General features: G+C 43.5%; 1 protein-coding gene and 1 long non-coding RNA gene across 6 annotated transcripts; one reads left to right on the top strand and one right to left on the bottom strand.

Annotated features, from left to right (window-relative positions):
* Positions 1-36660: 36660 nt before the first annotated feature.
* CBLN1 (cerebellin 1 precursor) lies at positions 36661-41061 on the bottom strand. Its single transcript, XM_002826399.6, has 3 exons — positions 40443-41061; positions 40164-40283; positions 36661-38837 (listed from the first exon to the last, which is right to left on the bottom strand). Exons 1-3 carry the CDS (start codon positions 40704-40706, stop codon positions 38640-38642), a joined length of 582 nt encoding a protein of 193 aa, XP_002826445.1. The 5' UTR covers positions 40707-41061; the 3' UTR covers positions 36661-38639.
* Positions 41062-41297: 236 nt separating this feature from the next.
* LOC103892666 (uncharacterized) lies at positions 41298-107702 on the top strand. Of its 5 annotated transcripts, XR_008514545.2 has the most exons (8): positions 41298-41468; positions 44731-44833; positions 46592-46700; positions 48628-48879; positions 89603-89792; positions 91296-91446; positions 101175-101294; positions 107112-107702. It is a non-coding gene; the product is annotated as an uncharacterized LOC103892666 (long non-coding RNA). The 5 variants fall into 5 exon arrangements; XR_008514546.1 differs by lacking the exons at positions 89603-89792; positions 91296-91446; positions 101175-101294; positions 107112-107702 and adding an exon at positions 49118-55995 and having other exon boundaries at positions 46567-46700; XR_008514543.1 differs by lacking the exons at positions 89603-89792; positions 91296-91446; positions 101175-101294; positions 107112-107702 and adding an exon at positions 48962-55995.
* Positions 107703-113618: the final 5916 nt, after the last annotated feature.

Here is a 113618-nt window from a genome sequence, read left to right on the forward strand (position 1 = left end):
AACAGCCAGCATCCTACCTCAAACATGTTGCAGTGTCTCTCCCTTTCTTTCTGTGCCAAGATGCTTTCCACAGCCAAGCAGGTCCTTCAGCTGTTAGCAGTTGTAGCCTGAAAGTGCGTGCTAGACAGTAGCCCCAAAGGAGGTCCTCAACCAATGGGAGTGAAAGTCAGTGGCTACACTTTAGCTTCCTGTTCTGCAGAGGGACAATTCCGCAGTGCATTCTACACAGTTCTTGAAGAGCCCCAGCTGCCCACTGTGGCAGCCCACTCAGTGAAACACCTTTTGCTGGCTTTTTCTCTTTCCCTAGCTCACTCTCCCTGCTTCCTCACTTTGCTTCCTCACTTTGTTCGGGTCACCCACAATTAAATGACTTACACCTGTATTAGTCCCTTTTCACACTGCTGATAAAGACATACCCAAGACTGGGCAATTTACAAAAGAAAGAGGTTTAATGGGCTTACAGTTGCACATGAATATCGTGGCAGAAGGCAAGGAGGAGCAAGTCACATCTTATGTGGATGGCGATAGGCAAAAAGAGAGCTCGTGCAGGGAAACTCCCATTTTTGAAACCATCAGATCTCATGAGACTCAATCACTATCATGAAAACAGTGCAGAAAAGACCTGCCCCCATAATTCAATCATCTCCCACTGGGTTCCTCCCACAACACGTGGGAATTGTGGGAGTTACAATTCAAGATGAGATTTGGGTGGGGACACAGCCAAACCATATCACACCCAATTCTGTGTCTCAGGCTCTTCATTCAGTGGAAGGCAAATTAAGAAAGCCTGAAGCCCACTATAGTTGGTCACCACCCAGAAAACTGTACAGGGTTTGTTGGGAACTCAGGCTGCAAAGAAAAAAAAGCCAAGTATTGGCTCTGATTAGTGCCCCAGAATAAGTAAGTTTGCAAGCACAAGTCATTGCAATGAGAGGAAACCTTTCCACCTGAGGCAGTCTTTGGCCCTAGACCATCAGCGAGCTTGAAATTCTGAGGTCATCACACTCTGCTCTAAAACTTTGCATAACTTCCTTGTCCCTTACCCTGGCTCTTAGGCCTTTTATGGTCTGGCTCTGCCTAACCTACAGCCTCGCTGTTCTTCCTACAGTGATTCCTTCTAACTTCTCCACTCCCCATGGTCCAGTGGGACACGAGCACTTCCCCAACTCAGGGCCTTTGCTTTTTATGCCACCAAATAAGGCCAAACTTCATGACCATTAACTTGTGCAGTTACATCAGGCCCCACCTTTAGAAGGGCCCTGTGCTTGGTTGAATGTTCTGCTTTTGCCATTGAAAAATTCTCAACTATATTAAACAAGGGGTTCTGCATTTTATTTTGTACTGGGCACTGCAAATGATGTCACCAGTCCTGCTTCTGGAGTACGTAGAATGAGATCTGGCTTTCAAATAATAGTAATTTACCATACAGGATTATCAAGAAATTGTCATCTCTCTTACTAGGACATAATCTCACTTTTTCATCCCTTATCTCTCACACCAAAACATTTTTTTAAGTCAAAAGTGGATTATTTGAAAGAAGGAGAAAATTGTTTCAAAGTTGTCACTCTACCCATTTCCTTAGTGAATTTTGGGCCAAGGGCAGAGTTCATTCCCAGGGTGCACATATTCCCAGGTGCACAATAAATATTGTCTAAAGGTAGAGGTTCCATCTCTGAGTTGCAAGGAAGGGAATTCCACGAGTGTTCTTTCATACTTCCTTTGTTGAATCTCAACATCTTATTCTAGTATTTTGCAGGTCTTTAAATACCCATGGTTTATTTATGAACTGAGGGTTATTAACTGTTTGAAACTTCATTAAGTCCTTCCCTGGGGACAGTCTGGGCTGAGGTCCTTTTAGATGATCCCTCCCCAAATATCTGTCTAATTTAGATTTAATAGAACAGTTTATTGTATGTTGATAAAATAATAATGAATTAATAAAGCCTTCACTGAGACTTAGGTAACAGATATATAACCTATCGTTGTTAAAGTGCCATGCAAATGTTTTTAATAATCAGCATTTAATATGCAGCAACCCAGACGTAAATCCAGCCTAAACACACATTTGGAAACTCATTTTAAGCAGCTCATGAGTTTCTTGGAGATGGGAAAACCTTAAGGCTGACTGTACAGCAGGCCATCTGGTGTCTTTGAGCCCCTTAAAACCTGGTAGGGATCCTGGGACCACAGGAGAGGCAGAGAGTCCATAGCTGGAAGATGCCCCTGGCTTCCTCTCCCCAGGCTTGGGGTTTGTGGATTCTTGCTGCTCTGTCATGCGCTTTAAGATGTTCCACCCATAAAACGCATCAAGGACACTTTTAACCGGGAGATTCAGAACCCATGATTATTTATAACATGACAAGAAGTGCTACTGCAAAGCTTCCCAGGGCAGTAAGTAGGATCTACAGAGGGTCAGTCTATATGTATATGATAACTAAGTCTTACCTGCTTTTCACTTTCTCCAAATCTCAGACTTGCTCTCTGGCTGGAGTTTTCCAGAAAGGGGGATCTACACCAAATATTTAACCAAGATATTACAAAAAAAGTTATCTTTTATCCTCCCCTTTACTGCATCTTATCCTTAAAAGAATATGGATACATGGGCAACTGACATTTGTGGTCATCTTAGATTTGGGCAAAAGGTCACATGTCAGGTTGAAGTTTTTATTACCTTAGACAAGTACCTAGGAGAGGTGAAGGCAAGTTGTCATGTTGAATCCATTCAGGAGGGCTTCTGTTCCCACATCTCAAGAAAGTCGGCTCTACTCACAGATAGAGACCTATAGTACAACCAAACTATCTCCACCAATGATCAGTCTCGGCCAGAGGCTCCCACCATCATCACACTTCTTTAGGATTAACTGTAAATCAGAAGTTGGTTAAGTGAGAAAAGTACTGGGTTTGAAACCACAAGACTTGAGTTCAAGGCCAATATACCACTTACTAGCCATGTAACCTGGGCAGGTTACATGTCCCTTCTTTGAGCCTAAAAAGATATTAACTTGAAGTGCCCTTACGACTTCTGTGGTCTGTCCTGGGGAAGTGAGACATTTAATGTCATTAGCAGCCACACTCACCTTACCACTGATTAATTTGCTCGATATGGAAACAGCTTGGGAAGCAGAGAGCAGGTCAGTAAGAGATTGGCCAGCAACCACAGACAATTGTGATGAAGATGAAATATTGGGGTCTGCAGTGGCACTGGTTAGACAAGTTCTAAATGCAGCAGTGGCCCCTGTAAGAAGCTCCAGGTGTTGATGGATGCGGTGCGGACACCTTCAGAGCAAAGAGAAGAGTGAGGATGGAAGGGAAGAAAGGCAAAAATCAAAAACTTCGCTGGGTTGACCTTTCAACCAGAAATGACCTCTGGTCACTGGGAAAAAGAAATCTCAGAGCTGTGTCGCTCATCCCAGAGGAGCTTCATGCCTAAGGGCACAGCCAGAGCTCTCCTGCCTGCCATCCAATCCTGGCAGGTTACTTGTACTCACTGTGCCTTCATGTCTTCTTCTGGAAATTGGGACTGATAATCCACTGGAAGCTGTTGTGGGAATCAAATGGGTGCACACATGTAAAACTTGGCTCAATGTGGGTGTGCTATCACTAGGATACCCCCACCCCCGCCCCTGGGCTCCTATTTCATAGGGAGAGGGAAGCCTGGTTCCCCTGCTGATATTTGGATATTTGTTTCTTCCAACACCCATGCTGAAATGGGATCCCAGTGCTGAAGGTGGGGCCAGGTGGGAGGTGCTTGGATCATGGGGCTGGATCCCTCATGAATGGCTTGATGCCTTCCCCAGAGACATGAGTGAGTTCATCGTCAGTTAGTTCACGTGAGAGCTGGTTGTTTAAAAGAGTCTGGCACCCCCTCCCCTCCCTCTCTTGCTCCCTTTCTCACCATGCGACACACCAGCTTTGCTTGCCTTTGGCCATGAGTAACAGCTTCCTGAGGCCCTCACCAGAAGCCAAGCAGATGCCAGCACCACACTTCTTATACAACCCGCAGAACTGCGGTTGTAAATCTCTTTTCTTTGTAAATTACCCAGTCTCAGGTATTCCTTTATAGCAACACAAAATGGACTAATATGACTGCTCAGTGATGGCAACCCTCTTGGCTCTTACCATACCTTCCTGCAGATCCTGCCATCTCCCAGACTGCCAGGCCAGGACCGGTGTCTGGGACAATGGCCTTGGGCAACATAAAAAGGATTTGTAGCCTAGCTAGCAACTCAGGCCTCTGCCTCCTGTCAGGGAATTTTGTCCTCAGAGGCTCTGAAATTGCCAGGAAGAGATTACATTGTCAGCTCTTAGTCCTGCCACAAGCACCTCCCACACACTTGTCAGCATTTCCAGATGTGCGTATGCACAGACACATGTGCACACACAGGTATGTAAGAATACACATAGGAACACATGCTCACAGATGTAAGTACCCACATACACATATACAAATCTGTAGAGAGATTCACAGACTAACATGCACGCATATACATGCAGCAAGATATACATCCATATAGAGAGACATGTACTTACAGCCTGATGCACATACACCCACAAAAGATAAATATGCACATATATGTGCACTAGTAAAATGTCACCTGGCACACTGTTACACTGTCACACACTGTGCAGTCATGAACTAGACCACATGTGCAGCACCTTCAAGAAACAGAGAACCTAGGAAGCCCCCAGCCTTGGTTCTAGCTCAAAGTCCACACTACACAGGCAGAGCTTTGTAGCCGTGCTGATGGCCCAGAGCAGAGGGAGGAAGCACATGAAAGGAGACAGTGCTCTGCTGCTGGAGAGATCCAGCTGTCAGAGACTTAGGCTTGGAAGCCCTGAGACCCCAGGGAAGTCAACTCTAGCAGCCAGTGGCTGTGTTGCCCAGAGGGCTGGGCAGGAATCATTTCTTAAGGCTTTTGGTCCCAAAACCAGCTTTCCCACCAGCTATGAAAAGGAATTTCTGAGCAGCTCCTTGTTGACTGAGGGCAGAACCAGCCAAGAATGTGGCAAGCTTTATCCTGATGGACTTTACAGAAGAAGAAAATGAAAACCAGGACTCTGGACAGAGTTCACCAGGGGTGAGTGGGTGGGGATGGGTGGGAGGTGAGAGGCAGAAGGAGAAGCAGGACCTAGTCAGGAGGTACTTGTAGGATGTGGGAAGACATGGGGGAGGCCAGCCTCTGGTCTTCTCCAAACAGAAGCCTCTTTCCAGATTAAGCATTAAGATTTGCATTTTAGATAACAATTCTGTATTGCAAATTTCTGCCTATTCCGAAATCCTGTACTTTTTACATCATTTTGTAGATTCGTCATTAACTCCCAGAATTCGTCAGGATGTCATGGCCATTCAGACCAGCCCTTTCATGATGCATGAATCCGTAATGCATGGATCCTCCAGCATATCTTCTGCTTTTTCTATTATAAAGCCCCTCTGCGGAATTTCTGTCACATTTCTCTCTGATGCTTGCTGATTATGGCTTACTATTCCCAAATGCCTTCCTTCTGCCCCTCAAATAAGGCTTCCAATCTCAGAACCAGCATCCTCACCTGGCACCTGTTGCCCACCTCAGGATGACAACTTCTGCCTGCTGAAGACCCCAGAACCATGACCAAGACAAATGAAAAGTTCTAAATGGTGGAGAAGATGACCAGTGTTGCCGGCCCTGCTGAAGATTCAGCCTAAAACAATTCACATTGCATGTTATCTGGAGGGACAAAGGAGAACCAAAGCACCTACAAAGAAACTGTGCCCACCTTGACTCCCTAGGGTGATTCAGAGAGGATGTCGACTCTCGGGAATTCCCCATGTTGTTTGCTATATTTTGTCTGGGACTATTTTAAAAAATCATTTACGGGAGGCTTCCATTCAAATGCACCTGGAAGAAATAGTATATTTACTGTCAGGAGTTATTAGTACAAGGAGAGCTCATGGGACAGATGCATTTTCATGGAGAGCACCCTGAAATATTGGGGATTCTTTGGACCTCTCATTCAACTGGGCTACCAGGAATGAGCCAGTTTACATTCCCCTCCTGCCCAACTTTAGATGGGAGTCCTCAGGCAGAAACTAAACAACCCACCAGTTATGAGGCGGTTATGTCAGGATTCATGCATCTTGCAAGGGGGGTCTGAATGGCCACAATACCCTCACCAATTCTGGAGTTTGTGAATCTGTGAAACTATGAAAAAGGCCCAGGGCTTTAGAGTAGGATTTGGTTCTGGATTTTGCAATAGACAGTTGGCATTTGAGCTGCAAATCCGAGTGCCTAATTTGGAAAGAGATTTCTGTTTGGAGAAGGCCATAGGACCAAGGGATCAGTTGGCCCCCAAGAGGCTTCCTACATCCTACAAGGTCCTCATGACCAGCTCCTGCTTCTCCTGCTTCTCATTTATATGGATCCCATGCTTCAGTGTGGAGTAAATTGGGATCTGAGAACACACTCAATGCTCCATTTCCATGACTCTGCATTTGCTGTTCCCTAAGCAAGTGTTCTAATTCTCTTGTTTTTCACCTGCTGGCTCCTACATATCCTTCAATTCTCAGTTTAAGGGGGATCTCTCTGGAATAGTCTTCTTTGACTCACTTTTCCTAGAGGCTAAGTGTCTTTCCTTGAGCTCCCTGAGTGTACAGTGGGAATTTTTGCTTTCGTCTCAATTTCTCCACTTGACTGCATGAGCTTTATAAGAGGAGAGCATTTAACTTACTTATCTTTATATCCTTGACAGTAGAATGAAGGCTGCATGCAGTCAATGTTTAATAAGTATTAGTTGCATGCATGCATGGACTGTGTGAATAAGAGGTACCTGGTGTACTGGTGAGCTTTGGGGCCAGGCTGCCCAGGTTTGTATCCTAGTTCTGCCACTCCTTGATAATTGGACTTTGATAAATCCCCTTATTTTCTCTGCACCTTAGCTTCCTTAGTCTGTAAAAGTGGAATAATAATAGGGCTGTTGTAAGTATTAAGTGAGCTAATATATGTGGAATGTTTAAATAGTGGCTAGTTCGTAGTAAGTGCTCAACATGTTAGTCATTATGATTACATCAAATTAGTCCAAATCCATTCCCATCTGAACATCATCAGTGATTCTGAAGACTTCTCTTCTAAGTCAATATCACCAGAGAGGAATCAAGAAATGACTCTACTTGCCCTTTGGGTCTTGTAACAGTTTCTTCTCTGGTGCCCAAAAACCCTCTATTGAGGCTGAGTGGACTTTATTTACAAGGACCTAGTTAATCAAGTCCATCTGTAATGTAAATGTGCTCCTCATTATGCTAATACAAGCACTAGACATGCAAATCCATAAGCATTTGCATGCCTAATGCAACTGTTCTTGTCCATCCTGTTCTGTTGCTATTTACTATCTAGTTTTTATGACTTATGGATTTCCAACCCTTTAAATTTATATCAGCATCGTGACATATCTGCAAGCAGTGACAGTTTTATGAGCAGTAAAAAAGCTGCAACACACCACCACTAAATACTAATGACATAAATGGTAGTTGTAATGGCCCCTATTTTTATTACAATACCAAACCTCAATATATTGCAATTACCTCTGCACTCAAACTAGACCAAGCCAAACTGTACAGGAGCCATCCCAGTGGGGGAAAAGAGACCAGCAGCAGAATTTCTGGGTCGAGTCAGTCTATAGCACTGAGAAGCTGAGGTCAGCAACTGCGGCAAAAATTTCCTCTGAGAGGCCACTGGGCCTGCAAATCAGAAGCCTTCATCAGGGAGAGATGTGCCCAAATGCTAAGGTGGTCTCACAAGCCTTAAGTATTACTTAAAAGTGGTTCATAAGTTTTAGCCATCCACTCTCTGCCATCTCCATGAAAAGGATGAGTGGAATGGAGAAGGAGGCACCAGGACTACCCAGTCCCAATCCCAACCGAGTCCCTAATTTGTGTGACCCTGAGTAAGTCCCTTCCTTCTTTGAGCCTCAGACTCCCCATCAGGAGGGGTAGGAGTTCATCTCTCTAAGGGACTTTCTAACTCTGACAGCCTGAGACTGACTCTATGAGAAATTCAAGCCCAAGATGTAGCCATTAATTTTCTCCAGAATGAAAATATATCCACCAGGACATTTTTATGCTTGGTTTTATAAGATCTGATTTCGTGCCTTAAAATAATAACACCTTGAATTTATTTTATGGTATTTCCCATCTAAAACACTTGTCTGCCTGTTACGGCATTCATTCTCAGTGTCCCTGGAGGCTTATCCTTTCAGCTGTCCCAGTAGGGAAACTGAGGTCTGGAAAAGGGAAGGGATTTGCCCAAGATTATGTAACACATCAGGGCCAACATCAGCATTAGAGCCTGGGTCTTTTTTTTTTTTTCTTCTGAGAGTCTCTCTCTGTTGCCCAGGCTGGAGTGCAGTGGCGTGATCTTGGCTCACTGCAACCTCTGCCTCGCAGGTTTGAGCGATTCTCCTGCTTCAGCCTCCCAAGTAGCTAGGATTACAGGCACATGCCACCATGCCCAGCTAATTTTTGTGTTTCTAGTAGAGACAGGGTTTCACCATGTTAGCCAGGCTGGTCTCAAACTCCTGACCTCGTGATCCATCCGCCTCAGCCTCCCAAAGTGCTGGGATTACAAGGTATGAGCCACCGTGCCTGGCCAAGGCCCAGATCTTTACTGGTGACCTTCTATTAAGCCATGTTTCTGCCTCTCCAGTGGCCACCCCTTCCAGAATCTGCAAGTAAGAATAACACCTTCTTGGTGCAATGAGAAGAACAACAGAAAGGACCTTTGAAGCAGCCCCTCTTCAATGCCTCAAATTCCACCAGGAGGGTTTTGTTCATTTGGCTCCTGAACTGGACCCCTGGGAGAGGGAGCTCCCTAAACAGTTACCCATCACTAATATTTCAGTGTGGACTTGTTTACAGGCTCACTTTCCCCAAGGATAGGTCGTTAAGGGCAGCCTCGGATGGGCAGTTGTGGGGTGCATCAGTTAAGTACAGAGGGGTATTTTGGGGGGACAGGAGGCCTACATGGGAGATACTGGATGATGAGAGGACAACAGGAGAAGAACGGGCTTGAGAGGGAAGAGGAGGGTCCATGAAAACAAACTTCCCAGCCCTACTTTCATTTGTGCTCTTGGCTGGGATTTCTTTTCGGGATAGATGCCGTCCTGCTGTCTGAGTGCAGCAGGTGGTGCAGAGAAGGTGCTTAACTAATGTCTGCTGAGCAACATTTTCAACACTAAAACCAATCATCATTCTCCTAAGGCAATTAAAATCCACCTGGAATTAAGAGAAATTGCTGGGACTGGCTGAAAGGTGGTGTTATGGACTGAATTTTGTCCCCCCCAAAAAATTCTTATTGAATTTGGTGGGAGGGACACATAATCCCCAATTATGTTGCTCAGCAGACATTGGTTGAGCACCTTCTCTGTACCACCTGCTGCACTCAGACAGCAGGACTGCATCTATCCCGAAAAGAAATCCCAGCCAAGAGCACAAATGAAAGTAGGGCTGGGAAGTTTGTTTTCATGGACCCTCCTCTTCCCTCTCAAGCCCGTTCCTCTCCTGTTGTCCTCTCATCATCCAGTATCTCCCATCCAGTATCTCCAAATGTGACTGTATTTGGAGATGGGGCTTTGGGGGAGGTAATTAAGGTTAAATGAGGTTACGACGGTTGAGTCCTAATCTAATACGACTAATGGCCTTATAAGAAGAAGAAGACATTTGCATGCACAGAGAAAAGGCCATGTGAGGACACAGGAAGAAGGTGACCACCTGCAAGCCAAGGAGAGAGGCTTCAGAAGAAACCAAATCTACAGACACCTTGATCTTGACTTCTGGCCTCAAAGACTGTAAGAAATACATTTCTGTTGTTCCAGCCACCCAGTCTGTGGTATTTTGTGTGGCAGCCTGAGCTAAGACAGAGAGAAGAGGTTTGATGCCATGTCCTGCTGTGGATGGGGAGTTGATTGATCCACTGCCCAGGACACATTTAGGTAGGAATGGAAAGAGTTGCCAGGCAGCAAAACTGCTCTTGTGGAATGGTAGGTGTCGGGTTGCCACTGAGAGACACTGGAATGCACCTATACTCTCTATTTAGAGGGCAATTCGGGTGTTGATGGACGAATTTCTCCCCCACTTTATGAGGTGGTGGCAGTGGGAGACCTGGTATGCATTTATCCAGCAGAGAGAAAAAAATAGCAAGTCAATGGATCATTGTTCATGAACTGAAATCCTAGTTCTGCCACCACCCAGCTGTGTACCCCTGCACCAGGCTCATCTTGGTGCCTCCTCTTCTATCTCTAAAACAAAATCATTGGATAAATCAGTGTTCCCAAAAGTCGGTCACTAAAGTACTTGCTACAGAATGTTTGCCACACTCATATGCCAATTGAACTATTATCTCCTGGATTTGTTTCCTAGAATTGCTGTAGCAAATTACCATCACTGTGGTGTCTTAAAACAACAAAAATTTATTCTCTCACAGTTCGGGAGTCGTGAAGCCTGAAACCAAGGTGTTGGCAGGGCCAGGCACTCTCTGAAGTTTCGAGGGAAGATTTCTCCTCTGCCTCCTCCAGCTTCTTGGTAGTTCCTGGAGTTCCTTGGCTTGTGGCAGCATCAGCTCAGTTTCTGTCCCCATCTTCTCATGACTTTGTCTCCACTGCCTCTTGCCCTTTTTTATAAAGATGTCAATCATATGGGATTAAGAGCTCAGTCTTCTGTATGTCATATATACTATGCTTAGCTTATACTATATAGTTTACTGTTATTACCCATTTAATTCAGATTTCCAGAGAAGAGACTGTATTCAAAATGCCTCATACAGTAACTGGCACAGAGCACATAATCTTCCCCATGTTTCTGCATCCTCTCCTCCTCTTATAAGAACACAAGTCACTGGAGTTGGGGCCCACCCTAAATCCAGTTTATCATCTTGAGTTTAACTTAATTACAACTGTAAAAATCCCATTTCCACATTCACAGCTCCTAGGGGTTAGGACTTGGACATATCTTTTCAGAGGACACTATTCAGCTCACTACATATGCCAAATATTTTTATTATATTAACTTTAAACCAGTCCCTCTTTTACTTGCCTTGTAATATCCATGAAGCTACAGGTTTGATGTGTTCACTATATTTTCCTTAAAAATATTTTTAAAATATATTTCAAACCTGCAGAATAAAAAATTTAAACTAACATAATGAACACTTGTGTATCTACCTTTGGCTTAACAAATCTTAGTACTTTGCAATATTTGTTTCAAATCTTTTTCTTTCAAGATATAAAATGTCATAGAACTATGTTAGGCTGGTTTTGTATTCTTTCAGATCCCATTCTCCTCCTCAGAGGCAACTACTCCTTAAAGTTGGTATGTATTATTCTTATTCATGTTTCTATACTTTTTATGATGTTAATGTGTCATATAACATATATATCTGTCATACATAATCTCAAATCAATCTGGACTCCCATGATTGTTGCAACACTGTCCACAACAGCTAAGATTTGGATGCAATCTAAGTGTCCATCAACAGCTGAATGGATAAAGAAAATGTGGTACATATACACAATGGAGTACTATTCAGCCATAGAAAAGAATGAGAGCCTGTCATTTGCAATAACATGGATGGAAGTGAAGATCATTATGTTAAATGAAATAAGCTAGACACAGAAAGACCAACATTGCATGTTCTCACTTATTTGCGGAATCTAAAAATCAGAAAAATCGAACTCATGGAGGTAGAGAGTAAAATGATGGTTACCAGAGGCTGGGAAGGGTAGTGGAGGATTTGGGGTGAGGTAGGGATGGTTAATGCGTACAAAAACAATAGAAAAAAATGAAAACAACATACTATTCGATCACACAACTGGGTGACTATAGTCGACAATAACTTAGTTGTACATTTTTAAATAACTAAAAAAGTGTAATTGGATTTTTTGTAACACAAAGGATAAATGGTTGAAGAGATGGATGCCCCGTTCTCCATGATGTGATTATTTTACATTGCATGCCTGAATCAAAACAGCTCATGTACCCCACAAATATATACACCTATCATGTACTCCAAAAATAAAAAATAAAAAAATTCTCAGATTACATATTTTTAATCTTAGGTAAATACTATCATTATACCCTTCATTTTGAAACTTGATTTTATCATTCAACATTATGTTTTTGAGATTTATCCATGTTGCCACTTGTATCTATAGTTCATTTATTTAACCAAAATTTGGCAAATTTTTTCTATAACTAACCTGATAGTAAATATTTTTGGCTTTGCAGACCATATGGTCTCTATTGCAACTACTCGTGAGACTTTGCTCTTGTAGTATGAAAGTAGGCATAGACAATATGTTAATGATACTTATTGGAGCATAACTGTGTTCCAATAAAACTTTATTTATGAACACTGAAAACTGATTTTCATATAATTGTCTCCTTTCATGAAAAAGTATTCTACTTTTAATTTTTTTCAACCATTTACAAAAATAGGTAGTAGGCTGGATTTGGCCCAAAGTTTGCCAAACTCTGGGTTAAGCGATCTCCAAGTTGCCAGCAGGAATTTTGAAAGTCTGTACATACACTTGCTCGATCCCCCTCTCATGATCTGACTTGAATGAGGCAGGATCCCCCACCATCCCACTGCTTCACACACTGCAGGACCCCTGGCAGTCCTGTGAGCATAAATGGCTCTGGTTGGCTCCCTCAGAGGAAAAGCTGCAGAGGTAGGCTAAACTCCACACTAAATGGGGATCTATGTCTGAAGAAGCTGAGGGTAAAAAATGATAGAAAAAGGCAGAATCATCTTCAAGAAAGTATTTTAGAATCTCAAAATCCCATGCAAGAATGGCCCACCTAGAATCAGATACTAAGAAAACTTCCCAGGAAACCTTGGGTAAACGGCAGGTAAGAAGAAGGAAAAAGAGCCTCGGCAAATAAACACACACCCTGGTGCCACATAGTGGGATACAGTCACCAGGGCGTGGGCACATAGTTGGTGAATTGTATCTCCCCTTATAAGGTCTGAAATTCTTCCATTAAAGGGTCATCTACTTCATTTAGGCATTGTTCTCTGGCATAACAGAGTTTATTGACCACAGATTTCTCTTGCACTCAGAACTTTTATTTGGTAGACAGCAAAACTAAATCCAACCCACATGACTTGAATGAAAGGGAATCCTGTGACATGAGGATCCTGTAAGTGAAAAGTTCACAAGCAGAAGAGTTTTCAGGAACAGCTGGAAGCAGAACCTTAAACAATGTCATTAGGATATGGTTTTCCTCTGTATTACTCAAGTCATTTTCCTCCATATTAGTGTGATTGTCATCAAGCTCCTCCCTTCTGATATCATAATGCTTGCTAGTAGCTCCTGTCACATCTCATTGGCTCCAGTGGGATAATGGGAACATTTATGAACCAATCACTGTGTTCAGATAAACTCAAGGCTTTGATTAGCCTGGCCAGAGTCACATGCCTGGCTGCAGAGAAAGAATTGGTTTCATCTGAAGCACACAGATTGTTGCCTAGGAATAGGGGTACATCACTAATGGAAAATTGGGAGCTTCTACAAAAGGTAGAACATATGTATGGCTGCATGGTCAAAATACAACCAATGTCCACACTGACATGACTCTTTCACAGGTAAATTCCTGAGTGACAACCTCAGAGTCAGAAGAGGAAAAATAGATAGAGGCATTGTTCAAGGAAGACTGGTCTGGATGAGAGATCTGGATCACCATCTGGAGGTGAGGAAACCCAAAAGGGAAAAGGACAGTCCTGGGAACCAGAGACCCGAAGGGCATTGCCAATGTTCTCAGCCCCCATTGTTTTGGACACCTCCATGATGATGGCAGGCCCCAAGGGGTGGTGAAGGTGATCTTTTCTATTGGAGAAGTCATACTTGTCCTTCAGGACCCAGCTCAAAAGTCACCTCCTGGATTTTTGGTTTTAGTTCTTACATATAAAGGGCTTGGAAGTCATCATTCTCCTCCTTACAACAACAAAAAGGATAGCAAACCAAAAATTAATGGCTTTTCTTGGACTTATTAGAGAATTAAGGCTGCAGGGCAGAAATCTGAAGAGCCAAGCAAATACAGAGAAACAGTCAAAATTAGCTTACTTGGAGCAGAAGCCACTGGAGTATAAACTAGCAGGACACTTAAATGATAGTTTTGGTGAACTGCTGGAGGTTGAGTGCGGACTAGCTTAAGAGTGAGAGAATCATGGGGGTCATAGTCCCAGAAATACTCCCACACTTTCTTGGGTTTTACCTCCAGGAACCCCACCAGATTTTCACGTGAAGAGCCAAAAAAAAGTCTCTTGTATTTCTGGCAAAGAGTGGGGGAAATTAACCATTTTGAAAAATGCTCACTCTACCCTCCATAGCAAAGGCCTACTCTTCAGTGAAAAAGACTTTACTAGAACCTTATCTCACATAAATAGAAGAGCAATTACCCAATCTCAGCCCCTTCTAGCCTTCCTATCTCACCTAAGGGTGGAGGAAGGAGTTGTGATAAGAAATACTTGTGAAGGTCACAGCCCAGAGGCCAAGGCCCACTAAAACACTAAGATTTAATCATAAGATTATAGAATCCCTCCCCTTATCCACAGCATACTACCACAATAACGGAGTGGCAGTATAATAGCAGTGGAATATAGCTGAAGGAGCTGAGAGGCTTAGACTCTGTTTATTTAAGAAGTAAATTTTAGGAAAACTCAAAAATATGAGGAGAGACCAAAAAAAAAAAAAAAAAGAATACCCAAGGACACAAGAGGAATTTGAAGTCCCTAACACTTATGGCTACAGAAAACATTAAACAAACACCAATACTTAGCCAGATTAATATAAAACTTTACACTAAAGGCCTACTTACATCTCGGTTCCTATTTCCCCAGATATCATATCTGGCTTTCAACAAAAAATTACAAGACATGTTAAAGACAGAAAAAACACATGCTGAAGAGATAAATCAAGCATTAGTATCAGACTTAGATATGACACAGATTTTGGAATTATCAGATAAGAAATTTTAAATAACTACAATTAATACATTAAGATCTCTCAGAAAAAAGTAGATAACATACAAGAACAGATAAGGAATGTAAACAGAGAGATGATAACTCTTCGAAGAAATCAAAAGGGGATGCTAGAAATCAAAACCACTGTAACAGAAATAAAGAATGCCTTTAATGGGCTCACAGTAGACTGGACATGAAAGAGGAAAGAATTCATTAGTTTGAAGATGTGTCCACAGAAGTTTTAGATTAGAATACAAAGAGCTAAAATGATGGGGAAAAAAAACAGAATAGAATACCCCAAAACTGTGGAACAATTTCAAGAGTTTTAACATAATTCAAATTAGAAGGAGCAAAGAGGATGGAGTAGAAAAATCCCTAAAGTAATAACCACCAAGAGCTTTCCAAAATTAATGATATGCACCAAACTATAGGTCTTGGAAGCTCAGAGGAACATCATGCAGGATAAATGCCAAACATTCTACACCTAGGAATATCATATTCAAACTTCAGAAAAAAACAAAGACAAAGAGAAACTCTTGAAAGAAGCCAAAAAAAGACAAACACCTTTGCCCCTACCTATAGAGAAGCAAAGATGAGAATTACAGTGGACTTCTCATCAGAAACTATGCAAGCGACAAGAGAGTGGAGTGAAATATTTAAAGTGTTGAAAACAAAACAAAACAAAACAAAAAAAACCACCAACCTAGACTTCTACATCCAGCAAAATAATCCTCCAAGAGTGAAGAGAAAAATGGATACTTTGGCAGACAAACAAAAACAGGAAATTCATGACCAGCGGACATGCCCTATAAGAGATGCTAAGAGAGATTCTTCAGAAAGAAGGAACAGTACATAGGTCAGAAATGTAGATTTACATGATAAAAGGAAAAGTATCAGAAAAGACATAAATAAAGATAAAATAGAATCTCTTATTTTTCTTAATCTAATAAATAAATGTTTACTCAAAGCAATAATAGTAACAATGTACTATGTGATTATAACATATAAATAATTGAAATTAATCACAGCAATTTTATAAGAGATAGGTGGGAGGAATTGGGCAAATTCTATTATGAAGTACCTGTACTACCTGTGAAGTATTATAGTGTTTTTTGAAAGTACACTTAGATTATTTGTGAAGATATATTGCAAACTTTAGTACAACAACTAAAAAATTTGAAAAAGAAGTTTAATTGATGTGAAAAAAGGGGAGAGAAAATAAAATAATATATAATTCCAATTAAAACCAAAGAAGGAAAAAAAGAACAAGCACAATGAATAAAAAAAATTTACTAAGTAGATAGATATCAATAGATACTTCAAATATGACTGTTTTAAGCACACTGATTAAAAGACAGAAATGTCAAAGCTGAACTTTTTTTAAAAAGAAAACAAACCAAAACACACATATAGATTAAAAGTAAAATTATAATCTATTGTGTATCTTAATAGCTAAAATAGATAATTTTAAATATTCTCAACACAAAGAAATAACTATTTGAGGTGATTGATATGATAATCAGCCTGATTTGATCTTTCCGCAATGTATACATGTATTGAAATACAACATTGTACTTCATAAATATACAATTGTTATTTGTCAAAAATAAAATAATGCTTTCAAGTCACTTTTTAAAAAGTAAATAAGTACAAAAATGGGTACCAAATGATACCAAAGCCAGATAAAGACACCACAAGGAAAGAAAATTACAGGCCAATGTCCCTAATGAACATAGATGCAAAAGTTTTTAACAAAATAACAGCAAACAGAATGCAACAGCACATTAAAAGGATCATTCACCATGATCAAGTGAGATTTACCCCTGGTATGCAAGGATGGTTCAAATGTGTAAATCAATAAATGTGACACAACACATTAACAGAATGAAGGATAAAAATCACAATCACCTCAGCAGATGCAGAAAAACATTTGACAAAATCCAACATCCTTTGATGATAAAAACTCTGAGAAAATTAGGAATAGAAGAAATGCACTTCCACACAATGAAGACCATATATGACAAGCCACAGCTAACGTCATACTCAGTTGCAAAAAGCTGAAAGCTTTTCCTGTAAGATGAGGAACAAGGCAAGGATGCCCACTCTCACCACGTCTATGCAATATAGTGCCGGATTTCTTACCCAGAGTAATCAGACAAGAAAAAGAAATAAAAAGCATCCAAATCCGAAAGAAAGAAGTAAAATTGTCTACTGTTTGCAGATAACATGATCTTACATAGTGAAAACCCTAAAGATCCACTAAAATGTGGTTAGAACTAATAAATGAATTCAGTAAAGTAGCAAGATATAAAATCAACATACAAAATTCAGTTGTATTTCTCCACATATGATGAGCTGACTGAAAAATAAAGAAAGAAAACAATCCCATTTGGAATAGCTTACGAATCAATAAAATACTTAGGAATAAATTTAACCCAGGAGGTGAAAAATCTATACACTGAAAGCTATCAGACAGTGATGAAAGAAACTGAAGAACACACAAATAGAACAATATCTTGTGTTCATAGATTGAAAGAATTAATATTGTTAAAATGTCCATACAACCCAAAGTAATCTACAGATTTAATGCAATTCTTATCAAAATTTCAATGACATTTTTCATAGAGGTAGAAACAACAATCCTAAAATTCATATGAAATGAAAAAATTTTCCAAATAGCCAAAGTAATCTTGGGCAAGAATAAAACAACATTGGAGGTATCACATTATCTAACTTCAAAATATACTACAAAGCTATAGTAATCAAACCAGATACATAGACAAATGGAACAGAATAGAAAGCCCAGAAATAAATCTACACATTTATGGTTAACTGATCTTCTAAAAGGGTGCCAAGAACACACAACAGGAAAATGATCATTTCTCCAATAAATGGTTCTGAAAAAACTGAATATCTACATGCAAAAGAATGAAATTGGGCCCTTATCTCACAGCATATACAAAAATCAATTCAAAATGGATTAAAAACTTAAATATAAGACCTGAAGTTATAAAACTACTAGAAGAAAACATAGGCAAAGCTCCAAGGCATTGGTCTGGGCAATTTATCTTTTAAGTATAGCCCAAATAGCACAAGTAACAAAAGCAAATGTAGACAAATGGGATTGCATCAAACTAAAATGCTTCTGCACAGCAAAGAAAATAATCAACAGAGTTAAGAGACAACCTACAGAATGAGAGAAAATATTTGTAAGCCATACATCTGATAAGAGGTTAATATTCAAAATATATAAGAAACTCAAACAACTCCAAAGCAAGAAAATAAATAACCCAATTTTAAAATGGGCAAAAGATCTAAATGGACATTTCTCAAATGAGGACATACAAATGGCCATTAGGTATCTGAAAAGGTGCTCAATGACATTAATCATCGAGAAAATGCAAATCAAAACCACAAGATACCACCTCATATCTTAGAATGGCTATTATCAAAGGACAAAAGATAACCAGTGTCAGTAAAGATGTAGAGAAAAGAGAACCTTTGTACACTGTTGGTAGGACTGTTGCTTAATGTATACACATTTTAAAAACTAGGAGTTTTGGGAATCCCTGGAAAGAATGCAGATGTGACAAGAGAATCTTATGTGTAATATAAGTGTATGAAGCAATCTCAGTGAAAGGAGTGGGAGAAAAGGTGCTGACCTAAGTAACTTTGGAAATGAGCAGAGTCTGTAAGACTAAGGGCAAAAGGAACTTCACATAAGCTTTGTACTGTAGTTGAAAAAGTTATTTCCTACATGATTGCACGTTAACAATTCTGAAACCACTACACATATATACCAGAATTGAACAATTAAGTAAATGAATGGTAGATGGTTGGAGCTAGGTTCCTTGCTGTTAGAGTGAGAATTTACAGAAAAGCAAGGAGAGGAGGCTAGAATGATCCATGTGGTAAGAGACATCAGTATGAACTCATCTTTAGCCTAGTATAAATATAAATATTTATGCACAGAAATATTTATTGATATATGCATATGCAAGGGTTAATATACACATATATTTTCTTTCTCTGTCAGCTAAGAGGTCCTACAAGCAATGACACCCCATGATAATGAAAATACCCAATGCCCAGATCTTGGTTTCTAATACCAAAAAAAAAGAAACCAGGGCTCCTCCGAGAAATGGCTGATTCTAGGACAGGAGTAGGAAATGTTTAAAATGATCTGGGAGTGTCTTGAAATGCCAGAAAGTGAGGAAGTTAAAAAAAAACAAAACTACATTGAAAGGGGTATGTTAAGTGAACACAGCAGGTAACTAACTTGCACATTGCACACATGTACCCTAAAACCTAAAGTATAATAATAATAAATAAATAAATAAATAAAAAGAATTCCTAATGCCCCAAACTGGAAGAATTTGAGCAACGAAATAAAAAAGTAATGCCTTATAATCTAATGTATAAAATAAATATCCATGAATCCATACTGATATAAATAAATGATTGAATAAAGAGAAGAGACAAATCTTTCTTGCAAGAGAATTCAAAATAATTTATGTGCTTGGCTCTCAACAAGAGGAAGAATAATCCTTCACTCCTTAAATATATGCTGGACATAGTGACTCCCTGCCAAAGAATACAGTATAGAAAGGAGGGAAGGAGGTGGAGATTAACTTTACAGTGGAGAAACCTGAAAAACTACCTAGCCATGTGACGAAGGTCAGTATCAACAGTGGTAAGTCACACTGATAGCATGTACCACTAATAGATGTGTTGAAAAAGCACTTTACTTCTGCGGTCTTCCTCTCAAAAGTTCATAACTCATCTATAATCATGAGAAAATATTAGATAAATTCTCATAGACGGATATCCTACAAACACTTGACAGTACTCCTCGGAACTGTCAAGGTCATCCAAAGGAAAGTTCTGAGAAACCATTACAGCCAAGAGGAGCCTAAGGAGACGTGCTGACTAAATATAATCTAGTGTCCTGGATGGGATCCTGGAACAGAAAAAGACATTAGATAAAAACTAAGGAAACCTGAAAAATCATGAACTTTAATCATAATTTATGATTATTAAAATTGGCTCATTAATTGCAACAAATGTACCATACTAATGTAAGATGTTAATAACAGGGGAAGCTGGGTGAGAGGGAAACTCTCTGTGTTATCTTCTCAATTTTACTGTAAACCTACAACTGTTCTAAAAAATAAAGTGTATTGAAAACAAAATTACTTCCTCCCTGAAGTCCTCTGCCTCCCCCGAGATCCCGTGGGTCTTGGCACCTCTGTCTACTGTGGCACTGACCACATTTGCACATATCTATCCCCAGCAGTTCCTAAACCTCTGCCACAGCACCATCCCTGCCATCGTTCGAGAAAAGGGGATTGCATTTTCTGAGAACTGCTTTAAAGACAACAACCTGTGCTTGCATGCAGATGTCCTGGTCGGTTCCTGAAATAGCCCATCCCACTTCCTGTCACCAACTCCAAGGACACTGCTGTCTGTATTAGGGGACTTGGGTGTCCCATGTGGACTGATACCTTCCCTTCAGAGGCCAGGGATCACTTTGGCCCATTCCAAGATGAAGCTCCAGGACCAGAATCCAGTTTAGCTCCCTCCCCTTTTGCCCAACTGCTCTCCACTTCCTTTCTGGGGCTCAGGGACCCTCTCTGCCTCAATGGCGATCAGTTGCCTAGAATCAGGAATGCAAGCTTCAGTTGGGATTGTTTCCCCACCACCTGAAGCAGTTAAGAGGTTCTATTTTTAAAGCCCTTGGTTTCTGTCTGTCTCGCTCAGAGGGTGGCTGGTGCTCCAGGACTCTGCTCAGGATAAATGCTCCATCTTTTGCTCTTCTCTCTCTCCTCGGCTTTTATGCCATCGCCAATATCATCCTCCCCCTGGTGCTGTCAGGGAAGCTGGGCTCGTAATTCTTCCAGGGAAGGCATTAGAAAGAAAGAAATTAAGTTCAATCAAAGTGTCAGGCCTGAATTGTTTGTGTGTGGAGGTGCAGGTGAGAGGAGCTTAATAAGTTCACCTCTGTGCCTCAGTCTTCCCCTGTCTTCTCTCCCCTGCCCCACCCCACCATACTGTAGGCACTTCACCTTCATTAGGTGACCAGAGGGGCTAATCAAATAAACTAGTCTCAATCCTGTATCAGCAGCCAATCATAGCAGCAGTCTCAAGAGGATAGACTTGGCTACAGGAACACACATACACACACACACACTCACACAACACATACATGCACACTCACATGCACATACACGCATATATACATATACACACACACATATACATACACAAACACACACATATACACATGCATACACACATGCACACACATACACATAGAAACACATATATACACATACACACATGCACACACATACACATAAACACACATACATACACACACATACAAATACACACACATACACACATGCACACACATATATACACATACACACATGCACACACATACACACATAGAGCAACCACTGAAGTCTTTGTAACATGACAACACGGGCTAAGACCCAATTGTCTTGGTGTCCCCCTCAGCCAGCTCATCTCTGCCAAGGCTTCTTGACCCACCTTAACGCTGGTGAGGCTGAAGTCTATTCCTTCAGCTCAGACCTGTTCTCTGGCCTCCAGACCCTGATATCTTGCTGTCTGTTTGCCACTGACATGTAATACCTCAAAGGAACCTCAAATTCCACATGTCCTCACTGACCTCACTACCCCTCCCCACCATTTAGTTCTTCCCTCGAGGAGTGGCAGCGCATAGCATAATCAGAAATCTCAGAGAAATCAGAGACCACCCCACATGCCTCTCTCCCTGCGCTGCATCCTAATCCATCACTAAATCCTCAGGATTTAGCTCCTAGATAGCTCTCAAATCCATCTAGTGTTCTCTAACCTCACTGTCACGGCCCTAGTCCACCTGCTGAGCCTGGTGGCCGTCACAGCCTCGCCAGTATCTGCCTGCTTCCATTCCTGTCCCCCTCCAGGGTATCCCCTTCCCCACAGCCCCCATGGCATTCTGTAGATGTACAGACAATCGTAGCACTCCTCTGCTTTAAATCTTCCCACACGAGCCCATTCCTCTCAGAATGAAGGCCTAAATCCTCACCCTGGCCTGCCAGGACTTCCATGATCTGACTCCTGCAGCTCTCCAGCCTCATCCTGACTTCTTTCCCGCCCTTACTTTTGGGGCAACACTATCCCTTCCTCAGTCTTTCCAGTGCTTCCACAGATTCATGATATTTTCCACCCTTGGGGTGTTGCCCATGCTATTCTTTCTGCCTGGAATGTTCTCTCCCCACCCAATCTTGGCCTAGGTAATTCCTAACTTCAAATCTCAGCTCAACATCACACTCCCTGAGAGCTCATTGTTCTTCATGTAGGCATTTGCTCCGTAGTATTTATAACTCTTTGTGATTATGTAACACAATATTATTATTGAATTAAGGTGTACCTACTAGCTTGACAGCAGGGACTGTGTCTGGTTCATGCTATAGTCTAGGCCCCTGGAACAATGTCTGCCTCATTGTAAGGGTTCAATAGCTGCTTTTTTGTTCCTTTTTTCTTTTTTTTTTTTTAATTATTCTTTAAGTTCTGGAGTGCATGTGCAGAACGTGCAGTTTCGTTACGTAGGTATACATGTGTCATGGTGTTTGCTGCACCCATCAACCCATCACCTAAATTAGGTATTTCTCCTAATGTTATCCCTCCCCTAGCCCCCCACCCCCTGACAGGCCCCAGTGTGTGATATTTCCCTCCCTATGTCCATGTGTTCTCATTGTACAACTCCCACTTATAAGTGAGAACATGCGGTGTTTGGTTTTCTGTTCTTGTGATAGTTTGCTGAGAATGACGGTTTCCAGCTTCATTCATGTCCCTGCAAAGGACATGAACCCATCCTTTTTTATGGCTGCATAGTATTCCATGGCATATATATGTCACATTTTCTTTATCCGGTCTATTATTGATGGACATTTGGGTTGGTTCCAAGTCTTTGCTATTGTGAATAGTGCCGCAATAAACATACACGTGCATGTATCTTTATAGCAGAATGATTTATGATCCTTTGGTAAATACCCAGTAATGGGATTGCTGGGTCAAATGGCATTTCTAGTTCTAGATCCTTGAGGAATCACCACACTGTCTTCCACAGTGGTTGAACTAATTTACACTCCCACCAACAGTGTAAAAGTGCCCCTATTTCTCCACATCCTCTCCAGCATCTGTTGTTTCCTGATGTTAAAATGGCGATCATTAAAAATGGCTGCTTTTATATAAATACATGGGTCCTCCTAAGAACTCTGACAAGTAGGATTTTATTATCCTTCTTCATATCTGGCTCAGAAATACCCTACAACTTACCCAGGTCACACAACTGTTTGTAACAGAGACAAGCTTTGAACAAGACCTAGATGCCTCTAAAGCCTATGCTCCTGATCAGTATTTATACTGCCTTGTCCCTCTTCGTTCATGGGACCTATGGGCCAGGTATGTCCTGAGACTTCCTTCCTTCTGACCAAACAGTACTCATGCAGGGGGAGAGGGTAACGAACCCCACAGAGCCAGGGCGTGAGGGTCAAGACATACACAAATCCCATGGAGAAAGCACTTGCCTTATTGGTCACCCAGCATATCACCATATGTGCACACCTTTTGTTAGTCTTATGAATAATAACTAACATTTACTACAAATGGCCAAAAAACACATGAAAAATGCTCAACATCTCTAATGATCAGGGAAACGCAAATCAAAAGCACAATGTGATACCAACTTACTCCTGCAAGAATGGCCATAATCAAAAAATCAAAAAATGGTAGATGTTGGCATGGATGTGGTGAACAGGGAACAGTTCTACATTGCTGATGGGAATGTAAACTAGTACAACCACTATGGAAAACAATGTGTAGATTCCTTAAATAACTAAATGTAGAACTACCATTTGATCCAGCAATCCCACTGTTGGGTGTCTACCCGAGGAAAAGAAGTCATTATACGAAAAAGATACTTGCACGTACATGTTTAAAGCAGCACAATTCACAATTGCAAAAATGTGGAACCAACCCAAATGCCCATCACACAGAAAGTGGATAAAGAAACTATGGTACATATATACAATGGAATAGTACTCAGCTATAAAAATGAATGAATTAATGACATTCACAGCAACCTGGATGAAATTGAAGACTATTATTCTAAGTGAAGTAACCCAGGAATGGAAAACCAAACATCGTATGTTCTCACTCATAAGTGGGGGCTAAGCTATAAGGATGCAAAGGCATAAGCATGACACAATGGACTTTGGGGACACAGGAGAAAAAGGTGGGAAGGGGGTGAGGGATAAAAGGCTACAAATCGGGTTCAGTGTATACTGCTCGGGTGATGGCTGCACCAAAATCTCACAAATCGCCACTAAAGCACTTACTCATGTAACCAAACACCACTGGTTCCCCAATAACCTACAGAAATAAAAAAAATTAAGAATAATAACTAACATTTGCTGGGTGCCTACTGTGTGCCTTGCACCGTTTTAAGTGTCTCACATATTCCTTTAATTAAGCCTCACCACCATCTGATGATGTGGCCATTATTATTATCTCCATTTTCAGAGGAGAAAACTGAGGCCCACTCAAAAGAATAAATAACTTACTGAAAGCTACACAGCTGATCAGGGCAGAGCTGGAATACAAACCCAGACAGGCTATGCCTCAAGAGCCCATATTTTCAGCCATCACTTCAACCAGAGGAACTTACTTGGCTCCGCTGTCTACAGCTTTGGGCAATCAAGATGCCCAGTCTGCCCCTAGATGAAGCTGTCTGGGTTTGTATCCCAGCTCTGCCCTGATCAGCTGTGTAGCTTTCAGCAAGTTATTTATTTTTTGTGTGTGGGCCTCAGTTTTCTCAAGTGAAAAATGAAGAGTCGTCTCTCCAGGAACATTAAATGTTGAGCTCAGTGACACAAGAATAAAAATCACTATCGTTGATGCATCCTGAAGGTGGGATCCCAAAGGCACTGTCATTGTTCCTGTCCCCTAGAACCCACAGCTCAGAGCTGTCCTCCTGCTCCCTGTCTTCCTGCGCCCACTTCTTTAGCCTTCACTTCAATGCTGTGTGCTGCCCCAGGGCATAGGAAGAAATTCCTTTTTGCCTAAAATAGCCAATTTCTGTTCTTTGCAACCAGAGTCCTCATAGAACTCCCAGTTGAGGCTCAAATCATGGACTATGGCCTTTGATGTTCTATGGCAGGTTTTCTTACACTTGGAAATTAAGCCAACATTCTAACAAAAAAAAAAAAGAGGGCAGCAGGGAGCTCAGTGCCTGTCACAGGGAAACTCAAGGAGGTGGTGGAGAAAGGACAGGGGCCTCCTAAACCAGGAAGGGGATCAGGGATGCCCAGCCCAGGAATGGGTGTGAGAAAGGCAAGAAGGTGGATGCCCACATTCAAGGGGGCAAGCAGATCCAAGAGTGGCACTGGGCAGGGAGAGACAGCAGACAAGGTGGCTTTGGCAGTGTGAAGGGCCAAATCAAAATGACAAGAGTCAGGTGGGCAGGCTCTCCAGCAGGTACAGTTTGTATAAGGGCCTTTGTGAAGCCACCTTCATCATCCGTGCAGAAGCCAGGCAGAAACACAGTGTGCAGCAATGGGCTGTCACCATTAAGGCAGAAAGTGAAGGATGCAGTAACCACATGGCCTGCCTCCCAGGCGTCCTATGGAGAGGTGAACGTGTTAGCCAATATAGGCAGTACGCCCCTTTCTCCTGCAAAACACACTGATGCTAATTACACTTCTCAGATGAACTCCTCAGTATTACAGAAGTAACATCATTTGTATAATCAGATTTCACTATGGGAAATAATAAGTAACCCCATTTCCCTCCCACATTCCACTCCACCCTGAAAACAACACACAATCAGAGGGAAAGATGAGATGCTAATTCAGCAGATGTTGATTCACTACCTCTATGCTACCACCCACGCCAGGTGTTGGGAGCAATTGTTTACAAAACTGGGCTGCAAATCAAAATTCACACATAAGACTTGTAAAACTGCAGAGGGTCCGGACCCAGCCAAGAGCTACTGGATCAGAATATTAGGAGCAGGAATCAGCAGGTGCACTTCACACAAGCTACTGGGTGAAGCTACTGGCTGAAGAGTAGATGAGGCCAGAGATTTAGCGAGGTAGGGTGGGATGCAGGACAGATCATAAAGGGCCATGACAAATAGCTTAAATTTTATTGTAAATGAGCAGGAAACCCATTTGGAAGTTTAGCAGAGGAGTGCCATGATCTGACTCACATGCTGTGGCTGCGGTGGGGAGAATAGATGTAGGACAACAAGACAGCAGTCCACGAGACAAATGAGGTGACTGCCATTGTCCAAGGGGGAGGTGATGGTGGCCTGGATCAGCTGACTTTTGGGTTTATTTTAAAGGTAAAGTGGATATGACTTTGGGGATGGATTGGATATCAAATGTAAAAGAGTAAGACGAGTTCAGGATGATGCCAGAGTGTCTGGTCTGCGCTACCAGAAGCATGGGGTTACCATTAAATGAGAAGGAAAAGACTTTGACAGGAGCAGCTTTGGAGAGAGAAGACCAGGGGCTCCATTTTAAACATGGTATATCTGAGATGCATGTTAGCCATGTGAGTGAATATGCAGAGTGAAGAGTTGGGTATCAGAGTCTAGGGTTAGGATTGAGGCTGGGTGGTCCTTTAACTTTCTGTGCTATTTTTCAATTTTCATTTGGAAATCTTCCTCCTTCTTCTACACACACACACACACACACACACACACACACACAATCCTTGAGGCTTAAATGAAGTAGACTCCACTCTCTAACTTGATGAGGGGGAAATGACTTAGATCACCAATTCGAACCTGCATTGCCTTTCCATAGAAATGGTTTTAGAGATTGGCATTTGATTCCTTTACAATTTCTTCCACAAAAGATTCCTTTTCTTCTGTGGCAAAAAGACACATTTGTGACATAATTAAATAACAATACCAGGGTGCATGAACATGAGAACTTTTCAAAGACTTTTGAGATGGAGGACTTGAAGCAGAGACAACGAAAGGGTTGGAGCTTCTGCAGCTGTGTTGTGACTGTGAGGAGTGAAGGGAACTGAGTGCATGAGACAGACAGAGATCAGGCATGAATGTTATGTTGGCAGTGATCTTTGTCTTTCATACTTACTTTTCATACTTACTCTTATATGAGCCACCAGTAAATTCTCTTCCAAAAGAAAAAAACCTTCCAGGTCTGCCATAACTCATCTGTGGACTGGTATTTGGAAATAACTACGGTCTATATATGGTCCTATGCCATCACAACTCAAGCGTGGTGTGCAAACTCGTAACATGGGAGCTTGTTAGAATCAGGAAATCTCAGGCCCTAGCCCATATCAAAGGAATGAGAATCTTCCTCTTAATGAGATCTCCAGATGATCTGTATGCATGAATAAGCATTATTAGGCCACAAGGAGCTTGTGCTCTTCTGCAGAAAAAAAGACACATTTGTGATATAATTAAATAACAATGCTAGGGTGCATAAGCATTGGCAAAATTGCCTTGGGAGCAATAGTAATAACAACTCTACTATTTACTGTGCACTAACTCTGGGAAGGAGCTGCCCATCTCACTATCGGTTGGCTCCACAGCAATGCAAAGAAATACCAGCTGACTAATGGTACGGGACCCAGCCATAGCTGGCATACAGCTGTGAGCAAAGAAAAGCCTTTGGAGCATGCTTCAGGAGGCATCTCACAATTCTAACAAAGATCAAGACATGTTCAAAATTATATTACACCATTCAGTAAAGTACAGACATTTGCTTTTGAACCCCTGTGGAAATTCTAGTTCCCATTTTCATAGGTAATGACTTATCAATCCTAATAGAACTAGACATTATTGCTCAATTCATTTTAACAGATGAGCAAACCAAAGCTAGAGATGTTAAGCTGTCCACCTAAAATCACACAGCCAGGAAGTAGCCAACCTCACATGCATTCCCCCCTTCTTTAGTAATAGCTGCTCCCAGATAAGGCTACCTCTTCCCAATTCCATCTCCATCCCCACCTGGCTCCATGCTTGGCCAATTAGCTCATTTCTTTTTCTGTGACCATAGAGATTGGTTCTGGGAATGCACATGACTTAGAGTTAGTTGAATATCCATCAGCTGTGGAATTTTTGCTGGCACTGTAGGGGAGAAAAGTGCTCTTTTCCTAATGGGGAAACTAGGCAAGGAGAATGTGAGCCTGTTATTGCTGGAGTCAAATTGTCACAATTAGGGACCTAGAAATAGGCCTGCATGTGTGAAAAAGGGCTGATTTCTGATGACGTATTTAAGCATCTGGATTCAGCCATACCTGAATTCAACACCCCTTGGATGTTTTGGTTCTAGGAGTGAGTAAATTCTTTTGGGAGGGTGGTACTAAAGCCAGTTTGAGCTGAGTTTCAGTCATCCAAAACCACAAGAGTCCTGAGTACAGTTATAAAGTCAGTCTTCAAAACCAGCTCTGCTTCAAAGCCTATTCTCTTAATCAGTGCTTGCTACTCTGCCATACAACAGGGGTGAAATCCAAAGGTCACGAAAATTGAGTTGGATCATGAGGCACTTACAATGGTGTGGGAGTGGCTTAATGCAAGTGAAATAGACAGCCAAGTCCCTAACATTACTTTCTTATCCTTTTCTGTACTACACTCTCTTGTGCTGGACTGTGGGTGAGGCAGGCTCCCCGCCTGGTTTTTCTACAGGACCTGCAGAGCAGAGCTGCTGCTGGGCAGGCACGCAGAGATTCTGAGGTCAGCATTGTGGAACCAATGTTTTGATTGACAACTCCAAGCCACCTAGGTATTTCTGTGGTGGATATTTTACAGTCTGAGGATAAGTATCTTTTCTCAGCAGCTTTAGACTCACATTGCTGCTATTTCTGCCCCCACTCCTCCCTTCTCCCATCTTGGGGAGAGTCACGAAGCTGCTTCTGTCTTGTGCATGACTCTTCAGGCCTCACTCTCATCCCTGAGTCCTCACCTCACCACCCACTTCTGCTCCATGTTGAGCAACAGCTCCAGGAATGACATCCAGGATGCTTTTCACCTCTGCCCCAGACCAAAGCCCCTCTGCTCCTTGTTCTCTGTTTCCCACTTGCAGGATAACTTCTGCAAGAAAAAATTCAATAATTCACAGCTAACTTCAGTTTTCCCTAGCCCAATCACATGCTTGAGCTGAATTATGCAATTTTAACAGCAGATATTAACAAGGAAAAGGCCCGTTTATTGGGCACGTGGCTAAGAGACCAGTTTTCCAGCCCCATCCTTGAGCTCACAGCTCCTGATGCACTTCCCCTCAATATGAAGATGGTTTCTGGTGGGTGACATGTTTAATGGCTCCCATGGACCTCAGCTTCTCCTGAGCTCCTGAGGAGAGGGACTAATGAGGAGATGGCTCTGCTCTGATGGAGCAGAAGCCCTGAGCTCTGGGAACCAGGACTGTATGGCTGGTTTGCCATTCCATCATTCATACATGAATCAAGCCCCTACTATTCTAGGCTCTCTTCCAATCACTGGGAATAAAGTAAGGCACAAGACAGCAAGGTTCCTATCCCCAGGGAGGGAGAGAGGCAGTAAACAAGTGAACAGATAAATGAGCATTTTCCAGGGTCACAACTGCCATAAGGAAGATAAAGCAAGGCAGTATGATAGAGCTCAGTTGGTAAAGAAGAGGTGTCTCAATATTAGACAGAGTGATCAGGATGGCCCCACACTGCAAAGGTGACTTTTTAGCTCAGATACAAAAGTAGAGAAGGAAATGGCCACAGCAATAAGTGGGAGATGGAAGAGTATCCCTTGCCCATAAAGGATCGACAGGTGAAGATTCTGGGACAGGACACAGCTTGGCATATTCTAGGAACTAACAGAAATCCAGAATGAGCTAATTTGCAATAGAGAAAAACAATAGAGGATGATGTCTCAGAAGTCAGCAGAGGCCCCGTCATGGAAGGCTTGGGGGCTACTATAAGGAGTTTTGGTTCACACTGGATAGTTTTAAGCAGAAGAGTCACTTGGCTTAGTTTACATTTTGAGAAGCTCACTCTGGCAAGTGAGGAAAAAATGGGTTAAGAAGAGTCCAAAGAAGGCTCACAGCCAGGCTCAAGCATGTAATCCCAGCACTTTGAGGCAGGTAGATTGCTTGAGGTCAGGAGTTTGAGACTAGCCTGGCCAACATGGTGAAACCCCATCTGTACTAAAAAAAAAAAAAAAAAAAAAGTAGCCAGGCGTGGTGGCTCATGCCTGTAGTCCCAGCTATTGGGGAAGCTGAGGCAGGAAGATCATTGGAACCTAGAGGCAGAAGCTGCAGTGAGCCGAGATCAAGACACTGCACTCCAGTGGGCAACAGAACTAGACTGCACCCCGCCCCCCACCCCACCCCCCTACCACTCCCCAAAAAAAAACAAAAAGAAGACTGCCATCAGATCTCTAAGAGCTAGCCATCAATGGCTTTTTCTGTGGGCTGGGGCTATCAGGCAGGATGCTAGTGACAACTTTAAGCTGGAAATGCAGACACAAAGACCCTTATTGCTGTCTGTGGAGTCTTGTATTGCATAGACTTCAAGCTAGCATGGGACCCTAGAGGCTGTGTGGTGTCACTCCTCGGGGAACAGACTTGTTTCTGCCCTCAGCCTGGATCCCAACTTTTCATGACAGAGACAGGGACATATTTAGGCAATCAAGGAAAACAGCTGCAAACTTCACAGCCTCAAAGAGCACCACTGTCACTCACTTTGATGCAGGAGGTTATTGAGGCCCACATGCTGGTGAACCTGCCAAGTAAGTCCCCACTTGGGAGGCATCAAGAGCCCAGAGCAGGAGGAAGAAAATGCACCAGACATCCAGATGCCATGTGAGGATGAGCTGTGAGTTCGCACCCACAGCTCAATTGGTATTGCTAACATGCCCTCTCCCTCAGCACCTTCAGAATAAGTAAATAATCCATCTACCTGAAATGAACTCCAAAAAGAGTGAAAGAGAGAGAGCATTTGGAACATTTGCTGAGACCTAAATTGACCAACTTTGATCAAGATGAGTTAGTAAAATAGCAGGCTCCTCATCAGCTGCATTTTAATGCCATATTTGGAGCCACTCAGTCATTATAAAATCATCTGAACTTCTCAGCAGAAGTACACATTGGGGAGTTTATTTTTGAGCCTCTCAGAATACAAAGGAGAGTCTTTCCAATTCAAGATCCGGGCAGAGCACACAGCTTTCTTTTAAATGAGCAGGAAGAAAATGCCCAGTTGCCACTCTTTTGTTAGTAATTCCCTCTTCCCTCTTTGAAAGTTTCCCTGAAAGTGTGCAGTAATTTCTGATGATGGAAGAAAAGGCTCTTGAGCCTCACCTGAGTAAGCAGGTTGCTGCGGCTAGCAGAGCATTCCAGAGACCCTTTGTTGGGCTGAACTCCCAACTGGACACTGGGTCTGAAAAATGTAGGGGGTTGGGGGAGTCTTTGGTTTTATTTAGAAGAAACCAGCCAAGCCCACTCCACCTCCATGATCTGCAGGAGAACCCAAAGCTATGATGGGATTTCAGAGTTCATTCTACTTCCAGCCAGAACAAAAACCCAGTGACCTTATGGCCATCCATGAACAAGGAATTACCAGCCCCCTCATTGGCCAAGACCCTGTATGGCTACTTTTTACATCTGGCCAGTGTGCCAGTACCATGGGAAAGCCTGCTGGTTAGCACTCTCTGATCTTTGTTACCTACCACTATCACTAAGGCGGCAATGCCCATTCATTGCCACAGGCTGAATGGCTTGATCCTGGATTAATCAACCAATACCAAATCCCATTATTAAATGCTGGTGGGAAAAGGAGAGTATCCCTCTCCTTTAAGGAAAATAAAATATGGTCCCTGCCCTCTAAGGTGCTCACAGTATGTTGGACATGTGGACAAACAGCATACAAAAACAACTTGTGCTATAGAGTTGACTCCAGACAACAGGTACAATGCAATTTCATTCCAAAATAAACATTCAGGGGAACAGTGAGGATTTAGAGAAGAGCACAGTGCCAAGCCTGCACCCTAGAATCTCACAGTCCCATGAGTCCCACTTCCAAAGTATTATACATATAATTCCTCATTCATTCATTGGAGAAATACTTTTCATGCTGACTGTTTCCAAACACTGTGCTAGGCACTGAGGACACAGCTATAAACAAAGCAGAGAAGACAGATACCTTTGTGGAGTTCCCAGTCTGGTGGGCCAGGCAGATGCATTCACAATGCAACCAGTAATCCCTCCATCCATCTGTTCACACAGTCATATGTTCACTTTCTCATGCATTCAAGGAACACTGAAAGAGCATTTACCACCCCTGGCACTGAGCTAGGCATTGGGCACACTGCAGGGAGCCTGCAGATGAGGGCCTGATCCTCTTGGAGCTTAGCATGCAGCAGAGATGTGGTCAGGGCATGATCTGAATAGGAGAGTTCAGGTGGTCAGCAGAGGACAAGCTGATGAGTAGGGGTCAGGGAGGGCTTTGCCAATGAGGTACAGGGTATAGGAATGTGCTCAAATAGAGCACTGAGGTCAGGTTGGAGTCTGCTCAGATGAGGCACCCTGATCCCTCACCTTACACCCCTTCCTTGAAGTCTTTGGAGCTTAGCAAGATGAACAAAAATCTCCCTAGGCTCTGGGCTGTGGCCACACAACTGGAAAACCTCTGCTTAGAATCACGAGGCTCTCCTTCCTGACATCAGCAGCATTGTGTTTCCTTGCCGCCTCCTGAAGTACAGGCAGCCTCATCTATGCACAGCAAAGCATTTTCCCCGTAAGAAGACCTAGCAACAAATCCAAATGCCAGCCCATACATCTGATTCTGGCCTCTTTCTCATTGTCCCTGCTCACTACCTTCTCAGGATCACAGCTGGGACTTGCTGGGGACAGGCTGGGCTCAAATTGAAATGTGAAGAAGAGATAAAAGCAAGTGCAGTTACCTAGAAAGGTTTCTGTCTCTGCCCAGGATCTGGGAGCACTTCCATTTCAGCATTGTTCCTGTTAGTGATATAGGGGGTGGGGAGACGGGAGGGACTGAGAGGTCCAGGAAGTCCCCTGAAGGGCACTTTCATTGGCTGTGTCCATATCCTGCAACTGTGCCAGACACAGTTTGGGTTAGCTCATGACACGATCACAGGCCACCTGCTCTGTGCCAGGCACTGTGTAGGAAGCACAGGGCCAGGCAAGATGAGGAAGACACAGTTCCTACCCTGGAGGGCTCACCCTCTGAAGGGACACAGACATGCCAACAGAGCTCTTGGTCTGATGGGAGAGCCTGCAGACATGCAGAGAACATTCATCCACAGTGGTCGATGCAAATATACAAGCAAAGGGATGAAGAGGAAAGATATTTAGGGGGTAAAATCTCCTATTCTTGTGGTTGATGTGGGTGAGGATGGGATGAGTGTGCAGGAACAAGAAAGAACACAGGGTCCTTTTCCTACATCCACCATTCAGGTTCGCTTGCTCTCTGGTTTCAGTTTTCACATCTGTTTGATGCTGCTGGGATTACCCAGATGTTCCCATATGTCCTGTTTCTGTGATTGTGGGATACGCCAGGTGTCTGATCGCTCCTTAGTATTGCTGGATTTATTCAGCACCTACTATGTGTCAGGCAGTGGTGAGCACTTTCTGGACTTTTTAGCATAGTCTTCACGACTACCCTGTTGTGAAGGCATTACTGTTCCCATTTGAAATGCGAGGACGCTGAGGCTCTCGGGCAGTGTGTATGTATCCGCTATGCAAAGAGATTGAGAGATCTTTGTAATCGCCCCTGAGCAATCCCACCCCGCCCCCGCCTTTTTTTCTTTTTCTTTTCCTTTTTCTTTTTTTTTTTTTTTTTTTTTTCTCTCCGTGGAATTAGCTCAAAGGGAGCTGTGCCTGAGCTTTTTCCCTCTGTGCTTGACCTTCCGTTCTGGGGCACCACTGCCCCCCTCCCTCCGCCCACTTCCCCACCCAGAGTCAGTATTAGGTTTCAATGTTTTGTTTGAAAGCCTGTGGAGATGACTAGGCCCAGCCCCTGCGGGAGATAGGTGGCTAGACACCAGGAGGAAGGCTTAAACTCACCGGCACTGATCAGAAAGTAAGACCTCCTGGAAGTAACACTAGACGTCTTCTAGCCCACCCCTCGCATTTGTGAGTTGAAAAAAAGTAAGGCTCGGATTCGGGGAGAGTATTCTAAGGTCTCATATGAAGCCAGAGGCCAAGTGCAGGGCACACGTCCGCAGTTCAGGGTCTTTCGCCTTCCACTGGGTCCGCCCCGCCACAAGACCCAACCTGCAATCTGTGGGAGAGTCCCACGCCTTCCCTCCGCCCCGCACTATCCCCCACCACCACCCCATTAAGGCAACAATTAAGGAGCGGGGTGAGGCTCCCTCTCCATCTGGGTAATTATGTTCTCATTAAGAGCGGATGCGCCCGGGCTCTGAGCATTAGCGCTCCAGCGCAGCTTGGAAGGCACGCTCCCAGCTCGGCTAATGGTGGAAGCGGTGGCCGGGCAGCAAGCGAGCTGGGGGGCCGGCGCGGGGCCCAGCGCAACCCAGCGCTGCTCCGCAGACAGCAGACACCACAGTGATCACCCTCGGCTCCTCACCTGCGCGGCTCCCGGGGCGCTTAGCGCGGTGTGGAGAACCCGGGCGGAGAAGCCAGGTGTGGGCTTGTTGGGTCCTAGAAGCCTCCCTGAGTTCCCCCTCACAGTACCTTTAAGCCTGGCTGGGTGCCTGAAACGCTGCGCAGAATAAGAAACAGCCTCTGCCCTGGGAGAACTGGCGGGGTGTGGGGAGGGAGGAGGCAGGCTGGTAAGAGAGGCCACACTCCAAAGCGGGAGGCCAGAGCAGAAAGGCATGAAAGGCTTCCCGGAGGAGGTGACCAAGGTGACCTGGGCTGGGGAGGATCCTTCAGGACCAGGGTCAGGCTGAATGAAGGGGTGGCTTTGGAACCCCTACAGGCTTTGCTCTGAAGGGGTTTATTTGAGATGAAAGCAAAAGGCAGGGCCCAGATCTGGAAGGGCCCAAAGGATTCTAAGCATGAAAGGATGCCGCTGTGAGGTGTGGGTTTCTGAATTGGTCCCCTTCCTAGCCTCTGGCTGGGGGAAGGCAGGTAGTCTCTACCTAGTGCCCCTCCTTTTCCATCTCTCAGTCTCCAAGTCTCTGGTTCCCTCCCAGCTGAAGCCCAATGCTCAGAAGGTGGCTCCCCTGCCTCTAGCAGAAGTAACACTCACCTCACCTTCACCCCAGAGGTGAGGGAGGTGGTCCAACCGCACGTGCCAGGACCCTAAGGCCTTGAACCTCCAGGTCCCTGGGGAGAGCTATCCACAGCCCCACTCAGGCCACTGGGAGGCTCAGGCCTGATGGTGAGGGCAGTTTGAGAGATATGGAGCCCCACATCTCCCTAGGCCCTCTGGGGCGGGGACGCCAGGTTAGCATGCTAAGGGCTGTGTGGGCTGTCTCTGCCCCTTGGAACCCACATAGAGTAAGAGACAAGCTCAGCCCCAGATGTCTCCCTTCCCAACCAGCACAAAACAAGTCCTGGTTGGAAGGTGCGGAAGGGGTGTTGAACCCCGGGGAAGCAATGCCTGTACTGTGTGGGTAGAACATCTTCCCAGGGGAGGCAGCCTTTCAGCTGGACTTCTTGGGTCCTCAGCAGGATAGGATTTTGCAAAGTGGAGGAGAGAAGGGGTGCTTCAACTTCAATCAGGAACAGCAGGTGTGGAGGCATAAAGACAACAATGGGAGGTAGAATCATCAGATGGCAAGGGAAGGGGTCAGCAGGTGGAGAAAGAAGAGGGAGGCTAGAGCCCAATTAAGAAGGTTCTCCAATACTAGGTTCGGACATTGTGGGAGGCAGGGATCCTTTCCCAGGAAGGAGGTCTGCTGAACTACAGCAGAATCAAAGGAAAATCAACCCCTCTTCTTCGAATTTGGGAATAATTCGCTCCCACTGTACTCACTTTCCAGGCTCCAGAGCTAGGGCTCAGGAGTGAGTCCCAGTTCCAGGATGCACAGGCTTCCCCTGGCCTGCACCCTAGCCCGAGGCCTAGCAATCAGGAGCTGCCACTTGGCAGCCAGGTAAGCACAGGCTGCAGCCAGGACTCACTCACCCAGGCAAAAGAATCTGCAGACTCCCGGTCTGGGAGCAGAGGAGGGCTGGCTCCACAGAGCAGGAGGAACTCTGAGAGGTGTTTAGATTTCTCCCTGTCTTTATATAAATGGGCAAATTTAGGACCTGAGAGCGGACTTGCCAAAGTCACTCCACCGGGACACAGCCTGGTGGCCCCACAGAACAGGCAGCCACGGAGACCAGAACCCCGGTGGTTCTCGCCCTCAGGAAGAGAGGTGACCCACCCACCTGCAGCCCAGGGAGCGCCAAAGCGTTCAGGGGCAGCTTCCTTGAGCGGTGGCTCTCCAACCTTCGCGGCCCTACAGCCTCAAGCTTACACGCACCCTACTGACTATAGGATCTCCACAAGCCCGGAGGGCTGGCCCTGCCACGGCAGAGCTGCTGGGTGGAGCTAGTTTCGCTGCCAAAGGCTCCAACTGTCTCCGACCTCTGCTTCCCAACCAGGAGACTTCGGAGAAAGCGCGTCTCTTTATTAAAAGCAGTTTTTCTTTAAATCCCTTTAAGGCCCCTTATTTCTTCTCATTCCCACTTCCCTGGGGCCTGACAGGGTAGAAGGGAAACTGTTGGGCAGAAACAGAAAAGTACTGGGGTCCACTCCTCACTCGCGAAGTCCCTACCTATCTCTGCGGGTCCCGGAGCCACTGGCCTGGAAGGGCGCCCGCTAGAGCTGCTCCACGGCTTACCGGATTGCATGCGGAGAAGAAACGGGCCCGGGTTTCAACAGAGGCCCCGTGCTCCGTGAATTTCTAACTCGAATCAGCCGCTAGGATAAATCCGAGAAACGTTGTTTATTGTGCTATTATTAACTTTCCCTTCTCCCCACGCCCCTAGAGGAAATAAAATTCATTCCTGAATATTGGGCCAGGAAAAAGTTTCTCTGAAAGGAACCACAACTGCAGGGGACCACCCGGCTGCAGCTCCCAGCTCCCGGCCCTTCGCCCTAGGCTGCCCACTCGCTCCGGCTCCCGACCTCCCCGCTGCCGAAGCAACTGGGTCAGCCTTTCAGACTTAAAACGAAGTCGTTTATTTCAATTTTGCTTTCACATTATGTTCCGATACAATCAAAACTCCTGGACGAACCTCTTGAATAAAGTCCTGTGAATTAGCGGAATCATATATCCTGGGCGCCCGAGTATGCGGCGGGTGGACTCCGGATTCAGAGGAGGTGTATAAAACATACGCTGCTTCGGGAACTGCGAGGGGGACGCGGTGGGAGACATCCGGGGACAGAAGGCGTGAGGAGTCTGCCGCTCCAGGCAGGGTGGTTTGGGTCCTCAAACTGGGACTATTCCTGATGCATTTGGAATGCAAAGAAAAAAATCAAACTTCGCTCCTGGGCCGGCGGCCGCGCCTGGCCTAGCAAGATTTCGGCCACATTTCTTACGTTTCCGCCAAAGCTGTGAACACAGGCGAATGCAGTGCTGGTCCCCGGCCTGGCGCAGGAAGGAGCGCAAGGCCGGCTTTGCGAGGAAGCCCTCGCGCCCAGGCCTTTCTATGGTTGCGTTCCCCCAAGTCTCCTGCCTTTCGGAACCTCGCCCTTTGGCACCCCAGACCCCCAACCTCGCAGCTGGGGAAGATGTGGATTTTAGAAAGCTGTTTCAGAAAAATAAAAGTCCCACTTCGACTTTATTAGATTAAAGCAAAATTAAACCTTGGCTATTCACACGTATGTTACAGAGGAAGAGGAAGCGTCCGGAAGAAGCTCCTTGGCGTTTCGTGGAGCCACAGAGCACGACGGCATTGACAAGCATCAGAACATCAAGCAGCCTTAGATTTCACGATCACTCCGAATAGGACATAGAAATACGGAAACACAGCCAGTTTCCACTGGGAAGAGTTCTTCGTGTACAAATGATATATATTTATATTTTTTAAACCAGTCACCACTAAGGTGAGTCCTTTCTCTGCTAACAAGCAGCCGAGGATACTAAGTATCTTCAGCTAATTAACTTGAACAGTGTTTTAAGAAGACCAACACTTGCCAAATGAAAACTACCTTCCCCATCCAAAACAAAACAACAACAAAAAAAACCTTACCCCTTTCCAAACTGGAAAAAAAAAAAAAAAAAAAAAGGTTGGGGGCGGGTAATATATCAGATTTCAGTAGGCAGAAGGATTCAGAGGGGGCTAGGGAGAAAGATTTCAGATTATGTAGTGAAATACAAAGTTTCTTTAAATAAATTGCAGGAAACATGAAGTTGGGGGATAAGAAACAATGACAAGGCAGTCTCTTTCTTGATTACTGCAACTGGAATGGGGGAGGCGAGTTTGTTTTTGGAAATGGGAGTGCGCAGAGCTAAGTGAAATTTATTTCTCCTAATAAGGAAATGGACAAAGTTGTCCCACAGCTGGCGCGCACCTTTTTACCCAGATACAGTTAGAGAACATGTAGGAAGTTTCAAGTCGTGCTGCTTTCTCGCCCTCTTAATTTCAGCCTCTTTCTCACTCCCCTTCCTGCCTTCGCCCTCTCCCTGCCTCCCTTCCGGCTACGAGCCAGTCAGAGAGGAAACACGAGGAATCCGGAGAAGGTCGAGTACTTCCAGCCCCCCATCAAGTTTCCCCGCTCCAGCTTGAGGTATGCTCGGTCGCCTTTTTCCATTTGGATTAGGACTCCGTTGCTGGCGGCCTCCCGGGTCACGTCCTGGTCACCAGCGAAGGCTGAAATCACCGGCCACCCGTTTAGCATGAGGCTCACCTGAGAAAGAGAAAGGCCTGCTTCAGAGGCGCAGCCTAAGGCCGGCACCGAAGCCGCGGTGGAGCGAACCTCCTCCCTGCTTGGCTAACAGCCTGTAAGGCCTGGAAGCACGGAGAGGTGGGGGGTGGGAGGGGGGGTGAATGGAGGAAAAGGGGCTTTGCAGCTTACTGCTGAGGCTCCAGTGGGGCGAAAGACCACACATCTGGGTGACAGGAAGGGTCTGTCCCCAAAACGGGAGTTGCTCTTATTCCAGTTTCTCAAATGAGCGCGCCAAGCGAATCTCGACTGTGCTCTGTGATCCAATTTAATAAACCCATGAGGTGGCTCTAGCGCCCTGAGACCTTTGACCTCTCTCCCGTTTCCCCTCAGCCTCAAAAAACAAACAACAAACAAAAAAACCCCAGCAACTCAGGCTCCTTCTGGCGCTACCGGAAAAACAAAAACGAATAAACAAAAAGCTCCTGATCCCTCCTGGACTCAGCTGCCAGGACACAGTAGAGAAGCCACTGTGATTTCTGATTAGAAATCTCGCACCGAGGGGCACAATGTATTTCCTCCCCAAACCACGGGCTCAATTCCCGCCCCCATCCAGCCGCGCCCGCCACCGCCTGGTTTTGCCCCTGCAGTGGCACCGTCAGCCAAGGGCCTCGCGCCCTCTCCCCAGCTGTGCGACCCACCTCTCTCGGCGCCCAAGGGAAACCTGGACATCTTTGGGGACCCGGAGAGCCGGCGAGTGATTGCTGGGACACGGCTGGAGCCGGGAGAGAGTAGCACTACGCCGCCTCCCTCCCTTCTCTCTCCACCCCTCACCCTCCGGGGCTAAATGCTGCTAGCTCAAAAACCCAGAGTCCGCACAGGGTGGGGACTGGGGACACTTGGGAGAAAACGGGGGCCCCGTCCGTGGTGCTGAAGACAAGCACACAAGCCGCATCGCAGGCTTCTGAGTCGGGGCAAGGGGTGGGGTGTACTGTCGACGGTGCTTCCTGGGGAGTCGGGGAAGGCTCCCCAAGCGGCAGCTGTCTGGGGCGCTAACAACAGCCGTTACAAGGAAGTCCCTGCAATCCAGGGAACCCTTCGGAGGGACCCGGAAGTCAGAAGCAGAAAATTCTGTCTCTCGGGGGATGGGGCTGGATCCCAAGAGCCAGAGACAGGGAAAGCAGAGGACAGTTGAAGCCACAGAACTGAGAGGACCCGCTATCTGTCCCTCCAAGCAGCCCGAAGTACATGCAGCCGCCACTTCTGCCTACCACCTCCGGACAGCCCGAGCACCCCTGCGGCCAGTAACCCCCCTATGGGGCCAGGGCCCGGCCCGAGGCGTCGGCTGACCTGGATGGTCTGTCTGTTGTAGACTTTTACCACGTGGAAGTTAAAACTGTAGATCCCTTTGCGCGGGGCGATGAAAGTGCTGCGTTCTGAATCAAAGTTGTTCCCAATGTTCACTAGTACCTATAACGAGACCGGAACGAAGGGGAGTGGGCAGGAATCGGTCCCGGACTGTCGTCCCCGCGCCTCCGCAGAGCCCTTGGAGAGGACCGGACATCGGTCTTCCATCCATCCCTCCCTCACCAGCCCAATCTGCAAGCCGCGGGAGGAAGGAGCACTCACCTGGTCGAAGTAGATGATCATGGTGCGATTACTCATCTCGGACGGCTCGTGGTTGGTGCTCCTGATGGCAGAGAAAGCCACCTTGGCGCTGCCGGAGCGCACAGAGATGCCCAGGGCAGTGCCCGTGGGGTCGGACGTGGGGTTGGAGTCGCACACCACCAGGCACTTGCCCTCCAGCACGATGGGCTCCGTCTCATTCTGCCCGCGGGCCGGGCCCGCCAGCCACGCAGCCCCCAGCAGCAGCAGCTCCAGGACGCCCAGCATCGCGCCGCCGGCGCCCACCCCGCCCCCCACCCCCAGGGCTGCTCGCGCCAGCCGCCCCCCCCGTCCCAGTCCCGCTCCGAAGCCCCCTCCTCAGCTCCGTGCGCAGCTCAGCCGCCGCCGCTCTGGACGCTACACCTCTTCCTCGCACTCCGGGACTAGCGTCCCCTCCGCGCTGTGTTCCCGGAGCCCCGCCCGGGCCTCAGGGGTGCCGCGGCTGACCAGCCGCACTTGGATGCATAGCCGCTGCTGCTCGGTCCCGCTGCTGCCGCCGCCTCCTGCCCGCACCCGCCGCTGCCGCCGCCGCCGCCGCTCTGAATTATTGATGCAGCCGGCGCTGCAGCCGGAGCGGGCGGAGAGCGCGCGCCGGGCACAAAGGCGCGGACCTCGGCCTGGCCCCGCCCCCGCCGCCTCCCGGCCCGCCTCCCTCCGAGGCCATGCCCCCGCCCCGGCCGAGGCCACGCCCCCCAGCCAATCCTGACGCGCCGCGCTCCCCACCGAGCCAATGGCGGCGCTGTCCGCACTCGGCCACCTGACCCCGGGCGCCGTTGTTATTAGGCGCGGCGAGGCGGGCGGCGCGCGGCAGCAGGGTTGGGCTCTAGCCGGGAGTCGACGAAGGGAGCGCGGGCGGGGAGCGCGGGCGCGCGCCCGCGTCGGCGCACGGAGAGTCGCATCGGCCGCTCGCTTTCTCGTCTCCCGCCTCGCCCCTCGATCCTGTTCCGCCTCCCTCGGCCCTCCTGCCCGCCCCCGCTCGTCGGCCCTCAGGTAGGAGGCTGCGCGCACCGGGGTCGGGAGCTGGAGGCTGCGAGTCGCCCGCCCGCTTGTGGGCGCGCCGGGTGGGAGGGGAGCGCCCCCCAGCGGGCGCGGGCGCGAGGGCAGCCGGCGCGCTGGGCGAGCCTGGCGCAGGGTCCCGGCGGCCGGGCTGCAGGGCGCGTGCGCGCGCGGCGGGGTGGGGCCTGCGCGGCTCTGGTGGGCGCACGTGGTGCCCGGGAGCTGCTGGGCCGGCACTCACCGCGGGGACTCGGTGTGGAGCCGGGGCGCGGGGTGTCTCCGTGTCCCTCTGCCCCAGCCGGCGGCCGCGATGGTGGAGCTTGGCCTCTCGCTCTCTCCTGCCTCCCGCAGCGACTGCTCTGCCGGCCGCAGAGGTCGGATCGAGCGGTCATTCATTCATTTGTTAATTTGTTCACTTATTCAGGAGAGATCATTGAACCCCTACGGAGTACCGGGTACTGGGCCGGGCGCTGAGGACGCGGGGCTGAGCAAAAGCAGCCGAGGCCCACCTTCGTGCCCCTTAAAACCCAGCGTGCGGGGCGGCAACGAGTACTTTTTTTCTATTTTGCACTTAAAATTTACATTTTGCATCCGTACTTTTTATTTACTGTTCACCCTTACGGCATGCTTTACGCACCCGTACCTGCACCTCCTAGCCTTGAGTGTAGACACCAGATCCTGAGATGGGCGATTTTTCGAGAATAATTTTTACCCTAAGTGGATTTTCGTACCACGCATGGACTTGGAACTACACACACGTAGTCCAAAACGTGAAAGTCAAAATGCAGCTTTGCCAAGTGGCAGGGAGAAAGGAGAGCTGCGAAGATGGGGAGAGGAAGGGCGCGCTCCAGGCGTTCCAGCCCGGGTGCGGGAGACGTAGCCCTGAAGGATGGACGCAGGCTGGTAGTAGGGCGGCGGGAGGGTGGGGGGACCTGTCCGTCAAGTCCAAAGCAGAAACGCGGCGCCGGATCCCAGGCAGAGGCCGGCTGGAACACTTCCCACAGGCTCCTGGCGCTCCGGTCCCCACCGGGCGACCTTGATCCTGGCGTGCTAAGCGGAGCCAGCGCAGCGTCGGGAGTTGGAGAGACGCGGGGCGCCGGCTGAGCGCTCCTGCCCTCGGTCTCGGGGCTAGCCTCTGGCCCGGCCTGCCGGCCGCCCCCAGGGTACGCTCTCCCCCACGTGCGAACACCAGCTTTGGGATCGCCAGCAGCCACGTCTCTCTGCTTCTAGATCTCTTTTTTTTTTCTTTGAGACTTAGTTGATAGCTGTTTAAGGAATTATGTGGAGGAAATCTCACCTCCGACCCCCGCCCCCGTTGAGCACGGCCGGCCGGGGTCGCTGGGTGAGCCAGGAGGAAAGGAAGGGGCGGGGAAGAAGCAGCAATTTTACTTTAAATTAAAATGACACAAAAATATTTTTTCAACTCAGATCTTTCTGAGACATCCCCAGAAAGCGTTGCAAGCTGTGATTACACCTAATGTGAGAGCATGAACTAATTTAAGAGGTGAGAGCTGAATAATGAGGCTGCATCCCATGTAGCGGCCAAGACTGGCAGCTCTGGCGGCGCGCTGGAGGGGACCGGGAGGAGCACCCTTGTAGAACCAGTCCCTGGCGCCCTGGGGTCTTCTCAGTGCCCTGGCGCTGTGTTGTCGGTCACTCCATAGATATTTACGGGGTGCCTTCTGATTGCCGGGTTGCAATCAAGAGCAAGAGATGGGGCGAGTGAAAGAGCCTGTTTTCAGGAGCTCACAAGCAGGATGACAATTACCCAGAGGGAGGTAGTGGCCAGCCTCCCCGTCTTCTCTTCATGCTGAGGCTCTGGTGGGCAGTGCCCAAGCCTGAACTGCCATCTGTATGCCAGTGGTTACCCAACTTGTATTTACAGTCTTAGCCTCTCTGTGGTCCAGACTTGTCATTCTAAGGGCCCTTTTTCACTGACTCACACTGTCTCCTCCCTCCCTGCCTTCCAAACTCAGCCCTTTTTCCCTTTCCTACTGACAACAGCTGCACCCACCCAGAGGTGAAAACTCCCAAGAACCCCATGTCTAACCTAACTCCCTCTCTATGTCCTGTTGCTTGAGCCATTCTCATTAGGCTGCCTGTTCGGTGTTCATTATCTCCTAATTTTTCATCCAGGAATTGATGAAGAATCACCTCCTGCCTCTCCCACACACTGTTTATTCTTTCATTTGATGATATCTGTTAAGTGCCCTGAGATACGTAACCTCCACTTCCCTCCCATATAAGCGAGATTTCACATTCATTACTCCCTTGGCTTTCCTCATCCCTTATCCACATAGCATGGGTTCAAAATAATGAATATTAATTTAATGTTAATAGATATGTGCTTTTCTGAATTGTGAGGATTAAATGAAATCACGTATATAGGGAGGAAAATCCATTAGAAACCTCAAAAGCAGTTATGTTTATTTTTGCTATTGTCACATTGTTAGAGTCAGAATTCTTTTAGCTGCAAGTGACAAAACCAACTCAAACTGGCTTCAGGACTTTATTGGTTGATGCAAAAAGCCTCGGGTTAGGTCCTGCCATTTAAGGTAGGGCTGGATCCATCAATCCGGGTTACCAGGATCTGTTTTCTAGTTGTGGCTTCATTTTCAGACAAGTTGTTTCCATACGATAGCCTCGTAGAAGGTACTACCAGCTTAGTCCTAGCAAGAAAAAAAGAGTACTTACTCTTCAATATTTGCAGCAGAAGTCCCAGGTCTGTTCTTATGAGGGCAGTTTGAGTCGCTTGCTCTTCTCTGAACGTGGAGAAGGCACTGTTTAGATGACAGAGGTTGGATTCAGGTGTATCCCCTGGAATGGGGTTTGGCATTATCTTCACGTGGTCTAGAGTAAAGGGGTTCTCCAAAGGAAAATTAGGGTAGGAATGCTGAGCAAGCAGAACAAACAGATGTCTACTTTAGTCCTTCCCAAAGGGTGAGCTGCAATACATTGCAGACTATCAGAATGGTGATGAAGACGGATACAGTAGCCAAGACAATAGATGCGTGTTTGTCATGGTCTTTTTCAGTCTTCAAGATCTCAGTTAAACATGAAGTCAACCACTCACTATGATGTTATTTGAGGTTTAGCTTTGAAGTGTAAATGTACCACAAATAGTAGAGCCAGATAAATAAATAATTTTAACAGTCCATTCTAAAAGATTTCTTTGGTAATATTCTGTTGGAATTGATTTCTATCTTTTCATTTGTTAGGTTCCTGGAAAGTGAAAATTTCATTTCTTTTTGGACAGGTACCTAAAATGTGTCATTATTCATCAATTAATGAAAAACAAATGAAAATTTCAGAGAGATATTCTGAAGAATAAAAGGATCAAGTTGGGTCATTTCTAAAATGTAAGATTATAAGGTTTAACTTGCTAAGACTTTTGAGGGGTTGAACAATTGGTAAATTATTATAGAACCACTTCTCTGAGGCTTTTAAAAGTGATGTGTTACAGAGATTTAGGGAACTGCAAGATTGCAGATAAAGAATTTATACTGTTAACTGTTCTATACTTTACCTTCTGCTTTAAATGTGGCCTTATATTTTGAAGTCAAACATTTATTTTCTCTCACTGCGTTCTGAATTTCCTACCACAGTGCATTTTGAGAACTGAATATAACAGCAGTCTTGATAGATGCCATATTCATGGCAACTCTGTCCACCCCCAACACCACACCCTGGAAAAAAACCAACCCTCTATTGTTGGAATGAGATAACATTTTCAGGAAAAGGGAACCATTTTCTCACAGGATATAGAACAAATTCATCCTTTTATTAAATCAAAATGGATTCTCTAATGTTTATACATATCATATAGGATTTCATCTCTTTCAATCTTGGTTCAAAGGCCCAGACAGTACTATTCCCTAGTATTTAGTCCATTTGCTCATAAAGCAGAAGAGAAAAGCTACTTTGTTCCAAAGAGTGTTAGATTTAGGATTTCAAGGTTATTTCAAATTAATGCCTGGAACTAGACTGTAAAATGCAGGAAAGATTCTAAGTTGTTCAAAGATGAAATATCTTAACTTTCACCAAAAACTCTGTCTTCTGGGTTTGTTTTTTTTTTTTTTTTTTTTTTTTTTTTTGCCTGTCCAGATTTATTTTAAATACAACATTTTTGCTGTTTACATTTTTAAAAGTTACATTTCAAAATTGTTCGTAATTGGACACTTTCATAAAATGTAGGAAAATGCAGTTTTTCTTTTTAATGAAGGACAGGTCTGTTGATAACATTTTGATTCTTAAAATCTTTTTTATCTTATAAAAATGAAACAATGCATTTAAAGTGTCTTCAGCTCTTATGTTAATACCAAATTATACATTTTCTTAGTCCATGTTCAGGAGAGACAGTATATCTTCCAAATTAAGAGAAGCTGGCACCATTTTTAAAACAAGGCCTTGAATCTGCTGTGGTATGTGCTGGTAGGAATTTTGTATGAAGCTGTTATTGAAGTAGATGACATTAAGGTCAAAGGAAAAAAAAAACAGAAAATAATATAATCCTACAGAGCTGCTCTTGAGATCTTGAGAGAAAAACCACATAGGTAACATCAAACACTAGTTGGAATCTTTCCAAGAAGTAATTATCTGTGTGCTGTTTGTGGTGGTTGATTATGGGGACAAACCAAGGTTTAGCCAATTCAGCAAACATTTATGGAGTGCCTGCAATGTGCATGTCACTGTTTTAGGGCCTGTGCCTACTGTAAAGGTGACCCACCCATGATGCCTGCCTTGCAGGACTTGGAGTTGAGCGGTAATAAGAGATGCATACCTGAAAAGCCTATTTAAGCCTCTTCCGGTTCTACAAAGAAGGCTTCTTGAAAGTGGTAGCTTTGATTACTCTTTGGATTTATTTACATTTATCCTATAATCAGAAGGTATACAAAACGGACTCACACATATATAAAATTAATAGATTAGAAAGCATTTAAACAAATATTTCAGGTATGTACTTCAAATGCATTTGGCATTTATCAAAGAAATGGTAAGTGCTGTCATCCGTGGGTGGCAGGATTAACGTGGGACTGCTTATCACCAATTTTGTTAGGGATCTTAGGGAAATTCCTGGATCTTGTATTCACAGGCAATTGTATAAATACTTCCCACAGCTCAGAGACCTAATAGGATGGGGTCTTAGAGAAACATCTGTTGAGCCACAGACTTCTTTGTTACCAGAAGGAAAATGAAAGAAGAAATTTAAATACCACTTGAAGAGAGGTAAATAAATGAGAAATGGGGCTGAGAGGGCGGGTATTTTTTTAAAAATTCATTAAATGAAAAAATCCCGAAATGTTATTTCTGGTAGATTTCTTAGAAATTAGGTCAGAGGAGCATGCCCGGTCTTCCTACCCTCATTAGGCCTCAGCGACAGGTACTTGAACAACTGAGCCCCTAATGTGTATGCTCCCCCACTCCTGAGCCAGTCTCTGCCCTCCTCTTCCCTCCTCTTGCCCCTGGAAGCTGATCGCCACCAACTGGCCTCTGGGTGGATTTGGCCAATGGAAGGCACCAGTAGAGGGAAGAGAGTGAGGTTAGGATATTTCTTCCTGCTGTCTCCCAGCTTCCCTGCAGAGAGTGTGAAGAAATGACCCTGAAAAGCCTCTGGCAGAGGATTCTTCTTTCAGGATGGTGTCTCCTGCTCAGCAGCCCATCCTCCTCCCCTGGGCTCAAGCTCTCACTCCAGTAACACTCCTTCCTCCTTCTCCATCTTTAGGGGGAGGTTTGCCAGTCGGTGGGTTCTAAGCATATCTCGCTGATTCCCCCCCGACCCTGCCGACACCTCTGTAGGTTGTCCCTTCATTAAAATCTCTCCATTTGAACTATCTGAGTTTAATTCCATTTCCTCCTGGCATCTCAGTGATACACGGTATCAGTACAAAAATCTCGCTTCACCTTCAGAACCAACAGATTTGAGACATTTTATCCTCTGTGGAACCATTAGTTATTTCGTCACTGGTTGTATCAGAAAAAAAAATCAGGAATGCAAACCCTTCTTTATTACAAAGTAAGATTTGCATATTACCAATGTTATATATTTTAAACAAAACTATTCATCATAAGTTTTAAAAATTAACTACTGGAGTAGTTAATGAATCAATGTAATTATGTAGCTTTCATGATATTAAAGTAAAAATACTAAAAGAAGTATTTTTTAAAGAAGCAAATGCTCAATCTCCAAGTAAATTTTATTCTGTGCTCTTCCAGTATAAGAATATGTTAATATCTTGAGAAATATCATATTATTTTGTGAACTCATAAAGCTATTTTGAGTTTTTGTAAAATGAAAACCTTACCAAAATGTATTTTATTGTTGGAAAGCTTGACCGTTACTGCTATTTAATTTTTTGAGCTTGTAAATTTTATTTGTGCATGTTTTCAACAAAGAAGGATTTTATTATTATTACATAAAACAGGTGATTTCTAGATTTTAAAATCACAAATTGAAAGCAAGGCACAATAATGTATATTTCAAGTTATAGGTACTTAGGAGGCATCCTTTTAGTCATCCATTCAATGTAGCCATCTATTTTACACCTACTGTCTACTATTGTTTGAAGTCCTTGCCGAAGTATTGCAGGCTAGTTAGGAAACATAAAACAATTAGAAAGTAATCTTTGACAAGTAAGCTATCTATAAATGGCAATGAACGGTAGAATAAATTCAATGAAAATATCTATTTAATCCTAGTGTTTACTGGTCTAGAAGAATAGGCTGAGTAAATTAGTATTTCTCTGGCTGTTGTGGTAACACATTGCATGCTGTAACAGTTTTCAGTAATTACAGGTGCATTGAAATTTATCTATGGCTTTGTCATCATATTCTAAAATGTCATGAGTACTTTTTTCTGACCTCAATTACTATGAAATTGATTTCCAATATTTAATTAACCAAGAATATCAAGATTATAGGGTATTATTAAGGTGAGACTTCTGTAGCCTTTTCAATAAAGACCAGAATTTTGGAGTGCCTTGAACCTTAATCATTGATCTTTAATTCTTATTAAGTCAACTGCCCACCTTTTAAAGACTGAGGCCCAGGAAGAGTAAGTTTCTCTGAGACAATGCATACAGTACAGTGCTTCTTGGGTATTGGCTCTAAGACCAGATGCAAAGAAAGGCTAAAATCCCATTTCATTGTTCATTAGGTGAGAGCCCTTTGTTAAGCTGTGTAACCTCTGTACATAGTTTCCTCATCAGCAAAGTCAGAAAAAGTATGTACCTGAAGGACTGACTGTAAGGCTGGGATGAGAGAATCCATGTGATCAGCCCTCACCAACAGGTGCTGCCCACTTCATGAGTGCTGCTGCTGTCCTGCCCAAGTACCCAGCTTGCAGAGTGCCGGAGTTAGAGTCCCAGGGGTGTTCTCCACAGCTGCATGCTTGATCCAGGCCTATCAGGTGAGTTGGCTCTTTGCTAGTGGTTTTTCTTCTCTTGCTGTACAAAAGTCCAGACAGTAATGTCTTTCTTTCATTTTTATAGATAAATTCCATTGAAAGTCCTCATTCTCAAATTTAAAACAAAGACTCTGTGTACCTCAATAGCAATGCATACACAGTTGGCTTCACAAACATACTGTACATTTCTTTTTTTCGTATTTATTCAACAAATGTATATTGACTACCCACCATGTGACAGGTGTTATTTGTTGGCGGAACCAGGCATCATCAGCAAACAAAACTGACAAAGCTTCCTGCCCTCTGTGGAAGGCATCTGAGGAAGAGACTGGATTTTGTAGCAACATGTTATTCTCATTATAAACTTTATCATTGGAATACTGAAGCCAAATCATCCCCCATCTCCTTGATCAGGATACCCACCTAATCCAGGCAGCTACACAATTGTGAGAGCCTTTGTTTTTTTCTGCTGAAACATCCTTAAAAGGATACCTCACAACCCAAGATTTGGCTTTTCTTAAATATGATTTTTAATTTTTTTCATTTCTATCTAGAGATTTAATTGGAAATGGAAAATCATCAATTTTCCAATTTAAATGTCTGTTCCAATCAACATTATACCTTTTAGGTTGTCACTGTTATTTTTAAGTTTAAGCAACTTTAAGGATTTTGAATCTGGCTGCCTGTAAATTAAAGGTGAAAGTAATCATTGTGTTGGATTGGTACATTTTGTCAATTGAGAGTGGTTTCCTTGTTCTTAGTGTATGAAAAGTTTATTTTTCTAATGTAGATTAATAAAGGAGATAAAGAAAAACAAAATGAATGATTTATGTGGATGAGAAAAGAACCATTTCCTCAAGGATTAAATAAAATTCATACCTTTTGTTTCTTTTGAAAAGTTTTTTAAATAGATTTTAATGTGTCCTTTAAATATTCCTTTAAAAACATATCCTATTTTAAAATGGACTCTCTGAGAGAAGGAATTGATACCTGTGTTTGAAATCAAAAATAGCATGCATAGAGACTGTTTTTCTAGTTGGTTGAAGCTTTTTTCCCTCTCCTTTACATCAGTGAACCAGCATCTTGCCCTTCAGACCCTACAGCACACTCTTGGGCTCATGAAGTGTATGACACATCCTCCTTGGGGGATCAGCCATGTCCTCACTCTGATGACTACATGAATTCTTCTGTATGTCTTTTCTCACAGCTGAGTACTCTCTTCCTGACTCCCTTGTGGAGTGGGGAAAGGAGGCTGTGACATTGTGCTTGTGCAAACATAATTGAGAGCTTTCCAAGTCTCCTGCATCTTCATAAATGATTTTTTGTTTTATGCTGGGACAGTAGTTCTTTAAATAGAATATTCTCCCATGGAAATCGCCCACAATGCTGAGAGTACACCTTGCAAAAGGTAAGTCTAGAATATAGGGTGCCTCCTCAGCATTGCCCAGAAGCTGAAGTTAGGACTCTCTAGAATACCAAAAACAAATTTATAGCAGTTCATTAAGGAATTATGAAAACTGTGTGCCACCATCATCCATACATGAAACAAGAGCCACCACACAAGCACAGACACAAAGCCCTGAAGATGAAGCCATTGACAGGGCTCTCATTTATTCTGTAGAAACCCACTTGCCTTTTTGAACCAGTTTTCTTTAGAGCATATGTCTCACTGTGCAACCAAAGTGGTGTTTCTATCCTAGTCACATGGCAAAAATTCTGTCATTGCTTCAGGGAGATCCATTTTAGGCGTGAAGCATGGAGCTCGTAATAGATGGGATTTGGTACTTCTGAAGAAAAGACCCTACTGCAAATTTAGAGAGTTAATTTTTTCTTTTGTTCCCCATAATAGTGTTGCTAGATAGAGCTACCTATTTTGACTAGAAGTTAAATATAGAGGCCTAAATTAGTTTGGTAACTCCCACTCATTCTAAATGAGAACATGTTTGTTTTTCTCCAATGAGATGAGAAATATTTGAGGCGCTTCATGATATCTCTCGCTCACTGCATTTTTTCATTTGATGTATATTTCCCCACGTATTTGAGATAATTTTCAAATAATTGCCCTTTAGAAATCTACTTGATATTAAATGTAAAAAAAAGCAAGATGTAAAATTATTATAGGATGCATTTACAGAAATTACAAAATTTCTATGAACTATTTATGGAGGAAGACTTATAGGGTATATGTCAACACATCGCTTTATTATTGTCTTTGGTTATGAGTATGATTTTTGGAAACCTGCTTTGTACTTTTGGTGTTTTCTCACCATTGGTACAAATGAGGCATTTTTCCCTCTTCTTCAGCCTTGCAAATCACACGTGAGGATGCTCATAGAAGTGCCTCTCAGACAGGCTGTTGTTTTGCTTTCACCAATAAATCATTTATAATTAGAAGTAGAAAACTATTCTTTCCAGTGCAAATACATCCCTTTCAAAAGCAGTTCTCTTTTTGTGAATGATGTCTAGTGTCTAAGAAACTAGGGTAACCTTTATTATATGCATTGCTCTAATCAAAGCATTGTTTTGTGAGGTGAACTCAAGGTTACGTGTTTAAGAAAAGCATCGGGTTAATTCCATTAGGAAAACTGTCTTATTGATAAACCTTTAGCCATTGGAAAAACACCATTAGGAGACCACACAAGTGTGTATAGCTGGATAGAATTTGACAACTGGCAAAACAAAACAATAGCCTACAATTGCAGAGTGCTGTCTGTTTAAAAACCAACATATCTTTCACCAACAAATACATATTCACCTCAACACGTGACTTTCATGTGGTTATTAATATCAAATTTTTGAATGTCCACATTTTGGAGTGTAGTCTAGCAGAGGTAAACTGATTTGCCTAAGGTCCTTCAACTGTCAGAGGTAGAATTATTTTCTCTCTCCTGGCTCTAAAAGCCTGTCCAGATTCTCCTGCAACACTGTCCTTCAAAAACACACTTCCACTGACTCCAATGCTAGTGATGTCATGCTTTAGCTAGTAGTTAGCAGTGACTTAACTTTAAATATGGAATCTTTTTTTCCTATTAAGCAATGAGGTTTAGTTGGAAAATTCTTAGAGATGATAAACCCCTCTCCTTTTTTTCTTCCTTCTCCTCTTTTGTCCTGAACAATGTTCCATATATATTACTGCCAGAAACAGATTTTTGACATTCCTGTTATGCTTTTCCACACCTTGTAATCGTTTCTACAGCTGTTAGCATTGCCAACAATTATATTTCCACTTTTAAAAAATTGTTACAAAGATGCAGAGAGAAAAGAGGAAAGCCAAGGAATAAACTACAGGCAATTACAGGATATTTTTGTGATGTGACATTTTGGGAACTGAGGCAGCATCACTGATAACTGCACTACTTTTTAATATCTAGATTTTAATCTTTTGTATGAAGATAAAATTCACATGCCTTAAACCTGACCACAACATAATAGGGCATTTATTTTTCTAATTTTCACACCATCCACATTTCTTAACTATAAGTAGAATGCTTATGTTGTACCAGGTTATATGATGTTGCCAAGAAGTAGATGTGTACAATTTACTAATACATCCTTTTGGAAAATGCGTATTAATAACATATTAAGGAGTAAATTGACGTTGTGCAAAGTGAGCCCATGAGTTTAAATGTATGGATTGTACACCTTGCTCTTCCCAATTGCAGATTTAACAGGATTTGATGACCTAATGAGTTTATTTCTGAATGATTTATATTTCTTTGTCATTTCAGTGATTTAGTATTTTAAATATTTTTAAATCACATTTTATTGAGATAACGCTATTACTGTTTCTTTCCCATCACTTAACAAGGTGAAGTCACTCCTCTCCCACCCCACTTTTGTACCTACCAATGCTTTTTTCACGGTTACAGGCTGATTGGCTTGACATGTCCTAGGATACCACCCAAAGAGAGCTTCATTTTATAAATACCAAGCTCATTTTCCTAAATATTTTCAAACAGATGGATTTATCCTCATATGGTATATTCAGATTAATAGTTTTGGAAAGGGTCATGTGACCATGGTATTACATGGCTGTGGAAGTCCCTCCAAGATCTTGTTTTGGGATAGAAGGACTCAGACATCCAAACTTTTAAATTAATGAACTTATTAAATTCTAAAACTTTGTAACAGTGTTAATTTGAGAAGTATAGTATTTTGCTTAAGGTGTGTTTTGCTTTGCAAAATGCATCTCCTTCATTTTCATATTATGTTGGAAGCTTAGCATGAAAGAACGTGCCTCAGAGGAAACCATAGGTAAGCATACTTTAACAAAAGTTAGTGTCATCATGTTTGTGTCTTTGCCTGTGGTTTTTTAAATGTATAATGTTTAATGTTGATTTGGCTATCAAATTACATTTTCTTTTGTTAAAAAATTCTATAAATTGGAAATGTACTGAATCATTTATTTAGCAGACTGAAGGTGGGTAATGATGGCTGAACAGGTTTAAGCCACAGTAATTTGAAAATGTAAATACATAAAATAATGTCCTTTCTCTTCCACTCAATGTTTCTTCACCAAATAAAGTCCAGCCTGCTCTGAATTTGTTGCCAGTAGGAACAATGTTACAGTGAATCATGGTTTAATATACCTCGAAAATGGCACATCTGTTCTGTGATAGCATACCAATTTTAGCCTCTTTATAAAATACGAAGAGTTTGTCAACCAGAATAATCTAGAACCTGGCAATTCAAATACCATTCAAAGCAAATGTTTTATCTAATAACTAGAACTAAATGTTAGGCCTCATGACAGTTCAACATTTACTAAACAAGTTTAATAACAGGGTAAGCCCTCAGTATCCAGAGCAGAGACAAGCACACCATATTTACACATACAAATTCTGCCTTTAGCCATCTGAAAGGGCCCCGAACTATTGCAGCAAGCAAAGAGTCTTTGCATTGTCCTAAAATCCATACAATACTTTATATTTTACACATTTTAATAGCTAGTTTAACAAATAACAAGTACCATGCCTAATTCTCTGCATGCATTATTTCAACTAATTATTGGAATAATCTTGTAAAGTGGGTACTTTCGTCTCAGCTTACAGGTGAGAAAACAAAAGTTAAATAGATCACCCAGGGCTCTGCTGGAACGTGTTAAGCAGGGATTTCAGCCTGTTCAGTCAGACCCCAGAAGTTGTGTTCTTAACCATTAGCAACACATCATCCCAGGCAGGCCCTACATGAGCCTCATAACCAATTTTATGCTGGATAGTATTATCCCTATTTCACAGATGGCAAAACTGAGGTCCAGAGACTTTAAGTGACCTACCCAAAATTACAGTCATGAGCAGAGGCACTGGAATGTAGGGTCTTGACACTACCTCACGTGGTCCTCTTTCCTGTTTTGGGTAGTTCTCCACTACCACTACTCATTTCTGATGCTGGAAAGGCTGTGTTTTATACATTTCTGTTTCTGGCTTGGAACGAAACACTCTCTGGGTCTCTGCTTGATCAGTGGCCCCTCTAAACTGCACCTCACTACAGCACGGATGGCATAAGATACTTCTTTACACAGCGTCTTTTTGTTCCCACCTCACCCCCAGAGCTGTAATAGGTAGAGCCAGCCAAATGTCAAAGAGATTATTTGTCTTGTCACCACTAGTTTCCCTTTTCTCTGCCTTATATGTAACAGGAATATTCTTTAGTTCCCCCTTATGTTCTAAAGCACCTCCCCAACCTAAAATTAGAAAAGGAGTTGTGAGTCATTTACACTTTAGTGTGAATGTGCTCTTGTGACTTTGCCAAGGCTGTTGTGCCTAACCCTTTTAATCTAACAGCAGAATGAGAGTCTCTGGACTATCCTGGCTCCTTCCCAGAGAAGAATGAACTGGGAATCATTGGTCTAGACATCAAGACTACCAGAGACCTATTGCTCAGAGATGTTTGGGCTGTACAATTGCTGTAGATATGGCATCTGGAGCAGCCTTTTCTAAGCAATGGCATTATCAGTCCAGGCTCTCTCGCTCTTTCCATCTCTCCACCAGGTGGACTCTTGCCCTCCACCCCTTCCAACTTGTCAGTGATTCAGAGAACATTCTCCATCCTTCCAATGATTACATTCCTTCATCTTGCTGGGGCGCCAATTCAGTGATGGAGCGGCTCTTGGGAGCAGCCTTGGCTTATAGTGCAGCTCTCTGCTACCTTCAACAGGCTGATACTCGGGGAGCTTAGATGTGACTGGTTGTACTGACGTGTGGGTATGTGCATGTGTGTAGAGCAGTAAGAGCCTTCCAGGTAGATGCTTGAGGAAGCCTCAGACATCTAGCCCCATTACTGGGGCAATGTCTTACTTGGGTTTTTCCAGAAACAGACCTGGAGACCGGGATTCAAGTGCCAGTAGTATATTTGGGATGTGACCCCTACAGTTCTGGTAGGAGAGTGGAGAAGTGAGGCAAGGAAAGGAAGGCCGTCAAGGGGCGTGTTAGGAGGGCATTCACCGCGGGTAGCCCGTTGAGGACCTCTGGGAGCAAGTGTGGCGCACAAGCCTCAGCATTACTGCCCTGTGCCTTGAGGAGTAAGGGATGAGGATTTTTCCCCACCAGTTCCCTGTAGTCCTTAGTGAGAGTTTCTGGGGTGGAGGTTAAGGTCTTTAGGTCAGAGAAATTTTCTTTAGTTTCGGAAAAATCTTTCAGGCCGAGGTCCAGACACTCACTGGAACACACTGAAGTTGTTAGGTCCAAGGGCTGTAGGCAGAGCTCCCATATCCATCTGCAGAGGTGTTTCAGGTGGAAGGAGTGGAGACAGCCTTCTCTGCTCGACGCTGTCTTCAGCAAGGGCTTCTGTATCTGTGCATTGAGGATTAAATTATTCACATGGTCAGAGAAGCCCATCACCACTGATAGTTATTGTAGGTATGGAAAACTAACGACTAAGAAGGGAGAAAAATATACCAAGCAGTTAGCTTGGCTGAACACAAAGACTCTTACAGTCACTGGTGTGAACTGCTTATTATCAATGTCTGATTACAGTGCTGCATACTAATGATTATGCATGTCATTAAATGTGTCAGATTAACTTTGTTATAAAATTTATGACAACATTAAATTTTATTCACATGCTCAGCCTTCATAATTTATTGCTTATGTAGCATGGTTATAACTTCAGAAAAACCTCCAAGACAGTGTTGTCTTGATGACTACACTGCTTATCCGTGAGTCTAGTTTTCCTGTTCATTTGAAATGTTCACATTACATTCAGCTCTGTCTCAGGCACTACCAGTGCCCAGCGATTCCACTTGCGAGTGATTGAGGCTGGGGGGATTACTCCCCTCTCTTTGTGAATTCTCTTGCTGTGTGTTATTGATTAATTCAACCAACTCTTAGTTGACCCTAACCATGCAACATGCATTGTGCCAGGTGGTGTGGATTTAGAATATGGATTAGAACCTCATTCTGTCCTCAAGGAGTTCCTGGTCTAGTAGAGAATCACATCACTTTATAGATGATTGTTCAAGAAGGAAGCTTGTTCAAACATGAATAAGACTGTGCATCTTCTGACTTCGTAGGTGTGGAATAACAAAGAGCTGTTCCTTTATTTGGTTTCCAGAAAACATCTCCAAAGCTATACCAGTCATCATTTTGTGCTTTCAGAAATGAGTAACATTGTAGGATAGTACTTATTGCATGGCCTTAGCTTTGTGTGCTAGCTGAGCATTTGTAAATGGAAGGCATTCACGGGTAAAATGTGTTTCCTTTAGCCAAATGCACAATGGTAGTGCCTTTCTAGAATCCAAGCTAAAGATGTTGTCACACGCCACATCCACACACTTCTTAGCAAAAAGCCAACTAGAAGAACTTTGCTATTTACAACAAAGGCAAATGCTATCAAGAAGTAGGCTTAGTACCACAGGAAGCGGAGCCAAATATGTTCTTGAAATTTATAAGTTGACCTAAAAATAATGTTTTGGGAAGCCATGGCTTGCCGTTGTCAGCTGTCAAAATTGAGCTTGGCAGGAGAAATCAGGGTCAGGAACAGAATAGAGATAGTCAACAACAGACAGAACAGAGAGAGGGCTACTGTTGTTTCTGGAGTCCAGTGACCACCCAGGTTATAGTGTGGTACTGGCAGTGGACTAAATAAGTGGATCCACCCTAAGGTGGAGAGAAGGTTCATATGGAGAGAATTTAAAGAGCTGACTTTTAGCCCTTCCAAAGAATTATATGTTCCTAACTGCCAACCTAGGAACATCCTGGATTAACTTGCAATTTAAGGCTGTGGTATACCTGTTTCAAATAAAATAGCCCTGTGAGTAGCAAGGAAGTCAAATGATATCAACTAGGTTTGAAACAACCTCCTTCTTTCTTTTGAATGGAGCAGTGATTAAACGCAAGACATCAGCTTAGAAAATGCATGTATTAGCAAATGCCTAAGATGAGGAAAGATCTGGGCATGCCTAAAGCCAATGCCATTTTTCTTTCTCCACCCCAAACCTGTGCTACGTGATGAATTTACAATATTAAAAACATCGCTGCCGCCTACTTCTTTCAGCTGGGACTTCAGGACCATCTTTGAATCCTCCTCGGCTCTCCACACCCAGCAGTGCAGCAACTCCTCACATCTCTCTCTCTCTTTCTTTCTTTCTTTTTTTTTTTTTTTGAGACAGAGTCTTGCTCTGTTGCCTAGGCTAGGGTACAGTGGCACAATCTCGGCTCACTGCAACCTCCGCCTCCCGGGTTCAAGCGATTCTCCTGCCTCAGCCTCCTGAGTAGCTGGGACTACAGGCACGTGCCACCACACCTGGCTAATTTTTTGTATTGTTAGTAGAGATGGGATTTCACCATGTTAGCCAGGATGGTCTTGATCTCCTTACCTCGTGATCTGCCCACCTCGGCCTCCCAAAGTGCTGGGACCACAGGCATGAGCCACTGTGCCTGTCCTACCCCTCACATCTCTTTAAATATTTTTCAAATATCTGCTTTGCTTTTCAATCTCGTGGACTTGGCTGTGGTTATAGTCTCTTGTGAGAGGGTTTCTTGCTTCCATTTTTCTCCCGCTTCAGTCCATCTTCCAAACCCATGTCAGCAGCTTCTCCTGCTTGCACAGAAAATGAAGTTCAGACAGTTTGCATTTGAGCCTTGGCTCACTTTCCCAGCCTCACCTCCGGTGACCCCCTTCTCTGCTCTACCCCAGTCCTTCTTAGCCCATCTTTCTTCTCAGGACACACCAGGCAACTTCACACCACCATTCCTTGCCTGTGCTCTTCTCTTGGCCCAGCTCCCTACCTCTCTGAAATGTTCCAAAATGCTTCCAGGCAGAATTAATCATTTTGTGTCTGTATTCCAAAAACCAAGGTTCCATTCTCTGTTTATCATGGTGATGATAGTTATTTACTTGTCACTCTTAGTTAGCTTTGTAACACCTAGCACAGTAACTGAAACAGTAGATGCTCAAACATGGATTTATTTTTAACTTAAAATGAGATGGGTATTTTAGGATGCCAGAATCTTTGGGTCAAAAAGATGTGGCTTAGTTTTCATTTCAGGAACGGCTCTTAGTTCAAGCAGTGAAACAACCCTGGCTCATTCAAACAGGAAGGGAAAAAATTCAAGGCTGTTGAGTTGCTCACAGGCTCTGAGAGGTTCATGGAGGCAGATGTTGGTGGCCTCAGAAGAAGGAGCAATACACAGATTCTCCACAGAGAACCCATTCTGCCACTGCTGCTGGGTGCAGTCTGGTTGCACCTACCACACCCCAAGCCTGATGCCAGATTCTGCTGCTCCCTCTGGAAACTGATGTTGCTCCCAGTGCAGCTGCCATCCCAGCCCAAATGGATTCCCTGCAGCCCCTCCTTAACCCCATGTCATGCCAAGAGTCAGTGCCATCTGATTGACTGAGCCTGGATCACATGCCCAAGCCCTAGCTGCAGGAGAGGCTGGGAAAGCAAGCATCTGGCTTCTGTGGAGTTGTTGGTCTCTGCCACCCCATCAAGACTCATGAGGTGGCTGGGCACAGGCATGGTGGCTCACACCTGTAATCCCAGCACTTTGGGGGGCTAAAGCAAGGGGATCACTTGAGGCCAGGAGTTTAAGACCGGCCTGGGAAACAAAGTGAGACCCCCATCTCTATAGAAAGAATAAAAAGAAAAAAAACTTAGGCATGGTGGTGTGCACCTGTGGTCCCAGCTACTGGGGAGGCTGAAGCAGGAGGATCACTTGAGCCCAGGATGTTGAGGCTGCAGTGAGCTGTGATGGTGCCACTGCACTCCAGCCTGGGCAACAGAGTGAGATCCTGTTCCCACCCCACCAATAAATTAATACATACATACATATACTCTTGAGGTGGGAAATCCCCAGATTCAGCTCAGATGCTGAGGTGACAGAAGGTGCAAAAAGAGTGACAGATGTCCACTAGAACTTTCTTTCAGAACACCAGAACCCTGGTTAAGAGCTTCCTTTGATGGTATGTCTGAGACTTAGCAGGAAACGCATGGCATGCTCAAATTGAGTAACTTGAGGAGAATTGAATAAAGAGAACATTTACAAAGGATGGGCAGGGTGCAGGGAAGCCACCAGGAACAGCTGCACTCCAGGGCCGGTAACACTGGGGAGCTTTTACCACCCCAGGCCTGAAGGGGCAAGGAGCGGGGCAGTTACCAGACCTGGAGACAGACACAGGGTTGTGTGTGTGGAGAGGTCCCTGGCAGGAGCCGAGACTGCATTAGAAAGACACAGCCAGCACTGGGCAATTCCTCGGTAGGGAGTAAGTGCTTCAATTCCCCCTTCCTTCCCTATGGTCCCCTGCTGAGGCTTCCCACAAGCCCCATGCGGAAGCCAGAGGGCCAGGGAGCCCCACTCCTCAAAATGAGCAGAGTATGTTGAAGAAGGGCAGACAGTGGATCCGGAGGAACAAGTAGAAGACAGGCTGCCCATGAGGCTTCATCATATGTCACCAGTATTTTTCTATTCATTTTATTCAATATCTCCTTTGGGGATGTCACTTCACATTTTAAGTACCTGAGCCCACAAGATCGATGTGATCTTAAAGTGTCCTTCTCCTATTGAATTTAACAAGCTGCTATTTTCCCCTCGTTTGCTATTTAGAATGCTCTATCATATGGTTCAACAATTTGTACCATTAAAGGTTAGCAAATGCCAGCCAAAAATTCATTTTTTTCCTTCCTGGGTTTGGGAAAAGAGGATGTGACGTGACCTGCACAAACACAATGTCAAGAATCTCCCTTTGCAAGTCTCCATGTAGAAATCCTCTTAGGATTTGTATCAGCACACGAGATCTCCTGCTGCTCATCTCTGCCTCCTCTTCATTAATATCTTGCCTCCTAAATAAGGCAGATAGAAGAATGGTCATAAAATTGAGCCCTACACAATTACCAGTAGCTATAGGTCTCCCCAAAGATTCAGGCACTGTAATCCCTGATTCTTTCAAAGCATCTGGTAACTTGTGCTAAAATAACCATTTACTTTGGAAAAGCATGCCGAGGAGAAAGCTTCATCTTTGTCTTTGCATAGATGGTGGGTTCCTTTACAGAATATGGAAACTGATTGTTTTCCCATAAACCTCAACTAGGAGAATTGAGGTAATCATGTTATTTAGATAAAAGAATGTTCACCTTTCTTTTTTTAAAAAAATTGTGGTAATAGAATTATTTTTAAAATGCAAATGATGGAGAAGTACACAGCAAAGGGCAAAAGTCACCCTTTCTGTGTGCCCACTTCCCTTGGTCCCCCCTCAATATTAACAATATGCCAGAAAAAGCAAGATTTTTCTAACCACATGATTACAAGCTGTGTCCTCAGGGATTGCTGAGGATGTGGTCTTGGAACAGTATGTACTCTACTTCTCCTTCAAGGTCCAGGCAGCCCTTGGGTCTTCAAGCCCAAGACAGAAAGTGCACTTTGTATCTCACTCTGGGAGAACAACACCCATTTGCAAAGCTGTAAACTTGGGTGGTGTATCATGACAGCCACTCGCAGGGGACTCTAGAGCCACTTCTATCTATTTACTTAAGTGTTAATTGTACATTTCTGATTTACCACTGTCCTACCAAAATAGGAATTTGCTTTCTTATTTTTTAAAAAAAAGGATGAAGGAATCAACTAACAATAAATATCTGAAATTCCTAGGTATGATTTTTGGCATTTGTAGCCATCAATTGTTTGCCAGGAGCAGAGTGTGTATGCTTTTGTTAGAAAGAGTGTCATGAAATGAATATAACTGATATTTAATGTGAACATAAGAAATACTTGTTTCCCTGGCTAACATGGTGAAACCCCGTCTCTACTAAAAATACAAAAAAATTAGCCAGGCTTGGTGGTGTGCACCTGTAGTCCCAGCTACTTGGGAGGCTGAGGCAGGAGAATGGCGTGAACTCAGGAGGTGGAGCTTGCAGTGAGCCGAGATTGCACCACTGGACTCCAGCCTGGGCGACAGAGTGAGACTCCATCTCAGAAAAAAAAGAAAAAGAAAAAGAAAAAGAAATACTTGTTTCCAGTATTACACCAAACACACAGAGTTTTCTATATGGATTTTAGGGATGTGTTGCAAGGATTTTGAAAGCTGCCTCTCTGTGCTTTGTCCTTCAGGAAGAAATCCCTGACCTGGCTCACCCTGGCTCTTCTCCTCTCTTGACTCCTAGATCACATGGTGTCAGTATCCCTCATAATAGCCTGTACTCCTCTGATCCCAAGTACTGTAAATGAGCTGGCTTTTGCGTACCAGGCTCATCTTAGTAGATTCTAAGTTCCTGGAGGGCAAGGAATTTGTTCCAGAATAACACATAGCCATTTGACTGAGTTCTTCCATCCTTCTTTTCCATAGCTTTCCTACAAGACCCTAAACCTTTGTCTCCACTACTATGGCAAATATCCATACTGGATGAATACAAATGCCTACCCTTGGCAGCTGTCTCCTTCACCCATAGCCTATTCATCACAGATGTTACCTCCTTAAAAAACACATGCACATACATACACTATGGAATGAATCCATCTACTTCTTTATATCTTCATTGCCACAACTTTATCCAACCACCGTCATCTCTCCTAGGTCACTGTAGTAGCCTTCCAGTTGGTTTCCCATCATCCATTCTGAAGCCCTTCCATCAGTTCTTTACACAGCAGAGTTACATTTTTAAAATGCAAATCTGATCATATCACTCCTTCCTTAAAATTGTTCAATAGCTTCCTATTTACCACTCAGGAAAGACAACACTTTTCCTATAGCCTAGAAGGTCTTGCATGGGCTGACCCCACTTGCCTCTCCAGCTCGTCTTATTTATAATAAGCTCCCCTTTGTCTCTGACCCCCAGTCCAATCGGTCTTCTTCCAATTCTTCGCTGCTTTCCCCTGTCCCTGAGCTCTTGCACATGCTAAGTCTCTGCCTGGAAGGTTTTTCCAGTCCCCTTCACTTAGTAAAATCTCCTATTCATCATTCTCTGTTAAATCAACACTTTATGAGTGAAACCTTCCTTAAGGTCCCTTGTGTATGGATAACTTTGCCATGCACCTGTCCTTAAGATATCCACAGTTGGTAATTAAGCAATTATTTTTTGAGCATTTGTTTAATGTCTATCCTACAAGACTGAGGTCTGTGAGGGCATATGTCAAATCCATTGTATTCGGATCCAGTTTTTATTCATCATTATGTCTGCCGAACCACATCTGGCATATGGTAAACTCTTTCATAAATACTATCTTAAAATACAGAAAGAGGTCAGGTGTGGTGGCTTATGCCTTTAATCCCAGCACTTTGGGAGGCCAAGGCAGGAGGATCACTTGAGGCCAGTAGTTCAGGACCAGCCTAGGCAAAATAGCAAGACCCTGTTTCTACAGAAAATACAAAAATTAGCCTGTCGTGGTCCCAGCTACTTGGGAAGCTGAGGCGGGAGGATCACTTGAACCCAGGAGTACTGGCTGCAGGGAGCTATGATCAAGACACTGCACTCCAGCCTGGGTAACAGAGCGATACTTCATCTCTTAAAAATAAAATCATAAATAAAATATAAAAAAATAAAATGCATAAAGAGGGGAAAGAAGGAAGGGAGGGAACAGAAAGTAGGAACAGAGTAAAGAAGGGGGAAGGAAGTTGAAAGATTGTTAAAACACCAGTTCAGGTGCCTACTTTTAAAACTACTCAAGTGCTTCCACACTTACTACTTAAAATTGCTTCTTTGTTGTTGCCGTTTTGCTGTGGAATTTGCTAAAATCAGTTTCTTTTAATATCTTCCTTTGGACTACATGCTGTGTATAAAAATAAATGTTTGTCATGTAGATCCTCTTATTCAGCCTGATTCAAATACCCAGCTGCCTGCTGGATACCTCCACCTGGATTTCCCACCAACCGACATGTGCAATACTTAACTCATTGTATCCCTTTCCCTCAAAACTCTCATCTCCTTCTCATTGCAATATCCTCGTTGATGACTTTACATCCCACCAGGAGCTAGATTCCTTGCTCACTGGCTGGACATCCAGTCAATCACCAAATCTCACTGATTTGCCCAACAAATACCTTGCCTGCCTCTCTATTCCTGCTGCCATCTTGCTAGTGCAGTCACTTATTTTGTCTCATCTGAAGGATTGCAGTAATCTAATTGGCCTCTGAGTTCCAAATTCAGGAACCTCCAGCCCAACCTCCCCTGCATTGCCCCCAGAGTTCTTTCTTGAATGTGCAAATCTTATCATGTCAGTTTCTGTAGATAATTCCTCCATGAGTGGCTATTGCCCTTGGATTAACAGGGAAACATAATGTGGCGTTCAAGGCATTTTGTCCCTCATCCTGTGTCTTGCTCTCCAGCCTTATATCTCATTGCTTCTTGAACTCCATTCACACGGAGCTGCTTGCCCTCTCCGCACCAACCACATGGTGCTGATAGACACCACCATGCGTTTATACATCGTGCTCCCCTGGCCAGGAATGCCTCCACCCCAGCCAATCTGGCAAACTTCTCATCCTTCAGGTTCAAATGAAGTTATTCTCTTTATACTTGCTTTGTTCCTTGTGACAGGAATGGGGCAGGAAGTCTGGTTAGAGGTTACTGATATGATCCAGCTGAGACTAGGGTAGTAGCTGGGGAAAGGAGTAGAGAAGGCCTGAGACATGCTCTAAGTGTAGAGTTTTCAGGACCTGCTGATGGATTGGATGTGGGGGTGAGAGGAGGGGAGGGATCCAGGAGGAATCCTAATCAGAGTAGGTGGCTACCACAGCAGGAACAAAGTTATAAGGAAAAATAATTACATACCCATTATCCACTTCAATAGCTATCAACTCCTTAGTGAGTTTTTTTCCCTTTATAATCTTACCTGCCTCTTCATCCTGCCCACCTTTACACACATAATGGATTATTTGGAAACAAATCCCAGACATTTCATAATTTCATCTGTAAATATTCCAGCCACATCTCAAAAATAAAAAGACTCTTTAAAAAACATAACCATAGGCTGGGCATGGTGGCTCAAGCCTGTAATTCCAGCACTTTGGGAGGCCGAGGCCGGTGGCTCACCTGAGGTCAGGAGTTCGAGGCCAGCCTGACCAACATGGTGAAACCTTGTCTCTACTAAAAAATATAAAAAGTTAGCTGGGCGTGGTGGTGGGTGCCTGTAATCCCAGCTACTCAGGAGGCTGAGGCAGGAAAATTGCTTGAACCTGGGAGGCAGAGGTTGTGGTGAGCCAAGATCGTACCACTGCACTTCAGCCTGGGAGACGAAGCTAGACACTGACTCAAAAAAAAAAAAAAAAAAAAAAACACACAAAAAACAAAACATAGCCCAAACATAACCATATAATATCACTCCTAAAAGCATTAATGAAGAAAGAACAAATGAAAAATTAATAAAGGATTTCATTATCACCAGGTATACATTTAATGTTTACAGTTTCCTGCTTGTCTTATTTTTTTCAATTATTTTATTTCTTTGTTGTTTGTTTGAATTGGGATCTAAATTGTCCTTGTATATTGATTCATTGCTATGTTCCTTAGGTCTCTTTTAACCTCCCATCATGTCTCTCTTCTCTCCCTTCCCTTCCCTTCCTGCCCCTCCCTTCCTCTCCCTGTTTCTCCCCTCCCCTCACCTCCCCCTTCTCTCCTCCCCTCCCCTCCCCTCCTCTCCTCTCCTCTCCCCTCTCCTCCTTCCCTTCCCTTCTTTTTTCTCCCCCACTTTTTTTCCTATTTTTTTGTTTTCATTGGCATTGTTGCTGTGTTAAAGAAACCTGGATGTTTGTTTTATAAAATATCAGAAATTCTCTGATTGCTTCTTTATGGTGCCGTTTAACCTGTTCCTGTGTCTCCTCTATTTCCTATGAATTGGCTTTATAAGACACAGGGGTTTTGTTGTTTTGTTGCCTTTAGAAGGGGACAGCAAGATTGTTTCATCGATTATGTTTTATACCTCCATCAGCAAGTTCATAATGTCTTGTAATCTCTATTTTTGTGGCATTAACAGCTATTGATGATTATTGCCTATATCTGTTCATTTATTACAGGTTGCAAAAATGGCAATCTGTAATAAATATTCTCATTCTATTATTTTTATCTTCATGTGTCAACTTAAATATTCTGTAAAGAGAAAATTTTCCCCTTCCCCCATTTGGCTACCATGGGGTAAAGTTTATACAGAATAGGTAGGATATGTGCTTTATTTTTCCCTGTACATACCAGTTTTCAAATAATGAGGTGTTTCCTGGCATCTTCCAAAGGTGTGCTTGTTACTGTTATAATTAATATTATTAAGAATTTATGTGTTAAATATGTTTTATATGGTGATTGCAGTTATTGTATTTTGCAATATTTAAATTGTTCAATCTTTGACCAGTGGAAGCCCGATCAAGTCAACTCTGGACTACTTTTGACATGGCCCTAATTGTCTTTGATAGCTTCCTTGCTTTCTGGTATGTTCCAGGTTCATCTTATATATATCCTACCTCAGACCTGGAATCAGCCATTTCTGTTAGGATTCCTGGTTCCTTTTAATGGGAAATATTATTTAGAGACCACATTCTGAGCAGTGTGCTGATTGCTTCTGGGCTGGTTATTATTTACAGTGGACAAAGATAGAAAACACAAGTTTTTAAACAGAAATGATTAATCCATTCTGATATGTTCAATTCAAATTCAGGACAACCATGTTTTTACTTTACTTCATGGACCTCATACCCATATTCTCCCTTTTCCTATGCTAAAAATCCCAATTCTATATAATTCCAATGTAATTACTAATTTGCTATATCCCACACAACACACAATCAGCCTCAGAGTAATTATACAAAAACTGTGATAACAATATGGCTAATGAAAACATGTCAATTTTTTTTCTCTTTGTCCTTCAGATATATCCAACTAAGGATGTACAGTCAAATTATTGTGTTATAGAATTACTTAGAATCGTTCCTCTGTGTGTAGCTATACCACTAACTGTTTATATAGTTAGGTTCACTTGCTTTATTTTGCTTTAAATTTTTAATAATTCATTTTTAAATTAAATTTAATTTATCGTTATAGAAATATTTGCATGATTGCAAAGTCAAAATGACAAAACAAGAGCTATTCAAAGTCCAGCATCCCCTCATTTCCCTCTTTTCCTATAAATAACCATTTAAATATATGATTTATCCTTTCCCTTTTTATATAAGAAAATATGTTGACATATTTTTCTCCACTGTGTCATTCTTACTTGGTATATCCTGCCCGGTGATGACCTCATGGTGACAAATACAAGTCTCTGTATTGGGCTTCTGGCTCTAAGTGGCCAAATAAGGACAGCCAACGAGTATTTAATAGACACCTGCAGATTCTCACTCCTCTCTCTCATATGCCACAGCTGGTCTGTCAGGATATAACTTCAGCTCTAAAACCTGACCCCTTCTTACCACCTCACTGCCACCATCATGGCCCAGGGACATCACCTGCTGCTGGGATTATCACAGTGGCCTCCTCGCTGTTGTCCCTGTGTCCCCTGCTCTGTGCCCTGTGGTTTGTTCTCAATGCAGCAGCCATCAGGCCCAGGAGAACAAGGATTTTCTCAGGGTGACCAGAGCATTCCTTCTTCCTCCGCCATGTCCCAATGGCTCTGGAAGTAAGAGATGACGACGGCCATGTGGTACTTCCTTCCATCAGGTAGACAGCTGACAGATATAATAAGCACTTGCAGTTTATATGATGTTTATTATGTTAATATAAGCTTTGCATATATCAATTAAGTCCTTTAATCCCTACAGCAACCCAGTGAGGATGGTTTCACAATTTTCCTAATATTAGAGACAAAGCCATTGAGACACAGATGGATTTCAAAATTTCTTACAACCAGGTAGTTCACAAGTGGTAGGATTGGGATCAGGATCCAGGGAGTCTGGCTCTAGAGTCCGTGCTTTAAGCCAATGCTGTCCAATAGAACTTTCAGTGATGAAGGAAATATTCCATATCTGTGCTGTCCAATCTGGTCACCTCTAGTCACAAATAGCTATTGAGGACTTGACTTGTGGCTAGTTCGACTGAGGAACTGAGGAACTTTTTTTTTTTGAAACAGAGTTTTGCTCTGTTGCCCAGGCTGGAGTGCAGTAGTGCTATCTCGGCTGACTGCAACCTCTGCCTCCCGGGCTCAAGTGATTCTCATACCTCAGCCTCCCAAGTAGCTGAGATTACAGGTGTGCACCACCATCCCTGGCTACTTTATTTTATTTTATTTTATTATTTTATTTTATTTTTTGTATTTTTAGTAGAGACAGGGTTTCACCATGTTGGCCAGGCTGGTCTTGAACTCCCAGCCTCAAGTTTATCTGCCTGCCTTGGCCTCCCAAAGTGCTGGGATTACAGGTGTGAGCCACTGCACCTGACCAGGAACTCAGTTTTTAATTGTATTTAGTTTTAATTCATTTTTATTTAAATGAGAACGCATTGTTACATGTATTAGACAGCTCAGCTCTAAACCACTATACTATTGTGCTTTTTAGACCTGACCAGAAGAGTGGCACAGAGTTATTTAACTCTTAGTTGCAACTGTTATTTAAATCCAAAGATACAACATCTTTATGGGATTCCGGCTGCCACCTGTGAATTTAAAGCCTTCTAAACAATGGCATCCATAATCTATGAAACATATGCCTCTCTAATGTCAAAGCTCTGTTAGACCAAAAACAGTTATCCAAATACATTATGTTCCTTTTTATTGAAGGAAATGGAGGACCAAAGTGTTCTGACTCTAATTTGTCCTTACTTAAGAGCATAATTGTGTAAGATAAAAATAAAGAAAAGCTAATCACAAGAGGTAGAGCATGACATTGCAGATTTAGTTGAAATTTACAAGTTATATTTCTATTGATTTTTTCATTGTATTTTTTTATTTTGGAAAATTGAAAATGTATAAAACTATTTTAAAAAAGAAGAGGAAAGAAAAATCCAAGGAATCTTCACCAATAGGAATTAATCACTGGCATATTTGAGTCAGTCTTTTTTCCTATGTATATAATATTTTTTAAACTGTATGGATTAATTCTTTCCTTTTTTAAAAGAAAAAGCACATTATTGACTTAACCCTCCCCCACCTTGTCTATCACATTAATCACAGTAACTCTCCTTAGTCTCCAGAAATAGACACTATTCTGAACTTGGTGTGTATGCTTTCAGCCCATTTTGTAAACTTTTACATGTATATTCACATATCCTTAGAAACACATAATATTGTTGATGTGGGAATTTTTTAAAAACATTTATATAAATGATATCATACCGTATGTTGTTCTGCAACTTCTTTCCACTCGTCATTTTTGAGCTGTGTGCATTTTGATAATTTACATCTAGAGGCATTCTATAGGCATTCTATAACTATTATATCCTAGAAACACACCACAGTTTATTCATTTCTTGCTGGTGGATATTTAGGTTGTGTCAGTTTTTCATTATTTCAAATTATGTTGCAGTGAACGTCCTTGTACATATCCCCCAGTGCATCTGTGCAAATATTTCTCTGTGCAGATAATTTTAAGATTATAGAATTCGCTCATCTTCAATATTACTAGGTACTTCCAAAGTACCTCCAACTTGGCTATGATGTAGACTCCCACCAGCAGCATATGAAAGCACTCATTTCCCCATACTTACACCAACATCTGATACCAACCAACTTAAACATTTTGCACAGCTGAAGTAAGTAGCTTATTGTGGTTCTATTTTGAGTTTCCGTAATTGCTAGTGACGTTCAACATCCTTCCATGTTGATTGGCCATTTGAATTTCCTTTTCTGTGAAATCCTTGAACCTATTATTTATGCTTCTTTCTTTTGAGTTGCTTATCTTACTGACTTGTAGGAGTTCTTTATCATTTCTGGTTAACAATCTTCTCTTACTAGGCATGTTGCAAATATTTACTCCCTATGTATAGCTTGTCTTTTAACTTTTTTATGATGTATTTTGTCATGCAGAAGTTTTAAGTTTTAGATTTAATGATGGCTTCTAACAGGCTTCTCTCATTCTTGTTGAACTGGTTACAAGCCTTGTTAAATCTTCATGTGTTAAATTCTAGGAAAAGAGAGGAGATTGGTGTGTGACTTGCTGATTTATTGGCTGATTGCCATTTCTCAGAGAAAAATATTTTCTTGTGCATATTTATAGCATTTCCTTAAGGAGCAAAGTCCATTTTTATATCATTGTGAATGTTTTGTTGTGGTGGTAATGATTTTTTGATATCTAACAATAAAATATTGACAGTGGTAAAATCCTTGTGATAGCTTATAAAGCAAGAATTGATTTTGCTCTTCACTGCACACTCTTTGAAAGTGTATGTTCATGGCTCTTTTTCCTGGATTTTTCTAGTTATTTTGATCTGCTATCTATAATTATACTGAGAATGAATTTCATATGTTTAAAAATTATTTTAGATATCATCTGTCTTCAGGCAGAAGTCATAGCAGACTGGAGGCAGTCTACCAGCTTTAAATCCCAGCTCTCCCACCTATTAGCTGGAAACCTTAGGCAAACCACTTTAATTTTTTGCTTCTCAGTTTCTTAATCTGCAAAATGGGGTATCTGTAAAATAATAGTGCAAGTGTCATGGGACTTCTGTGAAGATTAACTGAGTGGTAACACATCAGAGGGTCCTGGAGCAGTGCTTGGCATAGAGAAAACACTCTACAGGACCCGGCAGTCATTGTCCCTCAACTACCTTAAGATTCATACAAATGAGGAGAAACACTGTAGACTTAGTGCTCTCTGGAAAGTGTATTCAAGTCAAAGAGCAGCTGACGTCTCTAATTTTCATTTCATATGCCGTTAGTGACACTGAAAAATAGACGAATACAGACAATGACGAGCACAACTGATCTATACGAAACTATCATTTATAGATTCTCCATCACACACTTTCAGCCACCCAAGTTCAGTGCTTTCTTACTACAAACATTTAAAAAACAAGGTAAAAACAGACAAAAAAACTCACAAAAGGTATGTCCTTGAACCACAGCTCCAAAAGTCTGGCCCATCACAAGTGTGATGGTAGAGTTATCAGGGTGAGAATGTGTTTGGCCCCACCTGCCCCAGAAGTCCGTGAAGCTCCGTGAAGGCCAAGGCCATGTCCATGCCAAACACATGTTGGTGGAATTCAGTCATTTCTAGGTGCTTAGCGTCAGGTGGGTGCCGCCTTCATTCTTTGTTTTAACTGACAAATAATTATGTATTTGTGGGGCACAATGTGATGTTTTGAGGTATGTGTGCAATGTGGAATGATTGATCAAATCATGCTAACAAATCCATCACCTCACATACTTATCTTTTTTTGTGGTGACAACACTTAAAGTCTCCTCTTTTAACAATTTGGAAATATACAATGCATTATTACTTATTCTAGTCACCATTCTGTGCAATAGCTCAGTAAAGTTTGTGCCTCCTATCTAACTAAAATTTTGCACCCTCATCTCTCACCTTTTTCCCTCCAACCCCCTTTCCCAGCCTCTGGGAACCACCATTGTACCCTCTGCTTCTGTGAGCTTGATGTTTTAGATTCCACATGTGAGAATCACAAGTTAGATCATGTGGCATTTGTCCTGTGCCCGGCTTATTTCATTTAGTGTAATGTCCTCCAAGTTCATCTCTGTTGTCAAAAATAACAGAATTTCCTTCTTTTTAAAGGCTGAATAGTATTCCATCTTGTACACGCACGTTTTCTTTATACATTCATCCAATGACGAACACCTCGATTGCTTCCATAACTCAGCACTATGAATTCTGCAGTGAACACGGAAGTGCAAATATCTCTGTGGCACACTGAGTTCAGCTCCTTTGGATCTCTACCCAGAAGTGGGATTGCTGGGCCCCATGGTAGTTCTATTTTTAGTTTTCTGAGAAACTTCCATGTTGTTTTCCATCACGGCTGTGCTAATTTACCTTCCTACCAACAGTGCACAAGGGTTCCCTTTTCTCCACAGCCATGCTAACACTTGTCTTCCATCTTTTTTTATAATAGCCATTTTAACACGTGTGAAAGAAAGGAGCCCCTTTGTTCTTTCCAAACGTTTTTCATGTGCTCTGCCCCCAGCCCCTGGCTGGCTGGATGCCGGGATCAGGGTGTGTGAATGCCCTTCCACAGCTTCCCAGGAGTGCTGGGCTCAGGGTGGGAAGAGCTGAGTTTGAGGCCTGGTCCCTTACTAACAAACAATAATTAATATAACCTCTCTGGCTTTAGGGAGTCTGGGGGACATGTGGTCATTAAAGATTGAGTGAAATTAACATGTGAAATGATGTAACAATGTGGGACTTCAAATAGTGAAAGCGGAATTTCTCCAGAAATTACTTTGATGGCCACAACTAGATGTTAAAATGAAAACTGATGCATACTTATGACAGAACATGAGCCACATTATTTTATTTCTGCATTTCTGCACTCTCCTTACTTTGGTAAATCATTTTGAAACAAGCACCCCCCACCCTGCAGCTCTTCCATTCATGAATGATGCAATATTGAGCTGTGATATTTTCAGAAGTGTTTGCTAAGCATTGGCAGCTTAACTAAAAGCATCCTCTCTATTTTGCTCTTGCTGTTACATATGGGATCACTGCTCTCACCTGTTAACCCCCAGCAGAAAATCTGCCTGCTGAACAATAGCTTGCAAACGCAGCGTGGCACTCGGTGCCGGCATAAAGGAGTCAGCGAGCAGGGCGTTGGGTCAGCTTGCTGTTGGGGGCAGGCTGTTTTTGTTGGCACATCCCTTTTGTGAAGGATGTAGTCCTTGTTCTACCATCTGTACCAGGCTGCACACCATCTATTTATTTGCTATCCTTGAACTAACGGGATATTTTCCCCCAGCCATAAATGGGTTGGTGTGAGAGAAGCTTCTCCTGCTGAGGGACTCACTTCTGCACCACATCCTCTTTGTTAATCTTCTGCAAAATAAGGCAGTTTTCTGTTGAAGAGAAAGCAATCATTAATTTTTCATAAGAGCAGCAAAGTTGTGAATATCAGAAGACCTCTTGAATAAAGAGCTTAGAGGTTCCAATGAGAGACGAATAACAAAGCCCTGGGGGGAAGAAAAAAGTATATCCTTTTTTATACTATTTATCATCAACTCCCCCCTCCACGCCCCCACCCCCCCATCATCCGCTGTTAGGAAGGAAGAAGCCATTTATGCAAGCTAACAGTCCTTCAAACCTCATGAACCGTAATTTTAATCCTTATCAGTGCCTTTTTAAATGAATAATACAGTGACCTTCAGCTTTGTCCTATATTATGTAGGTTGATTCGTAAAGACTGCTTTAGTTTTTTAAATTAAGGCAGAAGCTATATGTATTCTACTCAATTCTAGCACTAGTGCTGTCCCAAGAGTGGCATTTATGTTCTTTTGCTTCTTCAGTATAAATAAATATCAAAGTAGGAAGACCAGTGTGAATTCTACAAGGAATAATAAACTAAAATAATATGGCATTGATTTTGTTCAGGATGTCTAAGTGTGTTTTTATGATTGTGTATGTTTATAGCTTTTTCACACAAGTGACATGAATTCTGGGCAATTAAAAAGGACATGAATTTCAAGGCGTTTAGGAAGAGAATCTGTTTTCTAATAGCTGTGTCTTTTACCAAGTTGTGGTTTTTGAGAAAAGCATTGTTGATTTCAGACCTCCACCTTTAGAAACTGGCGAGATACTGCCATTTTGTATTGTTTTACAATATTATTGCCATGAGACCACATTAGAGAACTTTGTTTTGGCTGCTAAAGTGCAATATGTGGATATAACAATCTAATAAAGAAGCAGAGAAAGATTCCTTTACACTGCATGTGTATTATCTTTTTGAGTTTCTTCTGACCAAGGGTTCTTAGACTGTAGCTTTGAGTCTTATTAGTGAGGTCTCAACCCTTCCTACTGTTGAGGGAGGCATGGGCTCCAGGAGCCTGTGAGCCTTGGACAGTCACAGAGGCAGTTCGTTTACAAATGGGAGGGGAGCCCAACGTGGATGGCTTTCCACATGATGAATTTATGACAACTCATGTTCTCACAAATTTCAGTAAACTAATAGTAACAGATCCTATGCTGCTGGGCTAACTTCTCTATCCCCTTTTCTCTGTCCTTCTTAGATCATTAGTGTTATTTTTTTAATCAACTTTTTGCTGCATTATATAAATGACTCAAGTATTACTTAAATTACTCAAGTAATACATAAATATCAGCACCTTGAAAAAATTAAAACATTACAGATAAGTTAAAAATCACCTTGGACCTCTACCGCCATACAAGTTCCTATTCCCCCTCTTCTCCTCAATACCCTCCACCTTCCCAGTAACAATTACCAGTTTAGTCTGAATCCCCTGAAATATTTTTTTATATATTTAAGCACAGTGCTGTGAATCTATAGCACTAAGCAACTAGACAGCATTGTTTTTAAAAGGCTTTTTCCCCTCTATAGGCATAGCATTGAATGTGTCTGCAGCTGGCTTTTTACTAATATTTCTTTAAGATCTTTCCATGTTAATTCATATGGATCTACCTCATTGTTTCATAATATTTCATGTTGTGCCTATGCTGTAATTTCTGTAGCTTTTCTCCTATTCAGGGGCATTTGTGTTCCAATTTTTCACTATTAAAAATGCCACTGCGGCGCGTGACTTCTTATGCACATGAGTGCCTCTCTAGGTTTATACCTACAGATGGAATTTCTGGGTTACAGAATGTGCACATTTTAGATAGGGTCAAATCACTCTCCAAAATGGAGTTAATGTACATTTCTCTTATTACTAATGAGATCGAACCACTTGTCATATGTTTATTGGCTATTGGTATTTCCTCCCTATTATTTGCTTATTCAAACACTTTGATCATTTTTCTATTGGGTTATTAATTTGTCTAATTAATTTGTAGGAGTTATGTGTGTATGCATGCGTATATATACATACACACATAAGTACACACACACACATATGTATATACACATATACACACTGTATTGTGATCCTGTATCTGTTACATATGTCAGTCTCCCAGACTATGGCCTGTCTTTTCAATTTGTTTATGGTGTCTTTTGTCACCATTGTTTTTGACCTAGATTTATATTTTTCAATCTTATTCTTTTTTTCTCCAAATTTCCTTGTAAATATGCTGTAATTATCATTGTAAACTTATTATACATTGGTTATTAGAGAAATAACCAGATTCATTTGAGGTTTGGAGCTGAGACTCTGTGCTGACTCCTTGCTGTCCATCCCTCAGTTGTAGGGGAGCCTCATGTGGGGAGGGCATGGTCATCGCTACTGAAAGCCATTTCCAGCAAACTAGGATGATAAAGCAGCTTTGGTGTGAATCTTTTCTTTCACAAATTTATGTGGATTGAAGGTCTGAAGTTTGAGGCAACATATGTGTGGAGAGGGTGAGCGCATTCATTATATGTGGGAGGGTTTTTTCGTTTTTATTTTTGGGTTTTTTTTTTTTTTCTGGTGTAATTGGGAAGGAAAAGAAACAGCTCAGCACTTTCCCTGCCATCTACTTTTCAGAAACTATGGACCCACAACTCCCAAGGCTGTATTCTAGGTTTTATTGTATACTTCAAATTGGGATGTATCTCAAAACAGTTGCATTTAATTGGGAGATTATTAAAAAGCATGAGCAAATTCAGAGTTTCTTGCCCAGAAAATGCTGCCAATGTCCAACCTAAATGAGGACATTCTTCCCTTCCTGTTTCACAGTCCTACCAGGAGCCGTATGAAGAAGACAAGCCAGTGCAGGTGATGGGTACACCGGGACTCAGACTTCACCACTATGCAATATACACACATAAGCAATCTGCACTTGCACCCCCTAAATATACACATATAAAATAAATAAAAACAAATTTTGATAAAGGTAAACCAGGTCAGGGCTTTTACCAGACTGCTCTTCCCCAAACTTCACTTATTTGCAAACCATCTTGACAAATGTTGCCATAACAACTTTCCTCCTATTAATATGCTTAATATTCTTCTAATATTAATATCCTCCTAAGAATATACTTAATATTCTTCTTAAATTACCTACTTATTGTTTGTAAATTTATTTAAAAGGATAAATTTAACCTTCGTCACTGGCCACAGATGGAAAACCAGTTTCACTTTTCATATATAAAATAGACAGTAACCATGAAAACAAACACAAGTACAACAATCAAATATTAGTGAAATACTCTGAGCCAGAGGTCTGAGAATGAAATCTTTTAACAAGAGTTCTTGTTTAAAAGGCTACCAAACTAACATTTTTCTCCTTGATATAAATAGGATTGAAAGAGAATTGAAAAAGGAACAACTTTTCCCATGAGACTTGGGGTCATACTGATTAAAATCTTGCATCAAATTAGAATGAATCAATCATACAGAATTTTGGGTGTCTGCATGTTCTTATTGGTGTGAGGTCATCATCTGTGTATCCAGGGCACATACTTTGCCCGACTACCTTGTCCCCACACCATTTGGCTTCACACGTAAGCATTGTTCCGTCAGAGTCAAAGAGCAACAAGGCTCTTTGTCACCATGAGAGACAGAGAGAGACAGGGCTAGGCGGGGAGCAGGAGGGAGAGAGCACAATAAATTCAGTCGAATTGAAGTTTATATTGGGAGGAAAACAGCCGGCTACTAGCTGTAATATAGACATTCATGGCCATATGTAAAGTGCAGCCATGTTACTCAAGGATCCATTTAATTTGTTCTGGGCTCTGATGTCACCATGCACCCACTGAGGTTTTTTTTAAAAACACATTGAAATCATACATATAGTTAAAAACAATCAAGTAATACCAATAGGGTTATTAAATGATTCCCTATTAAATTTATTTCCTACCCCATCTTTTTTCTTCTCTCATTGTACTTCCAAAGGCAGCCAGTTTTAGCCCATTCTATTGATAGGGCTTCTGCTGGTTATCTCTACATTTATAAATAATATGCTTACACCTTTATTTAGTAGTTTGCCACCTTAAACCAATATCTATCAAATTTTTGCTATGTCAGATGAGAATTTAATTAATATTATTATTCTAACCTTTTCCTCTAACTTCATTATGTTTTGACCATTGAGAAGGCTCTTGTCAGTCTGATTCTTAGTTCTTTATAGGTGATCTGTTTATCCCATGGAAATTTTCAGGATTTTTATTTTTGTGGTTCTGAAATTTCACAATAATATGTAAGATTTTATGCCCAAGTATTTTGGATTTTTAAAAAGATGCCAACTCAGTTATTTTCTGTAGTTTCTTAGTATTTCATATATTTTGATACTGTTGTAAATGGTAGCTTTTTTCAAATATCATTTTCTGATTATTATTTTAGCATATAGAAATGCAACTCATCTTTGTAGAAAGATCTTGTATTCTACACCTTGATCAACTCACTTATTACAGCATTTTTGTACACTTCATTGGATTTTCTAGTTGACAATCATGTCATATGTAAATAAACAAAACTTTACTTCTTTTACAATCTGGTCTTTTATTTATTTTACTTAACTTATTCCACTGGCTAGGAATTCTGGTGCAATATTGAATAGAAGTGGTGAGAGCAGACATCCTTGTCTTACTTCTGTCTTATTCTAGGGAGGGAAATTCAGGTTTAAGTAATAAGTATTCAGTCTTGAGTATTCACCATTAAGTATGATATTAGCTGTATGGTTTTTTGTATATGCCCTTTATAATATTGAGGATGTTCCCTTTAATTCCTGCCTTTATTGAGAGCCTTTCCAGGAAGGTATGTTAGATTTTTTCTGGTGACTTTTCTGCATCTATTAAGATGATCATATGTTTTTTCTTTATAGTTTAGCAATATAGTGGATTATATTGATCATTGATTGATTTTTGAATTCCTGAGATAAACTCTGCTTTACCATGATATATTATTCTTTTTGGCGTATTGCTGGATTCAATTTGCTAAAAATTTTGTTTAGAATTTTTCTAGGTTCATGAGGATATTGGTCTGTCTTCTTTGCTTGTAATGTCTTTGTCCAGTTTTAATATTAGGGCATTGCTGACCTCATAGAATAAATTGGAAAATATTTCTTCCTTTCCAATTTCATGGAAGAGTTGTGTAGAATTGGTATTATTTCTTCTTTAATACTCGATATAATTCACCTCTGAAGCCATTTGGCCCAGAGTTTTCTTTGTGGAAAGGGGTTTTTTTTTTAAATTACAAATTAAATTTCTTTTATAGGTAAAGGGCTACAAGGTTATCTAATTCTTCTTGAGTAAGCTTTGGTAATTTATGTCTTTCAAGGAATTTGTTCATTTAAGTTGTTGAATTTGTCGACATAAAGTTCTTCACAACATCCTCGTTTTTATATTTTCGGCATCTGGGGACTGAACAGTGATGCCACTTCTCTCAATTCTGCTGTCAGCAATTTCTGTCTTCCTTTTTTTCCTAATAAGTCTGGCTAAAGGTTTATCAATTTTATTGATCTTCTCAAAGAACCAGCTTTTTGTTTCATTAATTTTTTTCTATTGTTTTTCTTTTTTCTATGTCATTGTTTTTATCTTTGTTATTTCCTTCTACTTAAAGTTTGATTTGCTCTTTTTTTTTTTAATTGTTTAAGGGAAAAACTAATACTTTTTTTCTTTTCTAATATAAGCTGGTACTACAAAATTTTCCCTAAAAACTGTTTTAGTGGCATCCTCCAAATTCTGATATATTGTATTTTAATTTTCATTCAGTTAAAAATACTTTCTAAATTCCCTTTTGAATTCATCTTTGACCCATGAGTTATCTAGAAGTATGTTGTTTTGTTTCCAAATATTTGAAGATTTCCCAGAGATCTTTCTGTTGCCGTTTTTTAATTTAATTCCACTGTGGTCAGATAATGTACTTTGTGTGACTTTAATTATTTTTAGTTTAATAAGACTTATGGACCACCTTATGATCTATTGTTATAGATGTCCATATGTTATTGAAAAGAATGTGTATTCTGCTGTTTTGGGAGTGAAATGTTCTATAAATGTTCATTTTAAAAGTTACTTGATAATGTTGTTCAGATCTTCTATTTTCTTATTGATTTTCATTCTGTTAGTTCTATATATTATTGAGACAGAAGTATTAAAATATCTGACTATATTTTTGGATTTGCATGTTTCTTCTTGCAGTTATACCAGTTTCTATTTCGTGTTTACTGAAGCTTTGTTAGTAGGTACATAGACATGATTTGTGATTATTTATGTCTTTTTGATGAAGTGACTCCTTATCATTATGAAATGACATTTTTCATCCCAGGTAATACTCTTTGATCTGAAACATCTTTTGTTTGATATTACTGTAGCTTTCCTTGATTGGTGTCAGGCATGGTATATTTTTTTTATCCTTTTACTTTTAACCTGTTTGCGCCATCACACTTGAAATGTGTTTCATGTAGGCAACATATGGTTGGGTCTTCCTTTTTAATCTAATTTGACAATCTCTTCTTTTTAATTGGGGCATTTAGACCATTTATATTTAATGTGATATGTGATGTGATTAGGTTTATATGCTAATTTTTTTCTCTTTTCCTGCCTGATTTTAGATTAAATGAATAATTTTTACAATTTCTTTTTGTGTCCTTTGTTGGCTTATAAGTTATAATTTTTGTTTTGTTATTTTAATTGTTACTTTAGGACTTATAGTACATATATTTAGCTTATCACAGTTTACCTTCAAGTGATTTTATGCTCATATATAGTGGAATAATCTTGGAATAGTATATTTTGATTTTTCCCCTCCCAATCTTTTTTGAAATTATTGGAAAACATTTAACCTCTACAGATTTTATAAACTCTACATTATGTTATTATTTTTATTTAAATAGTTAATTGTGTTTTAAAGAGATTTTTAAGTTAGAAGTAAAACATGCACACACATATGTATATATGTATATGTGTATACATACACATAAGTACACACACACCCATTTCCAATACTCTTCATCCTTTGTAGAGATTCCTGTTACCATCTGGTGTTATTTTCATAACCCTTAAAGTACTTTTTTTTAATTTTGTGGTGAAATCTGCCAGTGATGAATTCTTTTAAGTTTTGTGTGTCTGAAAAAGTCTTTATTTCCTCTTCACTTTTAAAAGCTATTTTACTAAATATAAAATTCTAGTTTGACGGTTTTTTCCTTTTAGTACTTTAAAAATGTTGCATCACTATCTTCTCACATGCATTATTTCTGTCTAGAAATATATTATACAATAATCCCTGCCTTGATTCTCTCTATATAACATGCCTTCTTATCTGAAGCTGCTTTTAAGATTTTCTGTTTGTCACTTCTTTTGAGAAAGTTGATTATGATGTACCTTGCTGTAATTTTCTTCCTATTTCTTTCACTTGGGGATTATTGAATTTCATGGATCTCTGGTTTTATTTTTTCTATCACATTTGGACATTTTATATCCATTATATCTTCTAAATTTTTTCTATCCTGTCCTCTTTTTATTTCAGGGACTCCAGTTTCTTAAGTACAGGCTACTTGAAGTTAGCCCACAACTCACTGATGCTCTACTCATTTTATAAATTATCTTTTCCTTTGTCTTCCATTTTAAATATTTTTATAGCTATGTCTTCAAGTTCACTAATCTTTTCTTCTGCAGTCTCTAATTTGCCATCTTTCCCATCCAATGTAATTCTTATCTTAGACATTGTTTTTTCATCTGTAGAAATTTGATTTTAGCCTTTAAAAAATACCTTCCATGTATCTACTTAACTTTTTAAGCATTTGAAATGCAGTTATAGTAACTGCTAATTCTGTGTTAATTTGGGGTCTATTTTGATTGATTGATTTGATATCCTCTTATGGTCCTATTTTCCTGCTTTTTGTGTGCTGGTTAATTGTTGACTGGGTACCAGATATTGTATATTTTACTGTATTGGTACTGGACATTTTTTTATTCCTATCAATATTCTTAAGCTTTAATCTGAGACACAGTTTCATTGCTTAGAAGCAGTTTTATCCTTTGTCCTCTCTTTTAAGATTTGTTAGGTGATACCAAAGCAGTGCTTGGTTTAGGTGTTACCATTCTCTCAATTGAGGCAAACTGCTCTGTCTATGTCAGAGAATCTTAAGGTTTCCCAGTCTGACTATCAGGAATAGACTCTATTTCTGGGTCTGTGTAAGTAGCAGGCACTGTTCTTCAATCTTTTTGTGTGGGTTTCCACCTAACCTTAGGTAGTTTCCTCACATGCATACACTTTTCAGCACTCAGCTGAATACTCAAGAAGGACTGTCCTTATTTTTTTTTTAATATTTATTTATTTATTTGTTTATTTATTTATTTATTTTGAGATGGAGTCTCACTCTGTCACCCAGGCTGGAGTGCAGTGGTATAATCTCAACTCACTGCAACCTCCTTCTCCCAGGTTCAAGCAATTCTCCTGCCTCAGTCTCCCAAGTAGCTGGGCCTATAGGTGCAAGCCACCATGCCTAGCTAATTTTTGGTATTTTTTAAATAGAGGTTTCTCCATGTTGGCCCAGACTGATCTTGAACTCCTGACCTCAAGTGATCCACCTGCCTCAGCCTCCCAAAGTGCTGAGATTACAGGTGTGAGCCACCATGCCCAGCCAGAAGGACTATCTTTAGATCTTTGGCATTTTCTCTTTGTGAAGCCTTCTCTCCAGTACTCTTCTCTGTAAACTCTAGCTGCCTAGGTGTCCTCAGACTAAGCTTCATCTACTCAATGTGAGGAGCCCACCAGGCTCTGCCTGGATTTGCCCTCTCATCCTGTAGCCTGGAACTTCTTTCCAGGCAGTAAGCTCAAAAATCACTGGGCCCATCTCATTTGCTTCCCTTCTCTCAAGGATCACTGATTGTTGGCTGAAGTCCAGTGTCTAGTGTACTATTGTTTAATATATTTTGTACTGGGATGGGGGGAGTGAGGTTAGGTGGGAGGATAAAGCAAGTTCCTATTACTCCATTTTGGCTAGAAGTGGAAATTTGGGATTTACTCTCATTTTAGTGGGGTTTTAGTTAGGACAAGAAATAATGCATGTGCTCATTCCACCATATTGAGCCAGGAGCACATTGCACATTTTTAAAAAGATCCTGCTGCTTGTGTTATTGGAGCCTCTATAACACTTAGCTCATGGTTTTGTTAATTGATTGTCCAAGTTCATATTCTCTAAATGGACTTGTTGAGAAGTAGAAACTGTGTCTCATTCACTTTGGGATAGTCTCCATGCTAAATTGGAGCTCTATAAATGTTTGTTGAATGAATTAGTGAATTAATACTGTTGTCTTATTGGTAAAATTGCAAGTTTAAAGAGTCAGGACTGAAGGTAAGAGTGCTTTTTAATTAAAACCTTTGTAGGGAAATGCAATTTACCCTTCAGGACATTATTCTTTTCAGGCTACAGTTTTTTGAGAGCTGTTAACATTAGCACCCACTTCTGCCTTTGTGGCAGGAAACGCTTCTTAAAAATGTTGTCACACATTTTCTGGTAGAATGTATATGCAACACTTGGGGGAATTTTATTCTTGGCCATTTATCCTGGTCATTTTCTAATCTGATCTCAATGTAAAAGTTATTGTGGAATAACAGAAAAATACATCTTTCCAATCCATCTAGTCTCTTTTGTGTGTGTGTGTATGAAATACCAATTTACTCTTCTAAAGGATTCTTAAGGTTCCGTGTATAATTATAAAGACAAATGGATATATTTTAAGATCAAATTTCCTCAAATTTTTTCCTGTTCTAAAGAGTGTAGAATTGTATCATATATTCACTTAATCTTTCAAAGGTTCAGAAGCTCAGAAATTAGAGCAAGATCATCAAAATATGTCACTTTTTAATTCCTCTGCTTATAAAGGCATCATAGTGTAGTGATTCCAAGTACTATAGAGCCTGGTGGCCTGTGTACACCTCCACCTTTTTTTTTGTTTTAACGCAGAGTCTCGCCCTGTCACCCAGGCTGGAGTGCAGAGGTGTGATCTCGGCTCACTGCAAACTCCCCCTCCCTGGTTCAAGCGATTCTCCTGCCTCAGCCTCCTGTGTAGCTGGGATTACAGGCATCTGCCACCACACCTGGCTAATTTTTGTATTTTTAGTAGAGACGGATTTTCACCATATTGACCAGGCTGGTCTCAAACTCCTGACTTTGTGATCCACCCACCTCGGCCTCCCAAAGTGCTGGGATTACAGGCGTGAGCTACTGCACACGGCCACAGCTTCACCTTTTACTAGCTGTGTGGCCTTGGGCAAGTCACTGAATCTCTCCAAGCCTGTTTTCTCACGTGTAAAAGGGTTTAATAATAGTACATTCTAGGGTTGTTAAGAAGATTAAATTGGTTAGTGTTTACAAAGTATTTTAAATGGTGCCTGATATACACGGTAAGTGTAATATAAGCATTAGTTTAAGCAAAATAAAATATAGTGAAATTAAATAAAGTAAAAATAAAACTTTATTTTATAAATATTTCTGCATTTTATTCTTCTGACTTTCCCAAGAAGTAAAAATTACCCTCTTTTATGAAGTTATATCATACTTTAATAGCTTGCATTTTTGGAAATCAGTTGAATATTGAGGGGACAAAGAACCCTTCTAATTTTCCTTCAACATCTTCTATATAACAGTGATGCCTATCTCCCTATTTATCTCACAGGGTTGTGTTTAGCAAGGTTTTGTGCTTGGTACCTCTATTTTTCCTTTAGTCTAAACCTTCGGTTGTCCATGATTCAACTTTAAATTATATCTCTGAACGGCCCCCTCCTCACCACGAAGTTGATTCTAGAGATTTTCCCATCATAATATTTAAGATCTCCTTTTTTTTTTTTTTTTTTTTTGAGACAGAGTCTCACTCTGTCACCCAGGCTGGGCTGCAGCAGTGCGATCTCGGCTCACTGCAACCTCCGCCTCCCAGGTTCAAATGATTCTCCTGCCTCAGCCTCCCAAGTAGCTGGGATTACAGACACCCACCACCATGCCCAGCTAATTTTTGTTTTTTTTTAGTAGAGACGTGATTTGTCCATGTTGGCCAGTCTGGTCACGAACTCCTGAGCTCAGGTGATCCACCCGCCTCGGCCTCCCGAAGTGCTGGGATTACAGGCGTGAGCCACCGTTCCCAGCCCAAGATCTCCTCTTCTCTCTGTTATGTTGCTATTACCTGGGACACTTTAATACTATAAATATGTTTTCTAACCTTACTGAGTTATTTTCTAATTTAACATCCTTATTTTATTTAGTGTTCCAATTATGAGCATCTGTGGCTTGCAGAATTTTGTCAACTTGTTAGAGATAGACTTTTGATTTAGCATTCGTTTCCATTTTCATGCTTATCTGTCTTTTTTATTTGTGTTTGCAGAATTTTCAATTTCTCATCAATCTCTCTGGGTCATTATTATTGTCTTAGCATCTCATTGTCCAGATTTTCAAGAAGTTAAGAAAGCTTAGTCAGATGGTTGACTATATTTTGTAAATATATGACTCAGCTAATGGTTCTTTGAAATTTACATGGACTTTTTTTACTTAGTAGTCTTAGTCTGTGTAATGCCATCTTTGAGGGACTTCCATGCACAATTTCATATCATCTCCGTATATTTGCTTCTAGCTGGATATTTGAGGCTAGATAGACTCACAAGGTGTTTACAGAAACAAAGATGAGTCAAAAATCCAAATCTCCTAATTAGTGTAATTTTCAATATAGCCCAGTCCTGTCCAGCATCAGGAGACTTGACAGCCCCAAAACCAAAAAGGCATCTGAAATACATATTGCTCATCCCTCTGCCTGCCTCCCCCATGCTGAGGCAGGAGCTGTGGTGAGCGTGTGGATGGCACAGGCTCTGTGGGTGTCTGACTAGAGAGCCTCAGTTACGCGCTCTCCACCTCATCACACAGCAGCCCCATGTAATAGAAATCACTTATTATGAGGGTTGGCTAAATAAAGGCACATTGTGACCGGTCACAATTTCTAAATGAATCCTCCTGACTTATCTGGTCCTGACACTTTCAAAGCTGCCGTTATTACTGAACCTGAACGTGTGGAAAGGACAAGTCAAGACAGAATGATAAAATTCTTGAATGCTTTTGCTTAAAATTATTCATTCTCTTGTGTGTGTGTAAATGGGGACACACGCACACATACACACATTCCATAGACACTCTTGCATACTTAAACGGTTCCCTAGGTGCACTTTTATCATTTTATCTCATCTCACTTTGGTAGTTTCTATTGTAGTCCTTCTGTAGACTAATTCTCTAAATATTTAGAAAAATAAGAGGGTCTTTTATCTGTGTGTAGTCGTGGATTTTGCTGCCTCTTAAAGCATTATCTTTTCTAAGTCCTTAAGTGTTAGAAGTGGGAAAATCATCTTTCTTTTAAATTTAGCAAATGGCACTTATGTGCATATGTACTGATGCCATATACACACTTACACTGTAATAGAAACATCGTGGAAAAGCAAACCATAGGCTTTTAGCATAGGCATGAGCTTTTTCCCTCTCATCTCCGCCTGGAAAGATGGTTGGGAGAATGGGAGGCCTCTCTGGGTCTGTATTTATAAGCCTTACTGGAAAAAAAAAAGTCAATTATTTTTTAGACTCAGATCACACCATTATAAATGTGAATCTAAACAATTGCTCAAGTGCTTTCTAAGCAATGGTTCTATCTATGATCACTCAGATTTCCTTCTTTTATTTAGTAAAAAGGTAACAAATAAGAACGGAGTGCCATTTGCATGTTTCATATTTTTACTCAATATGGAGTCCAGTGGTTGAGTAGGGTCATCTGGTAGCAAAGAGAAGCAAACAAAATTGATTTCCTGTAGCCCACAGTGATTTTCCCTAGATTTAGAGAGCATGTGATTCTAAGATGGGTGTGGGGTAAAACTCTCAAGGCTTTCCTGGCGAGAGACCCGGGCATGCTGGTAGAGAAACCAGACGTCATCCTTGGGAAGTTGGGGCCTCTCTCCTCCTTGAATGAGCTCTGTTTTAGGATATTGTTCATGTGAAAGTATTGCACTTACCTCAGCGTAAAATGTCAAGCCATCACATCCTTGGGATAGAAACAATTAAGGAAGGATTTATGTTTGTAAAAACATGTGCCTATTAAGGTAAGTAATTAGGGCACATGAAAGAAAGATAATATGGAGATGTAAAAATTGGGGGTTCTGCAGTCAGACCCCCTGGATTTAAATCCTAGCTCCACTTGCTGAGTGACCTTGGGCTAGTCATTGAACCTCTCTGAGCCTCAGCTTCTTTCCCTGTGAAATGGGGAAACTAATGGGTTTATTGTGAGTATTAAATGAGTTAATACATGCAAAACAATTCACACATAGTAAGCATGAAATAAATACTAATTATTATCATTGTTATGCACTAAGAAAGGATTTTTGCAACTAAAGTATCAAAAGAAATGGAGATGCTAAGGAATTCTTTGGCTTTAAAAGATGAATTCCATTACAAAATGAGGCTGTTTAACAACCAGATTCCATATTACAATCAGAAAGTTCCAGCAGAGTACCTCAGGCTTCATCTAGGGAACATGTTTAAAGGTACCAATAATTTTTGGGTTTTTTTTTCCAATTTTAATAAATGAAATTCTCCTTCCTTTCTGTCTGTCTCTCTGTTAGCGCTGTTGCTTTCTCTTACTCTGTAGTCTGTATTTCTCTTCCTAGTTTCTTTTTTTTAGAACTAGTTGTGAATTCTTTATTCTCTCACATAGACATATGACAGTGGGGGAGGAGGGCATGTGTGTTTCCTAAATGTTAGCAAGAAGTCTGTCTTGCCATCTCCATAGAGTGGAAAATTCAGCAAGTAGAGTCTGTTAATGTCATTCCCCTTCAAATCACATTCAAAAGTGTGCTTAATGCACTGTGTACATTAATCAGACATTTTGATCATGAGTAATGGTGATGCTTTCAGAAGTTTGGGGTGGGGGTGTAGGTTTTGTATATCTTGGAAGGAATCCTAAGTCCTTGGGTGACTTTGAAGCAGTCTGTATGGGCGCTCCACCCACATCCACTACATCTTTGTCAGATACATGGCCCCTAGGCTCCACTTTGTCCATAGGCATGGAAAGGTGAAAGTGCCTGGGAATTAATATCTCTGGGGACACTCTTAAGCAATGACTGCTGGTTATATGGGTAGAAATACACCAGCTCCCTCACCCCTTGGCTAAAGTAATTCCAAGGCATGTACTTTGCACTTTTCCAGAGTTACCCTGTGAGATTCAACTGCCGTCACCCACTGTGGTAGCTGACTTAATAATGCATCCTATATTGTGTGGCCACCTTCCCTTCCCTGTCTAACTTCTCCCTCGCTACCCAGACTCTCTGTGTCTCCCAATACACCACTCACTTGTTCGGGGTCACTTCTGGAGTTTCCAGCCCCAGATGATGTGCACACTTTCAGAGGTAGAAGTGAATCTACTAAGCCTAGACTAGGTATCATCAAAACCACTCTGGGCTGCAAATTGGCAGGGTGCAGGCCTCAAATTTGGCAGAGCTCTGCTTTCCCTGAGTTTGGAATTCCACTGACTCAGAGCCTGAATAATCATGGAGGCAGACCTGTCAAGGTGTTATCTGAAGAGTTGTTGTGGAAGTGGACCAAGACCACAACTGCCCATTCTCTCACCCCACCTTCTTTCTGCAGAGTGGCCCATTTGTGCTTCAGGAGGAAGAGTGCAGAAGCAGTGGTCAGCATGCTGTGATCGATGCTTTCTGAGCGTGGGTGGGCCTTGACAAATGCTCCTATCCACTTTATTCCCTCTTAATAGACCCATCAGACAAGTGCTTGTTGTTTTCCACTGCCAACCTGGGTAAACCAGTCATCATGTGCCCCAGTGTGTCAAAGAAAACGCCTGCTTCCCAGAAGGTTTCCCACTAATGGGGAAAAGAAGGTTGATTCACACAGCCTTTTATTGCAAACCAGTTAATTCTTTGGCAATCTGAAACCAAGACTGCACATTTAGCCAGGCAGGTCTTTTAAAAGCATGTCCTTTACCATATTGTCCATTGTAGACTCCCATCCATATCTTCTTTCTTGTTTTGTGTTATCATTTTTGTGATGCTTTAATACTCAATACACAAACTGAAGCTATGTGGCTTCTGTATCACAGTATATTAGGATTCCAAAAAAACATACAATCCCTGAGCAGACAATAAATTTGATTTTGCACAAGTGGCATCCTTTATACTTTGCTCGTAAGGCGATCTCTCAAGTGTATTTTTTTTTCTGAAACACAACGCAAATAGTCTGATGAAGTAAAAATGGGTTGCGTGATGGGTTTTGTGCTCAGCAAAAAGAACTTGGACAAAGCAGCCATGCTGATGTTCTTATTTACAAAGGTTGCCATCTGGGAAATTAATCTCTGCTGTTGCTCAGTAATTAGGAAAATTTAGGACCCCTAGTGCTCCAGCATCTTGCATTAAAGGTTGTATGTCATCGGTGTTTTCATGAGAATTTGCTGGATTTCTGTCATTAATAACAGGCATAAGCCCAGCAAGCTGTAGAATATGCATTGCATTTAATCAGTTTGCTATTTGTATTCATTATGCATGTCATCCGTTTTGAGTCATGAAAAATTGAAAGGCCATTACGAATAGAAAGAGCATCATGGATTACAAATGATGTAACAAGAGCATAAGCGCTATTAATTGGTCAATTGTGCTTGTCGGTACATTTAAAGTGATTAAGGCAGAAAGATTAGAAAGGACACGAATGTGCTTGGGAAACAGAAGCATAGCAACACAAGGGCTCTCCCAAGTCCTTTGTGCCCAAATAAATGCAGCAAAATCCAATGGCATTTATTCCAACTAATTCATTCAACAGATATTTGTTGAGCACTTACCATGTGCTGAGTACAAGGATTGCACTGAGTACAGCAGAAAACAAAATAAGTGAAGCCGTTGACCTCAGGGATTTACCTTCCAGAGGGGAGGGGGAAGTATGAAATGAACAAATAGATGTACAATATAATATATTGTAGTAGTAGAGACCATGAAGACCACCAGAAGCAGAGAGGAAACCCTCTTTGGGGAAATGACATTTGAACAGAGGTTTAAATGAAGAAAATAAAAAGACGGGGTCCGAGCACAGTGGCTCATGCCTGTAATCCCAGCACTTTGGGAGGCTGAGGTGGGAAAATCACTTGAGCCCGGGAGTTTGAGACCTGGGCAACATGGTGAAACTCATCTCTACAAAAATACAAAAATTAGCCAGGCGTGGTGGTGCACGCCTGTAGTCCCAGCTATTCAGGAGACTGAGGTGGGAGGATCGCCTGAGTCCAGGAAGTCGAGGCTGCAGTGAGTCCATATCACGCCACTGCACTCCAGCCTAGGTGATAGAGTGAAACCGTGTCTAATAAAAGAAAAATAAAATTAAAAGACTACATAGATATCTGGGGGAAGAATAGACTCAATATCCCCCACTCCCATTCCAACACTCAAGAAGAAAAGAAAATTCTTGCAATTATTTTTTTACTCAAGTGATTTTGTGAGGCTTGACCCAATAATGGAATGGCTTCCCCAAGGCTAGAGAACTCACTCAGCCTGTTTTCCCATTAAAGACCTCTTGCGTGGTAGCAATTCTGTTAAAGTGGAAACTGATGGCATCATTTGCCATTTTCACTGTCCCTATACATAGTCCTTACCATGGCATGCAGACCCCTATGCTATCCAGCTCCTGCCTCCCATTTCATACCACTCCTCCTTCTCCTGCTAAGTTCTAGCCCCTGGACTTTCTGTTGCTCACATTTCCAGTTCGTTCCTGCCTCTGCACCCATGCATTTGCTGTCTCCTGCCCTCAGAAATCCAGACCTAAGCTCCCAGGCCACATCCTCAGAGACACCCTCCATGACCACCAGGGCTGCACCTGCTCCCTGGCCCCTGTGATTTGATCCCACTACACTCATTACTGCCTGAGTTCTGTGCTGTCTGCTTACTCGTTTCTTACCTACCTCCCATGTTTGAATGTAAGTTCCATGAGACTAGGCCCAGGTCACTTGAGTTCACTGCAGTATCCCATCACCTGGAACAGTGCCCGGTACAAAGAGGCTCAGTACGCCCAAATCGAATGAATGAGTGGATCAATCAATCAGCCAACCAGCCAAAAATAAAATGAAAAATTGACAGTTGGGTTTCTGCTTTTGTATTCAGGTAACTATTTTAAAATTTTGTATTTAGGTAGCTATTTTTTTAAACCACATGGAAGAAAGGGATGTTTGTTCTGCACAGCATTCTCTGGAGTGATTAGGTAGCATTGGTATTTGTGCTGTTTTGCTTCATGTGTCTACAATCTATTGCCATGAATTTCTAATAACATAATACTCCTTTTCAATATACTGACTTGTTTTTTTTTTCGTTTCTTTTTTGTTTTTACTGGCTAAATGCTATAGCATTGTCTTTGAATATTAGCAAGTAATGGAACATGGGCCAAGGGTGAACCATGATGAATTCGTGTTCCAGCAGCCCTGCTTCTTTAGAATTGACAGTCTGGCTTCGTGGTTAATTCACAGCATCTGAGGAATACATCAGAAGAGGGTGATACTGTGGCATGATGGTACCAGGATTCCAAGTTCATTCCAGGTACAGTCGGTACATCATTCACAGCAGATTCGTGAGTGTCCATCCTGTGCCAGACTCCATCGCAGGTGCTGGGGATACCAGGCAGAGGACGCAGTGTTGCCAGCTATCAGGAAGACCTGACATTCAACAATCATGCTTCCAAAGCCACCTGCATATTATACTCCCTTGGGGGTCAGCTGTAATATACCTGTGCCTAGGCCCCATCCTATGCCAATGAAATCAGAATCTCTGGCCTAGGGCTGGCACACCCATCTTTTTTAAGCCTCAAGTGCTGTTCATGGGCAGTCAGGGCTGAGACACCCTGCTGGAGTAGAAGGATGGTGCATAGGTAGCAAAACCACAAAGCAATGGGCAAAAGCCAAGCCGCAGATGGCAGTTGTGTAAGCTGGAAGTGGTGACATTTCTCCTCAGTGCATAACCACAGCTCAGAATGAAATATTTGTAGGGATCAGGAGGCTAAGTGACCTGGTACTGTGCAGTAGATAAACGTTGCATCTATTTATCACCACCCCCAAAAAACCTTCTTAAAATGGCAAATACCATTCATTAAATGATTATTTTTCCTGCATGAGGTCAAACAAATAATCTCAATTTTCTATATACACCCAAAATGGGATGTTGTATACTAAGTCAAATAAATAATTTTAATAGAGACATAATATCTTTCCTAACCAGCAGGTATGAGAGAAAGGAAACTAAGAGAATCTGCCTGGTAACCATCAGCGGGAAGGAATTAACATGTTCTCTAAGACTGTGTTAAAAGATCAGAGCCCAGCACAGTGGTACATGCTGTAATCCTAGCACTTTGGGAGGCTGAGGCAGGAGGATCACTTGAGCCCAGGAGATCAAGGCTGGAGTGAGCCATGATCACGCCACTGTACTCCAGCCTGAGCAACAGAGCGAGACCCTTTCTGAAAATTAAATAAATAAATAAATAAATAAAAGGTCAGAATTTCATGAAGTGGGATGGTAAAGTTGATGTGAAATTCTCTCCCTCAGATACCCTCTGCCTTTCATGGTGGGCATTAAAATGTTTAGACTGGAAAAAAAAAGCAAATCTTTCTGGGTAATTAAGTGAAGTTTATGTTATTCATTTGAAGATCAAGCTTTGCTTCTCCCCTTGAACACAGGTGAAAATAACAGGAAAATGATAATAACTTTATAAGGGCCAAATTATTACTCACAGTGGTACTTCTGAGTGTGTGTTGGAAAATTACATCTTTTGTCAAGTGATAAACTCTGATTTTTTTTTTTTAAAAAGCAATGTTCGTGATCTAGTAAGCACTTTACAAAAGCTAATATGCTCTATGAAAGTGTGTACACAGAGTGCCTAACCTCACACTTCAGCCTCACTTACTCTAACACACTCTACGGCCCTCCATGGGGGAGCAGAAGCTTCCACCCACGGGATGACTTCAGATAAACGCTTTTGATGCTGGGAGCAGCAGCCACCCATGTCTCCAGATACCTGTTCCTCTGACTCTGCCTCCTTGGATTTTACAGTTACCAACAGTTCATGATGATCTTCAGAAATGTTCACAGTTTCAGAGGAGCCACATACTTGAATGTTTAAAGAAAGCAATATTTTGCAAAACACAAGGATGATCCAAGAGAGCCACAGGAGGATCTAGCAGCCCTTTGTCGGGAAATGAAGGTAACCAACAAGATCAGGCCTGGGAAGACCTTCGTGGATCCCCCAGGACATGCTCCCTTCGGTGAAGCTGTGGTTCTCAGCCCTTGCTGCTCATTGAAGTCAACTGGGGTGCTAGAATAATACTGATGCCTGAGATTCTCACTCTGTTGCCCAGGCTGGAGTACAGTGGTGTGGTCATGGCTCACTGCAGGCTTGATCTCCCGGGCTCAAGTGATCCTCCTGCTTCAGCCTCCCAAAGCGCTAGGATTATGAGCATGCACCACTGTGCTGGGCTCTGACGTTTTAACATAGTTTTAGATAATATGTTAATTCCTTGCCCCTGATGGTTACCAGGCAGATTCTCTTATTTTCCTTTCTCTCATACCTGCCAGGATCTCACACCTGTGCCAGAGATTCCTGAGGAAGGAAGGGCAGTATTTTGGAAAAGCTCCCAGGTGAATCGGAAGTGCAGCCAGGTTTGGGAACCACTGATGTAGTCCCAGATTAGTGACTGAAATGGGTAATAAGGGAAGCAGTGTTGGCAGCACATTCTACCAAGCTCAAGGTCTTGACATGTCCTGGGGTCGGCAGAGGGCAAAGACTTCATTGCTAAGAGAGAAGCTTTAGTGGGAGAAGATAAATAAGTCTGTTTCCAGGCAAATGTCCCCTTTCTGCTGTCGGCTTCCTGGCTATTTCTGCCCTGCCTGAGCCTGAGGATTTAGACATCACTTTCACGTAAATGCCATAAATGCCAGCTTTCAGGTCTCTCCACACATTAATGACATTGTGGTGAGAAAAGCCACTTGCAAATGAAGTAAATCCTTGAAAGAGTCAGACAATAGTGGGCTTTATAAGCTCTGCCTTACAGGAGAGCCTGCAGGGGGATTTTCAGTGATCTATGCAGGGATCAAGCTGCCATGGCCGAGGCTCTCAGGACAAAGGCCTCTTGGAGTCTTTTGTTTGCCACTGCATGTGACTTTACACCTGCATCTCCTACAGAGCTCTCCCAGGACAGATGAGTAAGAGTGGAGAAGCAATTGGGGTGAAACTCCAGACTCAGCCTGATCCCTTGAGGGGCTTTGCAACATAAATTACACCTCAGAGCCTGGGGCAAAGGAGCTGTGAGGCATTTTTCTCTACACGGGTTAGTCATTGGCTACCTGGGCTCTCGGTAAGAGTGATGCGGCTCCAGAGCCCAAGAAAAAGCGGCCCCTGCGGTCCTGGGGTGGGGAGCTCTTAGCAGCACAGCACTCAGAAGCTGCGAGACGGGTGTGCAGAGCTGATGCTAGGGATCCGGGAGTCTGGGCAAACACCACTGCATGTGCTCCACAGGTGAAGCCTTGCCTCCTCCATCCATCAGCTCAGCACCCTGTATGGAAATGTAAACTGTGATGTGTGCTTCTGCGTTTCCCACCTCTGACACGATAGATGGCACTGCAATGCTTTTCTCTTCCTCAGGGCCCATTTCCAGGCTGGACTGCAGTGGTGTGATCTTCCCTCACTGCAGCCTCCACCTAAAGTAATCCTCCCAGGCTAAAGCGATCCTCTCACCTCCCACCTCAGCCTCCCAAGTAGCTAGGACTACAGGTGCATGCCACCACACTGGCTAATTTTTACATTTTTTGTAGACAGTTTTGACATGTTGCGCAGGCTGGTCTTGAACTCCTGGACTCAAGCAATCTGATCTGCCCCTTGGCCTCCCAAAGTGCTAGTATTACAGGTGTGAGCCACCGTGTCTGGCTCCCATTTCCTTGTCTTCATTGTTGTTGGTTTTTTTCTTGTTACTATCACAGTAGAAAATCTAGCATGTTGGGGAAAGGGTGTGACTAAGGGAAAAGAGACAGGGAGGTCACTTCGACTATGACCTGTGCATCAGTTAAGATGTTAGTGGCAGCAAGAGACAAGACGCCCAACCACAAGGGAACCCCAACACTGGAGACTTTTTCTCATGTATTGGGATGTCTGGCAGCAGGTGGTCCAGGCTGTGTTGCTCAACAATGTCAGGGCTCTTGATGGCCACTCTGCCATCCTCTTGGTGGCAGAGTGGCTGCAGCAGCTCCTGACATCATATCCTCACACAATAATATCCAAAATCAGGGAAGGAGGGACAGCTTCTTGTCACGCATTGTTCTCTAGTTAGAAAGGAAAAGACTTCCAGCTCCAGCCACAGACTTTACTTTGTAGGAGAAAGGTTGGCCAGGTTTGCATCTGGAGGCTGGGAAAATGATTATCTGGCATTTGAGCTTCTGTCTGCCATGCCCTGCAAAAGAGGAGGTGCTGGTTTTTCTCCAGTTATCCCTTTGGATCCATTCTCTGTCCCACTCTACCCTCGTCCAGGCTCTGTACCCTTGGAGGCCAATCCTGGATTTCATCACTGGGCTCTGCCCTTGGACTTGTCATTTACTTCAGCCAAAGGAAGGCACCAGGAGGAGATAGGAAAGCCAGGGAGAGAGGCTGGGTGTTTCCTCCCTACCAAATGCCACCTTTACCCAAGGCCATGAAGATACTGCCCTTTGTCACCTTCTGAGGCATTGTTTTCCCTCCCTATTTATACCTGCTATCCACCTGGAAGTGATTTCCCCTCTGATTTTTATTATGAAAGTTTTCAAGTCTACCGAAACATTAAAAATAGCTTAATGAACACTAATATCCTTCCACTAAATTCACCAATGGTTAATGTTTTGCCACATTTTTTCAAAATATAGATCTAAATAGATAGGTAGACAGATCGTGCATTGAGCTGTACAATTTTGTTTTATTCCGAACCATGTGAATGTTTTAAACATTTTGACATTTCCCTCCTAAATATTTCAGTATGCTTCTCCTAAGGATAAAGACATTATCCTAACAACCCAAAATTAACATCAATTCAATAATATCACTCAATTACACTTTTTTGCTTAAAATATACTTTCTTAATAATCTCCAATATTTGATATTTCTTTGCAGCTGACAAAGCACTTTCTCTATCATTATTTCGTTTTATTTCCACAGTAGCCTCTGAAGCAACTGTGATCAGCTCCCTTTTCTAGATGAGGAAAAGAATCAGAGAGGCTAAGTGACCAGCCAGGGTCACACAGCTAATGTATAGCAGTCTGGGATTCAAAGGCAGGCCTTCCAAATCCAAATGCCACACACTTTCTATGGCATTACAGCCCCTTCTCACAAGTGTGTTAGTTTTCCTAGAACTTAGACCCCTAAACAATTCTTATATTTGCCCCCCACCAATCTTCCCATCCACCAAAAATGAGGATCCACTTTCCAGCTTCAAATAACAATACTCTAGTGATGCTGGTGATTCACCTGGGCCTCTGTTTGATGTGGGAAAATGTTAGGCAACGCGTTTGGACATTGCATTTTATTTAAGCTAGTGTGATTGATTACATAGTATTTCTTAACTGCATTATGCCTGATTCTCCTCTCATTCCCTGGGCTCACAGTGAAAGAAAGCTTCCCTCTGCAAACCCTTGGGTTTATCCTCCTTGATGGGGAGGATCTGGTTTGTACTTTTCAGTAAGCAGGTGAGAACGAGTGTCCTTGAAGCCAACAAGGGCAGGATCTCTGACTCTCCTTAGCTTACCAGATCTGCCTCCCAGCATCTCTCGAATCAGCCCATGCCTCTCCTTCACCGTTGCTGCTGCACTGGTTCAAGCCACCTTGACTCTTGCTGGGAAAACACAGCAGCCCCTCACCTGGTCCCACGTGGCTGAGCATCTCCTCCATTTGACAGCTGAATCTCATCAGGCTGCCATTCCACCCAGATCCCTTCTGTGGGGTCCACTACATGTAGTAAATTACAGTGCCAGGTGTGGTGGGTGCACCTGTAGTCCCAGCACCTCAGGAGGCAGAGGTGAGAGGATCACTGGAGCCCAGGGGTTCAAGGCTGCAGTGAGCTAGGATCGTGCCACTGCACTTCAGCCTGGGTGACAGAGCAAGACCTTATCTAAAACATAAAATAAAATAATAAAATAAATTAAAATAAATATAAGAAAATAAAACACACAGTAGAAGGTGTGCTGTGGCCTCTGCAGCCTCCTTGGTCTGGCCCCAGCTGGCCTCACTGCCTCCTCTCATACCATGTCCCCCTCCTTACCCCAAGCTTAGGCCTCATTTTCCTCAAAGAAGCCTGGGTCCTGTCTCAGAGCCTCAGGGCCTGCTTTCTTCCCTGCCCCTCGTTTCCACCCCAGTCACCTCCTGATTCCTGTGCATCCTTCAGACCGCAGCTTGAGCACCAACCCTGAAGCCTGCAGCTGGATCCCATAAGTATTTCCACAACACCCTGTACTTTTCCTACATGCACCCCAGCATCTTCATACAATAGGTGCTTAATAAATTGTCCAATGACTGAATCCTCACAATATCTCTAGAGAAGATGGCAAGACGCAGAAAGGAGGAGTCACGACTGAAGCCACACAGCTGACATCAGAGCCAAAGCATAAGCCTCAGTCTCTCTGACCCAGAGCTGCCACCCTTGCTGCCTTGGGAAGAAGGAAGCCCCCTCCTGTTCTATCCTTGAGCTGCCTTGGCAAGGAGGGGCCCCTTGCTGCCGCCATCCTCACAGGACACCACCCACATGAGGGGATGGCGAGCTCCACTTCCACATTTTCAGGTCTGCCCTTTAAACTGCACACGTTGATTCATTCATTCATTCATTCATTCCCTTCATATTACCATTCATTTATTCATCAAGTATTTATTGAGCATATTTATCTGCATGGCATTGTGCTAATCATAATCATGATCATATTCACCACTGCTGAGCAAAACAGTCAGGGTGCTGCCCTCAGGGAGTTACCATGTAGTAAAGGAGACAGACGGAATCACACAGAGGAATGCACATCTGATTGTAGCCTGACTGGAGTGCCATGAAGGAGACCAAGAGGGAAGGGTGATGGAGAAAGCACAGGATGAAGTTCTCGTCTTCCTTCCAACAGAATCTCAGTTGCATTCAGTTGTTGCCCCCCTCGAACCTCCCTGGAGCCTCAGGAGAAACCACCCTGATTCAGAGGTCCAGAGAAGACCTGACTAGCCCAAGGTAATTCCATCCCCTTGCCAGAATGGCTTGGACAGGGACAGGCGACCCATTTCAATGAGGCCAATGAGACAAAGGTATTTCTGCTGGGGAGGCAGGGGCTTCAAGCAAAGTGTCTTGCTTGAAAGGGAGAGCCACCGGAAGAGGCCTCTCTCCTTCCTTAGGGTGTCACAGTGTCTGGATGCGATGCCTGGAAGTGCTACAGCCACTCGCACCCAGCCTGAAGACGAAACCAACCCCAAACACAGCCAAGCAGAGAGATGGAAAGAACTAAGACCCTAATTACACCACTGAGCAGCTATAGCAACCAGTCCCAGAGCCCTCTGACTTCCCGCCAAAGTGAGATGATAAGATACTGTTTAATTTCTCTCTTTTATAGCCAAACGCACCAAAATTGACACAGAGATGTGAGCCATACCTACTGCTGTTACTGCTCCATCCCTAGTTCCAACCACAGTGCATGGTACATGGTAGAGAGCCAACAAACACTTGAAGAATGAATGGTGCATATTGAGTGGGATTTTCCAGAGGCAGACCTGGAGACAAGGCTTCAAGTGCATGTGTTGTATTAAGGAAATGCTCCCAGGGGACAATAACAGAGTGGCAGAAATGGGACAAGGGGGCCAGGGAGCCAAGCACAGAGAATCAATCATCTAAACAGAGCCCCCTGGTTTTTGTTTCACCTGAGAGTAGCTTCCAACAGCTCAGCGTTGCCCCTGAGGCAAGGGAGCTGGGCTTTCCTAATCCTCCACTCCTCAGTCTCTGGCTAAGCGCTGTCCCCAGGGGACTTAATCACCCAAGCACTTCCCCAAGAGTGGCACCTGCTGACCACTGGAGGCACTGGTACAGTGAAGCGACAGAAGGGATCAGAGAGGGTCCAGGTGAGGCACAGCAATGTGGCTGAATAATAACTATATTAACTCATATAGTTAATTCTCAAGCAATGGCAAAGTGTAGGCAGCTTCTTGTCTGCAAATGTTTCCACAATATCTCTCCTGCAGCCAGGGTCTTTTCCTGCTGCCTACACAGAATGGCCATGGAGCATTCCCAACTCTTATTAAAGTGGAAAAAAAAAGCCTTTGCATTTCAATCTATTATTGCACTTTATGACTCATCTCCAGGTTCTCGCTGCAAAACATTGAAAGCCAGATCATAATTTGATGATGAAATATTGATTATGCATTTGTATGCAGAGGTCTATACTATATAGATAGAATTCCCACCCTGTAGTATCTTCTATTTTAAGTCAATATGAAGATGGATGTTCCCCCCAGGCAAATTTTGATAAGATACTTGTGTCAATACAAAAATAGATTAATGCCAATGTGAATCAATACCGTTTATTGGTTTGGATTGCTTCTTTTCCACCCAGGAGCTGGCTCCAAGAGGAGTTTCCAAACACCAGCAGCTCCCAGCCAATCTGCATATTTCTTTATTTAAATCATGAGAGTGGGAAGTGGCAAGGGAATGGTGGGTTGGCAGGGGGCTGCCCACACCCACTTCCAAATTGAGAAGCGAATGAAAATAAAACAAACGCAACTTGTCAACAAATCTGGGAGAAGCTTTATTACCATCATTAGCAGTGTGCTTGTCCTCTGCTGCTTCCAAAAAGAATAAACTTAAAATGACAGAAGAAGAGCGTTCTCCATCCTTGCTGGGTTCTCAGCATACAGCAGGGACTGGGCTTATCTTGACTGTGCATCTGCTGTGTTTCCTGCCCAGCCCCCACTGCTACCTGCAACGCCCTATATTTAGTGCTTCTTTAAAATCTCATTTATCGTCTTCCATCCCTACCAAAAGTAAGGTCCAAAATCACAGAGGACTTTTTTTGTGTGTGTGGGAGTGGGGGTGGTACTTTTTGTTCACTGCTGAATTTCCAATGTCTGGATGTTGAATTAATTTCTTTCTGCTTCATTCATTCATCTAACAAATTGAGCGACTACTATGTGACAGGGCCCTCCAGGTTCTTGGGATATATCAGTGAACACAACAGACATTCTAGTGGGTGATAGAGCAATAGAGATAATTAATAAGTGCCATATGGAGAACATTAGAAGGCAATACTTGCGGCTGGGTGTGGTGGCTCACGCCTGTAATCCCAGCACTTTGGGAGGCTGAGGTGGGCGGATCACCTGAGGTTAGGAGTTCGAGACCAGCCTGACCAACATGGTGAAACACCGTCTCTACTAAAAATACAAAAAATTAGCCAGGCATAGTCCCAGCTACTCGGGAGGCTGAGGCAGGAGAATCACTCGCACCATTGCACTCCAACTTGGGCAATAAGAGCGAGACTCCATCTCAAAGAAAAAAATGCCAATAATTGCTATGAGGGAGTGGAAAGCGAGCATGGTAAGTAGGACTGGGTGGGCTGAGGAGAGGAGTTCTAATTTTAAATAGGGGGGTCAGGGTCAGCTTCACTGAGAAGGTAAGGGTGAGCAAAGCTGTGCAGGAGGTCAGGGAATGAGGTATGTAGCTATGCAGGGGTGGGCGTTAGGAATTTCCAGACACATAGACTGGCTAGTGCAAACATCCTAAGGTAGGAGTGTGCCTGCTTTATTTGAGGACCAGAAATAAAAGGAATGGCTGGAGGCCGGGCGCGGCGGCTCACGCCTGTAACCCCAGCCCTTTGGGAGGTCGAGGTGGACAGATCACTTGAGGTCAGGAGTTCGAGACCAACCTGGCCAACATGGCAAAACCCTGTATCTACTAAAAATACAAAAATTAGCTGGGCGTGCTGGGCACATGCCTGTAGTCCCAGCTACTTGGGAGGCTGAGGCAGGAGAATCACTTGAACCCAAGAGGTGGAGGTCGCAGTGAGCCAAGATCACGCCACTGCACTCCAGCCTGGGTGACAGAGTGAGACTCCATCTCGGGGGGGAAAAAAGGAATGACTGGAATGGAATGAGTGGATGATGATTGGACAATTAAACAAGTGAGTCTCAGGCTTCCAGGGGCCACCTTGCCCCCCAACCTGCCTCTCCCCATAAGAAGAATAAACTAAGTGGAGACAGATCCAGTCTCTTGCTCTGATCCAGCTATGCCTCAAGCAACTTCTACCCAACATTTTTTCAGTGCTTAAGGTAATATAATCCCTTTTTAAAACCACTTGTAACTGAAATAATCCTGATAAAACACTAAGACTCGAGTGCCTAGGACACCTGAGCTTCTGTGCCCACTGTGGGATCTTAACAATGCCTGCTGGCTGGTCCTGGGCAGTGGGACGCTCAGCCTCGGAGGGCGAGGTCTGGAATCCATCTGTTCAGGGGAGGCCTGGACAGCTGACAAGTGAGAAGGAACCTTTCAAATTTGCAATTTTCAAGTGTCAGAAGGATATTGTACCGCTCCTCTGACACCTGGCATCTTAGGCAGATGCGCCCCGTTTTCTATCAACACGTCTGCTGTGTAAGGTGTGGCCTTTGCACTCACAGGATCCGGAACCCACACCTGAGAATGAGAACTCCAGGTGTTAGCTTCTCCAACAAGTCACATTGGAAGGACCAGGCAGACCCCTTTCCTTCAATTACCAAAGTTGGTGACACAACAGTTTCAAAGGATTCTATTCAATTCAACAAGCGCTTTAAGCAGTGGCTCTTCAAGATGCTAGAGGGTTGGAGAAACACATGATGTGGTCTGTCCCCTTAAAAAGAAGATAAGCCAGTGGGCAAGTGACTTAATTCATTTCATTCACTATGTGTTCCATGCTAGAGGCAAGATACTAGGGGCTAGGATGAAGACTCCCCAAACAGGGGAAAGAGGTTTGCATGTGAGTACTTTGTGTATGACCACTTGTTATTCATTCAGCAAACATAAAGAACTTCCCAAATGCCCTGCATTCTTTGAGGCTCTAAGGACACAGCAGTCAGCAAGATGGGCAAGATCCCAGTCCACGTAGAGCTTATGTCCTGCTGGAGGATAAAGATAATAGGCCAGGCGAGGTGGCTCACGCCTATAATCCTAGCACTTTGGGAGGCCAAGGCAGGAGGATCTCTTGAGCTCAGAAGTTCGAGGCGAGCCTGGGCCTCCTGAGCTCAGGAGTTCGAGGCCAGCCTGGGCAACACAGCAAGACCTGTCTCTACACACACATACAAAAAAAAAAATAGAAATAAATTAGCCAGGCGTGATGTGCACCTATAGTCCCAGCTATTCTGGAGGCTGAGGTGGGAAGACAACTTGAGCCCAGAAACTGGAGGATGCAGTGAGCTATGATCATGCCACTGCACTTAGCCTGGGAGAAAGAATGAGACCCTATCTCTAAAGGAAAAAAAAGATAATAAAGTGAAACTCATTTTTAAAGGAGTGATTTCTGAAATTGTTTAGTGCAGTGAGGAAAAGACAGTGGGATATTACAATGGAGAGACGCTGGGCATTGTGGAGCAAGACGGAGAAGTCAGGGAGGGCTGAGCTGGATGGAAGTGGTGGGAAGGAACCAGCCTGCAGAGAAGCAGAGCGTGTGCTCTGGCAGAGGGAGTGGCAAGGCAAAGGCCCTGGGCAGGAGCAGGGTCAGGGTCACGGCTGTGTGGCTGGAGTTCAGCGGGCCAGGGGGAGAGTGATGGAAGGCAAGGTCAAGGTGGGCCGGGGCCAAACCCTGCAGTGCTTTGTCAACCATGGCAAGGACTTGCGGTTTTATTCTAAGTGCATCTCAGAGTGCTGGCATCTTTATCTTGGGGTGATGTTGGCATATTCCCACCAGGATAAATTAACATTCTCACCTTAACAGATCATTGGGTAGAGACTGGAAATGTACCGAGCAGTGCACAAAGAAGATGAGGAGGGTTCTACAGTTTCTCCAGATACATACCATGACAATTTTTTTTTTTAAAAAGAAGAAAGCCTGCAGGTAAGTACAGCCGAAAGTAAAGGGGGCCACAGTAGAGGAGGGAACAATACCACACAATGTGAACAGCAAGGAGGGAGCATTCATTCTGAGCAGAGGGACACGAGGAGGTGGGGCCTGAGAGGACACAGGAGGCGCTGACCCCCCGAGGCAAGGGAGATGTGCCTTCTCTTGGAGACAGCGGCTTGGGATGGTGGTGGGGCAGGTTCCCTGGGGAAGACCTGGACCAGGGGCTGGGGGTGGGAGTTGGAGAAGAGAATGCAGTCTTGGGAGCAGATTTAAAGTTAAGTGGCTTCCATGGACCCCACGTGGCCCTGTCAGTTTCGACCCTCCTGGGAGATCCTGAGTCCTGAGCCTAGGCAGTCTTGTCCTGCCTCTGCTGAGCACCCGGGCCATGGCAGCCATCAGGATGCAGGAAGGTGGGGTCCTGTCCCAGCAGCTGGGAAAGCATGAAGGAAGTTCATTTCTCTGCAGCGGCTATAGTGATCGTGAGGAGAAGTAACTGAAAAGGTCAGACACACACTTCACTTACACAGCTCATAAGTCAGTAAAGAAGCAAAGCCTGAGACTTCCTCAGGAGATGAGTAAATCCTCTGCCTTGCCAAGGCCTGCAAAGCTAGGCTCGGGGCTGGCCAGCCTAGGGGAGTGGCTTCTTCTTCTCTAGTTCCCAGTGCCCTCTGGCTTGGCTTTCTGAAGAGAGGGCTAGAGGAGCTGTGCCCCTAGAGTTCAAAAGAAAAGTACCTTAGGGAGGGAGTATAGGGTTGCAGTCAAAAGAATGGGCTCTGGACTCTCAAAAACATCAGTTCAAATTCAGACTCACACCACTTATTTGCTGTGTGATTTTGGGCCACTCACACAACCTCTCTGAGCTGTCTTTCCCCTCCATATTGTAGGGCTAATAATAGTACCCAAACCATAAGTCATTGAGAGGATTCAATGAAGATCATACAAGTAAAAGAGTTAGATCAATGCCTAGGTTCCCACTGCATATTGGCTGTGGTTGTTACCTTTATCATTTACATCATTTATTAACACTTTAATCGTACCAGCCTCCAAAATGACCCCTGTGATCCCTTCCTCCTGGTATTCACGCCTGCTATTCAACCAGAATAGGGTTGATCTGTGTACCAATAGGAGATTGTGGGGACGGCAGAATGTGACTTCCAAGGCTAGGTCCTGAAAGATGCTGTGACTTTCGCCTGAGTCTCTTGGGTCACTCGCTCTGGGGGAGGGCTGCTGTCATGTCATGAAGACACTCAGGCATCCCCATGGAAAAGTCTGCATGATGAGCACCCGAGACCTCCTACCCACAGCCAGCATTAACTTACCTGCTCTGTGAGCAAGGCAGCTTGGAGGAAGATCCCCCCACCCCAGATAACCCCTAAATGACAGCAGCTCCCACCAACATCTTCTCTGCAAGCTCATGAGGGAGTGTGAGTCACAACCACCTAGCTAAGCTCGTGAATTCCTGACCTGCAAAAACTGTGCGAGATCACAAATGTTCATTTTTTTATTAAAGCCATTAAGTTTTGGGGTGATTTGTAATGCATCAATAATTAATACAATTATTATACTGAAAATTTCTCACTAGGAAGTGGCCACTCATTAGGCAGCCCCAGCCTTCAGGCTCTGTCCAACCCAGTAAAAGTCAGTCATTTTTGTGCCAAAGATCCCTGAAAGAGACAGCATCGTGTTTGGGTATCACCTCCTCCAGAGAGCCTTCTTGGCCAAGTCAAGAGCTTTTCTCCATGTGCCCACAGAAAGGCTCTTTGTAATCCTCTACGACACTGCATTGTCATTCTGGGAGCAATCATGTTTTCATCTATGCTTTGGCTACTAGGAGGCTCAGACCCAAATTTTCAGGTCACTGCGAAGACTCTCAATTTATTCTTGCCCTAGTTTACTCATCTATTTGCTTTGTCCTGTTTTGTGTGTCCCTTGTGTAAATTATTGCACATCTTTTGTGAAATGAGGTGGCATGAAGCAAGTCCTCGCTGAAGGTCCGGGGCATGGCAGGAGAACCTGAGTTTAAGAGGCAGACATCACCTGCTGGCAACAGGGAGTATCCTCTCAGTCAGTCTTTATGTCCCCCTCCCTAGATCCTCACTTCTCATGGCAATCTCCCCGTCTCCTCAGGTGGGGATGGGATGAACAGGCTTGATTAGCCCTTCACTGTAAATGCCTGTCCTCTGTCACTGCACCAGGACTGATATGGTTTAGTTGTCCATGGCTGTCATCCAAACTTGAAGGTGGCACTTGTGAGGAAAAAACAAACCAACAAGCTATCCTAAAAGGAGGCTGGCAGCATGAGGAAGGGGCTTGCCATCCCCTGTGCCAGTGCGGGAAGACCAGCCCAAGTGCCCACCCCACTGCGGGAGCAGACTCAGCTGTCCCCGAACCTGAATGCCAGTAACAAGGGCAGCAGCCTGAGCATCTCAGAGCCCAGAGGCAGAATGTTAGCCGATTGCTTCCAGCATCATCTGGGGCACAGTGGAGACTTGGTTCCTCAATAGGCCTGAGTGGATCTAACTCTGGGAAGTTAGATCCCAACAGCCATCATAGTTTGCAGACAATGTCATTCAGACCATCCAGATAATTTCCTAACTCCAGTTTTGTGCCCACCAAGCATCCTGATTTCGAATTGGCTTCGCATGCCATGTGCAACTGGGAGAGAGTGTGTGGACAGAAATGGGGCCAATTGACTATTTCCCTTGGCTGTCATATTTTTCATTAATAAACTAACTCTCCAGCCACGCATACACACTCAGAATGCCTCTTGCTACTCCAGATCCTCCATTCACTGTGAAGGCAATCATGGGGATTATGAATTCCATCTCCCAGGTGTGGATTAAACTGCATACCGGGGGAAGTTTCTGTGGTTCCAATCTACCCCGCTTAGTACATCAGAGCTCAACAGGATCAGGTCAAAGCTGGAAGGATCCTGAGAGCCCACAGAAATAATGACTTCTGTGCTGAGGTTCACAGGAGTAGCACTGGGGTCTGTGAATTCTTGGCAAAAATTCAGAAAACCTAAGGGAATCCATGCATTAGCTGATAATGAGGCCATACAGACTAACTAAAGCATTAGCCACCTCATTAAACTGGGAAGCTTAATACTGTTTTTATTGCACAATCATTTCTAAATGTCTTTTATTAATAAAATTGGGGAAGTGAATTTGTTATTCTTTAATAAGTGCAGTGTGTTTAGGTGACAAAATTTTTACAAAGATGGGGATCAATGGGTTGCAAGAATACTAAAAGATGTTCTCATTCTGCAGGGTTGGAAGCCCCTAAGCCACCACGCACTACCCATCATTTTACAAAAGAAGGAGAAACTGAGGAACAAAGAAATGCATATTTTCCCTCAAGCTTCAGATTCCCTTTAAACTCTTAGGATATCCTATAACCCCCTGTAGCCTATGGCAGCTAGATTCATGAAAGACAATCTCTCTAGAGTCAATTTGGTTTTTCTCTTAATTCACTCAAGCCTCTGGGAATGAGAGGTCTAGCCCTTGAAGGCTACTTTTGGTGGAAGACGAGGTTCAGTATTAAAAAGGAGGACAGAGGATGGAAAAGAACGCAACTACATCAATAGTTTCTCCATATTATTTGATGTTCAGAACAGTCCCATGAAGAAGGTGTAATATTCCCTTTCTACAGACCAAAAAAATTAACGTTTGGAGAGGTAGAAAGACCACCCAAGGGAACACATGTTTAGACAGAAAGCCCAGTTCTGTCTAGTGTTTAAGTCCTGGCCCATTCAGCTACTCTGCTCTGTAACTATCACCCATTTCAGCACCGCGGACAGAGGCAGAGCCCTCAGTCTTCCCTGTAGGTGGGATGGGGGCAGAGGGTGGGAAGATGGGTGCTGAGTCCCAGGGAAGATATTTATCCACCAAAGTGCCTGAATGATGAGAGGGAAGTCAGAGCTAAGGAAGGACACATCATGGTCATCTCTTTACATGTGTATCAAATTGCATTCTGTTTAGAACCATTTTCTAGCCTCCCACCAAGGACGTAAGCAGGACAAGCACTGTCATCTGTAAAGTGCCACACCCAGACTGCCACCCAGAGTTCATAAAAGGCTCAGATGAATCAATAGTTGGGAAAGTTATCTGGAATTTATAAAAATTCACTGTTAAGGAGACGACTATCACAGACAAATCCCAAAATCAGTGGTTTAACACAATAGACATTTTTTCTGACTTGTGTAAAGCCCCAAGCAGGGATTGCTGCCTGTCAAAAGGCTTGATTGGCACTTGTCTTGAGGCACACTTTGGCACCCAGGCCCCTTGCTCCTTGTTGCTCTGCCACCTCTGACGTGGCTTCTAAGGTCACTGTATTTATCTGTGTCAAGCCAGAGGAAAAAATCATGAATAAATAAACCCAGGGAGATTTGTATGAGCCAAGCCTGAAATTGGCACACATCACTTTGGCTCATACATGGAGGACTGGGAGTGCAGAAAGATGAGGAAATGGGTCTTACTGAGCACAGAACCACAGAACTCTGTTTCCCTCCTGTCCAAAGCTGAGAAATTGCCACAATCAGAAAGTGTGAGTCCCATCTGAGAGTTTAAGAGCAGGAATATATTAAAGACAAATCATGTAAAATACCTTGACTCCTGGGCTTGCTGATGCATTCAGCCTAAGCCATCTTTACCTGTGGATAATCTTGGATTTCCCAACTGGGCTTCTTGCAACTCCATGGTAGAACATCAGAGGAAATTTTTTCAAGCAAGAGCTGTTAGATCATGAGATTCCCCAGAAAGATACAGATACAGGTATATGTCATATTACTGGAGATTCTAATTCAGTTACCTTCACAGGCCTGGGAATGTGTTTTTGACACAGGGGCATTAGGATTGTTTCAGCTGCAAGTGACAGAAGTCTAGCTCACACGGTCTTAAGCAAGAAAGGAAATGTATTGATTCCTGTAAGTGCACCAGGGTCTAGATACATTGTCAGGCACAGCTGGATGCAGACTCCAACAGTCTCATTGGGATACCCACCCTCTCCTCCCACCTCTGACCATCCCAGGTGGCTCCCTTCATGGGTCAAGGTGGCCACCAGAAGCTCCAGCTACATCTTTTTATCAACAGCCCCAGGAGAACTTCTCTTTCTCAGTAAAATCCCACAAGGTATTTTTTGGCACTAATTGTCTTGGCTTGGTCCCATTCCTATCCCTGAACCAACCACTGTGACCAAAAACGTGATATCCTCTGATTGTCCAGGCCTGAGTCATGAGCCCACCCATGAGTCTGATATGAGGTCCAGTCCATACAATGTACACAAGCTAGGTCTGGGGCATGGTGGCTCCCCAAGGACAGCTGGGGTGCCCTTCCTAGAAGAAGGGAGCAGGGAATGGGTGCTGGGCCAGCATCAGCACCAGAATTCTTAGGCACTAGACTGTGGGGGGCTCAGAGAGGCATGGGAGCCCTGAGGTCCCCACAGGGTGTGGGACAGTCTTTCAGACCTTCAGGGGGGTCTCTGCTCACCAACCTGCTCAAAGCACCCTGGCCCACACCGCGGGCAGCTGGAAGGTGCCAGTCTGCTGAACATGCGTGATTGGCATGAATCTCCTGCTTTCCTTTGTCAGAAGGCTAGGAGTGGATTTGACCCCTTTACTCAGACCCTCTCAGTGGCCCTGCCCCCACAGGCTCACCCCAGCAGGGCCCAGTGCTTGGCTGCCAATGATGCCAAGGACATTAGCTGACAGTGACTTAAAACGGGGGTTCATGACCTCAGGGTAACCGAGGAACACCTGAATCTGAATTCATCAGTCTGCGTATATGGATGTGAGTGCCTCTCCTTTCCCCACAGGAAAAAATCTACAACTTTCATCAAATTACTCAGGGAGACTTTATTCTAAAGAGACTGAAAACCACCGACATCAATTTTGACTCCTATGGGCATCTGTAAATAGCTTCAAGATTTTAAGGTGAAATGTCATGTACCATAATACACATTCTGGAGAAGCAGGAAGCTACAGGCTAACTTGAGATGAAAGTCTCAGATCAACGTTTTCCCAAGTGTGTTCCTTGGAATACAGGTTGACATGATATGATGCCCAGCAAGGGAAACAAAACATATTCATGTTCAAATTAGTTGGGGAAATGCTGGACTAAATAAGGTTTGATGAGATTCTTTTTTCTGCAGGACTTCTCAGAGCCTTTAATATTCTAACATGCTTCGTGACTCTCTAGAAGGGGCTACAGTAGGCAATGCTTCCCAGATTTACCTAATAAAAGCATTGTTTCTGTGGGAGTTTCATTTGTTATTACATGTTTCCTGAATGCAGATTCATAGACTATCCGTTGGGGAACCCTCATCCTCACGGGATGTATGTTCATGGTGGTGTCTTCAAATTTGTGCCCTTGTGAAGCATTCTGGCAGCAAGCATCTGAACACTTCCAAAAGGGGACGATATTTAGGAGAAATCGCTCAGCCTGAGTTAGAGCAAATACAGCAGCTGGTGTCTCTTGGTGCCTGGGAGCCCTAGAGTGTCAGAGGGAGGAGCGTGCACACTGGAACCAGCAGCCTGGTGCTGTGTCTCAGCTCTGTCGCTAACTGGCTATGCACCTCTGGGCATGGCACTTAACCCTTCTGAGCCCCAGCCTGCCATCTGTAAAAAGGGCTTGATGCGAGGATTGAATGAGATCACACAGGGAACACAATGTCTGGCACTTGGAAGCATCCACCATAAAGAGTCAAGGCAGTAGATGGCCCATCTGGGTTTGGTCTATGCAAAGTTTACCCTCTGCCCTGGTGGCTCCAGGAAATGCTGCCACGTGGCTCCTATTGCCTTAACCACATCCGACCTGTTCCTGACAGCTCCCCACATCTCCAGCTCCTTTGCTGGTGCTCCAGGCACCTCCAAATGTGGCAAGCCCCTCTCCTCTGCCCTCTTGTGGCAGCTGACCTGGCAGGAGTGGTACCAAGACGTCCAAGGCGACTCCTTCCCACCTGCATGGGCACTTTCCTTAGGACATCCTTGCCCCCAGCACCACCTTGGGCCAGCAAGCCACATGGAAATGGATGCAGAGGCACCACTGTTTGCTGACAATTATACACTGTCCTTAAGGTCACCCTTGGCGATCTGTCGCCAGGAGCAGACAAACCCGCACCGCATCCATCCCATCAGAGCTTGTTTCTATCTGCATCTGTCATCGCTGATCGCATTTGAATGGGTTTAGTCTCTATTTTAAATAAAAGATTTATGCCTTAACTGTCAGAGCCTGCCTTTATTTGAAAATTTAATCTTGTTTCTAGGAGTCTAGATTAACTTATTAAATTTAGGCATCCCTCGTGTGTCTCTGAGAGAGGAGGAGTAGATTCTTCTCCCTGCATTCGGCCCTGCACACCCGACAGTGAGAGCCAAGAGCTGGATGGGCTTCTCCATCCAGCACGCCCAGGCTGGACAGAGGCCCCCATCTCGGGCAGCTTTGTCGGGTAGCCGTGTGTCCAGGGAGTGCTTTCTTACACCCTCCGTCTCTGGGCCGGCTTCCAGGACCTGCGCTCACCGCAAGGGACACCCATCAAGCCAGCTCTTTCTCAGAGGTTTTAGGGAGGCTTCAGCTTGTCAACATGGGCTGTGCCAAGGAGTTCTGAGTTTCCTTCAGGTCTGTATTATATCTTCCACCCCCTCAGAGTTCCCGCCCTACTGCTTAGACCACACGAAGCTGTGGGGCTGTGGGCAGCCACTTCACTTCCCCGACCTTGTCTGCAGGTGGAGACAGTGGCAGTGCCCCTCCCGGGCTGCTGCGTCACTCAGTGTAAAAGCAGGGAGGCACTGGAGAGCTGCTGTCTGCAAGTTTGTTGCTACTTCAAAAGGTGCAGGTGGGCCCTCACCTCTTTTAGAGGTGAGGAAGAGCTACCCAAAGCGAAAAGGAGCTTCTCAGCGTCGCAGTGGAGTCACGGCCAGGCTGCCCACACCAGGCGTCCGGACCGGCACCAGTGCCACGAGATCTGCCCCATCTTCTCTTCCCTCTCCTTCCCCTCTCCCTCTCTCTCCCTGTCTCTTTCTCCTCTCTCCATGCTATTGACTGAATGTTTGAATTCCCTGCAAATGCATTCCTAACCCCCAATGTGACTGTGTTTGGAGACAGGGTCTTTAGGAGGTAACTGAGGTTAAATGAGGTTGTAAAGATGGGGCCCTGAACCGATGGGACTGGGGTCCTTATGAGAAGAGGAAAAGGGGTCCCTCCCCATGCAGGGACGACCACAGCGAGGCAGCAGCCGCCCACACGCCAGAGAAGCGGACTCAGAGGGAAGCCTTGCTTCACCGGCACCTTGATCTTGACTCCTAGCCTCCAGAATTGTGATAAATAAATTTCTGTTGCTGAAGCCCCCAAGTCTATGGTATTTTGTCATGGCAACTCCAACAGATTCAGATGCTCTCCCTCCTCCCTCTCATTGCTTCCCTCTTCCGACTCCCCAGCATCAGTGGTCCCGGACTTTCCCGTTGCAATTCCGCCATCTGCTGGTCCGTCTCAAGATAGCAGGCAAGGTCCGTGCCTCGGAGCCGGTGTCTCCTCTGGGGCAGCCCAAGGCAAGGGTGACCCTTCCACAGCCAGCACCCCGCCCCCCCTCCCAAGGCACACACTCATACACACATGCACATATGCAAGAACACAAATGCGCATACTCATACATGTACAAGGTGCACACACAATGCACACATGCACGTTTACACGCATACAGACACACTCACAAGTGCATGTGCACACACACTCATACACATGCCCATACACATTTACACTCACACACACACCTACACATTCTGGCACATGTGAACACACAATCACACACTCGCACACACATGCACATTCTCACACACACATTCACATATGCAAACACACTCATACATGTGCACACAAACTAACATACATGCATTACACAAACACCTGCCACCCACTCCACTCACATATCACACACACACATCCCCAGCCAAGGATGAGCCAAGCTGGCTTCTCACCACCCCCTGGTTTGCCCGCCGTGTACATTTCCCCAGACATCTCAATTCCTGATGAATGGGCAAAACTTTTATTGAGCCACGCGCTTCTTAAAGTCAGGACCACGGCCAACTCCTCTCCTTATCAACTTTCATTGCCCCCCCGCACTCAGTGCCTGGCATGCAGTAGGAGTGCACCAAGTGTTCAATGACTAAAGGAGGCAGTTCTCTTTGGGGGATTGAATTGGTTTTCATCTCTTTGGGGCTGTGAGCTCAGAAGCAGGCATCTTCCTCCTGGTTGGAGCTCAGGCTCACAGGCAGGTGTCCCCACACTCAAGCCCCTGCACACAGCCCCAGGCCACCTAAGGGGTAACTGATGAGAGCATCGTCACCTATCTCATTAGAATGGCCCCAAACCAATCTCTGCAAACCAACTCTGAGTGGGGACACACATCTCTTGCTTTGTCACTTGGCAAAGCAACTCAAAGGGAAGGAAGACACAGTGGCTGTCTCCACAGTTCAGCTGCCTGGGAGGTGCTGTTATCTGATGGGCTAATGAAGATGGATCTATCCAAGGGGAGAGGGAACCCCAGCTTCACTGTGCAACCTTGAACCTCCTCCGTGGCCCTAGTTCCTAAATCGGCCCAGTGAGGCTGGGGAAGATAAGGCTCCCAGGCCTGGCACACTCAGCGCAGGCTCACTTCAATCTCTGGAGGGAGGGCCAGGCTGAGGATAAGGAGAGGAGGGCCCACCTCAGGCTCAGCCTCAAAAGGGGCATAATGACAGGATCATGCACAGCAAGCACTGCCCATCCTCCACTGCCTGTGCTCTGATATGGCTCCGTACAGTGGCCACGGTTACTGATCTTGTCTTTATTTAAAATTTTGAGGCCAGGCACAGTGGCTTACGCCTGTAATCCCAGCATTTTGCGAGGCCGAGGCCAGCAGATCACTTGAGCCCAGGGGTTCAAGACAACCTTCCTGAGCAACATAATGAAATCTCATTTCCACCAAAAAAAAAAAAATACAAAAATTAGCTGGGTGTGGTGGCACACACTTGTAGTCCCAGTTACTTGGGAGGCTGAGGCAGGAGAATCACTTGAACTTGGGAGGTTGAGGCTACAGTGAGCCATATTTGTGCCACTGCACTGTAGCCTGGGTGACAAAGCAATATCCTTTCTCAAAAAAAAAATGATATTTTGTTCGTTGCAGATTTTTTGCATAAATTTTGATTTTTTACAAAATATTACATTAACGAAAGTGAGTACTCAAACAGATACACGTTCACCTATGTTCCTGGCAGTGTTATTCACAACAGCCGAGACATGTCAGCAACCTAAGTGCCCATCATCGGACAAAAGGATCGACAAAATGTGGTCTATCCACACAATGGAATAATAAGCAGCCTTAAAAAGGAATGACGTCCTGACACAGGCTACAACACGGCTGGACAAATCCTGTGTGATTCCACTGCTATGAGATACCTAAAGTCGTAAAATTCATAGCAACAGAAAGTAGAATAGTGGTTGCTGGGGAGGAGGGGGAATGCGGAGTTTTTGTTTAATGGGAGAGAGAAAGAGCTGGGGAGATGGGGGGTGGTGATGGCTGCAGAATGGAAATGCACTTACTGCCACTCAACTGTTCACTTTAAAATTGTTACAATGGCTAATTTTATGTTATGTGTACTTTACCACAATAAAAAATGCTGCATGATTTCTTCATCTTGATTATTTATCTTCATTACTGAGGATTTTTTTTGGTACCCTCTTGAACTTTATGCATGAGTTGGGAGCCTCCTGTCTCGCCCATGTCCTGCCTTGAATTCCCCACGTTGTCTTCATTTTACAGAGGATGGGGCTGAGCCTGAGGAATGTGAGAAGTTAAGAGGCCTGCCCAAGGCCATCTAGCAAACTAGAGGTGAACCAGGAATTCAAAAGCCAAGCTCCCAGCTAAGGGCTTAGTCCAGTACAGCTCCCCCTGCTCCCCACCCCCAAGAAGCTTCCAGGGAGCTCTGTCTACACCACCATCCTTTGCTGCTCCTAGAGGGGAGACTGACTCCACAGGACAGGGCCTCACTGGACCCAGAACTCCTAGGGTCCAGCTGTGCCCACCCCTTTTGAAGATGGGCTCCACATCGACCCCACAGAGAAAGTTCTGGGCGGATGCAGGGCTGCTGGGCAAATGGGGAAATCAAACCGGGTCAAGTCCAATTTTTGCATTCTCTGGCTGTGACAATGGCTGCAAATTGTGCCCCTTCATCCTTCTCTTTTCCTCCTTCACTAACAGAATCCACGTTTTCTAGCTAAACACAGGCTGCTGGGAACAAAGCCCTCATTTCCTAGCTTCCTTTGCTGGCTGTGGCTGCCTGCGACCTTAGATCTGGCCAAAAACCCAGAGTCAAAGCATCATGTACAGCTTCAGAGAAGTGTCCTTATAAAGAGCAGTGCCCCCTTTCGTCTCCCTCCCTCATTCCTGCTGTCTGGGAAAGCAGGCATGATGGCCAGTGCACATGCCGCCACATAGGAAGAAGCCATGAACTGAGGACAGTGGAGCCCAGGATAAAGGGGGCTTGGGCCAGCCCTGGCCCATGGACCTGCTCTCTTCTGTTTGAGTTTTGGGTCCCAGCAGGACACAACGCCATATGCCCCGTAACAGCAGCCACCGTGGCTTCCCTCTCCACAGGGCAAGGCCTGTCTCTCACGTAGATCATTCTCCAGTGCCTGCTGGTCTTTCCTGGAACACTTCCCAGTGAATCACTTTCACACAAGTCCTCCCTGGGTGGATTTCTGGAAGCCCAACATAAGACTTCCCTCCCCTTCCCAGCTGGTCTTTCATAGGCCACATAGTGTCCAGTACAGCTGAGGGCCAGCTCTGGATCACTTCACCCTGTAAGTGAAGACAGAAACTTCTACCAAGCATAAGTCACTGCCGTGTGCACTTGGGCAAGCCTCTTGGCCTTGGTGGCTTTAAGTTTCTCACCTGTGGAATGCAGATAAAGCCAAATAAAAAAGTAGGCATGAACACGTTATGTAAGGTGTAGAGTCATGTCACAGACTGAATGTTCTCCCAAAAATCCATGTTGAAATCCTAACCCCATAATGTGATTAGGAAGTGGGGCCTGTGGGAGGGGATGAGGTCATGAGTGTGGAGCCCTTGTGAGTGGCATTAGTGTCCTTATAAAAAGAGACAAAGAGGCTGGGCGCAGTGGCTCATGCTTGTAATCCTAGCACTTTGGGAGGCTAAGGCAGGTGGATCACAAAGTCAGGAGATCGAGACCATCCTGGCCAACATGGTGAAACCCTGTCTCTACTAAAAATACAAAAATTAGCCAGTCATGGTGGCATGCACCTGTAGTGCCAGCTACTCAGGAGGCTGAGG

This window comes from Pongo abelii, chromosome 18 (genome assembly GCF_028885655.2).
Source record: "Pongo abelii isolate AG06213 chromosome 18, NHGRI_mPonAbe1-v2.0_pri, whole genome shotgun sequence".
Classification (NCBI taxonomy): Eukaryota; Metazoa; Chordata; class Mammalia; order Primates; family Hominidae; genus Pongo; species Pongo abelii.

Bases quoted from the DNA above. Each gene is read 5' to 3' on its own strand.
- CBLN1 (XM_002826399.6), bottom strand. From the start codon at position 40,706: ATGCTGGGCGTCCTGGAGCTGCTGCTGCTGGGGGCTGCGTGGCTGGCG. The intron at 40,284-40,442 runs GTGAGTGCTCCT...GTCTCGTTATAG, and splicing joins TGATCATCTACTTCGACCAG to GTACTAGTGAACATTGGGAA. The intron at 38,838-40,163 runs GTCAGCCGACGC...TCTCTTTCTCAG, and splicing joins ACAACAGACAGACCATCCAG to GTGAGCCTCATGCTAAACGG.